Source organism: Acanthaster planci, linkage group LG18 (genome assembly GCF_054643075.1).
Source record: "Acanthaster planci isolate LZ-2023a linkage group LG18, COTS_SCS, whole genome shotgun sequence".
NCBI classification, from domain to species: Eukaryota; Metazoa; Echinodermata; class Asteroidea; order Valvatida; family Acanthasteridae; genus Acanthaster; species Acanthaster planci.
Genome location: NC_141794.1, coordinates 13,389,200 through 13,524,310, shown reverse-complemented (window position 1 = coordinate 13,524,310; position 135,111 = coordinate 13,389,200). Strand labels below are relative to the sequence as shown.

The window sequence follows — 135,111 nt, the reverse complement described above, 5'->3', positions numbered from 1 at the left end:
GCAGTCAGACAAGAACTTGAACTTCCTTTTGCTGTTATTTCCCTACCAACTGCAAAAATAAATATGAAACTTATATGGACGGATAGTGGAACATGTGTCCTTTCAGATGACACCAAGATGGACAAATTTGGATAATTTTGAGACCTTTTATGATCGAATAAGCACTCTCTGTGCAAGTATCCGACAGGGTATACCGCTAAGTCAGAATTACGCAAACATAAGCAGACAGACAAACCTTTCACTTCCTTTTCCTGATATTTTCCTAAGTACAGCAAATATGGATATCAAACATATATCAATAGATAGAGGAACAGGTGCCCTTTCAGATGACACCAAGACTGCAAAATTTGGATAATTTTGAGACCTTTTATGCTCGAATAAGCACTCTCTGTGCGAGTACAGGACAGGGTATACCGCTAAGTCACAATTTTGCAAAAATGTTAAGCAGACAGACAAACCTTTCACTTCCTTTTCCTGATATTTTCCTAAGTACAGCAAATATGGATATCAAACATATATGAATAGACAGAGGAACATGTGCCCTTTCAGATGACACCAAGACTGCAAAATTTGGATAATTTTGAGACCTTTTATGCTCGAATAAGCACTCTCTGTGCGAGTACAGGACAGGTTATACCGCTAAGTCAGAATTACGCATAAATGTAAAGCAGTCAGACAAGAACTTGAACTTCCTTTTGCTGTTATTTCCCTACCAACTGCAAAAATAAATATGAAACTTATATGGACGGATAGTGGAACATGTGTCCTTTCAGATGACACCAAGATGGACAAATTTGGATACTTTTGAGACCTTTTATGATCGAATAAGCACTCTCTGTGCAAGTATCCGACAGGGTATACCGCTAAGTCAGAATTACGCAAACATAAGCAGACAGACAAACCTTTCACTTCCTTTTCCTGATATTTTCCTAAGTACAGCAAATATGGATATCAAACATATATGAATAGATAGAGGAACATGTGCCCTTTAAGCTGACACCAAGACTGCAACATTTTAATAATTTTGAGATCTTTTATGCTCAAATAAGCACTCTCTGTGCGAGTACAGGACAGGTTATACCGCTGAGTCAGAATTAAGCAAAAATGTAAAGCAGTCAGACAAGAACTTGCACTTCCTTTTCCTGTTATTTCCCTAACAACTGCAAATATGGATATGAAACTTATATTACTAGATAAAAGAACAGGTGCCCTTTCAGATGACACCAAGACTGCAAAATTTGGATAATTTTGAGACCTTTTATGCTCGAATAAGCACTCTCTGTGCGAGTACAGGACAGGGTATACCGCTAAGTCAGAATTATGCAAGAAAACGAAGCAGACAGACAAACCTTTCACGTCCTTTTCCTGATATTTTCCTAACAACTGCAAAAATGGATATGAAACTTATATGGACGGATAGAGGAACATGTGTCCTTTCAGATGACACCAAGATGGACAAATTTGGATAATTTTGAGACCTTTTATGCTCGAATAAGCACTCTCTGTGCGAGTACAGGACAGGGTATACCGCTAAGTCAGAATTACGCAAACATAAGCAGACAGACAAACCTTTCACTTCCTTTTCCTGATATTTTCCTAAGTACAGCAAATATGGATATCAAACATATATCAATAGATAGAGGAACATGTGCCCTTTAAGCTGACACCAAGACTGCAACATTTTAATAATTTTGAGATCTTTTATGCTCGAATAAGCACTCTCTGTGCGAGTACAGGACAGGTTATACCGCTGAGTCAGAATTACGCAAAAATGTAAAGCAGTCAGACAAGAACTTGAACTTCCTTTTGCTGTTATTTCCCTAACGACGGCAAAAATGGATATGAAACTTACATAGACGGATACAGGAACATATGGACTTTCAGATGACACCAAGATGGACAAATTTGGATAATTTTGAGACCTTTTATGCTCGAATAAGCACTCTCTGTGCGAGTACAGGACAGGGTATACCGCTAAGTCAGAATTATGCAAGAAAACGAAGCAGACAGACAAACCTTTCACGTCCTTTTCCTGATATTTTCCTAACAACTGCAAGAATGGATATGAAACTTACATGGACGGATAGAGGAACATGTGATCTTTCAGATGACACCACAATGGACAAATTTGGATATTTGTTAGACCTCTTATCCTCGAATAAGCACTTTCTGTGCGAGTACAGGACGGCTTATACTGCTACGTCAGAATAACGCAAAAGTATAAAGCAGTCAGACAAGAACTTGCACTTCCTTTTCCTGATATTTTCATAAATACTGCAAATATAGACATGAAACTTATATCAATTAATGGAGGAACACGTGCCATTTCAGAGGACGCCAAGACTGCAAAATTTGGATAATTTTGAGACCTTTTATGCTCGAATAAGTATTCTATGTGCGAGTACAGGACAGCTTATACCGCTAAGTCAGAATTACGCAAAAATGTAAAGCAGTCAGACAGGAACTTGAACTTCCTTTTGCTGTTATTTCCCTAACGACTGCAAAAATGGATATGAAACTTACATAGACGGATGGAAGAACAGGTGGACTTTCAGATGACACCAAGATGGACAAATTTGGATAATTTTGAGACCTTTTATGCTCGAATAAGCACTCTCTGTGCGAGTACAGGACAGGGTATACCGCTAAGTCAGAATTATGCAAGAAAACGAAGCAGACAGACAAACCTTTCACGTCCTTTTCCTGATATTTTCCTAACAACTGCAAGAATGGATATGAAACTTACATGGACGGATAGAGGAACATGTGTCCTTTCAGATGACACCAAGATGGACAAATTTGGATAATTTTGAGACCTTTTATGCTCGAATAAGCACTCTCTGTGCAAGTATACGACGGGGTATACCGCTAAGTCAGAATTACGCAAACAAAAGCAGACAGACAAACCTTTAACGTCCTTTTCCTGATATTTTCCTAAGTACTTCAAATATGGATATGAAACATATATGAATAGATAGAGGAACATGTGCCCTTTCAGATGACACCAAGACTGCAAAATTTGGATAATTTTGAGACCTTTTATGCTCGAATAAGTATTCTATGTGCGAGTACAGGACAGCTTATACCGCTAAGTCAGAATTACGCAAAAATGTAAAGCAGTCAGACAGGAACTTGAACTTCCTTTTGCTGTTATTTCCCTAACAATTGCAAAAATAAATATATAACTTACATGGACGGATAGAAGAACATGTGTCCTTTCAGATGACACCAAGACTGCAAAATTTGGATAATTTTGAGACCTTTTATGCTCGAATAAGTATTCTATGTGCGAGTACAGGACAGGTTATGCGCTAAGTCAGAATTACGCAAACATAAGCAGACAGACAAACCTTTCACTTCCTTTTCCTGATATTTTCCTAAGTACAGCAAATATGGATATCAAACATATATCAATAGATAGAGGAACAGGTGCCCTTTCAGATGACACCAAGACTGCAAAATTTGGATAATTTTGAGACCTTTTATGCTCGAATAAGCACTCTCTGTGCGAGTACAGGACAGGGTATACCGCTAAGTCACAATTTTGCAAAAATGTTAAGCAGACAGACAAACCTTTAACGTCCTTTTCCTGATATTTTCCTAAGTACAGCAAATATGGATATCAAACATATATGAATAGACAGAGGAACATGTGCCCTTTCAGATGACACCAAGACTGCAAAATTTGGATAATTTTGAGACCTTTTATGCTCGAATAAGCACTCTCTGTGCGAGTACAGGACAGGTTATACCGCTAAGTCAGAATTACGCAAAAATGTAAAGCAGTCAGACAGGAACTTGAACTTCCTTTTGCTGTTATTTCCCTACCAACTGCAAAAATAAATATGAAACTTATATGGACGGATAGTGGAACATGTGTCCTTTCAGATGACACCAAGATGGACAAATTTGGATACTTTTGAGACCTTTTATGATCGAATAAGCACTCTCTGTGCAAGTATCCGACAGGGTATACCGCTAAGTCAGAATTACGCAAACATAAGCAGACAGACAAACCTTTCACTTCCTTTTCCTGATATTTTCCTAAGTACAGCAAATATGGATATCAAACATATATCAATAGATAGAGGAACAGGTGCCCTTTCAGATGACACCAAGACTGCAAAATTTGGATAATTTTGAGACCTTTTATGCTCGAATAAGCACTCTCTGTGCGAGTACAGGACAGGGTATACCGCTAAGTCACAATTTTGCAAAAATGTTAAGCAGACAGACAAACCTTTCACTTCCTTTTCCTGATATTTTCCTAAGTACAGCAAATATGGATATCAAACATATATGAATAGACAGAGGAACATGTGCCCTTTCAGATGACACCAAGACTGCAAAATTTGGATAATTTTGAGACCTTTTATGCTCGAATAAGCACTCTCTGTGCGAGTACAGGACAGCTTATACCGCTAAGTCAGAATTACGCAAAAATGTAAAGCAGTCAGACAGGAACTTGAACTTCCTTTTGCTGTTATTTCCCTACCAACTGCAAAAATAAATATGAAACTTATATGGACGGATAGTGGAACATGTGTCCTTTCAGATGACACCAAGATGGACAAATTTGGATACTTTTGAGACCTTTTATGATCGAATAAGCACTCTCTGTGCAAGTATCCGACAGGGTATACCGCTAAGTCAGAATTACGCAAACATAAGCAGACAGACAAACCTTTCACTTCCTTTTCCTGATATTTTCCTATTACAGCAAATATGGATATCAAACATATATCAATAGATAGAGGAACATGTGCCCTTTAACCTGACACCAAGACTGCAACATTTTAATAATTTTGAGATCTTTTATAAGCAGACAGACAAACCTTTCACTTCCTTTTCCTGATATTTTCCTAAGTACAGCAAATATGGATATCAAACATATATGAATAGATAGAGGAACATGTGCCCTTTCAGATGACACCAAGACTGCAAAATTTGGATAATTTTGAGACCTTTTATGCTCGAATAAGCACTCTCTGTGCGAGTACAGGACAGGTTATACCGCTGAGTCAGAATTACGCAAAAATGTAAAGCAGTCAGACAAGAACTTGCACTTCCTTTTCCTGTTATTTCCCTAACAACTGCAAATATGGATATGAAACTTATATTACTAGATAAAAGAACAGGTGCCCTTTCAGATGACACCAAGACTGCAAAATTTGGATACTTTTGAGACCTTTTATGATCGAATAAGCACTCTCTGTGCGAGTACAGGACAGGGTATACCGCTAAGTCAGAATTATGCAAGAAAACGAAGCAGACAGACAAACCTTTCACTTCCTTTTCCTGATATTTTCCTAACAAATGCAAAAATGGATGAAAATTATATGGACGGATGGAGGAACATGTGTCCTTTCAGATGACACCAAGATGGACAAATTTGGATACTTTTGAGACCTTTTATGCTCGAATAAGCACTCTCTGTGCGAGTACAGGACAGGGTATACCGCTAAGTCAGAATTACGCAAACATAAGCAGACAGACAAACCTTTCACTTCCTTTTCCTGATATTTTCCTAAGTACAGCAAATATGGATATCAAACATATATCAATAGATAGAGGAACAGGTGCCCTTTCAGATGACACCAAGACTGCAACATTTTAAAAATTTTGAGATCTTTTATGCTCGAATAAGCATTCTATGTGCGAGTACAGGACAGGTTATACCGCTGAGTCAGAATTACGCAAAAATGTAAAGCAGTCAGACAAGAACTTGAACTTCCTTTTGCTGTTATTTCCCTGACGACGGCAAAAATGGATATGAAACTTACATAGACGGATACAGGAACATATGGATTTTCAGATGACACCAAGATGGACAAATTTGGATAATTTTGAGACCTTTTATGCTCGAATAAGCACTCTCTGTGCGAGTACAGGACAGGGTATACCGCTAAGTCAGAATTATGCAAGAAAACGAAGCAGACAGACAAACCTTTCACGTCCTTTTCCTGATATTTTCCTAACAACTGCAAGAATGGATATGAAACTTACATGGACGGATAGAGGAACATGTGTCCTTTCAGATGACACCACAATGGACAAATTTGGATATTTGTTAGACCTCTTATCCTCGAATAAGCACTTTCTGTGCGAGTACAGGACGGCTTATACTGCTACGTCAGAATAACGCAAAAGTATAAAGCAGTCAGACAAGAACTTGCACTTCCTTTTCCTGATATTTTCATAACTACTGCAAATATGGATATGAAACTTATATCAATTAATAGAGGAACACGTGCCATTTCAGAGGACGCCAAGACTGCAGAATTTGGATAATTTTGAGAACTTTTATGCTCGAATAAGTATTCTATGTGCGAGTACAGGACAGGTTATACCGCTAAGTCAGAATTACGCAAAAATGTAAAGCAGTCAGACAAGAACTTGATCATCCTTTTTCTGTTATTTCCCTAACGACTGCAAAAATGGATATGAAACTTACATGGACGGGTAGAAGAACATGTGTCCTTTCAGATGACAACAAGATGGACATATTTGGATACTTTTGAGATCTTCTATGCTCGAATAAGCACTCTCTGTGCGAGTACAGGCCAGCTTATACCGCTAAGTCAGAATTACGCAAAAATGTAAAGCAGTTAGACAAGAACTTTCACTTCCTTTTCCAGATATTTTCCTAACTTCTGCAAATATGGATATGAAACTTATATCAATAGATAGAGGAACATGTGCCATTTCAGAGGACACCAAGACTGCAAGATTAAGATAATTCTGGGACCTTTTATGCTCGAATAAGCACGCTCTGTGCGAGTACAGGACGGCTCATACCGCTAAGTCAGAATAACGCAAAAATGTTAAGCAGTCAGACAAGAATTTGAACTTTTGCTGATATTTTCCTAACCACTGCAAATATGGACATGAAACACATTTTTAGATAGATAGAACATCTGTCATTTCCGATCACACCAAGATTAAAAATATGGAAATAATTTTAAACATTGTATGCTCGATTAAGCACTCTCTGTGCAAGTACAGGACGGCTGATACCGCTAAGTCAGAATTACGCAAAAATGTAAAGCACTCAGACAAGAACTTGCACGTCCGTTTGCTGATATTTCCCTAACGACTGCAAAAATTGATATGAAACTTATATGAACGGATAGAGGAACATGTGCCCTTTCAGATGACACCAGGATGGGCAAATTTGGATAATTTTTAGACCTTGTATGCTCGAAGAAGCACTCTCTGTGCGAGTACAGGACAGGTTATACCGCTAAGTCAGAATTACGCCAAACAATGAGCAGACAGACAAACCTTTCACTTTCTTTTCCTAATATTTCCCTAACTAGTGCAAAAATTGATATAAAACTTATACGAATAAATGGAGGAATATGTGGCATTTCCAATGACACCAAGATTGACAAATTTAGATAATTTTTAGACATTTTATGCTCAAAAAAGCACTCTCTGTGCGAGTACAGGACAGCTTATACCGCTAAGGCAGAATTACGCCAAACAATAAGCAATCAGACAAGAACTTGAACTACCTTTTGCTAATATTTCCCTAACGACTGCAAAAATGGATATGAAACTTGTATGGACGAATAGAGGAACATGTGCCCTTTCAGATGACACCATGACTGACAAATTTGGATAATTTTTAGATCATTTATGCTCGAGTAAGCACTCTCTGTGCAAGTACAGGACAGCTTATACCGGTAAGTCAGAATTACGCAAAAATGTAAAGCAGTCAGACAAGAACTTGAACTTCCTTTTCCTGATATTTTCCTAACTACTGCAAATATGGATATGAAACTTATATCAATTAATGGAGGAACACGTGCCATTTCAGAGGACGTCAAGACTGCAAAATTTGGATAATTTTGAGACCTTGTATGCTCAAAGAAGCACTCTCTGTGCGAGTACAGGACAGGTTATACCGCTAAGTCAGAATTACGCCAAACAATAAGCAGACAGACAAAAACTTGCACTTCCTTTTCCTGATGTTTTCCTAACTACTGCAAATATGGATATGAAACTTATATGGACGGATAGTGGAACATGTTTCCTTTCAGATGACACCAAGATGGATAAATTTGGATACTTTTGAGACCTTTAATGCTCGAATAATCACGCTCTGTGCAAGTATCCGACAGGGTATACCGCTAAGTCAGAATTACGCAAACATAAGAAGACAGACAAACCTTTCACGTCCTTTTCCTGATATTTTCCTAACGACTGCAAAAATGGATATGAAACTTACATGGACGGGTAGAAGAACATGTGTCCTTTCAGATGACAACAAGATGGACATATTTGGATACTTTTGAGACCTTTTATGCTCTAATAAGCACTCTCTGTGCTAGTATACGACAGGGTATACCGCCAAGTCAGAATTACGCAAAAATGTAAAGCAGTCATACACGAACTTGAACTTCCGTTTCCTGATATTTCCCTAACTACTGCAAATATGGATATGAAACATATGTGAATAGATAGAAGACCAAGTGCACTTTCAGTTGACACCAAGATGGACAACTTTGGATAATTTTGAGACCTTTTATGCTCGAATAAGCACCTTCTGTGCGAGTACAGGACAGGTTATACCGGTAAGTCAGAATTATGCAAGAAAAAGGAGCAGACAGACAAACCTTTCACGTCCTTTTCCTGATATTTTCCTACCTATAACAAATATGGATATGAAACTTATATCAAAAGATAAAGGAACATATGCCCTTTCTCATGACACCAAGACTAAAAGAGTTAGATAATATTGGGACCTTTTATGCTCGAATAAGCACTCTCTGTGCGAGTACAGGACGGCTTATACCGCTAAGTCAGAATAATGCAAAGATGTAAAGCAGTCAGACAAGAACTTGAACTTCCGTTTGCTGATATTTCCCTAAAGGATGCAAATAAGGATATGAAACTTATATGGTTAGATAGAGGAACATGTGTCATTTCCGATGACACCAAGATTTAAAAAATGGGATAATTTTCAGACCTTGTATGCTCCAATAAGCAGTCTCTGTGCGAGTACCGGACAGCTTATACCACTAAGTCAGATTTACGCAAAAATGTAAAGCACTCAGACAAGAACTTGAACTTCCGTTTGCTGATATTTCAATAACGACTGCAAAAATGGATATGAAATTGATATGGACGGATAGAGGAACATGTGCCCTTTCAGATGACACCATGACTGACAAATTTGGATAATTTTTAGATCATTTATGCTCGAGTAAGCACTCTCTGTGCAAGTACAGGACAGCTTATACCGGTAAGTCAGAATTACGCAAAAATGTAAAGCAGTCAGACAAGAACTTGAACTTCCTTTTCCTGATATTTTCCTAACTACTGCAAATATGGATATGAAACTTATATCAATTAATGGAGGAACACGTGCCATTTCAGAGGACGTCAAGACTGCAAAATTTGGATAATTTTGAGACCTTTAATGCTCGAATAAGCACGCTCTGTGCAAGTATACGACATTGTATGCCACTAAGTCAGAATTACGCAAACAAAAGCAGACAGACAAACCTTTCACATCCTTTTCCTGATATTTTCCTAACTACTGCAAATATGGATATGAAACTTATATCAATAGATAGAGGAATAGAGGAACATCTGCCCTTTTAGATGACACCAAGACTGCAAGATTTAGATAATTTTGAGACCTTTTATGCTGGAATAAGCAATCTCTTTGCGAGTAGAGGAACCGGTATACCGCTAAGTCAGAATTATGCAAGAAAATAAGCAGACAGACAAACCTTTCACTTTCTTTTCCTAATATTTTCCTAACTATTACAAATATGGATATGAAACTTATATCAAAAGATAGAGGAACATGTGCCCTTTCACATGACACCAAGACTAAAAGAGTTAGATAATTTTGTGATTTTTATGCTCGAATAAGCACTCTCTGTGCGAGTACAGGACGGCTTATACCGCTAAGTCAGAATAATGCAAAGATGTAAAGCAGTCAGACAAGAACTTGCATTTCTTTTTCCTGATATTTCCCTAACGACTGCAAATAAGGATATGAAACTTATATTACTAGATAAAGGAACAGGTGCCCTTTCAGATGACACCAAGACTGCAAAATTTGGATACTTTTGAGACCTTTTATGCTCGAATAAGCACTCTCCGTGCGAGTACAGGACAGGTTATACCGCCAAGTCAGAATTACGCCAAACAATTTGCAGACAGACAAACCTTTCACTTCCTTTTCCTGATATTTTCCTACCTATAACAAATATGGATATGAAACTTATATCAAAAGATACAGGAACATGTGCCCTTTCACATGACACCAAGACTAAAAGAGGTAGATAATTTTGGCACCTTTTATGCTCGAATAAGCACTCTCTGTACAAGTATAGAGAAAGGATACCGCTAAGTCAGAATTATGCTTAAAAAAGCATACAGACAAACCTTTCACTTCCTTTTCCTGATATTTTCCTTACTACTGCAAATATGGATATGAAACTTATATCAATAGACGGAGAAATATATGGCCTTTCAGATGACACCAAGACGGCAAGATTTAGATAGTTTTGAGACCTTTTATGCTCGAATAAACATTCTCTGTGCGAGACAGGACAGGTTATACCTTTAAATCAGAATTATGCAAGACAAATAAGCAGACAGACAAATCTTTCACTTCCTTTTCCTGATATTTTCCTAACTACTGCAAATATGGATATGAAACTTTTATCAATAGATAGAGGTACATGTGCCCTCTCAGATGACACCAAGACTAGTAATAATAATTTTGAGATCTTTTATGCTCGAATATGCATTCTCGTTGCGAGTACAGGACCCGGTATACCGCTCAGTCAGGATTACGGAGAAATACACAGCAGTCAGACAAGAAATCATACTTCCTTTTGCTGATAACTTCCCAACTACTGCAAACATGATTATGAAACATACATGAATAAATAGAGAAACATGTGCCCTTTCAGATGACACCTACATTGCGAGATTTAGATAATTTGGAGACCTTATAATCTAGAACATGCATTCTCTGTGCGAGTACAGAATCTGGCGTACTGCTATGAAGTCACAATTACGCAGATGTATAAAGCAGACAGACATGAACCCGCACTTTCTTTTGCAAATATTTCCCTAGCTAGAGCAAATATGGATATGGAACTTACATGAATGAAAAGTGAAATTTGTGCCCTTTCTGATGACACCTACATTGCAAGATTGAGATAATTCTTAGACCTTTTATGCTGGAATATATGAAGCATTCTCTGTGCGGGACCGGTATAACGCAGACTAAGCCAGAATTCCACAAACATAGGAGGCAGTTGGAAAAGAACTCGCACTTCCTTTTGCTGATATTTCCCTAACTACTGCAAATATGGATAAGAAACTTATATGAATGGATTAAGAAACCTGTGACCTTTCATATGACACCTAGACGGCAAGATTTAGATAACATTGAGACCTTACAATCTACAACATGCATTCTCTCGCGAGTACAGAACCCGGCGTACCGCTAAGTAACAATTACCCAAATGTATAAAGCAGACAGACAAGAACCTGCACTTCCTGTTGCAGATATTTCCCTAGCTACAGCAAATATGGATATGGGACTTACATGAATGAAAAGGGAAATGTGTGCCCTTTCTGATGACACCTACATTGCAAGATTGGGATAATTGTTAGACCTTTTATGCTGGAATATATGAAGCATTCTCTGTACGGGACCGGTATAACGCAGACTAAGCCAGAATTCCGCAAACATAGGAGGCAGTCAGACAAGAACCCGCACTTCCTTTTCCTGATATTTCGATAACTACTGCAGATATGCATATCAAACTTATATGAATAGATAGCAGAACATGTGCCCTTTCAGATGACACCAAGACTGCACCAAATTTTTTAGATTTCGACAATTTAGAAGCCATTTATGCTCGAATATATGTAGTCTCCTTGCGCGGGAACGGGACCGATATTGCGCAGGGGCAGTCAAAATCACGCAAAAAAGAAGCAATTTGACAAGAACTCGCACTTCCTTTTGAAAATATTTCCCCAACTACTGCAAATGTGGATATGAAACTGATATTAATGGATAGAGGAGCATGTGCCCTTTCAGGTGACACAACGTTTGGCAGATTTTGACAATTTGGAGACCATTTATGCTCTATATATGGAGCCCTCTTTCCGCGGGAACTGGACCCTATAGGGAAGACGGATTCACAATTAAGCAAAAGGTACGAGGCAATTCGACAAGAACTTACTTTTGAAAATATTTCCCTAACTACTGTAAATATGGATATAAAACCTACATGGATGGCTGGAGGAACACCACGAATATATGAAGCCTTCTATGTGCGGAAAAAGGACCGATATAGCGCAGGGGAAGTCGGAATTACGCAAAAATAGGAAGCAGTTGGACAAGATCTTGCACTTTCTTTTGTAGATATTTCCCCAAGTACTGCAAATATGGATATGAAATTCATATGAATGAATACAGAAACATTGGCCCTTTCAGATTACACTTAGACAAGTTTTACAGATTTTACGCTCGAATATATGGAGCCTTCTCTGTGGAGGAGGGGAGAGGGAGTCCGAATTACGCAAAAATAAGAGGCGGTTGGACCAGACGTCGCACTTTCTTTTGAAGATATTTCCTGCAAATATGAATAGAAGAACATGTGCCCTATCAGATCACACTCAGAATTAAGCATAAATAAGAGGCAATTGGACCAGAACTCGCACCTTTTTTAAGATATTTCCCTAACTAGAGCAAACATGGATACGAAACGTAAATGAATGGATACACGTCCTTTTAGATGACACCACAATTGGAAGAATTAGAAAATTTTTAGTCCTTTTATGCTCGAATATGTGGAGGCTTCTTTTCGTGGGAACAGGTCCGGTATAGCGCAGACAAAAATAAGAGGCAGTTCGACGAGAACTCGCATTTTCTGTTGAAGACATTTCCCTAACTACACCAAATAAAGATATGAAACTTACATGACATGATAGAGTACCATATGCCCTTTGACATGACACCACGATTACCAGATTCAGACAAATTTTCGACCTTTTATGCTCGAATATATGGAGCACCCGCTATGCTGCAACACGACCATATAGCGCAGGCAGAGTCAGAGTTAAGCAAAAGAAGTTGGACAAAAAATCGCACTTTCTTTTGAAGATATTTCCCTAACAACAGCAAATATGAACATGTGCCCTTTGAGATTATACCATGATTGCCAGATTTTGACAATATTTAGACATTCTATGCTCGAATGTATAGAGCATTCCCTGTGCGGGAACAGGACCAGTATAGCGCAGACAAAATCAGAATTAGCAGACAACGAGGCGATTGGACAAGACCTCGCACTTCCTTTGAAATATATTTCCCTAACTCCAGCAAATAAGGATATGAAGGTTCAATGAAAGAATAGGGGAACATAGTCCCTTTCAGATGACACCACGTTTGCCAGATTTTGACAATTTTTAGACCTTTTATGCTCGAATATATCCAACCTTCTTTCCACGGGAACAGGACCGGTAGAACGCAGACTGAATCAGAATTATGCAAAAATAGGAAGAAGTTGGACAAGAACTCACACTTTCTTTCGAAGATATTTCCCTAACTATAGCAAATATGGATATGAAACTTGCATGAATGGATAAAGGAACATGTGCCCTTTTAGACGACACCACGGTTGCCAGATTTAAAAGTTTTTTAGACCTTTGATGCTCGAATATATGGAGAATGGTCTAGGCGGGAGAGGACCGGTGTACTTCAAAGTCAGAATTACTTCAAGAAGCAGTTGGACAAAATCTCTCGAATTCTTTTGCAGATATTTCCCTAACTACAACAAATTTGGCTATGAAACTCACATTAATGGATAGAGGGACATTTTCGCTTTCAGATGAAACCAGGGTTGCCAGATTTGGACAATTTTCAGGTCTTTTATGATGCAATATATGGAACCATTATTAGCGCGGGAACGGGAAAAACAATGTGAAAATGAAGAGGGAATTCCTGAAAAATAGCCGCTCAGTAAGATCAGAACTTTTGCCTTCTTTCGCGGATATTTTTCTAGCTAAAACAAATTGGATATACAAGTTACATCAACGGATAGAAAGACGTTTTCCCTTTCAGATGAAAGCAGGATTTCCAGATTTTGATGTTTTTCAGGTTTTTTATGATGCAATATGTGGAACCATCATTGCGCTGGAACAAGACCTGTAATGTGCAGACAAATGGAGAATTGCAGAAAAATAGAAAGCAGAAGTACAAGGAATCCTGCCTTGTTTCGCACATATTTTCCTTAGTAAACAAATATGGATGTAAAACTTACACCAATAGACAGAATGACACTTTTCCATTTAGATGCCTTCAGGATTGCCAGATTTGGACAATTTTCAGGTCTTTTATGATGCGATATATGGAACCATCTTTGCAGGGGACCAAAAATAATAATGTGCAGATGAAGTGGGAACTCCACAAAAATAGCGAGCAGTAAAAGCAAAACCTCTACCTTCTTTCGAGGATATTCTCCTAACTTAGACAATTATGGATATGAAACTTACATCAATGGATAGAGGGATATTTTCCCTTTCAGATGAAATCAAGATTGCCAGATTTGGACAATGTCGGGTCTTTTATGATGCAATATATGGAACCATCTTTGCTCAGGAACGGGGAAAATGTACAGATAAAGAGGGAATTCCAGAAAAATAGCGGCCAGTAAGATCAGAACCACTAATCAAATATGGATATACATCTTACATCAATGGATAGAAAGACATTTGCCCTTTCAGCTGATACCAGGATTGCCTGATTTCGTTGTTGTTCAGGTATTTTATGATGCGATATGTGGAGCCACATTTGGGCGGGAACAGGACCTGTAATGTGCAGACAATGGGAAAATTGCAAGCAATAGCACATGAACTCCGGCCTTCTTTCGTGTGTATGTTTTTGCTAAATAAAAAAATAGCAAGAAGTAGGACAAGAACTCAAATATACGTTGACATCTCTGCGCAGGAATACGAACTGTAACGTGTGGGCAAATATTTTCCCTTTCAGATGCCACCATGATTGCCAGATTTGGACAATTTTCAGGTTTTTTATAATCCAATATATGGACCCATCTTTGCGGGGGAACAGGACCTTCAACATGCAAACAAATGGATAATTGCACAAAAATAGCAAGAAGTAGGACAAGAACTCAAATATACGTTGACATCTCTGCGCAGGAATACGAACTGTAACGTGTGAGCAAATGTTCAATTCCAAAGAATGAGCTAGCAGGTCATGAACTTTTGCCTTCTTTTGCGGATATATCCCTAATTACATGAAATATGGATATCACACTTACATCATTGGATACAGGAACATGTACTCTTTCTGATGCCAGCAAGTTTGCTACATGTGGACAATGCTCAGGTAATTTCTGCTCCAATGTATGGAGACATCTTTAAGCAGGAACAGGACGGGGAAAATGTGGAAGTACTCAAAATAACTAAGAGTAGCACAAGAAAGCCTGCCTTCTTTTGGGTATATTTCATTAACTACATAAAATATGGATATGAAACTTACAACATTGGACAGAGGAACATGTGCCCTTCCAGATGCCACCACGATTGGCAGATGTGGACAGTTTTTGAGGTTTTTTACGAATATATGCAGACATCTTTGCACGGGAACAGGACCACTGAAGTACGAAGAAATGCGGAATAGCACAAAAACAGGAAGAAATAGGACAAGAACTCTCGACTTCTTTCGCGGATATTTCCCTTACTACATAGAGTATGAATATGACACACCATTGGATAAAGGAGTAAGTTCCCGTTCAGATGCCACAACGGTTTGCAGATTTGGATAATCTTCTAGTCATCTATGCTCCAATATATGCAGATATCTTTGCGGTACGCGACCCGACAAAATTTTTATGTAGAATTGCACAAAACTAGACAGTCGTAGCACAAGAACTTCCGAATCTTTTCAGGGATATTTCCCTAACTACATTAACAATGGATATGAAACCTACGTCTTTGGATAGACTAACATTGTCCTTTAATTAAAGACGCTCTACTGCAATGCATGAATGTCTCAGTCCACGAATGAAATACGATACCGCATTGGCAGTTTATTTCGGTTCCCTCCAGCCCGGGTTTCTGGAAAAGGAGATCCGGCAGACAGAGAGACGATGTGTGGGCAGGCTGCACCTGCAGTGTTAACAAATGGTGAAATCAATAGCGTAGGTAAGGAAACCTTCCCTGGGGTGTAGATAACCAAAGAAATCCTGGTTACAGAGGAGGCAAGATTTTTAAAAGAGAAATTCTCTGAGGAATACAAGTGCCAGTTTGACAAGCATACAAAGGGGCAAGTATGCACAACTACGAAACAGCAACAAAACATCACTGCTCAATCGACGTTTTCTTAACAACCAGACAGATTGGAGACTTTTTGATAATTTCATGTCGTAGCCCAACTAATCAGCTTTCGAATAATATACAAAAATATGTCGTGTACGTGTGAATGTACACAGTCAAGCTGAATGTTATTTAGGCCTTTTAGGGGTTGATTGAATCTGCGGTACACAGTACACAGAAAACTCGATTATCCTGCAGACCTCAGACTTGGCTGAGGAAGCAATTTATTTTTGTCTCGTGAATATTCTGGTTGGCTTCAACTTTGTGCAAATTTCTTGTTTTTCCTTAATCAGGGTCCCAGTGTGGGCTTAACATTGATGCACTGATAAGTTGTCATCCTGTCTCTGTCAAATTGAAATCAAGGTTGGACCTACAAGTACATATTTGTCATACCCAGTGTGACAGAATCAGAGCATACACCAAAACGATGAGAAAGATTTCTCTGAAGTGAGTAATTAAAAGAATGCGTTTCACATACAAAGTGTAATTTTACAATTCCTAGTTTTTAACAGAACTACGAAACACAAATACAACATCACTGCACAACTCAACTTTTCTCAAAAAAACACAGAAAATTCGAGATTTTTTTATCAAACAGCTAACCAAGGAATCCAAGTGCCTGTATGACAAGCATACAAATGGTAATTGGCACACACCTACGAAACAACAACGAAATGTTTCTCCAAAACCAGGAAAGTTGGGGACTTAAAATTGCTGCCAGGGAGGGCAGAATTTGTACCCTTCCCGATGACACCATGTTTTTGAGATTTGGACAATTTCAGGCATTTTGAGTTCAAATATACCTGACTTTTCGCGGGAACAGGAACAGTAACGTGAGGACAAAAATAAAATCAAAAAAATGAAACTTAATTGTACCAACTACTGCCTTCTTTTCAGATATTTCATGACAAAATGAAGAAAGGAGCATGTAGCGTTTCCGATGACACCACAATTGCCACATTTGGGCAATTTTCAGACATTTTATGCTAGGCATCTACATCCACGCAGGAAGAGACCCTGAAAATAGGAAACAGTACGATAATTGCCTTCTTTTTCGGATAAATCCATGGACATACTTGCTGCAATGGAGCGAGGAACATGTGCCATTCCTGGTGACACCACGATTTCCAACTTCGGAGGATTACCAGAGTTTTGATATTCACACCTAGGGACCCAACATTTCGCGGGATTTGGCCCATAAAGTGTGGACTTAGGGAAATTTGAAAACAGGAGGCAGTATGACAATATCCTTCTTTGCGGATACTTCCGTAATGACAACAAATATGGACATGACATTTAACGTAATGGAGAGAGGAACCTGGGGCGTGTTTTGGCGACCTCTAAACAAAAAAAATGTTTTTGACGGAAACACAATGACCAGGAATATGTCGAGAGTGGTCCACAAAAACGAAGAACGAGAAACGGTTACTTCATCTGACCTAGGCAAGCGAAAGGAAGCAGACGACAATATTGATGAAGACATTATTTTTACTCAATATTCGGTATGTTTCTCACCAGCGCTGCTCCCTCGTTTCAAGTTCATTCAAGAAGAAAACATCTCTTTGATTCGTTGCATGTAACAACAAATTTTGCAATTAATAATTCACATAGGGACCAAACTTTGCGTAGAAAGAAACAAAGTAACGATGTGTCAAATCAGATTTTAATCTCTTGAGAGGCACGAAGACGCAGTTTGTAAGATCATGTGACCAAAATACAGGACGCCTATTTTTCACCAATTGACGGGGTTTGTCCCCTTTCGGCAACAACGTAAGGACATCGCATTTCTGAGTGACTGATAACTGGCCCTAAAAGTAAAATCAAATTATTGCAACGGAAACATGATGAAACGACGTACAAAAATTTGTAAAAGTTCAAAACCGGAACGCGAAACCATTACAAATTGCCGATTTGCAATTCTTATACTGTTGTTTAGTATATTATACGACAAAGGACCTTTCTTGCTTTTCCGCATTAAGTCAGACAAAACAGGCCTACCTGCTCTTTCACAGTTGGAACATAGACTGTTACCATTCCAAGAAGAACAGGGTTTTATAGAAATTCCCAAGTCTGGAATTTGCATTGTCAACGACTCAGTGTGACTCAATTTATACGAACTTACGTTTTTCCCCATCCAAGAAATACGTAGCTTTCCAACATTACATTTAGCGTATTCAAGTCCTTGTAAACACACACTCCATATTGATTTTACGGATATCGACGATGTCACCCTGTTTAGGATTAAGATATCGACCAACTTTTAGTCTCCTTCGGCAACTTTTTTGGATGAAATGTCGAGCTCCTTCTCCAAAATTTTAATTTCTCGAGCTCTCTTTTTCCCAAACAGACTAAGATATTGTTACTGAAATAATCTCGAATATTCATTATCACCATTATGGTAAAATGAACGTCAAAGGACAGATGTTCTTAAGCTTAATGCAATAGTTACGAGAAGTAACATATTTTAACTAACTTTTTAATAACTAATCTCACTTAAATTGGGTGTTTATATTATCAGCCAACAAAGCAGTGGCTTAACCGAGTGGAAAGGGGGCAGCTCAGTCCCCAAAAGGCCTACTACACTACTACTACTACTACTACCACTACTACTACTACTACTACTACTACTACACTTGCAGTAACCACTTTGATGTTCCAATTCACTCAAGTTAAAATTAATATCATTTAAGGAATTATCTGTTTTGTAGCCAGGTTTATTATCACAACTACCGATGTGAAAAAAGCATTTGAGGATGTATTTGCTGAGACGTTTGCTCTGAACTGCACCGTGACGTTAGTGTATGATCTATTCTGTAGCCCAGTTATTATAACAGCTTACTCCCACAGTACGACGTTCCAAAGAAATGTTTTAACACATCCATCCTTGATTGTTTGTTTGAAAATGTATCTCCAGGAATTACTTTGACGTTCTCGGTTCTAAAAACACCACACATTAACGTTACCCTACTAGTCCCAAATCCTCCAATTTCAATACGAGTTTACATAGGCCTACCTTGGGGGTTAGGGTTAACTGAATCTAATCCTCTTTCAGGTGGTGGGTCATTTAGTCAAGTTTCATTCACAATTTAAGTGGAAAATGTTTAAAATCTTTTTATCAAGTCATATGCAGTATTGCAACCGCTTCTGAAAACCTCGGCAGAAACGTTTCCATCGAAAACATTTGAATTCACAGCTACACGTTCACAATCTAAGCTTTGCCATGATTGCACCAAATGTGATACAGGACTCACAAATGCAAAACACTGTAGCCTAAGTTTGAAATGATTCCTGCATTTTGTGGTTGTGACAGAGATCATTTTGGTAATTGTAGTCATCACCTACAAACGACCCCTTGACAAAAAATTAATTTGATTAATAAACATTTATGTACTTAAATTTACATTAATAAATTCAACAAAATACTTTCCGTACGGTAATTATGCAACATGCTTGAGCTCTACACGTCACCAATTCCACTGATAATGCGCATTCTAGGCCGCCACACATGTAAAGTTATAACTGCTCGTTAGTACAACACAGATTTGCAAATTTATGTACAACACCCTACAAATTACGGGCAAACTCACCCGTCAATGCAGCAAAATAGAGCCTTGCCTTGGACTTTCCTCCCTCCGTATGTAAATTTGAATTACAGGGCGATACCGCTCACAGAGTTCAAACCAGATGTGCACATAGGAATCTCCAAACTGTTAAGCAAAAAGAAAAACAAGTCAAAACATATTGCACGTAAAGCCACTTTACATATAAATCCGTGGGCGCAGAGAACCGAGCTATAGCGTTTTATAGAGATTCCAAGCCTGGAATTTGCATTGTCAACGACACAATTATGGACTGAACTTTTACGAACTCATACACTTAGAGGGATTTTACATTCCACCCAGCGTGCTGTATCCTTTGTTGACACACTCTCCCGTTTGAATCAACGGAGATAAATGTAGTGAGCCTGTTGGCACTTATAGGCTGACTCCGGCAACCTTTTTAGATGAAATTCCAATCTCCTCTAAAAAAAACTCATTTCTTGAACATTTGTACACAGAGTGAGATATAGTTTAAGATCTAATTCTCAAGCAATCTTCATTATTAATTATAAAATGAACATTTTTAAAATGGTTGGAAGAAATCTATTTTACAAAGCTTCTTGAAAGGGCCGCCGTTAGACAAGAGCGGAGGGCAAGGGTGTGCCCAACAACGGCCTGTGGAACCTCGCCTATCCCCAGCGAAGAGCCTGGATACACCACTGCAACAGAGAATGACTGAACTTCCAGTAACCACTACCATGTTCCATTTCACTAAAGTCAAACTAAATATCAGAAATGATCTGGCTTGTAGCCAGTATAATATCGCAATTTACAAACTTATGTAAGAACAGATTTTAACAAATCGAACCAAGTACTATGCTATTTCTAGGAGTATCTGTGACATTATGGGTTCTGAATACGCCAAACCTTAACTAAACCTGTTTGCAAATTTGCAAATGTAATACACTATTGCAACCTCCAGAATAACTCTTTAAAATGACCCCTGAGATAATTTTAAACTCACCAGTCAATGCAGCAAAACAGACCCTCGCCTTGGGTTTTTCATCACCCCCTTCTGTATAAATTATAGGTCAAGCCCCTCTGAGAGTTCCAACCAGATGTGCTCAAGTGCATCTCCAAACCATTAACGCAAGAAAGCCAAACTTCTGGCATGTAAAGCCGCTTTACATACAAATACATGGACACAAAAACCCAGCTATACGGCTTTTATAGAAATTCCAAACCTTTTGCATTGTCAACCACAGAGTAAGACAACATACGAACCGTGTACGAACTAACGTTTCCCCATATTCAAGAAATAGTTGAAGGGTTTTCCAACATTCCACACGCGTGCTTCAGGCAAATATCTTGCCATCACTATTTCAAATGACCTCACCTGGACCAAACATGTAGACACCATTCGCAGAAAGTGTTCCAGACTTGCTGGTATCTTAAGATGTATTGTAAAATCCAGAAATGCCGGTGTCTTACTCAAATTATACTGTTCTCTCTGTAGATCAATCTTGGAATACGGCTCAGCAGTGTGGCTACCCCACCAGAAAAACTACATTCAATGTCTTGAAACCGAATCCAACGCCGCTTCACTAAATCTTGCCTTCCTTACAATGTTCCTATTTCTCTTACCTATCAACAATGTCTTGCCAAGCTTCAATTGCCTCCTTTGTACAATCACCTACCCTACCTCAGTATCTCATTTGTTGTCAAATGCCTCTACAAACAGGTTTCTCTTTCTTCCGAATTTCTCCTGTAGATCAACACCAGGAAAACCAAGCACTTTGTTACTCAAGCACCAATACAGTTGTACTAACTGTTCCAAATTTTCTCTGTTTATCTTCTTTCCCATGTACTTTAACTTACTCTCTGCTGACATTCGGGACCTTTGTCTCGAACCTTCTTTGAAACCTTTCATCAATTCTTTACGAGATTATCTCTTCAGCCTAGACCCCATTTCACTTGTCCCCAGAACACTCTTAATGCAATTATCTAATTACATTTCAGTAAATCAACCCAAACACTCCTCACACCTTGGACAGGTGCAGAACTGAGGAGTATTAGATTTAAGCTGAATTTTCTCGGTATTAGATGTAATTAGAATTTTATGCATGAGCAATGCTTTGTAAACTGGATTTCGATTAATATTGATACCCGTATGTACTGTTCATATTTATTTTGCTATCTAAATTGGTCACTTTAATTTTATTTACTTCAATTATTTATTCTCCTTTTAATTGCAAACATTATGTTCAGTTTAATATTTACATGTCATGTCAAGAACTTGTATATTTTATTTCACTGAAAATTGTGTCCCTGTTAAGATGGTACATCAATATTTACACAAAGAATTCTACATGTATAATCCAATTAGTTTGGAGAGCCTCTCGACAAAAACTTGTTTCTTTTAGGCAACCCATCGGGAGCTAAGTGGATATTGTGTATTTTTTATTGATTTTGTCCCTTTGTAATGTTTGTATTTGTATATGCATGTATATGTAACTTTCTTGGCTGTAATTTGTATGCATCCCGAAAAATGAAAAAACGTAAATGTTAAATTTGGGAATGGTAGCCCAAAACAGTACCCCCAAAGCCCCACATTGCGGTCCAAGTTCTTCGGATAGAGACGGGCGGCTACATTCAGAGCTGAGCACATAGTTTTGAATAAGAAAAATTCGTGGCTAGACCCATAAATTTTAAACGAAAAGTGATCTCGTGGCCATAATCTTGAATTTCCAGTGGAAAAACGGAAACCAACCTTTTCTCAAGAATCAACAGGCGGCGCTATTTCAGTCAGATTTTGCACTGTTTTCTATGATCGCGTATTTGGTGTAGTGCAACTATATGTACAGTACATGTACATGTACATGTACTGTACGTAATGCAACCTCAGGCCTCGCGCGCGTATGTACATACTGGTATCCTTCAATGTGTAATAATACAATATGATATGCACTCTTGTGGTGGTCACCAGTGATAAGGCATAGTCCAAGATACGTATGCGTGCTCTCTACTGATTTGTGCAACGCTAGCTGTGGAAGAAAACCACGAAAAAACTTTACCTACGTCAACCTTCGAAATCGTTTCAGAATGGAAACGCCACAGGACAGATCTGTTCGTCTGAAACAACTAAGAGCAGACAAGGAAGTGTTGGACAGCGACTCGTTAGAGTGTCCTTATGCTGCAAAACTCGTAAATGATGGTGAGAATAAATAACTCAAATGTCAATGCCCACTTTTCGGACAAAACGATACCCTTTAGGTTTCATTACGCGGTCTACTTCGAGAACTCGAAGTCACTAACTCCGTGATACTCCGTGTGCCTTCGAGGCAAGAAGGTTTACATGGCGTCGTAACGCTGTGGGTTTTGGAATCGAACGTTTGTGGTGAAATAGTTTGCAGCCCTAGGCCTTAACCAAATTTTCCCCTGTCACGTCAGCAAATCTGCTTGATCTAGACTCAGGAAAGATTGCATAGGCTAATCCAAACCTCTGACATATGTCTGACCATGCTGACTGGCTGGTGCTCATGTACAGTTTACGTCGCCATGGTTGCTGTTTTCATCTGTTACTAGTCATTGTGCAAGAGTCCTGGATGTCCGCGCTGCCTCATTCATAGCAGTATGAGGCATAGGCCGTATCAGTCAGTCATTGCTCACTTCCAGCACTTTTTTCATGTTTTTTGCACCTGTCAATTGTAATCCCGGCCCCGGGGGACCTGGGACTTTAAAAAATGTAGCGGGGACATACTCAGGGATGTCCGGAAAAAAGGTGCCCCGCCGGCCGGGATGATAGCAGGGACTTGGCCGGGGTTGTACAATTGCTACCCCGCTGATCCAGGACGATAGCAGGGACTTGGCTGGGGTTGTAAAATGTTAAATGATTCTCATTTAATCCTTAGCCAGGCATATGAGACAGTTTAAGGATCATTTTGGAGGTGAATTCAGAGGATTTTGGTTAGGGGTGTGAGCTATTAAGAGGGAAATTAAATAATGGAAGCAAAAGTATGCAGAAGGTACATGTACTTGGACTTTACTATCGCCCAACCATGTCCAACTGTTAAAAAAGGCAATTTGTAGAGTCACAGTTACTCAGACTAGCCGTAGCATATGTTTTGCATAGACACTAATTCTCAAAACAGAAAGAGTTATACATGTACAGTATAAGGACAACACTTGATGCCCTTGTTCACAAACCTATATTGTGTGAAACTTGTCTTGAAAAAATTAACTGTTTTCTGAGTACATGTACGCCTAGGTCAAAATGTTTGGAATTTTCTCAGCTACATGTAAATTTCACTTTTAAGGACATTCTATCACAGTCTGGCAAATGTTATAAGATTTTAGGGGAAACTTAGTACTTAAACTACATGTACATGTACATGTACTTTTTGGTACATTTGTCGTGTACATCTGTACGGTGAGAGTTCCATATGCGAACAACACTCATTTTCCCTTAAAATGTTATAACAGCCATCAGAAAGTGATAAGATGTCCCAAAAAATAAAATTTACAAATATACATACATACATGAAGCTGAGAAAATTCTGAAGCATTTCTTTAGAAAACAGTTTTTCAAAGAAATCTGATATGTTTATGCAAAGTGGCATCAAGTATTGTCTGTATGTGGAACTCTTTCTATGTGTACTAAATAGTCTGTACATTGATGGACAGCCACTTGTCTATGTACTCATGCATCTTGCAATTGTAGTCTTGGCCCTGTGTGACCCAGGACTTTCGAAAAAGTAGCTGAGACATACCCGGCAGTATAGAGACGAACATGGCAACTCAGGGACTGTCCTAGTTTTGCCCCAAGACTGGTTTTACCATGTTTACTGTTTGGCTAGTGCCTCTCGCAGGCGAAATGCACTGGTGAGTACAGCCAAATCACACTACCAGTAGAGGGCTTTTTTTAGACAAACTGCCAGAAAACCAGTCTTGTAGAACCTGGCAGGCTTACCCGAACAATTCTGAGCATATCTCACACACTCAAGTTCATGGATAATTATGTGCACTGCCAAAGACTGCCCATCATGTTGACTGGTTTTCAGCAGTGTGCTGGTGCAATTATTCAGTGATAATTTTAGCGCTTGAGATATACTCAGAATTTTACGGTTAGGCCTGCCAGATTCTACAAGACTAGTTTTCTGGCAGTTCATCTCTTGTTAATATGTACATGTAGCACCCTCTACTCGAAGTGCATTTTGGCTGTACTCCTCAGCGCATTTCGCCTGCACAATGTACTGGCCAGTAATGCCCCACATGGCAGGGTTGTAAGAAAAAAAATGCCTGCCCAGTGGGGAAGATGATGGGGACATGGCCATTTGGCCCAGGCTACCACTCTGGGTCAATTTATACTCCCCAGCTAAATCCCAGGTAGTCCCGGGTCTCCTGGGGCCGTGACTACAGTTAATAGGTGCATTACAGAACTGCAAGTCACTGCTAGTAATCTTTCCCAAAAAGCAATCCAAACTGATGCATTTCACTTTGGGGGGGTTTTAAACCGTGTGACTATTTCTTGAAAAATGCAGACCTTTTACTCACCACCTTCTCATTCTCCTGACAATAATCAACAAAACACTCCAAGCACTTCATATGCAAATGTGCAATGTGTCTGGATCATCAACATCAGGAGAGTGAGATGGTAGGTCACAGCTTTTTTTTATTTCCAAAAAAACATGAGAAATAGACAGTTGTTTCGTCTTAAAACCTTGTCATAAGATTTAAAGAGATGTGCATCAGTTTGGACGGCTTTTCGGGGGAAGATTTAATTGAGGAAGTGGAACTCTTGAGTGAAGTACCTGTAAATGTACCCCAATCAGCATTGATTTAATCTTTTAGTTTAGGTTATTGGCAACCCACGTCTTCCAATAGTTTCACTACTGCAGCTGTTAGCTTTTATCCCACAAGTACTTGTATATACACATAAGTATCAGCCTACAGATGTGCAAGAGGACAAAAGTAGGGCATGACAGCAGGAGAGCGTTCCCAACGTTTCTTATCTTGGATGGAACAAGCCAAACCTTTCACATTTTCAGAAGATTTGCAGATTCACAAAATCAGAGAATTCTGTAGTTGATCTCATAATCTTTGCGATATATCACTTCCGATTTGAAATCCAAATATCACAGAATGGTGATATTCATGCATGAGTGATTTTTCCTGGCTGAAAAAAAATCCTGTCCTCCCACAATGAAAACAATAAAGACTAGACCGTCTTACTGTATTTAAGAACATACATGCAGTAATGAGAATTCTGTAGATGTAGTATTTGATTTAAATTTCTTGTGAGACATTTTCAGAAATCATTTTTCACTAATCAAAAAGTAAAAGTAAGAAAATGATTTTTATTTGCTAATGCATATAAATGTGACCACTGTTTGAATAGCTGAAACATATGTTAACGTAGTCACATATTTATCATTTTACCAAACCTTTTGCACAACTCTTGCAGAAATAAAGAACCTGGAGTTGGGAGTTGTAAAGCCACCCAAATTTATAGACATTATGACAGATAAGCCAGTCAAGTTAGAAGTAAGAGTACGAATCCCAGCTGAAGAACACCCAACGGTTGGTGCATACATCCTGATTTTATTTTTAACTTTGTTATCCCAAGTGATCATTGATTATTAGAATGTACAAGTTCTTTTACTGGTACATGTCCATGTAACTTGGTTATAGCAATCAGGGGTCAAAATTAACTTTTTCTTCTTGGTAGCCAGCAGGATCAGTACTTCAAAATTTCCACTGGTCCTGCTGAGAGTTTGGTGGTCCTACTAGAATGGCACACACAGGGCATGAAGCAATCCTTGTCAGGGGGCCTACATGTTAATATTCCGGATAACTTCTTGCAGTGTACAGTGTAGGGGCATTTACAACACAAGTGGATATCAGGCTTAGACTTCTGTTTCACTGGTTCCAGTCACGTGTAGGTCTGAAGTATGTGGCTTTACAAGCTGCTTTTTAAATGGCTGGGACCAGACTTTTCTACTGACCTGGGGCAAGCGGACCACCGTTAATTTCGACCCCTGAGAAATATCCAAGAGAGGAATGATTAAAGCTGCAAATTTCTCATGACAAATTACTGATTGTGAACTGGAATCATTCAGAAGTCCATTTTAAGTGACGCTAACCTAATAAAAGTTTGATACCCACTTTATTTTCTTAAATAATTTGACATCTCACTGGAAAGCGCATGGGCGCCATAAAATACCGACTGTTCCCTGATATAACTCTGTTGCAAGTGTAACACTTTTATTTACAGCAAATGGCAAAAGCACCAGAGAAAAGAATTCAAGTATGCAATTTCATTATTTCCTTCACATTAGTTCAACTTTGTTGGCAAACTTTTGGGACCCAAAGGCCACACACTGAAACGTCTGCAAGACACAACACGAACACGGATGTCGATCCTGGGAAAAGGGTCACAGAGAGATAAGAAGAAGGTAAGATGCTATGATAAGGGTCATATAGAGATAAGAAGCCGAGTTAGTTGATATACCTGCCAATGATTGAATTGGGACTGTTCCCAGTTTCCAAGTGTTCAAAGGTCTAAAAGTCATAATGGTTTCCATAAAAAAGCAAAAAATATACTTTCATAAAGAGGTGTTTGCAAAAGAGGACACTATTTCCCCCCAAAAAAGAGGGCACTCTTTGCAAAAGAGGGCACTATTTCCCCAAAGAGAGGGTACTTTGTGCAAAAGAAGAGGGCTCCATTTTCCTTTGTCAAGAGAGCAGTTGTATTATGTGCATTTAAATACACATAGCTTCTGTAGCACAGGTGCTTGTTTAGCAGTAGGCTTCTACAGTGGATATTCTGATTCCTGACTTCATTGTTGGCAGGTATGATTCAGAAAAGGGTCTCATAGAGATGAGCTTGTCAGATACTTCAGGATTGTTGGAAGTTATTTCTTTTTTGTTTAATATTATTTCTGTACAAATACATTGTGAACTGCAAGTTATATGTGTCTGTATTTGTGTCCAAGTGCCATCTCATGGCCGTAGCAGCTTAATGCAAATTGAATTGAGCAATTCTGGTTTTGAAATTTTATGGAATAATAAAGACGGTAAACAGGCTAGATATTTTCCATACATTACAGTGTAGCTACCCATGGTATACATGTACTCATAAGCAACTAGTTTCAAACTTTTTATCAAGTATGTGTCAGACACATATGTTGGTCCTTCATCCTTTCTGTCTGGCAGGCCACTGAATAACACGCAAATGTTGCTACCAGCAGAGCAAAGATTTAAACTAAACTGGGGTTTAGACAGACACCTATCTGTAATTTGAACTTGTCTTTGAACGTGTATTTTTCCCAGGAAGAAGATCTTCGTGTAGAAGGAGCTGAGAAGAATGCTCATTTGAATGAAGAGCTGCATGTCTTAGTGGAAGTCTTTGCTACTGCTTCCGAGGCATACAACAGGCTGGCACATAGTTTGTGTGAACTCAGAAAGTATCTTATCCCTGTAAGTGTCCAAACATTCTACACATTAACCCTAACTGCCTAGGCCCTTTTGGCTAGGATACACCCTCAATCGTTTAAAATCGTCCAACCGCCCCAATTGAAAAATTGAATACAGCCTCAATCCTCCAAATCCTCTGATATTTCTTGAATATGTTCTGTGGAGGGGTGCCCACTGCCTCAATCCTTCAAATTCCTCCTGCAATTCCTGTCATTGTGTTGAGGCAGTGTGATGATATTTAGCTGGAGCAGTATGGAGGATTTCACATATAATGTGGGTATTAATTTACACATGGTTGAACATAAACAACACAAGGTCTAACCCACAACCTTGACACAATGCATCTTCTCAATCAGCAATGCAAGTTTGCCATGCAGCCTCAATCCTCCAAAATCCAAAGGATTTTGAAGGATTGATGATGTTAAGGGTTAAACAAACTGAATTGGATGCACCCCAAAAGGCACTACATGACAGAAGCAGAAATATTAAGCCAACTGAAAGAACCATGAGCAATCAGTGTTACGTCTTATTATGAGGAAAATCACTCTAAGTGATTTTCTAAGTCTTTGCTTATTTATGACAAATAAACATTTAATTTACTCTGAAACAAGTTCATGTTCTTCAACAGGATCCAAATGATGAAATTAGACAAAGTCAGCTTCAGGAGTTGGCAATCCTCAATGGTTCCTACACTGAGGTACCTCCAGGTCTTGGACGTGGGGTTGTGAGTAGAGGATATGGTGGTCCTAGAGGGGGCATGTCACCTCCTGGCTACATGGGACGAAGTGGTAGTGGTAGTGGGCCATCAGCTGGTGTGCAGGGGAGATTCCAATCACCACCTCAAGCCCCACAAGAATCTAGTAGGTCCTACTCTGGACCTGGAAACACACAGAATTCAACCATGAGGGGTGGACCTGGTGCAGCAAGAAGTGGCTACCAAGGAGGATTTGGCAGGTCACAACAGCAACAACCCTCACAGTTCAGTTCCAGTAGAATGCCTCAACTACCAGGCACACAGCCGGAGGTGAGAGCATTGCTGTTTATAGATTGATAATTGACACCAAAGCATAGCCATTCCGTGTAATCATATTTGTCCTTGTTATTAGTTTTCAGGACTTCCTTTTCCCAGTAGTTCTTGAGTGACTACTCTAAGATGCATGCACAGTATTAAAGCAACATGGCAACTTATTTAGATGTGTATGAGATTCAGTTATCAAAATATTATCACATGTAATTGGATAAGACGGGAAGTCTGCATATTTGTACTTTAAACATTCTAGAAACCTTTGAGTTTATCGCAGTAGGCCAAGCACAAGTATCGTCAGCATGACTCACTTCTTTGCTTCCATGGTTTTAAATCCAGTGTATACACAGGGAGGGCAGCCAAATGTACTCATAACTACAAGATTTCATTTGAAATTAATATCAGGTACCGGTACAAGCAGTGCCAGAAAGTCACTTCTGAAAAAGTAAGAAGTTAAATCAGGGTTCCTATGGTCAAAGAATATCCTGGAAAAAAGTTGCCCTGCTAAGTCGCAAAAGTCATGAAAAATTGGGAAAATGTAGGGTGTCCTGGTATCCTGTTGTTGTAGGGAAAGAAATCATGGAAAGGTCAAATCAGGATCATGCAAGGGTTTATATTTGACAGGTTGCATTCATGTAAAATTTGGAGCCTGTAGTAGTGGCCATGGCAGTCTTCCAGTTCAATTGCCACATAACATTTCTCTGGAAAATGGTTACATGTCAAATGACATGTACATGTAAATTCTAGTCCTATGGAGTCCTGGAAAAGTCCCAGAAATCATCAGATATTGTTACATTCAGGAATTATGCAGCTGACTAATGTAGATCGAAGGCAACAATGACCTACGTGTAGCTACATGGTGCCTTGTCTATGCTGGCCCATAAAAGCAGTTACAAAATTAGCTTGGAGTAAAGATTACTGTACTAGGAATGATGGCAATGATACATATAATCTGGTAGGACAAGGTGGGGGCAGAACACATGGACATGTGTCACAGAAACACTAAATAAACATACATGTGTCCATTTCACATTTGTCACAGTATGAGAGTTACAGCCCGAGAGGTGGTGAAGGATATTGCAGCTCAGGAAGGTGAGCACAACTTTTATCTTTGAATCATATTTTTTGCTTTTGATTAGAGTAATGTTATTAACTATCGAGCATATTTAAAATATGAATCTGCACAGGTTCAAAATTTGGCAGCGTCCAAACCTCTTGGCTGTGATTTGAAATTGCACAAAACTTGATGGGAACAGGCTTTAGCCACAACCACAGACTTGTGTGTAATTCCAAGGTACATGTACAGTCAAGTGATTTGGATGTGGCCATGTTAATATTCTATTATCTGCATCACTATCATCCGATAAAGTTCCCTCTTGGGTACAATAAAGTCCAGAGGTTTTCCGCTTTGTGGAGGTAGGAGGCGGAAAATGCAATTCTCGGTAAAAGAAAATAAAGCAAATAAATATTTTTGTTCGTTTCTGCTCAATTAATCAAATAAATATGAACCCAAATAAGGAATGACAACTCATTTTCACTGTTTAACTCACTGTGAAAGTAACATTTGGTAGCGTTTCCCATCCTGTTTATCCTTTGCGATATTGCAGAATTCGGTATTGATTTCCTCCGGCTCCGCACAGCGGAGATCACACAGGTCCCCATTCCCTACATAGTGCCCAGATGTCTCACAGCTTATGAATAAATCAATCAGAACAGGGACCAGTCTAAGATCACAGTGGCATGGTGCATGTAGGCCCTACATGTATCATTATGCCAAAGATACCTGTAGGTGTACGGTAAATGTACATGTAGGCCTACAGTACAATCACATACAGTTTTTGTACACAAAATTTAGAAAGCAGAGGAAAGCAGTATTTGACTCTCAGAAAGCAGAAAATTCTTGGCTTAAGAGTACAGTTAGATTCCTCAGAGATTGCTTGCCATTTTATACTGAAACTATGGATGAGAATTGTTGAAAAGGCCTGTGTGTTCAGCTTGTTACAGTACACCTGTTAAAACTTGCAATAGTGATACACTGCTCAACTCTGTTGTGGTTTCTGCCCAAGATTTTAATAAGATTTGTGTCTGAAAGTCATGTTCTGTCCATATAATTAATCAACATCTTTGATAAAGAAAGAGGTGATTAAGAAATGTACACTTCTAAATTACCTTGCAAAGTGTTTTTATATTGTTAAGATGGGTTGTATAGGTAATCTTGGTTCAGTACTTGGATATCCAAGTCCAATTGTGAGATGTTATTTGTATGTGTTTTCCCCTTAGTTCTGCAGGATTCCAAGGTGTGGAATCTGAAGAGAACTTCGGGCCATCAGGATTTGGTGAGGTCAATCTTTCCACCATTAGAAAAAAGTATAGTTCAGAGTAGAATACAGTCCACTCTCCTTATTACGAAATCGTCCTTAACGAAATTCCGGTTATAACAAACACAAGTCTGTGGTCCCGGCGAAAACATGTACATTTCTATGGGGAAAAAATCTGCTACAGCAAAATCGCATTGTACAAAATTCCTGTTGCAAGGAATGGTTTTCATGACTCCGTTGCCTGAAAAACCATTGTTGAATCATAGTGGTGAAAACATTTGCGCAATGCATCACACTGGTTCCTGCTGGGCCGAACCGTTGCCAAAGAAGGCGTGATGGAAATGCGGCAACTAGTCAAGGTACAGTTCCTGCCAAAAAAGGGTCGTGAATGTTCCACTGCATGTACATGTAAATCGTGTGCAAATGGAGCTCTACAGTTGCAAGTCAAAAAACACGTACTGCCGTCACAAATTTTTCCGCAGGTTCATTCTCAAAAATTGATCTCATTGTTTGTGTTTTCTTTGTTCATGCATTTAATTTAAAGATGTACTGCGTGTACTCAAAATGAGCATGTTTCCACAAAATTAGCATGAGGCTAAATCCCCCCCTTCAGATGTGTCACGCACGCTTACAACGCGATACACACAGACGTCGTTTGCCAGTTTTCTGTTGTCATGACAAGCGTAAACCACGATTCAAAAATCATTGATTACACAAACATCAAAACAAAAATTCCCTTCCTAATTCTGATAAAAATACGGCCAAATAAGTTCGCTTGACTACTCTCACATCTCAAGCGCCCAACTAATCGCCCAACACTGAATTATTCATATTGCTGCAAAAAGATCTAGCATACCCGCCAATGAGACTGTGTGTTTTCATTATGTTCATTTTGCAAGACACAGCTATCCAATCGCAATATCCTTCTTCAGTGACCATCTCGCGTGCGGGCGGCTACAGTGGGCGAGTGAACTCAGATTATCGATCAATCGTATCATGCAGCTAGTGTCGAAAATTATAAGACAGATGGAAAATTTGATGGAAAAAACACAATTTGTGTTGGAAAGACTACTTACATGGATGGGGGCTCCAGTTGATGAGTATTCACATTCTTGCAAGTACACACAGGCAGACATGTGCATGCTGTTTAGCTTCGCCGTCATCCATGGTGATCAAAAGCCTTTTAAAAATCCCTTGATCGATGCTTTCACCATGTTCACATGTATTTGCTTTTTTTAATCTCACATGCACATTAGACATGTTTTCATATGCCAGTGAATTTTATTATTCTAATCACATCACAATATATTTGAAAATTATAACCAAGAGATCGTTTTTGATATAAATGTAACATCAACCACGCGTTTACGTGTATGCACATACACGCATACACGTGCATATGCATGTACATGGTATTGTACAATAATGAACCGAAGCCATTGCACTGCGTTTTGCCTACAACGAACGTTTCTACGTGGTCCCACAGATTTCGTAATAACGAAACTGTACCATTTTCATGATGGTGTTTGTGTTTGAATGAAACGAAAAACTTGGAATAAATGTAACAAGCACATGTGATGGATTTATGCTTGAAAGTGATAATAGAATCATTAACATTGACATATTTATTATGCCTAACACATTCTTCAAAACTTTGCAAAATTAGTAAATGATTGGAAAATCGTCCATTTTTTCTATTTTTACTATTATTTGAACTACATGTATATGTTCATGGAATCACGACCTGAGTTGATGCATCATACAGCTTCGGCTATAGATTTGGCTACCTTACATACATGTACATGTACATACTGTTGCAAAATGATGTCAGTTTTGTTCAGTTGATGGAAATAAGTGAAGTTTTCAGGGAAACTAAAACAAAATGTATGGTCAGTTGTTTCCCAGAAAACTCGGATTGAGGGGGAAAAGCTGATGTAAAGAAGGATATCAGCAAGATTTCTGAAGTGTCAATTTCATTTTTTTTCCCAAATTTTTGAATATCGTACAGTCACAATTTTATCATGTAGACCAGCGCTATTTGTGACTCATAAACTTGATGACACCATAAGAGAGTGATTTTCACCACCTTCAAAATAAATTACAAAACTAAAGACACCATTGAAGACCTGTAAACAATGATTACAGGGAAAGGATAAAGCTAAAAATGTGTCAAGTTACCATTGAGTTTCATCAGTTGGGATTTCTTGTTCGATTGTCTTTACTCACTGATACATGTTTCTGTTCCAACAGGTGGTCATACTTACAATGGACAGAACTGGGCTGAGTCTGAAACACGCATGAAAGCACCTTCCTTCATGGCTCCACAGAAAGGCATGCAGCGCAATCATCCCTATCGTTAATGAAATCTTATCACTACTCACTCACTTTAATTGGAGACTGTGGATGTATTTCCTCCAAAAAAAGTTCTTTAGGCCTCTGAAACTTGGGCAGTTTTAAACATTTGATCCAGGAATGTCTTCCACACTGAGTGCTTATACTTACATCCATGTCTCCAGACTGCACCCACTTTGTTTTGTTACTGTAATTTCTGCAATTGTAGTTGAACCTCGTTAAGAGGTCCTTTGGACTTGGCAATTACCTTGTTATAACAGGAAACTTAATGAAAAACAAAGGATCTGGACCCTAAAAATTTCCTTGTTATAGGCAGAATCTTGTATTAACTGTTCTCTTATGAACAAGGTAGGACTTTAGTTAAAGAAAGAGTTGTTTCTCATGGCACTGAACAAAAATGAGGGACGGAAAGCTAAATTTAACCCAAAATAAAAGTGGATGATTGTCATGCTTTCAATAACAGCATGAAGTGGGTAGACATTTATACTGCAATAAGCATTGCTTTCCCTCATGAGTTGGAACAGTTACATTTCTTTTTTATAACTAAACTGAAATTCTGTGAGGATTACCCAGTCAGCTAAAAATACAAATTGTACTGGTGGGCTTCATTTCCTTTTGCATTTTAATATTTAAACTTTGGTTCTAAAAACATGCAGCAAACATGATTTTTATTGATACCTGTTCTAAAAATCTAAAGCATTAATGTAGTCTTAGGAATGTACAGCGCTGTTGCAATGTACTTAATACATTTGTACAGTTTAAGCTCTTGAAAATTAATGCTGTATATTGTAATGACAGCGACAAACATAAAGGACTACTGTTTGGTATGATAGTTGGCCTGACTAATGGGGTGGAGTCTGGTCAGGGTCAGACTGAATAGTTGGCAGTGGGTAATAATCAACAGGTCAAGAAGCTGGATTGGAGAATATTGCTTGCTTGGAGAAATTTTAGTTAAAAGGATCTGTGTTGGGCATTTTTGAGATTTTCCGGAGAACAAAGGGAAAATGTTTGTAGCTAGAAGACAATTTATATTGGCAACGCGGTAGTTTTAAAATCTTTGCATGTCAGTTTGGTTTAGTGTATGCTGTAAAAAGATCTTAGTGTTATAAACTTAACGTAAATGTAACTGAATGTTTTTATTACAAGTAATGCTTCATTTAATCTGTTATTCAACCCCTTGATACTTAATCGAGTGTTCTTGAAATACTGAAAATGTGAGATTAAGTGTAAAGGATGGACTCTTGTAATCTGCATCTCAAACAATGCACAGCATACTGCATGTACATGCAACATTCAAGCAAGTCTACAGTCAAACTATTTAACGAACAAGATAACTATTAAAGACTTGGCTTTGGCTTATTTGTTAGCTTCAACTCAAAATACCATCTAGATTTTGATCTCAAAATACAATGCTTGTTACATGTATATTAAGCTGGAAATGTAACCATATTTTTATTCAATTAACAAAAGCTACTCGAAAGAAAAATAATTTTGATAAGGTAAAATACTATGTTTGGTTAAAGCAGCCTTTAATCACCGATACTCTCTAAGCTTTGTTTTAGCAGTTTGTAACAATAATGCTTGAGTGCTAAAAATGTAACCTTGTATTTAATAGCCATGGGTTATGCTAAACCTTTGACCAGACATAAAACGTAGAAAAGTTAAGTTTGATTTAAAATATTTGAGTTTCTTTCGAACTAAAACCTAAAATACATTTTGCATTTTGTATTAATACACGTAGTTTGGCTAAGCAAATCTTGTAATATTAAGCTAAAAATTTGCTGTTTTACACACTGTGGCCAGGCTAAATGTTGAACAGTGGAAAAAGCTTCAAACAAATTGTAAATTGTGTTCAGTTAAAAATACTCGTGTGAGCATAACAAAACTAAACTGCCTTCTAATTTTTGTGTGAATATTTCAGCAACAATGCCAAGCTGAAAATGTTACTATGTGTCTTTAACTTCATTAGTTAAACAATAAAGCACTAAAATGTAAAAAAATTAGCTTTGACTATCTGAATTGATTTAATTGCCTTAAGAATTTGCTTTAAAGTAAGTCTTAAAGTAAGTCCATTAAGGATTGCTACTGCTAAAACGCCCTAGTAATCTGATGTGTTCTTTATAAAAAATCACCTAAAAGTAGATTTTAAAGGAAACGTTTGACACATTTCCATTGTTACACCATCCACATGAAATGTTGACAGCCGTTCTTTTCACAGCATACATGACACTACTTAACTATGAAGCAAAATACGAGACGGAGAGAACTCCCCCCTTTTGTGTTAGTCATTGTGTTATTGGGATCTAGGGGATGTGTTAGGTAACAATAGTCTTTTGAGTATGTTTAGGGATTGGACACGGGGGGGTACCCCTCTGTGTCATTTCCTGAATACTTGAAGGGTAATGTTAGATTACATGTATGTAACGAGAGGCATGAATGCCCCACACAAAAGTATGTGTGTACCTTCTTGTAGTAAAGTCTTGATGATGAAGACTGAAGAAAGGAATGCATGTACAAGCTATTTTGAAGAAGAATCCTAATCAGAATTTCAGTAATTCCATAAAGAATCAGTGAAAACTAACATTTGTTTTTCTTTTTATCCTAACTCCAGATATACATGTGAAAAGTGGACAGGACTTGAGGAGTGACACGCTCCATGAAACACAATGGATTTTACTCTATGCATCCTCCAAGCAAGGTGTTGTGGCCTTCATCACACCAAGAGGCCTCCCAGCAAAAGAGAGAGATATTTGGGAGTCATTCTTCAGAAGTAGACTTTCTTAAAGCAGCTGAAAAAGGCAGAGGGTGCTGGTGAAATGTTAACAGTCCCTAATATCCATGAAGTTTTGTATTTAAATTGTCTTTATGTTAAAACCATGTAATGGTGCCTATATTTTTTATAGATACATGTATAGAGTCCAGACTCTATCACTTTTTGTTAGGTAAGTGACAAATGTTGAGCAGTGTAGTACATGTACATGGCTGGCGTCCAGCCTCCACTGCATCTGCCCTTAAAAGTAACCAACCAGATACCGGTACACCCGTTTTATAGTTGTATGGGCGACACACAGCAATAGTAAAGGGGACAACATCCTTGTTAGGACACACAAAAGTCCCATAATCCGGTCTTAAATTTCCCAGTATCAGAAATCGTCCAGTATGTTTGTGTCAACCAGGGCATACACACTCAAAAATGAAGTGGTTACGGTTTGTCTAGAATGGGAAAGAGTAATAGGGCTGAGTTAGTGTTTATTTTGTGTAAATTAAACATTCAAAAGTCTTTAAAATGGGTTCGACATGAACTCCCTCCAAGGAACACGGTATGCCATTGTTGGCTGATACTTTCTTATAACAAAAAATGCACCTTGCCCTGTTAAACATCTTACATATGTTCAAATACTGTACTCAAATTTCTTGTTGTAATTAATTTGAATGTTTTAAAGTGTCAGACAACTATAAAGTGTCAAATTGACTCCAAGTGTATGCCAGAGAAAAACTAAAATTGAATAATGTTTCAAACAAAACAACTGAGCCTAACCTGATTGTGATGAAGGGTATGGATTTTGTTAAGAGTTTGACAAAATTAAGACCATCGAATCTCAAAGCTTTAGAGGAGTCTGGATGTTTTACAAAGAGGAGGATCTTATTTATTACAGTGCTAGTATTGCTTGTTCATACTTTCAAAACGTATCTTTTCCGTTTGACACTTGTAATTGGATTTTAGGGTAAAATGTACTTTGTCATCTGTAAGTTGGCAACCAGAAGTAGAAGCTAAATTTACTACAGTGGCACAATGCTCATGGACAGATGGTATGTGCACCTTATGCAACTTCAACCAACAGCATATTGTGATTTGCCAAATACATGGCCCATCAAGTCCAAAAATCTGTGAGTTGGTGCAGTGCAACTGTTTCATTTTGTCTTTCATCACTCTTTCCTTTTTTACAAAAATTGAGGGGGGTGCAAGGGTATGATTCTAATTAAACACCAGGGAACACCTCTCTGTAAATGTTTCCAAGAATTAACATATCTGTTAATCAAGTTAACTTACACATTACTCAGAATATCTTAATCGGTATAAGTACCTATTTTATACAAGCAGTAATATTTTACAGCATCCTGAAGAATGAGTCAAGGAGGCATGTTTGGGTTGACTTAACTTTTTTGTAATTTCTATTAACAAAGGAACACACCTTTTCTGGCTGTTCAGCTAAGTTAGGTGACTTGAATTGATTCCTGTGGTGAGGTTGTTTAAGATACTACCAAGCTAGGATTGTTGTTGCTCCGGCTCATATCCTTTTTTAAGCTGATGATCATCATTATTCTGGGCTATGAAATCAAACTACAGTTTTTATTTCTTTAAAAAGGGTTTTTAGCATGAGAAATTCCATGTGGGCTTAAGAATAACCTGAAATGCGAGTCATGCTCATGCTTGAGAGCTGGCAGCCTTACATTTACAAATGCTGACTAGAGTTATCAGAAGTTTGCCGATTGCCTGAAACTGAGTAAAATGAGATCAGAGTATACATGTACTACATGTAGCACAAATTACGTTAAAGTAGTGGATCTGAAGTTATTCATTATTGACAGGTGGGTACATAGACGGAGAGAAGAATGTTATACTTCATCAAAAATGAGCTGCTTTCTATGAAACTTACTTGGAGTTAGTCCTATCAAACCCTCATTCAAACAACTGTTTATCATTTACCATGCAATGTTATCCTTGTTACATTAGTATGCATACTATGTTTATCTCTACACAAAGGAATGGCTATCACTAATGATGTAATAAATGTTCTTTCTGTTAACAATTCGTTCACATGTTTATATGAAGATTATCTTAAGCATATTTATTGGCATTTCATTCTCAGGGCCAACAGCCTGTACACATTTACACTTAATTCAGTAACTTAATTTCACAACAAACCAGCCAATGGTAAGTCAACTTTTCCCAATTTTTATGAACACAACATATGAATTGACTACTATTGTACTTTCTTAATTTATATCCATGTAATATATCAGTCTTGAAATTAAATATATTTTGTACTCTTATAAGAACTTGATACATTTGTGCACAGTGACACTTTTATATAAAATTGTGCACATACATGCATGTGTAATTGCAGAGACAACAGCAACCAATTCTTAATTTACCCCACGTTTGCTGAAGAAAGCTCCATGTACATGTATTGTTCCCATGTTTTGACACGGCTGGGTGGTGTCATAAGGGCGTCAAAACAATTTCAACTTCCAGTTGGTTGAAATCTGACTACGTGACAAGTACATGTACTGCATGTACACTGAGCCATCATATTAGAGTAGAATTCCTGAAATGAAAGCTTATGGTACCCCGGTACATATGCTTGCAATGTGTCTGCCCTAGCCAAACTGTATGATGACATGGTGATAGGCAAACTGTAATTATGTGCTGTGCCAAACTGCCAGGTGAGATGGTCAGGACAAATGTACATGTTGGGTGTCTATCTGCCTCAAGAGATGGTCAGGACAGATGTACGTGCTGGTGTCTATTTCAAGAGATGGTCAGGACATATGTGTAGGGGATAATCTGCTTCACTGGTCAGGACATATGTACGCGTTAGTGTCTGCTCCAAGAGATGGTCAGGATCAGATGTCCAAGTTGGCGATAATCTGCTTTGAGAGACGGTCAGGACAGATGAACGTGCTGGTGTCTATTTCAAGAGATGGTCAGGACATATGTGTTGGTGATAATCTCCTTCGAGATATGATCAGGACAGATGTACGTGTTGGTGTCTGCTCCAAGAGATGGTCAGGATCAGATGTACATGCTGGTGATAATCTGCTTCAAGAGATGGCCAGGACAGATGTACATGTTGGTGTCTGCTCCAAGAGACGGTCAGGAGAGATGTACGTGCTGGTGTCTATTTCAAGAGATGGTCACAACATATGTGTCGGTGATAATCTGCTTCGAGAGGTGGTCAGGAGAGATGTACGGGTTGGTGTCTGCTCCAAGAGATGGTCAGGACAGATGTACATGCTGGTGTCTATTTCAAGAGATGGTCAGGACATGTGTCGGTGATAATCTGCTTCGAGAGATGGTCAGGACAGATGTACGTGTTGGTGTCTGCTCCAAGAGATGGTCAGGGCAGATGTATGTGCTGGTGTCTATATCAAGAGACGGTCAGGACATGTGTCGGTGATAATGTGCTTCGAGGCATGGTCAGGACAGATGTACATGTTGGTGTCTGCTCCAAGAGATAGTCAGGACAGATGTACATGCTGTTGACTGCTCCAACAGATGGTCAGGACAGATGAACGTGCTGGTGCCTGCTCCAAGAGATGGTCAGGACAGATGAACGTGCTGGTGTTTATTTCAAGAGATAGTCAGGATTAATGTTTGTGTTGGTGATAATCTGCTTTAAGAGATGGTCAGGACAGATGTACATGTTGTCTGCTCCAAGAGATGGTCAGGACAGACGTATGTGCTTGTGTGCATTTCAAGAGATTTTCAGGACAGATGTACGTGTTGGTGTCTGCTCCAAGAGATGATCGGGATAGATGCACACGTTAACCACCCAAGCCAAACTGGCTGTTGAGCAGACGTCTGTGTCTTTCCTAATCAATCTGTATGAGATGGTAAGGGCAGATATTGGTTCAATGCTGTCTCCTCTGCAACTTTTGCTTTTGTCCCAACCCTTCTGCACATTTTGATGCTCTGAGTTGGCCAACCTTTTCTGGCTTCTGCAGACTGTCCATCTTTATCCATACATAGGAGACACCTCCCCATATCGATGATTTGTGTTTGCCGTCCAGTTGTGTGACAATTCAGTTCTTTCATGTTCAGATGTTTACCCTGAATTTCAGCTTTTTTGTACACCTGGTCTGTACAAAAGTAATGTACTGTATATTGGAACTTTTAACATTTCAGCTTTTTCTAGTTGTTTTCAGCTTAGATTTTAATTGGCCCACTCATCACACCCCTGCCAATCATCCATACCTAGGAGACATCACAGATGGTGTACCGGTACTGATACGCCTTCACATATTGATACAATGAACTTAGTGCAACTCTTTAGTTGACTGGTATTGTATGTCATCAACACCATACTCAGGAGCCCCTTAACTGTTTCTTACCCTCTTGCACAGTGAGCACAAAATGAAAAAATTATGAAACTTTTGAAATGTCAGATTGACTTTAATGTATTCCAATAATAATTCAAATTAAGTAAATACAAAAGTTCAGTACAAAGATAGAAAAACAAATTACAAACGCTGTTTACACCAGGGTGAAAACATTTCATTAACAAGCATTCTAAAGCAGTGATGCATTTGAGTCCATTACAAGTCCTTTTACAAGTCACTTCATTCACAAGTTTCTCGTAACTGGGTGAACAATGACAAACAAATGCTTTTGTTACAGTTCATTTGAATAGCTTGTTAATTGGTTAAAGACTGAGTGACTCGCGATGGACTCAATACAACACTGGAGTCATTACGTATAACACATCTAATTCACAAATGGTGAAAAGACAACTTACACACCTTTATGTACATAAAACATTCACAGAGAAAAGTTTTTGATGTACATATGATGTACAAAGGTTCTGTAATTCACTATTTGAAAGCCATTTATTGAAGCAATGGATACACTTCTATGAATGCGATGTTGCATAGACATTCACGAAGAGTTTTTGAAATACATGTACATGTTGGCCTAAAACATACCTGAACTTTCTGAACTCGGAAACCTACCCATGTTTTCATTGCAACTTACACTGTAATCCATCTTCAGATTTCAAGACACATGTTCGGTGTAGATGTAGCTGCATCATACAAGGTACAGTGACCAATGCACACTGAAAAGGTCACATTTATGACCTTCAAGATGTGACGCAAATTTCCCTTAATAACTTAAATATAACTTTACCTAGCGAGTTTCATTATCAATATTAACTCACAACATAGTTTCTCCTACAAGTCAAACGTCGTTACAGAAAAATACAAAATTTAATGATTAATCCTGGCCTCTCCAACACACAATAATAAAATTCAAATTGTGGAAATGACCTTCCATGAGATCATTACCATATTGCAGTCATGTGATGGATAACATGTTTCTACAGGCATCTGTAAAATACCAAATGACCTACATATATATGCAGCCTGTCTGCAGAACAAAAACGCACAAATTTTACATCAAATGGACAACATAACCTTGCACTGACAGCGCACATGTACTGCAAATTACAAGTTATATCAAAACACAAAATCACTGCCCTACAAAATTTACAAGTTAGAAACATTGCAAAAATGAAAATTTATCTTACAAGCACCTCATGTTATTTGTAATCCACTGAATTCTTGACATTATAATTACCAAGTTTTTATCTGCATCATGCTCATACAGCAAGGTATGTGGCAGGATACTTAGCGTCTTCTTTCAATGAATTACTTCTTATGGCTTATCTTTTTGTGTCCCATTTCCTAAGAGTGTTTTCCGTGACAAATTTTCACCCACATACTCAAATGTATTTCTGTTGTACAATGAATTGGCAGTTCTTCAATTTCTGGACGTCAACAATTTAAGATGAAAATCTGGGTACAACAAGTGTGTGTACATTTATCGGCTTCCTAAGTGTATGTCTTCTTGTAAATTACAGAATAAGATCATTCACTGCAGGAAATTTGTAAAACGTTGAACCTGGAGGCTTTCTCACTACAACTGCTTTCTGGAATCAGTTTTGTTCATGGAAAAGAGCAAATCTCAGGTAACTAAAGATTACTTCAAATCTTTCATTTTCAGATTAAGAGATCCAACTCAGAAGCACCAAAGTATTAACATCTTTTGTATTAGTCTTACAAGATAGAATCTAATTCATTCTCATAAATTACCAATATATTAACTCATAATATCTCATCAAGTAGAATGTTTCTGAAAAATGAATTCCGTAAGGGCCATATTCCAAACAGTTTCATCCTTACTTTTTTGAAAATTAAACCTTGGAGTTTAAATAGGAAGTACTCACTTCAAACAACTTCTCGTCTGATGCAATTCATATTTACAAATATGAAAACAAATTAACATGACAAGATTTCAAGGTCATGACATGTAAAGCACAACAATCAATGCTGACTTCAAAATAACAGAAAGTGACCCATCATCTTCCAGCAATTATTTGATTTTGTAAGTCTTTGATCTTCATAAAAGTCACTTCGGCTTCAAGTATTAATACCAACAAAGAATAAATGATTAATATTTCCAATTTGACATTACCCTGTTAAATCTCCAACGAAATTACATTTACAATGTTGCTGTCACTTTAAAGATTTTTATTTCATGCAAATCCCCTACCGCCCCCCCCCAAATATATATATATATTAGGATCTTGGGCTGCCCTGGTTGATGTCACAAGAACAGCAAGATCAACAGGACTAGTAATCAGTAGGATCAGTAGGAACAGTTAGATTATCAGTTAGATTATCGGATTATCAGATTATCTAACTAATTAGATTACCGGTTACACCAAACACATGTACTGCTACAGAATTTATCCTGTATGCCCTTTTCAGTAGCTTAGAGATATTTGCAGCACGACAAAACTTATGTTCAACATACTGCAAACTAAAGCAAATAATTCAAGCCTTTGCATATTTTAAACGTAACAAGGAACCCACATGTAAGAATGTGGACACTAAAGAGTTTAGTTTCAAAGCGGTCACAAGTCATCAACGGTTAATGCATTTCTAGTAATACTTAAGATTCCTGCCTAAGCTAGCTGATGCATTTGTACCATAGATACTGCATACTGAAAAACTAATAGAAGTTTAAAACTGAACTTTTGAAACCGGTGTGATTTTCTGCTTCAGTATACATTTCAAGGAAGGGGGAATATGGTAAATTTGTAAATTGTTTTCAAAATCTGGTTTTATGGAATGAACACTCAAAAATTTGGAAGTGTTTCAGAGAAAGTTACTTATCCATGAGCTTGGTGATCCCGACAGTAAAGGGTTTACTCTTCTCACTTCTGCAAGGTAATACTCAATGTTTACTGTTTCATCCAGTTAATCCCATCCCATGACTCTCAAATGTCAAATGAGGATCCATTAAACATATTCCATTACTATCACACACTATCAACACAATCATCTGCAGCATGTACACATTGCAAAGACTTTACAAAGGTAATTCACTCTACCTCATTGTAAGGCAGCATTCAAGCCCAACATTAACTCTCCTTTGAGGTACTGTCAATTTAACTTACTCAGTTTATCTCTGGAATGTAAATGCATATTAACCATACATGCTCTAAACGATTTCCCAAATATTCTGTGGTTCTTCTTGCCTAAGATAACCTCACTTCATGCCACATCCAACTCCTCTGTAACACTGATGTTAATCTCACAGATCAGATTCCATTCTCTCATTTCCCACCTACATGTACAGTGTACTTGAACTTCTGAAGGACTTGAAAAGCAGCAACTCACATATTTAATATCAAGCTAGAAAAAAATCATTCAATGGCAAAATATGAAATTCAGTTGCTATCACAGGTTTTGTTGCATCTGGCAAGTCCCCCTCTAAACAAAGTGACTGATAACTGGGAAGGGCCACCAACACAGGGCTGGACGGCTCAGTTGGTTGACCACTGGTAAGGTATTCTGAAGGTTGCAAGTTCAAATCCACATTCAGACAATTCCTTCAATAATCACTTAGCGCTTAGTTTCCCAACATGGTTTAATAGAAATCTTTTTTTTTTCTACACAAAACACTGAGAAAATGTCAAGTCAAACAGCAGGTCTCTGGAAAAAAAGCATTATTCAAGAATTGAAAACTGATCTAACTACACTAAGCAAAGCCTGAGAGTGAAATTTGTCAACCAAATGACATGTATGCCTAATGCAGTACTGTAATCGAGTCAAGTTGCAGGCTGTTCAAATGAACAAAAGACAACAATTCACACTCTTACTTCTGACGTGTCTTGTGAACATATATACATGTAGACTCACCTATAAGTAAAAACTGTACCCATTGTTTGACATTAACACTATTATGAGGTCCAATTCAGATTATGGACAGTTTACTGTGTCTATGATGCTCAATATGCTCCCAACATTTTTTCTCTAAACTGTTTCATCTAGTCAGCGTTAACAAATTGGTGTAATCTATTCCAAAAACACACCAACTCAAAAGTAGTTTGGGAAAATGTAACATTGACAGATCTCCTACAAACTCTGTTGAATAAAAATCTAGCAGAGAATGTAAGATGTTTCCCTGAGATGTACCGTTTTGCCAGCAAGTTTGTTGATGTAATGAGGTAGGGTCACGTCAACTGTATAGCTCCAAATCATCCCAAGTATTTCAATACTCATTTTTAGGGATACTTTAAGAACACTCCAAATACGATGATAATTTCTATACGTTCCAAGTCAAATGTGACTATCCACAGAATTCAAAGTCTTCCACTGTCCTTCCCTATTTTGTATTTTACATCCTCACAAAGCACAGCACTTCACTTTCCATATCCTGCAAAGAATGGTACAGATATAAATAAAAGTAGCAGAACCTTCATATAAATACAGCTTGTCCAACGTTATGCCCCAGAATAAATATAAAGACTGTGATTTCAACAATTTATGTGTTCAGAATTAATGCACATTTTTCTTTTCCACAAACTCAAATCATAACATGGGGAATACTCACCGTAATCAACTGAGTTTTGTCATACTCCATACGATGTGTGTAGATGAACTGACTCAGACTGCAGTAGAGTCTCTCCAAAGTTTCAACATTACTACCACTAGTTCTTTGTACCACAGTGGATAGAAGGGCCTAGTAAAGACAACATTACACAGAGGTACATGTACATGTATATAAAGAATCAATGTTAGTTTTCCAGGGCAACCTTTAAACAACAGAAAAAGGAAACTTCAAGAACTGCGCTTTCGGCGTGGGGAAAAAAAGCTGTTCTTACTGGAATGATGAATACTGAAACAGTTGCTTATTTGCACGACTGCACCAAAACTTCAGAAAACATTTTGCTTTCTCATTTAAAATGAGCCTTGTCCCTCCCCCACCAAAAGGTTGAAGGGCATCTCTCAGCTAAGCACTCAAGTTCACCTCAGAACTTTCTGCTGAGTCATATTAATTTAAGCATGTACAGGAAAGTCAGAAGAATGCCAGCATTGTGTCACCTGATCTTTTCTGAATCCAGTGCTTTCCTTGAGTGAGAGTCTGTTTACAGTAGCATCATCTACTACATAATACTTGTTAATTAACCTACCTTTAACCTTTTGTGATCTGCCACCAGTACTGGTGTGGTTTCCTCAGGTTTTCCTACAATCTTTGGTGCGGTCATATCTGCCCACATCCTACGAGTCATTCTTCTTGGACTTGGTGAGCCTCCTACAAGTAAATTCAACGTAACGGGTTCAAAACAATGCAGGGAACCATCTTCACTTCTGCTTTATCCAATCATCTGCAGACACCTAACGTTTTATCCTTGAAATTTGGTGTCACTGTGAAACCCACTTTAACCTGTTCTTTCAAATAATAAGTCAAATTTACTCCTCTTGTCACTCTTACCCGCTTCAACTGCTACCGTTTCCTCTCTGTCAAAAGACCCCATCCTTGTATCATCAGGATGAGATCTTGTTACATTTTTACCTTCCATCTCTGCAGATGGTGGGTGATTTCTTGTCTGTCTCTGGATAGCTCCTGAGGTATTTTGGTCTACACTTGCCATTTCTGATCTTGAAGTCCCTCTGCTTTGTTCAAATTGATCTGTTCCATTACTAACATCAGGTGCCTTAGATGCAGCATGAGTAGAGTGTTCAGTTCCATTCGTTGAATGTATTAAGGAGGTAGACTTGGGTGAAGTAGGATTGTTATCAGAATGAGAACTAGCACTTGAGCGCAGTCTAGAGCGGATTGGTCTGGCATCTCGGTGCACCTCACCACTCTTTATGCTATCATTTTCACTGCAGGGTCTATCATTAGTCATTTGGGAATGCCGACTAGCTTCAAGCTCATCAGGTATACCGTTCGATTCAATCCCATTCTCAACTGGTCCATTTTCTTGTAAACATGAAGGTGGGGCATCTGTTTGATGAAAGTTACTTCTGTCATCCCTTTCATCATGGCTTGGACTAACTGGTTCAAGATTACTATCAGCTTCAACTTCTATGCTAGACGCATTTTCAGTTACACTGTCCTCTTCCTTATTTTCTACTTCTTCTGTCCCATCTGGATCTAATTTAGTTGAGCCCTCTGTTGTGCTTGTCACCTTCTTCTTTTTTCTTGCTGACGTTATGAATCCTCTGTTCCATCTTGATCTTAAACGTGTCTGCTTTTTCCTCTTTACAGACTTGGACTGGGAGAACGGATCAGTCAAACCACTGACAGGATTAATCTTTGGAGGTGTGTCATTCTTCCTCTTAAGATTGGCAGGCTGCTCTCGGACTGGCTTGAGTTTAGGAGGCTCTTGACTGGCTGGCAGCATGCTTGGAGGAAGAACTCGGTAATAAAGAGGTGCTGTTTTGGCAGGGCTTTGACCTGAAAGATGCCAATAAAGCTACCTTAATTAGGAAGACAATTCTATGAAGGAAAGTACTCTGAATGATAACCCTGTTACCAAAAAGACAAAGTGATCAAGTTGCTTCATAAATTAAATAATGACAGCTTATACATATTTGCCTCTTGAAAGGTAATCTTCAAATAAACACACACGATGTCAAATAAGGACCTGATTGAGTATGAAAGGTTTTTAATCTACATGTAACACTCGAGTACTACTCTGACAAAGGCCTGTAAATGGTGCATAAGGCTTAACATAGCATGGAACATGTTCTTTTCTAAAATCTCACTATTACAACTTACATCATCAATTTTATTATCACTGCTACAGAAATAAACGTTCACCGATAAATTCCATTGTAACTGCACCCAAATTATTTCAAATCATGACAAATGCCATTTGCCCTCTACTGACACATATTATCAGCAAGGACAACATTTTTCTGACAATGCAGGGCAAAAACGTGTAGGGAGCGAACATATTGTAATGAACTGAGGCAATAGACACATGGAATGCAGTGTCCAAAATATTTCACTACTGGATCATTCCAATGAAACAGCATGTTCCTAACCGAATGCTCAGCATCTCACTGTGGGAACACACTGACTGTGCAAAAACGTTCCAAACATTCTGACTTTTCAGACGCTCCCTTATTGATCAAGGAATATTACTCAAAGGGGTGATTTCTTCTGGTCTTGCATACATTCATCCATGAAGCACATAAATATCACCCCAAACCTGTCTTATACTGATCCCAGCAAGACTCTTGAGACATGATTAATGCCAAATTTTCCACGACAGAAATATTCATTTTTTTCCTTTTTGAATCACATAGCACACGCATGATGATGCAAACTGCTACCTCAGCTCTAATTTCCAGCTCATACCTCGATTCATCCTCGATTCCTTGATATCAAGACACTCCTTCTCAAAATCCTTGTCCATCTCTGCTTCAATAATGGCATATGCTGTATCCTTCAACTCACAGGCATAATTACGGATGGCACGATCTGTCACAAAGCAAGAAATGAGTAGAAAAACAATTGACAAAGAGGTCATAAAACAAATTCTATAGCAGATCTTGGGTTCACGGCTGACACAAAGATCAGAACTTTACTTCAAATTTTCAACGAAGCAATGAGAAATGCAAGAGGTATACAAGGCACTACTGACCACCAACAAAACAACAAAATGAGAGTGATGCAAAGATCCATGTAAGATATGTCAGTGTTATACTCCAAAGCAATACACCTGCTCAGATTAAGTGACATACCACCAGGATCTCTGTCAGGATTATACTCCAATGCATTCTGGCAAATCAGATCAATGTCATCCATCATGTCCCGTCCGCTGTTGTAGTGATGCATGTTAATCTTATTCATCATGGTTGACAGGTCCATCGGATTCTTAATTACAGTTAAGTAGTCTGGTACCTGTAAAATATACACAATTTATTCCATATTGTCAATATTGTGGATGCGTAAGCAAGTCATATGAGTACTACAAAAGTTTACTACCCAAAAAGAAGTACTACTGTAAGTTAAAATTTCACCTCTTCAAGATCAACTGGTCTCAAGAAATGTCGAAACTTCTTCTCATTTGCAAGGCGTGTCAGCACATCTCGGAGGAATAACCTCAGTTCTCTTAGTGTTGACTCTTCACGCTCTTCAAGTTTCTTCAGCTCTTCTTCTTGAAGTCTGCGTGGCTCTGGGGGTGCCACAACAGGTAGTACTTCCAAGCTACCAGCTACTAGATGGAAGGAAATAGTTTGTGAATTAATGGAAATATATATGATGCTTGATCTTGTGAGGGAGGTGAATACAGATCTCACACACAAGGGTGAACCGTAACAAAAAAGTCACCTCTTTCTTTCCTCAATATATTTGATTACAACAAACATACAAAATTACATACAAAAATATGAGTTTGGGCAAAATCTAAATTCTCCCATAAATATCACGTGTATGAAACAATGAAGTTCAAAGATGGAAACTTAATCCTGCAAACTTTCTGGATGGTATCTGTTATGACTTAAAGGAGAACTGAACACATTACAATCACTGCATGAATATACCTATATGTACCTGCTCTTCTCTTCCTGGGTGGTGGCTTACAAGTTTGATGAAGGATGAGATCCTCAAAGAAGGCATGTCTTTCCTCAGGAGATGGGAGTCTCACTCGGTAGACTTCCCCTCTATAATCACTAAATAGTTCTCGTACCTGCGTGCCAATTAATTAGAAGCTGACCACAAAAAAATACAGTGGGGAAATCTGTGTGTCATATTTCAAGCGAGTGAAGTCAATTCTGAGATCCTACAAAAGAACTGTTTCTGTAAGTCAACATTTCTTGCTCGCAATTATCTATTCAAACCATTCCATACCTCTAGTGGTACTTCATGCAAGGCCTTCTCACTTGTAGCTAAAATCAATACCGGTGCATTAGGTGGAAGATCCAGTAGAAGACTTAGAAATGTTGCCCTTGTTGTGTCTGTAATTGTTTCCCACCAACGACTGATATTAGGCATGTAGATAACACTGGGACTACTACGTCCAGCTTCACGGAAAATCTAAAGCAAAAAGATCAGTCAATAAATCTGGAATCATATCATGCTTAGATTCCAATATAAATTACTTTAAAACTTTCATCATCAATGACACTGAAGGAATAACATCCCCAAATTCACATATCTATTGCTCAAGGTTACATTTGCATTTCTTCAAGCAAGGACAGACTTAAGTTAAAATAACTCTTTGTTGAAAGAGGTCAGAAATGCATCTTTATCACTAATGTGTATGTCACTTTGGTTAATATCCGACTTCCAACCCAACTTCCCAACCTGACTACTCAGCATGATTCACCTGAGCACAGCACTCCTCTGGTGTGTTCACACTGACTGAATACAAAGCAGGAAGATCTAATCGGTAAACAGGCATCTTCTCCAGATGATGTAGAACAGCTGGTCCAAGATACGAACTTTGACCTTGACCTTCGGCACCACTTAGAAGAAGACGAGGTCTGTGGGTTGAAGGCCTCTCATACGCAGCACTGTGCATGATGACAATTGTGGAGGTAATTCATGTAAGACTGTTTCAACAGGCAATTGGTCTAATTTAAAAACACAATCAGTTTTAAAAAACAATATGTTGACTGCAGTGAATCTCAAAACGTGACAAATGTCCAACTTGCCTTGAGAAGTCCATGAATGAATAACTTGACTGTTCTCTGTCACAAACACTTTTCTTTCTCTTTCCATCGCTCTGTGTTGAAGACTTGTCAAAGATGCAAGGACCCTCCTCCTCACTGTAGTCATCATATTCATCAGTCACGTCCAGCACCATCTTTGATGCAGCTGAGGAGGAGCCTATAGAGGTATATATTTGCAACAATAACTCGTTATAATTTCTAATTGAATTACAGTAGCCTTGGTTTGACATCTGCTAAAGCCATCAATCAACTATGACTTCCGCAAAGAGTATTAGGTCACAAATGCAATGAAAACAGAAAGTTTTTCAAGGTGATTGAGTCACATACCAAAGACACATGCACTGCAAATGCAACCCCACTGCGTAGACTTATTTCACTAATCCAAAAGATCTTGACATGACCTATCAGACCATAATCTCCATCAGTATTCCTACTCACTTATGTCACCAGATGTAGTAGCCTTGTCACTTGAGGTGACTGCAGCAGGCATGACACGGTGTAATTGCTCCAACACAGCATTTAACTGATTCTGCAACAATGGCTGGATGATGACAGACAATGCCCTGCCTGGTGACACCACTGAACGTTGAGCAGCTGGTACAACTTTCTTCATAGCTTTATGGAAGTCTTTGGCACTCATTTGAATCTGAGTTACATCCAACTGAAGTTTCTCTTTGGAAGCATAGATTTGTGGATATTGACGTCGGAGTGCAAACAGAGCAGCTTCAGTGCACAGAGCTTTCAAATCTGCACCACAGTAGCCTGACAGAGTTGGAAAGAGAACAGACAAATAACAGCTACAAAATTAGCTATTTGCTTGTGTTCTAATAAGGATGCATCTAAAAACGCAGTGAATGCCACGTTCTCAATGGAACAGCCGCCCATTCTGCATTGGGAACTAAGTGTTCCGAATGGTTCCGAATTACGAGATGCTGGCAGTATGTTTTCAACAATGTTGTCAAAGAATATAAAGCCAACGGCACCCATATTCCATGTGTTCAAAAACACAGTTAGCTTGTAAGTGATGTCAATAAGGCAGCAAAAACATACAAACTACTTGACTCAGAATGAAAAAAATAACCTGTGCATCCAACGATAGCATCTAGCAGGATTAAACTGATGAACTCACCAACACACTTTTCAGCGACCTCAGAGATGAATGCATCAGACAACTTTGGACTCCAGTTTGTAGTATGAATGGACAAAATGCTACGTCGAGCCTGCAGTCACATTAAAAACAAGAATTTGCAGAAACTGTTCCTCAAAACAGTTAATAAATAAAGAATGCCTTCAAAGCCTCCTTGTGCTGGAAAGTTACATTTAATCAATGCTGCTGAGGGATTCGGGATGGCAATAAGCAGTTGCTATGCCTCCAATGAGCTAATATACTCACCTCTTGCGAAGGTAATGGGAATGAGAACTCTCGATCAAACCGTCCAGGACGACGAAGTGCTGGATCAATAGCATCAATTCGATTGGTTGCTCCTATGACAACGATCTCACCACGGCTGTCAAGGCCATCCATAAGGGCAAGCAGTGTTGAGACAATAGAAGAATGGATCTGATCTTGACGACTTGATCGCACAGGTGCCAAGCCATCAATTTCATCAAAGAAGATGATGGAAGGACGCATAATATATGCCTGTTGAAACAAAATATCGGATTTACATGTACGTTTGAGATGTATTCAATACTGAAATAAGTCTTATTCAAAAGCAGAGGTCCAAAACTGAAGGGTCTTCATTTCAGGACAGAATATTCAGCTATTTACTAACCCATAAGTAAGCAAACGCCATTTTTCAAAACTTATTAAGTCATCCATACCTGATCAAAGAGGAGTCTGAGTTGTCTCTCAGACTCTCCTACCCACTTGCTCAAGCAGTCTGCTCCCTTCCTCATGAAGAAAGAAACTCTCTTATCTTCTTGACGACACTCATTGGCAAGTGCTCTTGCTACTAACGTCTTGCCAGTCCCTGGTGGTCCATGGAAAAGAACGCCTCTTGGTGGTGACATCTTAAAATGATCAAAAACTTCTGGATACAAAAGCGGGAAGACAACCATTTCTTTTAGGTTCCGGATGTGTTGGTTGAGACCACCGACACAGTCAAAAGTCACCTAGTGAAGTGAAAATATTGAATAGTAAATTATTCACAGACATAGACATGTCATTTAAGCGTTTTGATAAAAAGCTATTGTTACACACAAAACAAGTTTAAAGTTCTGTTTTCAAGAATTCCGGACTTGGATTTTGAAATTGGGACTTGTAGTTGCATCCCTCTTGGTTCACTATTACATGTATAATGCTTACTGTTGTATCAATGTTCATGGGATCTACATCAGCAAGACTGCTCCCAATTTTCTGACGATCCTTCATGATTCCAGTCACATCTTCTGGAACCATGTTCATTGGAAGACATCTGTAAGAGACAAAAAAGCCATTAACTGGGATGTAAGGACATGTCACTTCGTGTATTATATTGATTACATTGTCTATCTCATCTTTCACACAATGTTGACTGGATTGTTAGTTCTAGCTTGCTGCAACAAATTATATGCACTGTAATGCCTCACTTTGTAATGCCTCAGTTTGTAAAATGATTATTTGTGCTTATAAAACACACCATGAGAATGAAGAGAGAGCGAGAATATAATCACCAAAATGTTGTCACTGCAGAGCAACTAAGTTTATTGTGATTACGTACATATGTGTGGGTGACGCAATGACTCAGGCATATTCGTTAACTCGAAATCCAGACAACTTGAATTTTATCTATTCCCTGAGGTTCGAGTTATCAGAAGTCAACGGTAACCAACGAAAATATAACTGCTCTACCAGCACATGGTATGGTAGTTTTTTTAGCGCTATTCAAATGGAAAAAAATGGCCTTGGTGCCCTACATCCAAATTAGTGTTTGGTCTTGCTGCCCTACTTGTTTGCCTTGGTGCCCTTCCAAATGAATAGATCATGGCAGCCAAATGGCCTTGACCTCATCAATTCTTATTTCCAGCCCTGTAAGGTGTACGTAAAATAATATTGAAATCGCAGAATGTGGTACTGCTAGGAAAGTTTTTCTTTGACATCCAATTATATTTTCAAGCATCTTTTTCAGTCCTTTTTTCTTCAGTGCAACATACCTCATTCTACTCCGAGCCATACTCTTTTTCTTACGCCTCTCAAAATGCATTTCATCATCAGAAGAATCTGTACTAGTAGATGACCTGTTGTGGGCAGCATGGTGCTTCCTACATCAGGCAAAAACATAGACTTGATAACTTTAGATTAAAATGGAATTTCAAACCCTTCCATCGTGTACAACAGATAAATTATTTCTAATAAAAATATAACAGAATGATTAAAAATGTCAAAGTTTTTGATAACATTGAAATCTGAGAACATTTTACCAAAACATTTCAATTTCACAGCGAGTTGCACCCTTATTCTTACCTCTTAAAATGCTGGCCTCTGATTGGAGTAAGTGGTTTGGAATGACTGCGATAATGCCGCCGTAGTGGTGAACGTGATTTATCAAATAGACGAATAGGCCGTTTTCTAGGAATAGTCTCTAAAGGGAAAACACAAAAATATCAGTGAGCTATGAGAACATGCCATCAATATGCCCATGCATTAACACTAAATTATTTGTTACAAATACAATATTAATCTATCTTGAGTATTGAACATAAATGTCACTTCACCTTGTAATGGAGCCTCATATCTCTGTACAATTCGTCGATGTTGTCTCAAGCCATAGTTCCTTGTAGGTGGGTCCTCTTCCTCTTCTTCTTCAGAACTTTCTTCTACGTTGAATTAGAGAAGTTGCAAGACCTTTTCAAGTCTCCAAATATCTTTTTAAAGATTATGACATAATCTTGTGTACATTGAAAAATAAATTTAAATATTCTGTTCCAAAAGCAGAGGAAAAAATCAGGACTGTTCGGCATCTCACCATATTCAAATATCTTTCCACCTAAGGTTTCCTTCCCGTATCATCAGGCCATTTTCATACATCTTGACACAAACCCCTTGGTTCAACTATCATCAAGTCAATTTTATACATCCTTTTACTAAGTCTTTACCATCACTGTCTTGATCAGATCCTTCATCTTCTGTATCTTCTTCCTCCTCTTCAGCAAGAGATCGTCTCTTGATGTGACGCCTTTTAATGCGAGAGTACATGTCCAAGCTTGTACTATCAACCTCCTGAATAAATAAAAACAATTACAGGTACAAAGCTTGTGTTAGATTATGTACATGTATGTGATTCTTTGTGTGAACGCTCAAGTGAACATTTATTTCCTCACCTCATCATCTGATCCTTGATGTTCATCCTCTTCTTCTTCCTCTTCATCAATGTTATTTCTTTTCTTCTGGATGGATTTGGCAGCTTTATCCTCTTGTAGTGCAGATAACACATGGTTGACTGTAAAAGCAAAATACATATACTTCAATTTATAAGCTGCACATTATGATCTTAATGAAAAGCTTAAAATCATGTTCAACAACGATGACAAATGTTCTCCAACTACTAAGTACAGGCTGAAGGTCTTCCTTACCAATCATATTGGTGTTCATGGTTGTATATAACGGCTTTCTGGCTCGCATACTCCGCCGTGGTATGAACTCATGATCTTCTTCCTCAAATTCTGCTAAGTGGATATTATCAATAGTGACTGGTTCAGTCAATGGCTCTTGCTCTGTTTCCATCTTAGCAGACCTTCTGGTTCGTACTGGACTGTAAGAGGTAATTTTTGTATCATCCATCCGAAGAGATCTAAAGAAAAGCACAAAACAAAATATGTTTAGAGTGTGAAATATAGCTTAACACTGTACAATAACTGGCCTTAAGTTTCACCGCGGCCATGGCGGTCGGTGCCCTTTCACTTGGCTGCGGTGCTTTGAAAATGGCACTCTGTCCGCGGCCAAAAATGGCCATATGCTCCTTTCATCTCGGCTGTGGTGCCCCCTGAAACTATACCTTTTATTTCCCGTACGTTTCCGATCTTAAATCCATGCAAAAAATTACTTTTGTGGTGTGGCCGAACAACTTCCGGCAAAGTCAGGTCCATTCCATATGGTCATGCTGTACAGGGCTACGTCTGTATATTGCAACGTACATAATCCAGCCATAGTAGATAAATTCCCAGAAATCGAAACACAAAGGGGCACTATGTCATGCAGAGCCGGAGGTGTGCGCACGACTCATAAGTAAAGCATGTGAGACAGGTGGATTTCTCCAAAGAGGAGGCGATTTTATTTCTTTTGCATTTTAAAACTTGCTTACAGCTTTGCTTTTTTATTCTTCGGTCAGAGGAGATGAGGTGATTCCCCCTCTCCAGATCTGCTCTTGTCACTTCACAGGAGTTTTAAGGCGGCCTTGGTGCCTTTCCTTTATAAAAAAAAATGGCCTCGTTGCCCATGCTTTTGGCCCCAGTGCCCCTTAAAATGTCCACTTACCTGAGACCAAAATGGCAGTGCCCTAAAATCATTGAAATTTGAGGCCTGCAATAAGAAGACAGTGATTTGTATATCAAATGCTTATATTTTCGATGATAACAAACATTTTCTTCTCACTGTAAGCCAAGTTCGTGGTACCAAACTCATTCTTTTCTCCGCTAGAATTTATTACCGATATCCTTCCATTCTGCTTAATCCCTGATTCAAGAAGCAATTACAAAGTTACAACCTTCCCCCTCAATGTGGTCAATTAATATCACTTTGTCACTGCAGTTGTTAATGAAAATCAAACGTTTTTCCAATTTTTACCTATTTCTCCGCATTCTTGACTGAGCAATACTGTTGTTTGAATTCACAGAGCGAGCCCGCAAATTAGTGCCATCCTGTTTGCATTTTTGAGTTACATCACTACTGGAGCTTACATCAACCTACAATAGAAAAGTCCACATCATTTAAAAGTTAAGCAAGGATAAAAACATGTGTAATTTGTACCCAACAGTTTTCAATAATGCAAGCATTAAAGGGACCATGTACATGTAATATCAATTGTACAACATTGAAATTGAATCTCTATGTTTCAATTAACTTTATTTTAAACTTTTGTTCTCTATTTTAATCTAAACATGGAGGCATTTGGTTCTAATGCTTACATGTATGTGAATTTTCATACCGTGATGACATCTCAGGCACTGAACTTCAATGTTACAATGTTTTGTGCAATTTTTTTATTTTGCTGTCGTATGTCTATTTCCTTGCAAATCGTGTATGTCTATGGCAATACGCCAGTGAAAGGTTTTCAGCAAAAATATTTTCACAGAGCAACTTTAAGGTTTAGTATTTGAACATAAAAAAGGTAAACAGAACAGTGTCTTCCCTCATTTACACCACAGCAACAGCACCCTCACTTGTCCAAAAACATTGGAAAAGCCACGAACGTTTTTTTTATTTGCCTTTCTCTGAAAATACCCCCAAATAGTAGTGAAACTATGCGCTCAGCTCTGAATGAAGTCGCCTACTTCTATCCAAAATAGGCCCACAATTTGGGGCTTTATGTGAAAGAAATATCCCAAACTGGAAACTGCCAGTCCCAAATTCGGGATTTATAGAAATACTTCTATGATCCCTCCTGATTATGGCATAGGCCTATATTATTTGTAAAAAAAACCCTGGGATCACAAAATATTAATGAGCTCGTGCACAGAAATCCAACCATTTGGTGGAATGCACCCTGTCAGTCAAGACTCAAGTGTGTAAAAAAGAAGCAACTCAGTCTATGAAATTCATTAGGCTAACCCAGGCCAGGGTTGGTAAATTTTTGTTTTTAATTTAATTCCAACATGGCCAAAAATAATGTGAATAACTCTTTGATATCTTACTGCTATTGGAAAGAATTATTGAATTATTTCTTACGCATGATGAACAAGTCCTTGTATACATCATCAATTAAGGTCAAAGGTCACTTTCCCTACTGCAAACACAAACAACCTTTTTCTTTACTCAGCATGCTATTAACTTTAAGTATTATTGCGACAAGTTGGCTAATATTCCTGCATTTTTGGCGTCTTCTGTCGGGGTTTTCTCTTACATAAGTTAGGAAGGATTTCAAACAGAGCAAAATTTATTTCGGATATCGATTTATCACAATGAAAATCGGCTTCATTTCGGTAACGCACTGCCAATTGTGCACAGCCTGACGTACCGATCGCCTCGCCTGTAGGACTGATGGTGAGAACAAAAAGTCACGAGAACTACAAAGAATTGGTGGTGAAATACCTCCTCATTTGCCCTGGGTTGTCGCCTACTCCTTCGGCTACTCAAAGACAGGAACTCCTCCCCATAGTCGTGATCCTCTAACGGTGAAGAACGCCTAGTTTTAACCATCTCTCTGACAAAATCTCCGTTTAATTTGGTCCAGCAAAATCCGTCAGAGACGGCATTATCTTGTTTTGTATGTGGAGACTACATACTACCATAGACCGCACAACCGCTTTAAGCGAGGACATGTGCCGTCGCCTATTTGACAAAAGTAATTCTCCGTAGCAAAATGTAACCCAAATTTACCGCAACAAATTAAACTTTTTATTTCATAATTTTATTTCATATTTTTCGTACTTTTTTTTGCGGAGGAAAAATCATTCATATTCAATTTACGGGGGGCTACTGAATTGCGTAATAATTGTAGTGTGATGAAGCTGTGAAGGGTCGTTTGGCGCGAAAGAAGAACGTTTGAAGCAGTAAAATCTTGTAAATGAACTGCAAAAAAAAAGGGATAGAAACCGAATGCCGTCTGTATATATAAAACTGCATTTAAATAATTCAACATAAAGAACGGAACAACTAGAAATTCTAAGTTTACCCGACGTGAAAATAATGGTTCCGTCTTGAGAAATATGCGACGAAATACAGTTCTCTATGATTCGTCCCATGAAACGGGGCGCCCTCATAAAAGCGAGATCAGCACAGACAATGTTCAGAGCCCACGTTCCCACCTTTTTCTTTAAATTTAGGGAATGTACATAACTCATAGTACAAACCATATTTACACTTCTGTGCAGTTTATTTAAAGTACCGCAAGTTGCATTTGAATGACCTTGACGCCTGCGTAATTTGGTGAAGGAGAATCGCCGTGAGCGTGCGTGTTACCTTTCGGTAAGTTTAAAGAGGGCGCCCTTCATACGGTTTGTCATTTCAGTGTGTATATGCACATATGTACTGTACGTGTACATATGTACGTACATGTGCGTCTATGGCACAGCTTACTTATCCCGTACGTGACTGTGGCGCGCGTGCCTATTTATTTTATTTATGGTCTGAGTTTATCATCACTGGCCCTCAAAAATGACGTTGGATAAACAGCAGCATACAAACCGACTGTTTCCAGGAGCAGAGTATTCTTCTTCTCTGGTTGTACAATTTGTATGGATTTTGTAAAGGAATGGTCTTGAAAAATAACACCCAAGTCGCACAGACGCAGGCTTAATAATGGGGGCCTAACGGGCTAACGTTCCAGTGCTGCACTTTGACTGTAGTCTCTATCCGTGGAGGAAGGACACATGCTCTATCTATGCATCTAGCTAGTGCAGAGTGGGCCATGGGGGTGCTTCCTAGTCGGCCTTAAAAGTATCTGAAGATTGATCTTGCCTGCATAACTTGTTCAGTTGCTGATATTGTGTAGGCCTAGTATTATTAAACCATGTATACTAGATGGCAAGAGTTCCTTGTACATGATGTATGGACATAATTATTATGACAGCCATCAGAAAGTGATAACATGTCCTTAAAAATAAAAAGGAAATTCAGCAAAACAAATTCCAAAGCATTTATTTACTCAGAAAATAATTAGCTTTTTTATTTTTAGATAAGTCTCGTAGGTTTGCGCACAGGGGCATCGAGTATTTTCCATTAATATAAATCTTTCCCTTGGGTACTACAAAATGCCTCTTACTTAGTTTTAACATTCTGACATAGGTGGGCCTAGCCGGACCATGTCAAAATGGTTTTAAAAGTCGAGTCACAGAGTCCAAGTTACTGGGACTAACTTTCATCTCACTTCAATTTTTGTGATAATATATTTATACAATGATTCCTTTTTTCAGGCTGTGGTTTTCTGGTTGTTCTTGAGTTTGCTGTCGTTTTATACTGTTTTCTACATAACAGCCAGCCTAGTACATGGGATATTTCAGTAAGTTCTTGCAACTGTTTTAATTACGGCATCACTATAGCACATATAATTATTTCTGGGTAGTTCGTCTGTCAGTGATCATTTGTTTGATTATCTAATTCGTTTATGTAATCTAATGTTATTCGTGTAGATTGAGCAACTTCGATGGTACAATCCCTTTTCATTACAAGAGCTTTGAAAACATTTTTACAAATTCTACAGTATGGAGTACACAGCCCTTTCTTGGTAAGCTTTTTTCATACTTGTTCTTTAAATCATTTCATAGCGTCATTAAAAATTATGTCAGACATACCCGTATTTAAGCTCAGCATGTTTTAGAAGTAAGTAAAGCTATATGTTCATCCAAAATCTTTTTGTTTTCATTTCTCAGGTGATTTCATAGCTTTGGAGTGTACCTACTTCTTCTCAGCATTTGTGTTCTTGACATTTTTGCGTCAGCGTTTGTGGGACTTTTCTATCACAGTTACTGTGGTTCACTCAGCAATAACTTGTGCAGGTAAAACAGAAGAACAAGACGGAAAGTTTAGGAGCAGGACTGGTATGATTTGTCACTATCAAATCTCACATATCAGTTCTTGGAAGGTCGCTCATAACTTGTAATACATTCTTTTCTATGCTACAGTTAACATCAGTTTTCCTCTTGTATGGGAATGGTGGATCTGTATCCTTGTGGGTCTCTTTATCAACATCAGCTTTGGACAACTCATCAATCAGATCATTAATATGAAGAAGAAAGGCTCCATGGATCTCAACAAGACATGAACATTACAGGAGTAGTTTCATAAGACCAGAGAAGGGGAAGAGTAAAACCTGTTTAAACATGACATTGTTATACATATATGTAACAACTTTTTTATACATTTCAATAAGGTTTGAATTTTATCATGTTTTATTTACTTTCTGAGTATTAAAAAAAGAACAGACCCCAGCATCTGTCCGCCAAACTGTATTATGCTGTTGGGGGAAAACAACTTGAAGCAGAAAGATTATGCGGTCACTTCATCTGAAATAGTACAATGTATATGCAAAGTATGAGCAAGATAATTATTTCTTAAGGAAAGATTCACTCTCACTTTGTTCCATTTGATTATACAGTTTTTAAGAACTTATTTTGTTAAAGATAAAACAACCACTCATCTATTGGAAATGTATAGTGGGATTTGTACTTTTATCCAGTAACGTTTCATGAGCATTTTTGCTGCTTGAATTTGCCCTCTTCTGCTCTGATAAAGAGAATCCCCCTTTTGATAAAAAACTGAAAATGGCTATGAAACACTTGCTGCAACACTAAACTTTTAACATGAAAATCAACTCTATTTTATAAGCTCGGTGTAAATAAATTTCTGTGAAAATATTCTGAAAGTATTACTTAAGAATTCGTTTGAATGCACATCTTTGAGTGCAATTTTTTTCTGTAAGTCACTAGCCTATATAGCCTTACATATATGCTTGTACAACATTACAGCCAAAGAAGTACATTCTGGTAAAGTAATGAATAAACTCAAATGTAAACCTTTGTATTTTTAATGTAATATTCAACATGCCTGTTATTTATGTCACATAATTAAGGGACTAGTCACTATATGTGCCCTGTAATTTCATCTCGCCCCGCCAAAATGGTCCTCATGCTGTAGGGCCAAGTCCATTTGACTAATTCACTATTCGAATGGTCGATCTTCAATTTGATCAACTATCCAAATATTCTGCCGTACCCGACCGGCAGATTGTTGATGAACAAATCATATACAAAATCAGTTGCAATAATGCGCACATTTGTACGTTGTGATCAATGTAATAGCTTCTCGCATCTAGGAGTATCTCCAGCCACGATTTAGCAAGATTTAAGAAATGGACAAGACTTACAGCCCTGTCGCCGAAAATTTCTATTCCTTTTAAATTAATGAATAATCTTTTTTAACCATTGTAAGATTTCTGAAGCTTTTCTTTGAATCTGCTTGAAACAAGCCTTCATAGTGTAATGTTTTTCATTTAAAACAAAGGAGAATTTTCCCTTTTTGCATTCGAATGTTCAAATTTGAAAAACAATATTCGAATATTGGACAATAGGTGGAATATTCGGCACAGCCCTCCCTATCATGCTGTCTTCAATACGTCAACAGACACTCGGCGCAGTTAATTCTTATAAAAAAAACCATACATTTTATGTACATATGTGCGTTCAAATAGTCTCAAATTTAAGCGCATGTATGGTAAATTTTGAATGCGTCTAGGCCCCACTAGCGCAATTTGTGGACTCCTCCCCTAATTTAAATTACACTTTATCATAACAAAAGAAACCAGTAAAATAATTGAAAACTGTTTGTTGTCGCGGTGACTTACAAGTGTCCCCAGGCAACCCTGAATGAAAGCTTGGCAAACAGAATGTGACTTGTACTAATTAGTTTAGAGTCACTTAGTCCTTGACTTTTTACCTCCAAAAGAGATAAACGGTTTATGAAAAATCGTCGAATTAGATAGGGAGAAATCGAAAGAATGGCAAGTCGCCCGTGAGGATTTCAGCATTTGGGAACGAGGATGATAACTGAATTTCTCATCAGCACATGATTTGGTCCGATCTCCAGACTGCATTCACGCAGTTATAACTAGTCAACTCATTAGGATCCATATTATTGTGGGTGTCTAGAATTTTTTCCAAGGAGGTACTTTCTGAAATGCCGGTAAACTTTCAATAGTAAAGTTATCAACTGGGTAAGTTCCTACATCAAATTAACATGCATTGATTACAGATGAATTTGGGAATAACTTGCGCCATTAGATCTGCGTATTGAAGTATTAGACGTAGGCGCAGGCCCCATCCCATGACATAGCCATGCCATGATGCCACGATTGAGACCATGTACATGTACGTGCATGACATGGACTCACCATTCATTGGCCTTTGAATTGCATTGCATTGCCAAAACGCTTACTCGGTCATGTGGGTTGCCTTTCGCCTGTTTCTGCATATTGAAAACCGGAAGAACGACTTTTTACCTTGTGAGAGTTTGTAAGTTGTCAATGCCTTTCTGATTTGTGTGTGTGACATGGTGCTTTTTCTTTTTGCTGGCACTGCAAGCTGTGCAACTGAAAAATTTTCAGCATGATGCATTGTGGCCCAGCCATGCCAAGCAGGATTTTATCCTACCTTTGGTTGGATCATGGAGGAAGGAGGGGATGCATCCAAGATGAAACTTAATAAGCACTCGGCCATGCGGTGGGAATAGCATGAATAGAGCAGTTATATTGGATTGTTTTAGTGCTAGCTATTTAACAGTAAGTGACCAGATATACAGATGCAGGCAAACTCCATGTACATTTTGTATAAATTTTCTTTTCTCAACTTCTAAGTATTGTAATAATCCTAACTCATTCTTACTCTTTGTAGGAGGTCTTCCAATGAATCAACATGGCTGATTTTCTGGCAGACAACAACCTTTGTGGACAAACTCTACTCAAGTTGGTCTCTCGTGGCAATGCTATCATTGCTGAGCTACTTCGTTTGGCTGACTTTATCCCTCCTGTCTTCAAGCTTGATAATAAGTTTGATCAGATGAAGTATGGGGACATTCTCTTTGATTTCAATTACTTCAAGGGATCAGAATACTACGATAACAAGATTGATTCCAGGCCTGTAAGTAATTCTGATCGATGGCAGAGTAGATAGATGATAGATATTTTCTTGTGTGAAAGAGAGATGACTTGCATTAAAAAGAAATACAGGAAATTTGTCTTCTTTACGTACAGTGGAATACTGCTATAATGAACACAATGGGGTCCACGCTAAATGTTTGGCACAGCAGTTGTTTGGTATAGCGAAATTAACTGCCAAATGTTTCGTTGCCATGTTGAATAGCGCCCTCTCTTGTCTAACTGAAGCACACCCTCTTGTGATACTATGATTCACTGTCTTTGTGATGTTTTGCCATTTTTCATGTTTGAGGTTTCTACAAATGTATCTGTTTATTACTTTTGTTTTTCATTAAGTTTTGAGTTACAGATTTGATATTTAGTTTAACCTATAAGTTATGAAGCTGCTGCTCAGGAACTATCTCTGATGCATGCTGTGGCAAATCTTGGTTGATTTACAACTGCATAATGTTTGGTAGGTTTTGTGCACAAAATATTGGGAGCCAAGGACGATGTTCAGTACAGCCGACTGCTCAGTATAGCAGTGTTCGGTATGGCAACGTTCTACCTTACAAGTTAAAGATATGAAAAAAAATTTTAAAACAAGAATGACCATTATGTCCAGTATTCGTAACATGTAGGACATCACCTAATCGTGCATTTTAAAATTTTTTGTTACAGGAGCTGCAAGACCTTGATGAAATCTTCCGGGAAAATCATATTGACATTTTACGGCGCTTCTATCTTGCCTTTGAGAGTATCCATAAATATGTGACTGATCTCAATCGGTAAGGGAGAGGTATTATCAGTCAGTTCCTTCGTGGGTGAATGTATGTTGAAGGAGGACACAATTCATGCTTTCAATATGCCTTACATTTTGTACCAAATGGTCTGTATTGTCAAGTTTACACATCTGACGCATTGGTTCTAGGACTATAAAAAGCACTTTTACAGTAATTAATTTCTTTCTTTTACTTGCTAGATTTCTTGAAGATTTGGAGGAAGGGGTTTACATTCAGCAAACACTAGAGACTGTGCTACTCAATGAAGACGGCAAGCAACTTCTGGTAATTAACAAAGTTAAAAAATAGCCCAGTGTTAGAAATCAGAGGAGCTTTATTCAAGTGAAAATAATGATTACAGATCAACCTGAAGAGGTACAGATCCTGCTTCCCCCTTACTATAGACCTTTTTCACCCATGTGACTGGACAGTGATCACATATATTCCTACGGGTAGCTTCAACCACGTGCAAGCACACGTGCGAAGAGTGCATGCTTGACTAGTTTATCTTGAATAGGTAGATTACCATGACAACACTGTGCACTTATTACCATGACAATACTGTGCCCTTATTACCATTACAACACGTCATACGTCCAGCACGATAGTGACATCACTGGAAAAAGGTCTATACAGTTTGTAGTGGATTCTATACTTGACCACTGCATCATAATGGATATATGGTAATAATGAGCTTGCTCATAATGATGGAAAAAATAGTTCAACCTGTTTTTGCAGCAGGGTCAAAAATCAAATTTAAATCTTTGAGAATTTTTTCTTTATATTTTTCAGTGTGAATCCTTGTATCTATACGGTGTGATGCTGCTTGTGGTTGATATGAGAATTGATGGCCCAGTCAGAGAACGAATGTTGGTATCTTATCACAGATACAGGTAGGCCCTTCCAAAAATACTGAGCGAGGCCAATGTTGCCAAGCCTTTAGATTACAGCGACATCTTGCCACAGACATTTTCCACTTGTCATGATCCTTGGATTTTGGCCACACAGTTCATGTTTTATGTATAAAATCTGTTACTGTAGGCGTGTAAATACTTCAGAATTACATTTTTTCCTTTTGAGTTTCAAAGTTCGGAAGACATTGACAGTGGTATGAGTTTGATGTGTATATTCTTCTGTCCTTTGTTTTTGGAGTCAACTCAACCATTTGGATTCCTTAATTTCAGTGCTGCCAAGGCTGCTGTTGATTCCAACATGGACGATGTCTGCAAACTATTGCGATCAACTGGATTCTATTCAGCTCCAGGAGCAAAAAGACCTCTAAACTACCCAGAGAACTACTTCAAGTAACACAGCCTTACAGTCTTTTCATTACCCAAATTATCCACATGTTGAAGTGTTGTCTGTGAAATTATAGTTGAAACATCATATTACTTTGTGGAATCATTAATGTAAGGGATGACGATCATGTTTGGAGATCAGTGCCAAGCATTAATATTATTACTTGACAAATCGGGAAACAGGGTTTCAATATTGCCGGGTGTTCTGTAACAAATCTAAAAGAGATATTGATGCATGTTTATTTTGCTTTCTAAATGTCATTTCTAAACAGGCGCATTCCGATACCCCCTCATTTCATTGAGATGGTCATTGCCAGGCTACGTTCAGATGACATATACAACCAGGTAAAATCTGAATGGTTAGGTCACAACTTGTCATTCAATGAGAAGATGAAGTACAGTCTAGTGTTAATGAATTGTTTGCTTTGAGTAAGTTACACTTCATGGCATAAACAGTCACTTGTGTTACACTGCAACAGATCTCAGCCTATCCCTTACCAGAGCACCGAAGCACAGCGTTAGCCACACAAGCAGCCATGTTATACATCAGTCTCTACTTCTCTCCAGACACACTGCACGGTCAACAGGCTAAGATGAGGGAAATTGTTGACAAACATTTTCCAGATAATTGGGTAAGTCATGCTACAAAAATCCTGTCTAGAGGATCTGCGTATTTAATAAGGATCAGTAAGATGACGGAAGCTATTGATGAACATGGCACAGTAGTCAGACATGTCAAAATGCTGTGAAATAACATTACAACTGGTACAAGTTAAAGCTGCTAACATAACCTGAGCAACATGCAAAGGTTATGCAATTTCTTTGTGTAATTTAAATCTTTGTGTACTGTTGCCATTTAGCTTTTTACGCCTCAACTTAAATTTTAATATTCAATAATGAACTATATTTAAGTCTTGCAACTCATAAATTTGAAATTAATATTTTTCACATGTACTGCACTTCTTGTTATTAGCATTTTTTTCCTATCATTTTCCCCTCAGATGATCAGCATTTACATGGGAATTGTGATCAATCTGGCAGACATGTGGGAACCATACAAAGCAGCACGAACAGCTCTTAATAACACCCTGGACTTGACCAATGTCAAGACCTTGGTAAGTTGTTCAGATAAATGAATATAGCTGGTTCATTGTTGTGTGTCTTAGATATAAATTAAATTTACTCTATCTTATGTTCTACAATTTAATTTATAAGTTGCTCAGAATTGGACTTTTTAAACCCTCTTGCTTGAGCATGATAATGTGGGTGACCACGTCCTTTGACTTGGAAGTTGATGTTAATTATATTTTTATGTGAATTGTAAAACGATTTTGAATTGAAAACCCTAGACCCACAAGATAAAGGATTTGAATATCTTTGAAGTTCTTTTATTGTACAAAACAGAAACAGAGTGCAGTTTGGAAAATGTTTTCAGGTGTAGTTATGCATTCCAAATCCATTGGCAAATATTATTCAGAATTCAATGTTATCTTCTCTGACAGACCGTGAAGCATAACCAGAAAGTTGACCAGTTGATCAAGCTGTTACGTCAGTATTTGACAGAAGGAACACTTACAGAGGAATATGTCCTGGACAACATTCCTAAGCTGATGAACTGTCTAAGAGAATGTAACGTCAATCTGCGCTGGCTTATGCTACACACTGCAGATGGGCGTAAGGAGGAACATTTGTATTTCACTTTTTCAGTTCCTCGTTCTTCACTTCCTCTGTATTTAAACAATACTTATGTACAACTCTGTATGTATAAAATACATGATCCTACAGCATGTAACACAAAGTGCTTTTTACAATCTTGTCATTTTGATGATCATATTTCAGCCTGGGATGGTAACAAGAAGATAAGACAGATGAAGGAAGCCATGATTTTGGAATCCAAGTTTAGTCCTCGGACTTTATTTGAGCTTCTGTTGGATTCAGCACAATTTGAGTTCAAACTCAAGGAGGTTAGACTCTTGCCCTATTTTGAGATAACATCTAATCCAGTGTCCTCATTCAACTTCATTCATGCTAAATCCAACAATATTAGACATTAAGTAATTGTAGACTACCTTTATGCCCATTAACCACTTCACGCTGGAGGCATTTATGAATGTTGATGATGCTGGGATGGGATGGGATAAGTTTCTTTTTTTTATGTTTTTAAAATTCTTTAAAATTCATGTCTTCACTCATTGGACACTTACACCCACACAAAGGACTGTTTGGTTTCTACTCTAATCTGACAGACAACATCTATTGACGCCGGAGTATTTCAGCCAGGCCACCTTGTAAAAATAGCCCAGATTGAGCAGTGTTACGTAATTTTCTTTTTTTCACGAAAATGGCACAGTGCACTGCTGACCTCTTTTGGGGGCCAGATTAGCATGCAGCGGTGCTGTGTGGCTCATCGCTGCAGTGGTGGAGCGCTTTTGTCCCCGGTGGTAATCCGCTCGTGCTGAATGCCCCAAACTGCTGTACACTGTTTCAAAACAAGGCTGGATTATCTTTACTATTGAGAGTGAAAACATTGGTAATTCCCAGCAGCCTGGTCTTTTGTTACGAGTGCAGTCTTTTGTTAGAAGGCCCAGTTCCTTTTGTCCAATTTCGGAGACCCGGCCACGCATATAAAGAATATGTTTCCTAAACCGGAATCCCCAGCTGCAAGTGGTTAAAGAAACTTTTTCAATATTGTTGTCAATTTAATCTTTTGATCTCCATTGAATTTTTATATCGGGTTAAGGTCAATATGATAACTCTCTACATCTGTGGCAAATTTCTTTTGTACAAGAACAACTGCCTACATGTAATTAAACCACGACAAATGCAAAAGAAAATCTGTTTCCTTTACAGATGTTCAAGAAGATGTTGTCAGAAAAGCAAAAGAAGTGGGAACTGTACAAACAAGAGAGTGTAGATCGAATGACTGAGCTTGGTGAGGTCTTCTCAGGAACCAAACCATTGACTCGCGTTGCCAAGAATGGTGAGACAACAGAGACAAAAGTACTTTCAGTGAAGTGGATCTTGAAACATGTCATTAAGTGCACTCTAAGTAAAAAAATAAAATAACTTTCCAGTAAATCAAGTTTATTCCTTTTTTTCTCATTCCCTGTATTGTTTATCATGACATGACACGTTGTAGACTTCTAGGTTCTCAAGCATTTCTTGTATCTTTCGGGCAAAGTTTGTCCAGATCATCACCAGACTTGGTTTGCTAGGAATTCACACATATCTCTTACGTTTTGCTGTGGCTTGTTCACAGAACTTCAGGCTTGGTTTGCTTTGTTCAGATAACCTGCAGGCTTGGTCTGGTTTGTTCAGATAACCTGCAGGCTTGGTCTGGTTTGTTCAGATAACCTGCAGGCTTGGTCTGGTTTGTTCAGATAACCTTCAGGCTGGGTCTGGTTTGTCCGGATAGCCTGCAGGCTTGGTCTGGTTTGTTCAGATAGCCTTCAGGCTTGGTCTGGTTTGTTCAGATAACCTGCAGGCTTGGTCTGGTTTGTTCAGATAACCTGCATGCTTGGTCTGGTTTGTTCAGATAACCTTCAGGCTTGGTCTGGTTTGTCCGGATAACCTGCAGGCTTGGTCTGGTTTGTTCAGATAGCCTTCAGGCTTGGTCTGGTTTGTTCAGATAACCTTCAGGCTTGGTCTGGTTTGTTCAGATAACCTGCAGGCTTGGTCTGGTTTGTTCAGATAGCCTTCAGGCTTGGTCTGGTTTGTTCAGATAACCTTTAGGCTTGCTCTGGTTTGTTCAAATAGCCTTCATGTTTTGTTTGATTTGTTTAGAGAACCTTCACGCTTGGTCTGGTTTGTTCACATAACCTTCAGACTTGGTCTGGTTTGATCAGATAACCTTCAGGCTTGGTCTGGTTTGTTCAGATAACCTTCAGGCTTGGTCTGGTTTGTTCAGATAACTGTCAGGCTTGGTCGAGTTTGTCTAGATAACCGTCAGGCTTGGGTTGCTGAGAATTCTTACATTTCCTTTTACACAGGCCTTAGTTTGGTCTATTCTGATAACCGTTAGGCTTCATTTGCTAGGAATTCACACATTTCTCAAACATTTTGCATTGGTTTATTCAGAGAACCTTCAGGCTTGGTTTGCTGAGATGGCTAAACAGATAAACTCACTCAACTACGATGACTCTACTGCTGCAGGTCGCAAGATTGTCCAACTCATACAGGCCCTGGAAGAGGTAAATCAAGTCACTGGAAGGTTGTAAAACTAAAATAAATGGGGGATCAAAGCTAGCCAGTCCTTCCATTTTTTTAATCCAGGTTCACATTCTTGCATTTTTGTGGTCATTGTAGGTGCAAGAGTTTCATCAGTTGGAGAGCAACTTGCAAGTTCGTCAGTTTCTGCTGGACACTCGCCAGTTCCTTCATCAAATGATTCGAACCATTAACATCAAGGAAGAGGTGCTCATCACAATGCAGATTGTAGCTGATCTGTCTTATGCCTGGGAACTCATTGATACGTAAGTATCTGTGATTGTGGTAAATCTGTCTTATTTGAATTTTAGGTTACATTTGAATTGTCGATGTAAGACTTGGCTATGCACTTGTGTTTGATTCAGTTATTTTTTTTTCTAGGTACACACCTTACATGCAGCAGGGCATCAAAAGCAACCCAGGTCTGGTTACCAAACTGAGAGCAACATTCCTGAAGGTAAATGTGGAAAGAATGCAGGGAATAACGTGTAGAGATAATGATACCCTTCTGTTTATACTTTTATTTAAAGTTGACATTTCATATTCTTCTTTAATTGTTACAGCTGGCATCAGCTCTTGATCTGCCTCTGATACGAATCAATCAAGCCAACAGTCCTGACCTGATAAGTGTCTCTCAATACTACTCCAGTGAGCTTGTGGCCTATGTCCGTAAAGTGCTGCAGATTATACCTCAGACTATGTTTAGTCTCCTGTCTCAGATCATTCAATTGCAAACACATCACATCAAGGAAGTACCCACCAGACTAGAGAAGGAGAAATTGCGTGACTTTGCCCAGCTTGATATGAGATATGATGTAAGTACATGTGATTTGAATTGCTTGTGATGATTCGTGTTTGTGCATCACCATTTTTCAAGAATAGCAGACTACTTACTAATTGTACAGGTTATTCAAAGTTTTGAAGGAATTGATATGGCTTGTAGCCATTGGCACTAATAATGTGACAATTATAAACAGGTGTACAAGCACTTGAAACTTCTTTGATTTAGTTTTAAGGTCAAATAACTTCTTCTCGCGTGTAATGCCAAAAAGAATCTGTCCTACTCCAAATCACTTGAAGATATTTAATTAAGACTTCACTGATTCCCAGCTAATGTCTTCTCTTGATTACAGGTGGCCAGACTTACTCACTCTATCTCTGTCTTCACTGAGGGCATCTTAATGATGAAGACAACATTGGTTGGGATTATTAAGGTCGATCCAAAACAACTCTTGGAAGATGGAATCAGGAAGGAGTTGGTACAGCAAGTGGCTAGTGCTTTACATCATGGCATTATGTTCAACCCAAAAGCCAAGGTAATGAGCTTTAACTTAGAGATGTTCTTCATGGTGGCATAATGCTCAGTTGTAAGGTCATATATTTAGTTTGACAAAAATCAACCCTGATGGTTGACACCTTTTTTAATGTCATTTTTATCAACCGTGATATTGAATGACATTTTTTTGTGTATAACTGTCACGTGTAGACAAGTGAGTTGATGCAACGACTTGATGCTCTAGGAGCTAAGATGGATGGATTTGTTCGCTCTTTTGAGTACATCCAAGACTATGTCAACATCCATGGTTTGAAGATTTGGCAAGAAGAAGTGTCTCGCATCATCAATTACAACATGGAACAAGAATGCAACAGCTTCCTGAGGACTAAGGTTAAATTTCTGGAAACCTTCTTGAAGCTCTCTTCTTCATTTCTTACCCCAACACTCGGAGATAAAGACAGTATCTCCTTGCTTTTAAATCTATTGTTGAAAAGAATTGAAGTCTTCTTTTGTTGTTTGTAAAATAAGATTTCAAATTTTTTTGTAGATATGATAACTTTTTCGTCGTCAGATTTTTGTAATAAGTGTGACATTGAATGTGTTTGACCTCTTTAGGTCCATGATTGGCAAAGCATATACCAGTCACCAACCATCCCAATTCCAAAGTTCCAACCAGTGGACGGTTCCATTAACTTCATGGGGAGGTTGGTCAGGGAAATTCTCAGAATTACTGATCCCAGGTGAGATTGAACTTATTCTTGATTTCATAGTATTGTTTTGTTTGATATCAGCATTCCGGTCCAAGGACTTCATAGATTAAGTAGAGTCTAATCTTTCTTGGGTGTTGATCAACCGAGGCATTTTCTGTTTGAGTTGTCATACCTAGCTCTAGAATCATGTATTCAGTTCTCAAGTACTGGAGTTTTATATTTTACTTGCCACTTTAAGTGTTTGTGCACAGGTTTGCATTTCAGACGGAGGTAAAAGATTTTCCAATCATTTTTATACCTTTTTGATAATACATCAGTTTCCAATCTGTTATCTTCAAATGTGAAGAGTCATTCATCACTCATGTCTATTGTGTTTTTGTCCTCTCCGTTTCATAAATTAAGATCCACTTCCTACATTGACCAGATGAAAACCTGGTACGATGTCAAGACTAAACAAGAAGTGCTGGACATAAAAGTCTTCTCCAAAGTCAGAGTAAGTTAGCAATGCAGTTCAAGGAATACATTTAAGTCAGGGTTTGTGTATATGTTACTTATCTTGTGATCATGTATATGGGGATGCTATGCTCAGTAAACCTTACAAAGAGAAGATCAAAAGGGTCACGCTGCTTTTATTGTGGCCTGCTGCAAGCTCCTGGGGCTGAACTGAAAGCTCCTCTGATGGCAATGCTTTCATTTCCCTTTTCTAGCAAAGCATCGGTACCTGTGGTCTGACTGGTTTAGATCGACTGATGTGCTTCATGATGGTCAGGGAACTTCAACAATTCCTAGGATACATCGAGCATGGTGTCCTTCGTGAGAAAGCTTGGCTAGAAATGTTTGGTTCACTCATGAAGACTCTCAACCCAGTCAGAGGACTCATCAGTGAGTTACCAATTCTTTCAAGCTACTTCCCATGTGCTCTAACCATTTTACAACCCCACAGTCAGTTTGATAGAGATGTTTGACTTTGATACCAAGCAGTGCTTTTGGGAATCTTAACCTCCAGCAAATTATCACTGAACTTACCTTATCCCTTGTGTTTTCCCTTTGGTACAAGATTTATGTCATAGTTGTTAAGTCTGATATATTACCGTGTGAATGTCCACTAATTGTGGTCTTTTACGTCACGATGTAGCTAATTCTCCTATTATGATATGACTTTTCCATTTTCCTTGTTCCCATATATTTTCATAGGTAACCCTAACAAGGTGTACAGCCACTATATCACCAGAGCAAACAAGATGTGGTCACCATTCGTCAACCTTGTTCTCAAGGCAAGCTAAATGTATTACATCTTTAGTTTACTAGATTGTTAAAACATGTACCAAATTTGGGGGAAATTGAAATGTCGTTGTGTTGAAAGTGAATCAGGTGAATAAAGTGGTCTAGTTCTTCAACTTCAGCCCATGGTAATCACTCTTATTTTTCAAAATGGTTTGGGTTTTCAGTCCAAGCCTGTTTGTGTGGGTTTTACCGAGACTGATTCAGAGAATAATTGCATGTATTAGACAAGACTGTAGGTTACTACAGGTAGGTAATTGCTTAATTATTTTAAAAAATTTTTTGTCACAGCTTGGCCAGATGCAGTTGCTTCGCAGGCAGATTGCAAATGAACTCAATTTTGCCTGCAAGTTTGAGTCAAAGTTCCTTGCCGGTGCATTGGAAACCATGAACTCGTAAGTTCCTCAGCTTATCAGGTCTAATGTCAAATATCTTGGAATATATATCCAAACAAGTGATGATTAGTACTTTAAGTTTATGGACAGAGGGAGTAAAAATGGTTGTGGTTAGAATTGCCAACCTCCCCCCCCCAAAAAAACAGACTTAGTAATATCCCTTCAGTTTTCCCACACAAGAAGTCAGTACCAACTTTTGCTGCAAAAACGTATTGTGATTAGCTTAACTCTTCTGTGACATGAAGATCATGAATAAATTATTTTCCAGTTGATGAGTAAAATTGCTTCTGAAATAATATATAAACATGTTGATTTTTATTTTACTTGCAGCGGTTTGCTAGCTGATGTTGAGGCCCACTATCAAGATCCCTCTAGACCCTACCCAAAGGATGACAATCCTCTCATGTTTGAGTTAGCATCATATCTTGAATCAGCTGGAATCAACAACCCACTTTCCAAGGTACAGCTACAAACATGATATTGTGTCATGAAATTCTGGAACTTAACAACCCAGCCAGTTCTTTACCTTCTGTGTATCCATACTTCGATTTGCTATTGCAATAGTACCACAAAACACCTTGCAAAAAGAATTCTGCTAATCTCATTTGTTTATTTTTAATTCTTGTTTATTCAGATCTATGTAACTACCAAGAGACTTCCATATTTCTCTCTCTTCACATTCCTGTTTGTTGTCTCCCAGCTTCCAAAGTTTCAGTACCTCAAGAGTGTTGGTAAGGAAGCCATCTTATTTGGGTTTCAAGATCTCTTGACAGTAATAATTGCGCTTTAAAGTCTGAATTATTTTACCGACCCCTTTAACCCTTCAGTCACTGTAGTGTACAAAAATGTCCAAGCACTTCATGGTTTCTGGATTCACCAGGGCATAAATGCAATAAAATCTAATGTAGTAAAACCACTTTTTAGGTGAAAAACCGTGAGAAAAAACTGGAAGATTGGAGCAAGGCAATCTGGCTTTCAATAAGTATGCTTTGATCATTTGCTAGGACCCTGTTTTGTTTTTTTTTTATTCAGGAAGTATGGTGGGTAAGCTTCCCAAAGATCCTCTGGATGGTCCCCCACTTGTTGTTGGTACCCTGACTCTTCTGAGACAGTTCCATTCAGAGACCACAGACCAGTTCCTGGCATTGCTTGGACAGTATGTCAGATCATCTGTTGAGAGCACTGCTGCAGGGTAATTCTTTTACTGTTCATGAAAAAGATGGTTACTGTCATTACTGTGAAGGAGTGAAGATACTTTAAACTTTTTTAATAGAATTAATAACAGTGTCGAGTCTACTCTTCTATATGTCTTAAATTGATTCAACTGTGTTCACCTAAAACAAATATTTGTTTCAGAATACTTCTTGTATCCTCACTGTGGTCTCATTTTTCATTCTACCCTCGCAGAATCTCACTGGACAAAACATTTCATCGTAGTTTTTATCCCTATTTGTTTAATTTTCAGGGGCAAAGCATCTGAGTTAACACCTGAGGTTGTTAATGTCCTGTCTTTCCTTGACGACTTCACATACTTTGCTGGATTGTCTAGGCAGGTGCGTGACAACAATAATCTTGTCAAGGTCTAATTATTAAATCTGTGTTAACTATTTGAAGTCAGATCTGAAGCATTACAGAACATGGACATTGTGACAGGATTATGCAGATAATGGTTTAAATCCAGATAGGGGATAATAGTGTCTTTGTCCTTGGGAATGATATTTTTAAACATGAACAAAGGGCTAACTGTACACATGAGGGCAGGAAATGGTAGTTAACGAGATCAGTAACCCTGAAAAATTGTTGCCAGTGGATCATGTATGTGTCTCTGAGAATCCAAACCATTGAAGGCCTGCTTTACTGTGAATTGAGGTGACTGCACATTGACTTGTTTCGTGATTCACAATGTTCTTTTGCAGAGTGTAGAGTCACATATTCCAGCTTACATCTTTGATGAGTTCAAGAGCACTTGCCAGTAGATGACATCAAATTTTGAGCAACATTGGACATGAGAATATTTCTCATGTGTGAACATGAACGATTTGGTACATGTACATGTATATTGCAGCAGACCAGGTCAGGATGATAGTTTCCAGTTTGTTGCTAAACTTAACTGATTCTAGATATGGTCATTAGAAAATGATTTAAGTGTTGTTTGGAGAAGTCAAAGGGATAAATTTTAATAATCAATGTAAGATTAAAGATTGAATTACTTCATGAAAAGTATTTTACAACATGCTTGAAAATAATTTTTATAATGCTGTTTAAGAGCTGCATTAAAGCCAGTTACTGACTCATTTACTTGACTGTTTCTCCTTCATTTTTATCAACATTCATCATAGATTTCTTGAAGTAATTTTTAAACCATTTACCAATTAGTTACACATATCGGTGATGTTGTTTCCATTCGATTTTTTGGTTGCACATTCATTATCAATGGCCATATTTGTACCGTACATTATGTGTAAATAAGGGCTCAAAGAGAAAACACAATGTCACACACCAGCCACAGTTTATGTAATAGTAGGTCCAGACATGTTGTGGTAGAGCTGCATTGTGGCATCCTTTTTTTGTGAAATTTATTTGGTTTTATAATAAGCTGGAGATGTAAACTACTTATAAATGGTCATATTTCAAAAACGGGAAATGCTGACGAGCATAACAAATAACCCCAGTGGCTGATCAGTGAATGTTACAATTGAGTACGGACCAAGGATTAAGGCCAGCAACTTAATCAGGAAGACTTTCTCTTCAAATATGAAGCCATCACACTATACTCTATTGAACACGTTGGAAATTTGCTTTAAATGAACAGAGTATGCTGTGAAATATGTATCGCCTGTCAGTGGACTGTTGTTAGCTTGATATATCCTAATTATGTTCATAAGCCAATTGAACATCACATTCTAATTAATTGGAAGGACCTGTGATACTTGAGTCTTATCAACAAGGGGATACAAGTCTAACCAATCAGAACACCTGTGTCAGTGTTACATCCAATCATAAAGTTTGTTCTAAAATACTCAACCAATCAGACCCTCCATCAGGGTGAACAATCATGAACATGTTTGACTTAAATGATTTTGTGAATTTTGTATTTGTAATATGGACTGCATGTGATGAAGACTGCATCTTCACGAATGAAACCAGCATAAGGACAGTGCATATTTACCATATACATGTATATGTATATGGAAATGCTTGAATTTATTTCAAATGAAGAAAGGAGCCCATAGGGGCTTGTACTCGATAAACAAACAGGGACCTACATCCTATCCTCCTTCTGATGGTCAGTAAATGACTGTCTAAGCATTATTGATAGAGACCAGACTTTCATGGGACTTTGTGGTCATACATAATCTGGATTTGTTTTCTTGATTCATCTCCCTGGACCACCTAAGCGGATTAAAAGTAATTATGTAATACATGTAATTGCTATTTTATTTGGCATCACTAAATCCATAATGATAATCTTAATTATGACTGATAACTGGGGTAAAGAAATTGTTTATCTACAGTGAGAATACTAACGATAGATTTGTATGATTTTTGTACAAAGACAGAGCATTTTAAACCAAGAGACTGAGTTCATGTACTTGTGACTTTAGCATTCTATGCTGCTTTCCTAATTGGTATCTAACGTCAAAGCTCATGATGTTAATCATCGAATTAGAGATATCAGGTGTGTTCCTCAACTCATTCTGTATTTGCCACAATAATGCAAAAGAGTGTTTTGGGGGAATATCAGAGAATCAAGCTGTGATTAAAATTTGATGCTCCAGTTAGATGTAGGTGATTGTGTAGCTCCAAACGGGTATTCAGTTTACAAACCAGGTACCTGTAACGAAAACTTATGGTTTGATGTCCACTTCCAATTAATACAGTTAGCTGGGTCGAAATGTATACACTAAAGATTATTCTCGATTTGGTGGATGTGATGTCTAAGCGATAAGTTAGATTTTCTCAAGTGATCGTGGAGATTTCGAGTACAACTGTCGCAAACTTTGTCGTGGCTGTTAGCCTTTACACCGAGATTACATTAATAGGGTGGGTAGCCTTGACCAAGGCTCTGGGCGAATCTGGCCTGTCCCCTGCGTACGTGCGGTGCTTCCCTATCTCCGAAGTTCTAGCCCGTGCGCTGTGTTTACGTGCATGCTGTTCACGTGTTGTATGCAAGTACATGTATTCATTACGCGCATTCAGGTGTGCAGGTGTACATGCGCTGAGACCAATCCGTCTACTCGACAGACCACGCATGACACGCACACGTGTGTGCATGCATTGCTCTACATAATTATACGCACACAGTGCTGTTTCTGCGTGTGGTTTGCCGTAGTGTACGGGGGTTAGTGCGCCACACGGTGGCTGGTTTGCTGTGGGCCCCATGCGTGAGGCAAAAGAGAGAAAAAGTGCTGAGACCGCCAATGGAAAGGCTTTAGGACGAGTTGACAAACGGCTTGCACTGCCATTTGGACGTGAGACCAAAATACTCCTTGTAATATCACAACCTTCCTGACCTTTTTACTTCATGAATTATGTGAACCTCCGCGTGCATGAGTCTATAGTGCCATCTCCGTTATTTTTGGATTTCAGCGAGCAGTCGTGTTAAATATACAGCGCAGAAAGTTTTTTTTTAAAAGCGAAACAGATGTACCACAACCCAACGGAGAGTAAAAACGAGTTGAAGTCAAACAATATCAAAACTGCAATCAAATTTTTCGTTTACCCTATGCATTAAAAACTTTTTGTGTGTGCATCCTTAAGCTTGAAATGGTTCCATTATGCGGTTATATATCGCGTGTTAAAGAAATAAGAACCACACGCAAAAGCACGGACATCGCCATTTTTTCCCAAGGCGGAAGTGGGAACACCGACAGTGGGGAATATTTCCAGGGAGGGAGGGGCAAGCACACATCAGCAATTCAAACTGATAAAGTAAACGACGAAATGCCATAAACGCCCATGCGCAAAATTTACATATTGCTGTCTTATATCGTTTACTCCCCGGTACTTTTAGCAATTACATCTCTCGTACGTGGATGATACACGGGTCATCAAATGAGTGTAGCCTTCATGCGTAATGTATCGAGGTGGAGTTGTTAATTTTAAACCATCGTATACTTAAAGAGAGGATCATTCAACCTGTCAGTCACAATTGCGGAGCTATATCTACACGCATTACGAACTTAAAATCTATTATCGGCAGTACTATTCTGTGGTGTCATTTGCAAAAGTTGCAGTGTCCTACATGACTCTGGCAGAACGCACTGATCCACCGGTTACTTTGCCAGTAAGTCTGTCTCTGGAGTGGGACCTATAACAAAAGCTAAACGTACATCACAACTTGTGCAGCAGAGACACCAAGAACTGGAATTGTGAGCCAAAATTACTACTGGAGCAGAGGGGAAAACAGACATTATGCCGGTAAGTTGAATAGTGTTCTCCACCTGGAAAGTTATGTTTGTTTTTCTGCAGGCACACAAGTGCAATATGATATGAAATAAAATGCTCCAGTTTTGTTCAGGGCAAGTTCATTTCTTGTCAGGAGATTGATTCGATAGGTTCGTTCACATCAAAGTCCTTTTTCCCTCTTCGAGTCTTATAAATGAAAGCAGGCGCCTCAAGACCGAAACACGTTCCTACATGCAGCACCCCTTTTAAACTTTACGCTATCACTCTGGGTATGATCAAAAACCCCTCTAAAATCTCAAATATTATTACCCTGGTCCTCCTGGCAATATTTTATTCAACACGTCTCAGTCAACACCAGAACTTGCCCTTCTCTATTCAAAATATTTTACAGAAGAAAACATTTTGTTTCAAGATGAGAAATTTCCCATTTTTGCCCACACCTGACCTGAACCCTGAGCTATTGCTGCATAAATATACCAGGCCCACTTCACGTGATAAACTGTGTTTGATCACGGACCGAATTGTGACACACCAAACGGTTCACTCCGTGTTTGTCTTGGTACTGACGGGCATGGCTTTCGCAGTCATAAAGTTGACTTATCTATATAGAAAAGGGAAAAAATGCCCCTTCAATCCAGCACCCCTGGTAAATAGACAAAGATAATAGTTGAACACGCCTTCCGTAAACGTCTTATCGGTTTATTTCAAGCTGTTAAGGGTTGTATATATCATAATTAAACTTGTTAACCCTGATATTTGCCACGAAAATTAATATTTGGGCACTGTTCTGGCCTTCACGTTCAATGATGGAAAAATAATTTGATTAGTCTATTGTTTTCTTTCTTTTTCTCACTTCGCTAACCAATAATCGAATGCCATTCTGCTCCTTTAATCACCAGCCAGCAATAACAGTCAGAGCCTAAGAATAGTACCAAGCATCTGGAGTTGCAGATCTGATCCCTGTAACCGTATGACTCCATCCAATGGTTTATGGGCCATGTTGTAAATGGGCCTTATTTTGTTCTGCACTTTTTTTGGCTTGTCCCTCCTGATTCGCTGCCGTTCTGACTTCAGAGGAACATAAACAGTCTAAAGGTCCATGATACACGATTCATGGAGAGACAAGGTTGCAAGATTCGAGGTCATTGGCTTTATGCCTTCTTTTCGATGGGAACTAACATTATGTCTCACTATTCCATTGTGTGAAATTCAACAGTTGTCATTCGTACATGCTGATGGAGTAATTGAAAATATGTGGTATTTTTAAAATATCAATTTTCTTGAGCTAGGCATGACTTCCAAGTATTCTACCACACACCATTAGAAAATATCCGCAGTGCGACCCGAAAAGGGGAAAGGAGTTTTGAACAAATGACCAGAAAAAGTGCCCGCACACCGGTACTCTCAGCATTAATCGGCCTTCTCAGCCACAACCTGAACGTCTGAGACGGTACAGAGATTGCGGTATGGCGCTGGATATAGGGCCGCAGGATCTCTATGGTTAACTGAAATTTCATTGGCCAAATCTTACGTGAAACGTAATGCGCAAGGTGGACGAAAACATTCATTTGTGGGCATCCTGAAAACCTCTAGTCTGGTGCATTGCTTTGACTCAAGTATGCTACTAATTTGAGTAAAGCATTCAAGGAATACGTCTAAGTAGAAGTTCATCTTTCATGTCTTTCATGTTGAAGTTACATGCGTCCTTTTCTTACTCATGATTTTAATGAAAGGCCAATCTCTTTTTGTTTATATTTCAATCAGTCGAAAGTGGATATGAATAATGAGGAAGTGATTCTTACTTTTGAGGATGTTGGAAAGGTAAGAGTAAGGAGGACTGTGCATGTGGCAGGCTATGAACCTGTTTGCTTTTTAACCGGCATCTTTAGGCTAAGTTTCATGTCTTCAGACCCTGCCTTCAGCCTTGAGGCCTGTGTTTTTTTTTTAGGGGGGGATGAGGGGCTGAAGATTGGACCTCTTGTCCTTGGTTCGTTGCTCCTATAGTGCAACAGGGTTCATGTAATAGGCCTTGTCATGCTTGTGGAAAGAGTTCCAAACACGCCGGACTTGACACAGCTCAATTGCATAGGCCTATCAGGCCACTTATCAACTGTACTGCAGCACTATAGTTGGAACCATCCCAAGCATATGGTTTTGATAGATGCCGTAGTTGGAGTGCAACATAGTTAGAAATGTTAAGACTTATTATATTACCAATATGTAACTGCAGGAAGTTTGGATATTATTTGATTTGTTTCCAACTTGTCCCCACAGAAAAATAGACACACCCCATTGTGCACCTTTTTAGTGGTGAGTGGATTTTCAGTTTGTCAGTGACACAGTATGCATTGTGTTTTATGCACACGATGACAGAAAGACATGAGTCCCTGCAGCATATGTTATGATCTTGCGACACGATTGTGGGCATTGTCAGGAAAGCAAGAAATAGGAGAGAACAAAAAACAAATGAAAAAATGCAGAAAAAGATGAGAAAACAGGAGAATGAATGGGAAATGGCTAATTTCCTTTAAAATACATCAGAATTGACCCCAACACCACTGTTTTTGTATTGGTCAGTCTGCAGCTGACAAGTGCACACCCCTCCCTGCAGGAAGGGATGACATGGTAATCAGTCATGATCAGTGACATGCAGACAGACCAACAAACTAGAACCAAACTTTAAATTTGCTATTCAAATAACAAGCGACGGTACATAGCTAAAATGTACCCCGTCCTCATAATGAGATAGCAATTCCTATACATGTATGTACATTAAAGTAAACAAGAATACGTCTTATGAATTTGACTGGACACACTGGTTAAACTGTTGAACTCTTCAGTTTAAGTATACAAGAGAGTTATTATCGACAAGGGGATCTCACAGCTGTCTATGACAATCACTCCATGCTTACATGTTACAAAATGTATAATTGTATTTTATAATGAAGCTGGTGTCAGCCCTGTGTGGCATCGGTGTCGGCATAGGCATTGGTTATGGCATCTGGTATGACAGTGGACCAATAAAAGCAACAGCAGACCCACAGAAGCCTGGAGATAAGACTACAACTGGCCCAAAGGTCACAAGTATCAAACCTGAAGTAACTGGAAGTGTGACTGACAATCCCACTACACAATCCACCCCAGGTACTTTGTTGTAGAGCAATCAGTACTGTTACTTTCGATCTAAAAGCTTTATGAAACCAACCCTTATTTAGCATAATGGAATTGAACGCAGGGCTCTTTCGTGCATAATCATTTCCCATTGTTTAATCCAAACTGAAACTTATTATACAATAATTCACTTGTCAGGAAAACCTTGGTTGGATACACCTTGTTTTACTGAACGACCTCCTCAGTGTCCCGATGGGTAAATATATTTTACGAAATTTGTGCACCTATGGAATATGAACCTTGATATTTATACTGCTTTATCTTTTGATTATATTTAATTCATCGATCTGTACAGGCCAAGAGGTCCCTTCTCATTGTTGTGTGAATTGTGAAAAATGTTCAAGTATTTTCTTGCATGTAATATTGCAGGGTTTTGTTTTGATCATGGGAATTTATGTCTAGAAAACCTTCCACCCAATTATTTCAAAATGTCATCATTTTTATAAACGTGTTTCTCTTTGTGGAATCTTAGTGTTGACAGGCCACCACTGATCTTGGTGTCTCTAGATGGATTTCGTTATGACTTTCTCCAACGAGGAATTACACCTAATATCAAGAGACTTAGTAAGTCCTCTCTTTTGTCATTTTCTTGATGTGAGAATCAATCACAAAGTTTATACCACCTGGAATTTTTGTATTTGTGAATGGCTCCCGTGTCTTCCCACACTGTCAGTTCTGATACCAGCATACAGTTTACTTTTGGTTTCAAGTAGTCATACAACCTTCAATCATGTGTGTGTCTGACACACAAAACGCTCTAGATTTAATTGACTGTATTATTGGCTAACTGCAAAAGGACAGAAAAATGAATGGATCAATTCTTGAAGTTATGATGACACAGTTTTTAGTGTACCGGTGCTTGTTATTTTTATCCTTTCTTATTAGGTGAATGTGGAACCCATGCACCCCACATGTATCCTGCCTTTCCAACTTTGACATTTCCAAATCATTACAGCATTGTCACGGTAATGTAATTTTTCAATTTCATAATTCTTCTTGATATAAACTAATAGTGCCAGTGTATATTCTTGATTATGCTTCCACTTTTACTCATTCAAGTTTGAGTTTGTGAACTTTATGTATTTTGCAGCCTACTTCATAATTTTCACATGCAAATCTTCTATAAGATTTTAATTGTATTAAGAAAATAGACGTTTCCTCATTGAAAGAAATTTCCCTTAACCCACCATTTTTTGTGCTTTTTATGTGGTAGGGCCTTCTACCTGAGCATCATGGGCTCATTGGAAACAGTATGTATGACCCAGTTCTCAAGAAATCCTTCTCTATTTCTGGAAATGAGAAGTTTAATAGCTACTGGTATGGTGGTGAACCGGTAAAGTACAGATTATTTGTTATTTGTATATATATTTATATTACGTTCTGTATGAGTAATGAGGGGAAACTAAGAGAAACTCAAGTGAAATTCCAATTTCACTTGAATTACATCTTGGCCCTAGCTAGTTTCCTTTGAATCTATGGAAAAGCCATGCACTTATTGAATTTTCTCCCAGCCCTCCCCAAGTTATTCTGAAATTTAATGCTTATCTTATTTTATTGTCTGACATTTCTGTAGGTCTGGAATACAGCTATGAAGCAAGGGCTAACTACAGGTTGTTATTTCTGGGTTGGCTCCGATGTTGAGATTCAAGGTGAATTTCTATCCAAAATTGTAGAGAAATTTGGACACTTTTCAATTACCCTTATCTAGAATAGAGCAAATCATTCACACTTCAAAAGAGTTTCTAAGTTTTGCTGTGAAACTGAGATCTAAAACCTGCTACTGGAAAGCTGGAACCAGCTTAGCCGCTTTTGGGGGGGAAAGACAAGAGCGCTATATTTGGTCGCCATAATGTGACAATAATCACAAGGAAACAGTTTCTTTTTGTTTAATCAGGGATGCGACCTGATTACTACTTTGTATATGATGGGTAAGTTTACATTTTGTTTTGGGATATTGATGCTCTAATTATTTTGAAACAGAGATGGGATGTAAGGTAATATGATACTGAACATTTCAAATTGTTTTCATTGCATGTGTGAGTTAATGCCATCAATAAAACCTTTCATCATGTAGGAGCACAAAACCTGAAACGAAGATTAATCAGATCAAAGAATGGCTGAAACTTCCTAACGACAGGCGGTAAGTACCTTGAAATAAAATCTTTAAGAAATATTTCTTGTGAACAAAATTTTTCATATATTGATATTTTCAAGTTTTGTTTTCTTTCTTCGTTTTAGTCCTGACTTCATCACTTTATATTTTGACGAACCTGATCACACCGGCCATGACTATGGACCAGATTCAAATGAGGTCTGTCAGCTGATACATTTGTTCCTTCTTTTATGATCAAGACACAAAAGGGACGTATCATTGATTCCAAATCATTGATCATTCAGCTTGTCCCTTGGCTTGGAAGAAAAGACAGGTTATTCAAAATTATATGCAGCATGCATCAAGATTTGGTACAAAGTTTGATGTTGTGTGTAATTTCATATTTTTCACAGCAAAATGAAGCTGTCGCAATGGTTGATTCTTACATTGGTGATCTGATGGATGCTATCACAGAGGTACACATGGAGAATTGTACTAATATCATTGTTCTTGCTGATCATGGAATGGCCAACCGATCTTGTGAACTCAACATTAAACTACAAGATGTAAGTACACATGTTGGTTGGTTTACCTTTTATTGGTTGGTTTCCATAGTACTCCAATATTAGCAATAGCAATCTGTACAGAAAGGTGTAGTGATTATGGGGAAGTTTGGAGAAATAAATTGTCAGACGTTTTTCCAAAAATATGGCTGTTTTTGGATCTGTTTGTAGTCACATGTTAAATAGAAGTCCTTACACTTAACTGTATATCATTGTTTGATGTGTTTGTTTCAAGTATATTACAACTGGTGACTACTACTCAAGGAGCAGTGGAGGAACCATGATGAGATATGACCCCAAATCTTATGGTGAGTAGGAAGTATTCCAATCTGTACTCTATAAGAAGTAGGGAAGACTGCAAATATTTGGTAAATTTAAAAGATTTCGACTCACAGACCATAACAAACTAGTTAGATACATGTCCTTGAAATGACATTTAAGATTACTAGACCCCCTTTGTTGTTTCTTTCAAAAACACTTGTTAGAACTAACAAGTGAATGATTTTCCCGTGAAGTGATTCCTGAATCCTTTCAATGTTTTCATTGTCTTCTCTTGTAGCTGCTATCAGTGAACCTGAAGATATTGTACAGCACCTAAAGGTCAGTCATCGCACAAAAATACAAATTACTCAAAGGAATAGATAGAAAATAGCTAATGATTTCCTAGGTTTCCTTTCATTTAAGTGCACTTTCTGTTTGATTTGCATATGAATTCATTTTGTTTATAGTGCATCAGCCCGGGTTCTGTTGCCTATATCAAGACAGATACACCCAAGCGATGGCATTACATGAACAATGTACGCATTGAAGATACACTAATTGCTGTGAAGCAAGGCTATACTATATCAAAGTAAGAATGACATTGTCTTTTGTTGTCAGAGTTATTTATCTATATTTGTTAAAAAATTATGTCTCCAGTCATCCTCTTCTCAATATTGTATAAGAGATCGAATGTGGTTGATGTAAAGCATACAGCATGATGCAATTAGTTTCTTTCCTAAGTAAGAAAAATAAAATGATTAGTGTTTCATTGTCCAAATATTAATTCATGCCTAGCACATGAATATGATTTGTTTTAACAGTGGTCCGTCAGGTGGTTGTGATGGCGGTGGTCATGGGTATGATAACCTTAAAGCGGACCAGATGAGGGTAAGTCTGGATTCTGTTTTGTTGGTTATCTTTATTGTGATTGTGGGAGAACTTTGGTCCTGAAGAATTATGTTGACTTTGTCATAAGGTCACCTGCTATTTCAAAATGGAACGTTCCTGTCATGCATTCGTTAGTAGGATTTCATTTCTTTGTGATAGGTCACTCTGCCTGTTTTATTTAAGAGTGTTAAACAAATGGTCCTTATTGCTTGTTATTCACTTTTCTACTTCTGGATTACTTTTCTCACCAACAGGCTCTGTTTGTTGCTTATGGCCCAGTGTTTAAAGCCAACTATGAGACTGAACCTTTCCATAATGTTGAATTAATGAATCTTATGTGTGGTGAGTTATATCCCTTTTGCATCTGTCAGCAGTGCTTGGATTCATTTATACCTCCTCTAGTGATGAGCACATATATTTTTTTAATTGATGATCCAACCTGTCCATGCAATGATTCTTAGTGTCCTGTCTTTCAAGATTTCTGAATGTTTGTTTTAAATTCTCAGATTTTTTTTCCAATCTGATTGATTAGATGTCTTGAGCATCACCCCTCCACCTAATGATGGTGAGGTGGGTAGTCTCCATCATTTACTCTTTGAACCACCAAATCTACCTCCAAAGAATGATTCAAGTCTGTCATCTCCACTGGTGTGCCCCTTCCCTACCTCTGATCAAGATTATGCAGACAGGATCAATGAAGATACATCAATGTGCATGTGTGAAACTCTACCTGTAAGTTGAATGTATCTCTAAGTAGATATTTCATAGTGGAAGATGAAATCTTTCTGAAGAAATTTTGACTAAAGTGTCTATTTATTTTATACTCTTTATACTTTCAGGATGGAACAACGAAAACTATTGAAGATTTTGATAAGCACCTGAATTTAACTGAGAGTCAGCGTAAGTAATTAATGAGTTGCTTTAACCTTCCCAAATTAAATAAACTTGTGAGGAATCAATGGGGGTGTATTATCATTAATTTGTATATTTGTGGTTTATTATAGTTATGGAAACTTTTTCTTGTAATTTTATTCAATTTTTTTTCTTTGACAACAATACATGTCCATTCATCAAGTTTATTTTTTTATGCAAAGCTTGTAGTTTACTTCAATCAAATTTTCTCCTGGCATCATGGAATTCCTTATTACAGCACTGATTATTAGAGTTCATACTTACCAATTCCTTCACTCCAAGGTCATCTTGGATATTTACTTCTCTTACTTATATTAGAATCTGCTGCCAGAGCAAAGCATGTACCTTTTGGAATGCCTGAAGTGAATTTCTTGACTGATTTCTGTGAGTTAGTGCAAACTGAATATGTCACAGCATATAGTCATGAGATGAAGATGTCACTGTATGCAACATTTACAATGGACAAAAAGACGGTGAGTTTTTTGCCATTGTATGTGTAATTTTTTTTAAATGCTGTTGCATGATTCTGTCATCAGCCATACTGATTTCTTTTGCACAGTATCCGAATCTAAGGGAAGATCGGGGGGCTGACAGGAGCCATAGCCCCCCAACAAGAAATTGGTGCCAAAATGTTTTGCACTGAAAAATAATTAGAAAAGACATTATTTTCCAAAAGTGTGTTAAAAAAACACAAAATTGTACCCTTCAGAAATGTCATAAAGGCTACAAGCAAAAATTTCCAATTTTGGTCCCCCCCTCCCCAAACAGTTCAACCCCCCCCTAAAAAAAAGTGGTTCTGGATAAGCCCCTTGAATTTTATCTGGATCGATTTTTAGCCAGACTCGGGAATTAAACTTTGAGGGTTAATACCGCTTTATAGTTCGGGTTTGTTTGTTCTATACCCACCTAACTTCATAAAATATCGTCTAGTTTACTACTGGGTTAGTATTGTCATTGACTCATCTTAACAAGAATGATGTGAAGACTTTCTTCTCTCAGTCCAGGGACACGGCACCAGTGTTTTCTAACTGTACTCGACCTGATGTCCGTATTCCTAATGCAAAGTCTCCTGACTGCTCAGACCTTGACAATGCAACAGGAGACTGGGCCAATATTACCAAAGGTTTCCTCTACTCACCTGGTAAGCATAGCGTTGTTGATAGTTATTTGAGTCTGGTTTACAAACTAAAATCTCAGCCCAGCTTATAAATTGGTAATGGTTAGCACTATTTTCAAATTACTCTGAACATTTTTGAAGTGGAAAATACCAAACAATATACATGTACACCTAAAAGCAGCAAATTTCTTGTCACCACCTTCCAGCATTAAATTTGTTTCCAATCTAGGTCTGACAGAGACACTGACTGCCAAAATGGATGCACTAATCAGTTCCAACATGGTCCCACAGTTCAGAGGTTTCATTAAAGGTAATTTGTATTTATCCTCTCCTGATTAGTTTACATATTCCTCGGTGGCCAATGTGCTATTATATGTTGCTAATAAGCAGTCTTTTCGATTACACTTAAAATACCGGTCTGAACATCTGACATGTCCTAGTCTCTTTAAATTTGTTGCAGGTTTTTTTAGTCAGTGGAATTCTAACCACATCTAGTGTTAAGCTTCTTGTGTACCATCTTGATTCAACTGTTATAGTTAATTTATTCAACCGATTGTAATGGATTTTTCTTCGTAGATCTGTGGAGTGGTTTTTTTGATGTTCATTTTCCCATCTGGGCTGATGAGTACAATGGTATCAACGTCATCACTGGTCCTATCTTTGATCATAACTATGATGGTCTTAGAGATTCTCTGGAGTTGTTGTCGCAAACACCAAGGTAAGTTCATGAAAGCCTACTGTAAAAATATTAAGAGAATTAAATGCACTGTGTAAATGGTACATTCAAAGTCAGATTCGGCTACATATTGGGCTTGGAGATTTTCTTCCATTTCAAAAATACAGCAGAAGTTGAGTATGTACACAGCAAGTAACTGGCTCCAATAGAATCACCACATCAGAACTTATTGCTTACTTATTGCTCATTGCTTAATGTTATTTGTTATTACAGTGCCCAACTCAATGACACATTTGTCCCAACCCACTTCTTTATTGTGATCAACCGTTGTGTGGATGATGGCAAAGCTGTTGATGATGCTGATTGTGACAAACTGGAACCTTTATCATTCATTCTTCGGAACAAAGATGGCATTCAGACTTGTCAGGTGAGAGATATGTTAGGGTAAAAGAAGGTTTCTACGTTGAAGGACACTAAGTATTCAGAATAAAGAAATTATATAAGACTTAAAGGTTTTCATGGTAAAAAAAACTAGATTTATAGCAGTTTCTTGAAGACGGACAGAGTACACTGTTCGAAACATCGAGTTATTCCCCGGTTCTTCTCAGAACCACACATACTCAAGGAAGAGATAAATACATGGTGTTACCGCAGTCTGTACTATAAGGAAATTATATTTGTTCACAAATTCAAGGGAATGAAGAAAGAGGAGAACACTTCTGAAAATACAGATCAACAATTTGCTATCCAACAAGATCTGGTCCTAAAAATGTGTAATGAGTTGTTTCTTCTTTGAGTTACATTCCCTTGCCTTTGACAATCAAATTTATTTTTGACATATTTATAGATGACCCCCGACTTCCTGGAGACTCACGTTGCTTCAGTTAAGGATATTGAACTCTTGACTGGTTTACGTTTTTACCCTGACCTGGAACGTTATGAATCCATACGTCTTAGAACATTCAGTGTTGCAGCAAATCAGGTCTTCTCTGATTGGAGACTTCAAAGCAGTATGTAATGTTAATAATGCATGATGGGCATATGGTCTGTTTGTGAACCTTGGAAGATAGCACTGTGGTGGGATAATTCATATTCTTTGTTTAATGGCGCTGATGCTGATTGAAAAAGAACAATTTGTCGTGTCTTGCATTTGACACACACAAATAATCTTGTGCAAAGAGTTTTATTCACTACAGTTATGTAAATAGCAACCTTCAATGTACAAGTTAAACTGATAATTCGTCAATTCTAGTAATTTCCTCATCTTATTTTTCTTAATTTTTAATTTTCATAATTTTATTTTGAATAGACTTAATTTTAAGGGGAGCGCACTTTTTTCGTAGGCAAGGAAGGGGGTTTACATCCTGTATATGCTTTCAGCAACTTGGCAAAATACATGGCCATCAGCGTTTCCTTTCACTTTTTGGGGGAGGACTCAGAGGAATCAGAGGATAGAGTGTGTTTTGTATGCTTTTGGAAAGGATGATGAAGATGAGCACTGAACTCTGTGCCATGATTTTGAATTCAGATCTTTTTGAAAGGAAATTGAGATACTCACAGTTATAGGTCTACTCACAGACTCAAAGTGAAGCAGCCAGACAACAAATTATTGAGTTTCATGCCACAGCCTGAAGTTTTATTCATCCGGGTACCAGATTATATACCAGTTATCAGAAATATTAGTAAATAAATGGTCACACTATTACCACTGGCTGCACTTTAAATCATCCTGACGTACACCCAAGAGAACCCGTTTTGGTTCAAAGTTCTCTCGCATAGAACTTGCATGCCTGTGACCTTCGCACTTTGAATTATTATTCCTTATTATAACCGGCCGGGCCTAAATAATGCACACAAATATGACAAAGATTGATGACTGAGATGTATTCACCTGTTGACCAGTTGCACACAAGACTGTAAACCGGCTGTGCATTTGGATGAAGAGAGTTTGCTGAATATAATTCCTTTTACCCTGTAGGGGTAAAAGGAATTATTGAACAGTCCGTGATCATTTATGCTTGACCGATTGTGTGTGAATTGTTACTTTTAATGACTAGTTTTATGTTCTGACTTTTTTTTATCAAAATAAAATTTATTTTTTGATGGATGCAGTCAAATCACCTGTTTGGTTGTCATTAGTGATGTTCAGTTTTACTATTAATTATCACTGCACACATGGGAATTAATAAAGGAAACTCACATTATACTAAGTGTAATGCTTGATTTATTGCTTTTTGAAGTGGTGTGGGAAAACTAACATGCATGAATGTTTGTGTTGAAAAGACCTTTCCTGGTTACTTGTCTTTGCATTCTTGAAAACCTCTCCGTTGAAAAATTTTACAATGAGATTTTCACTTTTATCCTACATCTTTTCTCCGGCCCCTATTCCCTTGTGCATAATTTGTTTATGTATTGTGGGCCTCTGCTTTCATGACCACATGCATATAGCTCCCAGTGATGTTGTTTGTATTTAATTTAGGATCTGTCCTGCAAGTAGTTCTTTTAACAGTGTCCTGATTTCCAAATATTTCTGGTAGATCTAGCTACAGGTGGTTTAGGGGATTTAATGTCTTCTGGGCTGGTAGATATGGGGGGAAAAGAAAAAAAAGCATATGCCATAAAGTTAACCTCCTATTTTACTTGACATCTGAACTCGCCCATACCTTCTGAACCGGATCTACTAAAAGTACATTGTATTTGACTGTATTATGACATACAAACTCCCATAGGTTTATTGACATGAGTTTTGCCCATTCCTTCAAGCTCATAATTTAATTATAGAATTGAGAATAAAGCACTCTGTATGCTGTAGAAGTAGATGTGATCACAGTTTTATCCATTTCTGACTTATTTTCAATGTGTTGACTTTCTAAGTCTTTTGAAATAATCTCAGTTGGCCCCTAACTACATGTAGTCACTCAATCCAGAGGGGTGTGAACAGAGAGAGGACGTGCTGAGTGTGAGGTAGGTGAGCTAGCAAAGATGTAATGATTTCAATGATTTGTGATACTGGGCAGAGTGCAGCCTGTAGCTCTGAATTGGCTTCCAAGCCTAACAAATGTCTATTTTTAGTACAATAAATGTGTTATTTAACGTTGCACTTGGCAAAACCACAGGCAAAGTTCCTAGCCCTTCTTGACATTTCATGCATTTAAGTGTTCACAACTTCATCAGAAAGCTACAGATTGCACTAGGCATTGCACTTGGGTTTAATTTGAAAGTCCACACAAGCAGACAGATATATATTGACTTACAAGATGATTAAATGCTTGTAATCCAAACAGTTCATCATGACTCAGGTGTAGGCCTTATTGATTCAGAACCCTAAACTTTGACCATGGAGTTATCTCTTCATCTTTTCCTTCTCTCTATTTCCATACATTAGAATATAAATTTCATTGCATCTTCAACCAGAATAGCGGAAGTGGTTATTGGTTGGGTGACTGTTATTGCTCATGAGTACGAATGAGAACTGTTAGCAGAATCAGGTAGGTTTATAACTTGCTAGAACTCACACACAAATGCTACAACTAAGCCATAGCAGGATTCAAAAACAAATGGGCTAGAATTCCTTGAATTTGACTTAGGAGCAATTATGAGTGCTGTTTTCTCTTTCAATTGGTAATTTTGCAGCTTTTCCCATTACTGCAGCCAGCCATTCATCAAAGTACTTTGCAAGAAGTTTTTTTTGATGCTGCCATTTTATCCTACTAAATGATGTTTTGGAAATAAATAGTGTTTGTGTTAGTGGTATGTTTTGCATAGCTAATTGCCATGTTTGTTTTTATCTTCAGTGCAAACAACAAGCATAGCATTTTGTCATCAGATTTTGTAATATAAAAAACTTCAGTATCACAGATATTGGCCTTTATTTGTTCTCAGGTTCATACATTGATTTATTTGTACCACCTTGTACCAACTGCCACATTGATAAATGAAGCTAATTCTTATTGGTTTTTGACCTCCAAGTATATGTGTTCATGAAGGTTGCATTTACATTTATGATAGGCCCTTACATCCTGGTTCGAAAAGATAGTCATGTGCTCGCCTGTGTCATCCAAAGTGTGACTTTGTCTGTTTACCAAACTTGAACGTTAGGCCTATGCTTTTTTGGTAAATAATTGGCAGAGTGAACTTTGTAATATTGGTAAGAAATGCTCTTGGCACTTTGAAAACTTGTAATTAGATATATTCGGACTCAAACATTGTTCTTTTTGCTCATGGAAAGGAATAAAATAATGCAATTATGCCCATTAAAACTAAGTGACATTGAGTAAGGCTCTAGCAAAGGTGTCTCTGGTACCATGGGCAAAATCATTAAAGGATGTCCAAATACTGAAGATTTTTTTCATGACTTGAAACAAAGTGATACATAAACCAAAATAAACATACCCAAATAAATTCTGGCAAACTCTTGAATATTGCTCACACAACTATTACTAGTGTGTAGCATAGTCTGCTGTTTTGATCTGCTTGTTATAATTTGTAATTTGAATTTGCTTTTTCCAATTTTCATTTTCCAAGTGTTTCACCATGACAACTGAAATGCAGCTTCAGTATGATCTGGAGGAAGATCAGAAGAAGCATATGTTTAAGGTACAACTAAAGTATAATAAGTGCATTTAGACTACACAAAGTTTACTTGGCACCACTGTTTAGTACTATAATTTCCCATTTTGATGTGTGTTGTCAATTTTGTTGATATTGAGCTAGAAAACCTCTTCTCGAAAGCTGATTTTTTTTGTTATGCACAAGCATGTCATGCCCTTTTCCTGAAGTGAATGATGATTTTTCATTTCATTTTAGAGAGATGCAACCAGGATGTTCATCTACATAGGAGTGGCAGTGAGTAACTTAATTGTTTCCACAGTTTTTTTTAATTTATAAGTGAACTAAAAGTTTGGTTTTCTTTTTGGTGGTTTGTTTGGATACTTTATGAAGGAGATTATAAATATTTTCATGACAATGTTGAAACATCCAGTTCATAACCCCCTTCTTTCAAGCACTAGCCCTTCTTTCCCTATTCATCTTTTATTGTCACCAATCTTTTGTTTATTCCCTACCTAGGTGTCACTGATTATACTGTGTGGTTTAGGGATAGGATTAGGTGTTGGATATGCCATATGGAATGGAAGTGGTGTCCCCGGGCCTCCCTCTCCAACTCACTCATCACCGATGCTTCCTACAGGAAAGCCAGTACCGGAAACAACTGCAAAACCAGGTATTTGTAGTATTTCATTTGATGTCTAAATGATGTGCCTAATTACCAATGGAATAAAATTTCTTCCCTCTGTCGATCATCTAAGCTAGATTCTTTTCATCGTGTCTCAACCTGTCTCTATGACATGTATTCCATCGTTCTCTACTGCTACTCTAAAAATGACAGCTGACGATTCTTTCAAGATTGATTGATATGTTTGACAGCTTTATATTGTAGTGATGAAGGATGTGAGACCAAAGTACTTCTGAATTGATAATGAAATATTATATTATGTGTTTGAAAACATTGATCTCATCATTTTGATAATTTTGATTCAACTCTTGAAGTGTTTGTTTGTACTTTTGTACTTAGCTGACCACTGGATTGACACACCTTGTGTAACTGGATCTGATCCAATTTGCCCCCCTGGGTAAGTCCAATTCTCGTTATGATCAAGAATTGTCCTCTGTAAATAAAATGCTTACAATTTTCTATTGTGTTCGCCACTGTAATTTGTATTTTGTAAACAACATGTCAGTTTGTTGATGAATGTATTTAATAAACAGACCCACCCAAAATTATATTTCATGTAGTTTCCCCAAGTGATGTAAGGCCTTGCCACCTTTCCCTAACACCTCAACCTGCTGATCTGTACTGGTTTAAATGACTGTTTCAGATTATGACTTCTCAGAAATGAGGGGACAAAAAAAAAGAAAGAATACAGAAAGAAAACCAAACAACAAAACTGAAAAATTCTCCTTAAAAAGATCACTAATGGTGACTTCCTTTTCTTATACAGTGTTGATAGACCTCCACTACTCTTAGTTTCCTTAGATGGCTTCAGAGCAGACTACCTTAGAAGAAAACTCACTAAACATATCAAGAGACTCAGTAAGTCTACTCCAGTCTAAGCCTTCTGCCCAGATGGCCAAACTTAGAGATAAACATTAAAAAAACAAAAGAAGGTATTATCAAATAAAAATTCAAAACCTACATGCAGCTTACCATCAAGTTTACTTGGTCCATAGACATCTAGTTTTAAAAATTACATTTTCACATATTTGTTCAGACCTGTGATGATGGTTTGAATGTGAGCTACCATGAATCATCTTGAGACACCATCCATCTTCCAATCTTTTACAGATAGCATTGGGGATCATGCCAACATTCCATCCACAGATAAAAAGGAGAAACTTTTGTGGTTTTTTTTAGCAAGATACTTCTTAGTTTGATTTCTGTGTATTTTCTTCCATTGTAGGTGACTGTGGAACACATGCACCTTACATGCTTCCATCTTTTCCTTCAGTGACTTTTCCTAATCACTACACCATTGCCACCGTAAGTGGTATAGATTTCACAGTGAAAGGTTGAAAATGAAAAAATGTCATGGGATAGGTGAGGGAAACTGTAATGGTACCGCAAATTAGTGGTTAGAGGTTCAAATCCATCCTGTAACAATTCATCAATGTCTATTGATTTATTGCAGGGACTGTATCCTGAACACAATGGTCTAATTGGCAACTCAATGTATGATCCTGATACAAAAAAATCTTATTACATTGGTAGTGCTGAGGCAGGAAAAAAGGAATGGTACTATGGAGAACCAGTAAGTGCTTGGCTTATAATAACCCATAGAGAGGGTAAAAATTATAGTAACAGCAAATAAATAACTATCATAAATGGTTTAGCTTGTAGTTGAAGGGATAAACTACATTCATGTTTGAAGTGAGGGAGTTAACAACTTAAATGCCTCATATTGATGCCCGTTTGATCTTTATTGTGGTATATTAATTTTGTTAGATATGGAACACAGCCAAGAAGAATGGTTTACGAACAGGTTGTTATTTCTGGGTAGGATCTGATGTTGATATCCAAGGTAACGTCATGTTATATGAACACTTTTTTTATAAAAGTATAAAAGGTTTCACCAATTTTATGGCATAATCACCTACAAAGACAACTTATTACAGTCAAACTCAAACTTTTGTTTTAATCTGATTTTTAAAATAACCTCTCAATTTGCAGATATGAGACCAGACTATTTCTTCGTGTACACTAAGTAAGTTGAGTTTATAAACTTTTTTCCCTGAATTCAAGTTTGTTTTGCAGCCTTCGACAAGAACAAATGACATAAAATTATTTTTGTCATAGCAGTCAAAAAAGCAAGAAATGAAGGAAGAAATTACTGAAGGAATGAACAGGACACAATTAGAAATGTTTGATGCTTATCACTGTTTGATTTTCTTCCCCAGCAACATCACACCTGAGCAAAAAATTGACACTATTCGGGGATGGCTGCAACTTCCAACTGGAAAGAGGTGGGTGCAACTAAAGAACATTGCAGGATCCTGACTTAAGCTTTGAGACCAGAAGAGTTTGAAGTTCATTTAAGTAGTTCTGTGTCACTTTACATTTATTAAAAACATGGTCAGGTTGCAGCAATTGTAATAAAACTGTGAAGGATAACATTAGTGAGAGCTGTAATCTGGCCCAACTGTGATGACCACTGGCTGAAACCACACCCTCAAAACCAAGTACGCTGATAAAAATTAAGAGCCATCATTTGATCTAGATCTGCATTTGTTAATCTGGTTCTTTAATTGATGAATTTCTAATTGGTTGTACTAATTCTCTTATCACTGTCTGAATAATGTTATCCAGCCATCTTACAATGTTTTAGTAAAAGCCTTTATATTCATATATTTTTAGGCCTGATTTCATCACTTTGTACTTCAATGAACCAGATCATGAAGCTCATATCTTTGGACCAAATTCTCAACAGGTATAGTAATGCTATTTAAGGAATTATGACCATAAAATGATTACCGTGCCTTCAGTGACTGGCGTTATTTTGACCAAACACCCAACGGTTTGTCCACAAATTTTGTGTATGTGTGGTAATAATACCTGTTGAGAGATTTGATGACTTTTTACAAGTTTGTATCAATATCACAGCAGAAACACAAAACTGAAGATAATACAAGGCAAAAAATCACAAATACATGACTAAAATCTACCAAAAATGCATGTAGAGCAAAAATATCTTTGTAGCTTGCTTATTTGGCAGGCAAATGGTCATCCTCTGATACTTTTAAATGACATTCTTACAGGTTAACGACAAACTTGAAGAAGTTGATAAGTACATTGCTGATTTAATGGATGCAATACTTGCTACCAAGATGCATCAGTGTATTAATATTATCATTCTTGCTGATCATGGAATGGCTGACAGAAATTGTAGCCATTACATCAAGTTGGCTGATGTGAGTATATTGTTGGTTTTCTCTAAAATTTTCTTGCCTGTTCTTATTTATTTTGTTTTCAGTTTATATGACCTGGGATAGCTGTTATGAAAGGAAATTTATTTGGGAGCGTTCTCCTCCATTCATTTGTGGATGATCATGTGTGGGCTTTATATTACAAGGTTGTCTTTCACTACGCCTCAAAACTGTTGTGTTGAGGTTTTCTGAAATATTTTCTGAATATTACAATCAAAGAGTTTTAAGAAAAAACATTCAGATAAACTGTCCTGAATCTGTGTTTGCAATTTGTACATGGGAAATTTGTGTTATTCCAAGAAACTTGAACAAGTTAGTTTGGAATCCAAAAGCTGAGAATTATGATTATTGCAATTTATTTCAAGTCCGCAGTCTTATTTCACAAAATAATCCTTGAAATTTCAGGAGAATGGCATCAATTTTCCAACCAGTGAATATTACGGTAGATCAACTGCAGGTTGCATGATGAGATACACTCCACGTACCAATGGTGAGTTGTCAATAAAGTTTCCTTAAACTTGGTATTTTAATGATGAAAGTTTGTAGCAGATTTTTGAAAAATTTTCAAAAGGATTTTGGTCCTCAAAGTTTGATACTGAAGAAAATGGAGGTCAAAAAGTGTACATTTCTCTTTGTTGAAAAGCAATGTTGGAAATGTTATTTATGGTTTATTGATTTGTTTTTAGCTGCACTGAAAGAACCAAGGGATATTGTTAACAGGTTGATGGTAAGAAGTATTTTCCTTCGTTTTAACATTTGAACTTAACTAATCGATTGTATTTACAGTTATTTGTTCTTGATTTTTATTTTCATCAACTTTTTGCACACAATGTTATATAGTATTGTTATTGTAATATTAATTTCAGATTCGGCATTGACAAAAGATGATGAACCTGTGTAATCATGATTTTGTCTGTGTTGTACTGTGTTTTTGCTCTAACTCAAATGTCACACTGATTATCCTGTTTGTATTGGATAGTGTCGAGATCCTAAAGTTATCCCATACGTTAAGACAGACATGCCAAAGAGATGGCATTACATGAACAGTCGTCGTATTGAAGATGTATTGATTCCAGTCAAAGAGGAGTACGCAATAACCAAGTAAGTGAATTCATTGAGGACTCACTAGAAAATGGTTGTACCTCTGGAATATATTGTCATTATAAATGCTTCAAAACTACGATCTTGATTTATTTAATTAACTGCAATATATCATAGAAAAAAGAGAATATACATGTAAATATGAAATTTAAGTATGCTTTTATTCTAGAACGTGTGTTTGGTCCCTGTGACACTTGGTATATGTTGATCAATTATGAAATTTAAAAAAATACATACAAAGGAAACATTAACACGGTGTCTTCATGTGTGATAATTTCATATTCCAGAAATTTATACTTGGAACAGCAGCAGTTTGGCAGTTTCAAATAGATTTAATTAATATAATTTGAACGATTTAATTCACAGTGTGAATCTTCCTAGTAATTGTGATGGTGGTGGTCATGGATATGATAACTTGGCCAGACAGATGCAGGTATGTAGTCTTAGCACTAATTAAATACGGTGCCTTTCAAGGCAAATGTGATAGACATTATTGTCTTTCGTTGTGTGCATTTAACAACTTTTGCTGTAATTTTCTCCTGCTAACAGGCCCTTTTTCTTGCATATGGTCCAGCATTTAAGAAGAACTTAAAGATAGAACCTTTCCAGAATATCGAACTATTCAACGTAATGTGTGGTAAGTTGAAACATTTCTCATTTTTCATCAAGGGCAGATCCAGAGTCACCTGGGCCATGCCCCCGCAAGAAAAAAGACAAACAGACAAAAAGTTTTTTTGAATAATGAGAGAAAGGAGAGTTTTTAGAGCTTGTTCATGACTCTTCTGAAATAGTTTAAACAGCACTAAATGTACTCTCATCCATTAGAAGGGCCGTAAAAGATTAACCTGAAAATATTTGACACCCCAAAAGTTTGGCTTATCTGCCTTGGATTCTTACACCGGCATGTCTGTCATCAACTTAGATAAATCTTCTTCGTGTCTAATTTGTTTGAAGTTTGATCCATCAATTGACAAGTTATGTCTGTCCTTTCTTGAACAGATGTACTGGATATACCAGCACCAGTTAATGATGGTGAGAATGGTCGTCTTCATAAAATCCTGGAGAATCCACCACCTCTTCCTCCTATTGATGAATCATCTTATTCATCATCTCTGACATGTCCTTACCCTGCAACTGATCATGATTATACAGACAGACTGAATATGGATCAGTCCATGTGTACATGCACAGACAAAGTAGCTGTGAGTAAATCTCAGTGTATCACGAACTAGTGATTTTCATGATAATGACGAGGTTATCCATTGCACAATAAGCTAAGTTACAACAGAGATGGAAATTTATCATCTTACATGTAGTTTGAAGATGTGGAAAAGCCCCACTTTACCGAAACAGCTTGATGAGCTGTCAATAACAACACTGTCTATTAAGTCAAGTTTCTCAGACTCTGCTCTTTATAAAAACCTGACCTAATATTTCCTTATCCTGCAGAATATCACCAGTAAAACAATCAAAGAATTTGATGAGCAGCTGCATTTATCCGAAAGTGAAGGTGAGACATTTTTAGAGTCTCTTTTGAAATCTTTCTGCCATGCTGTGACTGCCAAACAATTCCAATTGAAGTCTTCATTTGTAATATCATTTATTTCAGTTTCTTTGTCTTCTTCTTGTCACAGTAACAACAGCAAAGACTAAACACGCTTTGTTTGGAGTTCCAAAGGTGACATTTAAGACTGATTTCTGTGAGTTAGTTCAGACTGACTACATTACAGCTTACAGCCATGAACTCAAAATGCCTCTCTACACTTCTTTCACAATTGAGAAGAAAGTGGTATGTGATATCCATAACAATATTTGCCATTAGATAAATTACTTTATTATGAACCCATATGATAGTACTGGTTTAGTCTTGTCCAGCATTACGTTTGTGCATTCCTTCCACATATTTCAGTCTGAAAATATAAAACAAATCACAAATCAGTAATTATTCTTTTTCTTTCTCAGTCACGAGATACTGCTCCAGATCTGAAGTGTGTCAGAACTGATGTCCGTGTTCGAGCAAATGTTACCCCCAACTGTACCAACTACGACAACATTCAAGCACCCGATACTGTTGTAGACGTTGATCCAAGAAATATAACCATGGGTTTTTCCTACTCCCCAGGTAACTAAAAAAAGGTGAATCGGGTGAAACTTACAATAAACAGAACAAAACAAGTCAAAGATACAAAAATATGTAACAATAGCAAAAGAAAGCAAAAAGACAACATAAACTTCTTTGCATGTCCAATAAAGTAATATTCATTTCCTGTTCCCTCACTGTTTTTGATACAGCAAATGTGTATGCCCTAGTTTTGCAAATATACTGGAACTATCCACAGTACATTATTGCTTCAGCACAATGTAGATACATTGATCAGAAAATAGTTTTCCAAGACTTTCATTGTTACTGGTTTTTTTGGTCATACATAAAGTGGCTTTCATGATGCCTTTTGTCCAGGATTGACAGAAACACTAGATGCCAAGATGGACGCACTGATCACATCCAACTTGGTCCCACAATTCAGTGGATTTATAAGAGGTAAAAGTAAGCAACTCAACTTACTCAATTTGTTATAAATTTGTGAGGTTGTTTTGAGGTTAGTAAACCAGTTGTAAATTGGTGGCCTGTGAGTGGTAAACTTTGTAAGACACAGGGCCTTCTTAGACAGTTTTTTCTGAAAAAAAATTCCTAACATGTTGCAGATGTTTGGAGCGGTTACTTGGATGACTATCTCCCTAAATGGGCTGATCAGTACAATGGTGTCAACATTGTGACTGGTCCCATCTTCGACTATGACTTGGATGGTCTCAGGGATTCTATGGAAGTTTTGAATCGGACGGGGTCAGTGATCTGTTCTTGTAACAGTATTTATGCTTATATGTTCCAACTTCAACCCAACTAAACCAAATGTGTTGGTTAGGATGCTAAGTCATCCAAAAGCTAGTTTAACTTGCTAATCCATCAAAATTCAATCAAGAGTGATATATAACTTATGTTGTACATTTGATCTCAAACCAATTAAATTTAGAGCAGCTGAGCACCAAGAGACAACTTTTTCCAAGTTCTCCACATCACACAGCTCAGAGAAACACAGAGAAAAGACTTGAGGGCCAGAGGTTGTAGTACAACATGAAAGACAAGTCATTTTCATCTTCAATACATTTTTTTAATTTCTTTTTTCCCCAAGGGAAAAGCTGGGAGACACTATGATACCAACTCACTACTTTGCTATAATCACTCGGTGTTCGTCAACAGACAATCAACCAATCAACAAAGACTGTTCCTCCCTTATCCCTCTCGCCTTTATCCTGCATAACAAAGATGGCATACAGGCATGTCAGGTACAAGAAATAACCTTGCCGTTAACAAACTGACTAACGTTGGCTGTGATACAATTTCAGAACACATACTCCTATGCAAAGCCTCAAATTACATCTTTCAATTATGTAAAGGAACAATTGAAAAAAAAATCAACTAATAACCAAACATTATTTGTTCATAGGGCCAGAGTGATTACATGGAGACTAACACAGCTACGATCAAGGATGTTGAGTTGTTGACTGGTCTCAGGTTTTACCCTGCTTTGGAACGCTACAAGGCAATTCATCTGAGAACCTACAATGTACTGAGAGAAGAATTCTTTGAGTATTGGGATGGCAATTGAATCATTCAACAATATGATGGGGGTTGAATTCTGTGCGTACTTGGCAGAATCAGTGGAAGAAAGAAGGGCGGTAAACCAAGAGTGGTTTTATTGAAGGAAGAATTCATAAAAAATTAAAATAAAAGACTTAGTAAAAGCCAGGAGTCCATGTGGGAAGGTGTGTTTCAGATGAATCAAAGTTTGTCAACAAATTTTTCATACAGTTCAGCCTCTGACACTTTTATCTATAAACTAAGTGCCTGAACTTTTTTTTAATTCTACATTTTAAAGAATTTACAGATTAGCTGTTTAGATTTCAAGCTTAACATTTGTAGTTAGCATGTACTCGTGTTGTGCATAACTCAGATGAACTGCAGTGTCAAGTACCATGCAGAAATCACAATGTAATCAAAGATCTACATGCTGTTTGATTTCAATACAAAGAGCTTGTAGGGTTTCTACAGGTATGCAATTCTACAGTTGGGTAGCGTGCCATTATTGGTTATTGATTTCATATTTGATATGGAAAATGGCACTTCAAATGGACCTTAGCAGCATGGATAGTCAGACTATTTCTCTTCCTTTCAGCTGGTTGATGGTGGCATCATAAGACTTATACAGGATGTTGTCATTTTGATCGGGCCAAATTCCGTGAGAATTCACAAAAAATGCATGCTAAATGAGTATAGTGTCAATCAGCTCTAGGCTCACAAAAAAAGGAAATCCGCTGACTCTTTGCCGTAGTTTTTGACTTGCTTTCAGTATGAAATTTTGATAAAACAACTGAAATGTAATAGGAGTTACCTGTATAGTATTTGACAATAAATTTGACATGATTGGTAGAATACTTGAGATTTGTTTTCATCAAAGCCACATAGTAAACACCATAGTGGAAGGCTTATAAGATGTTTGGACAGAAAGTCTTCAGGGATCCTTATTCTCCCAACTCTTACAGTGCAGACAAACAATGTGCCTGATCAGAAGACAATTTCTTCCCCACCTGATGGATGATGTGGGTTCCCTTATGATTTCATGGTTGCTATCCAACCAAGTTCTTTAAATAAATCTCAACATTTACATTGCACTCCAAAGGGGACAATTGATTTCAGAACTCAACTTCAAAATGCGTCAAAATGTTTTCCTGCATGAAAAGTTAACATACCCAATGACTAATCGTTGCTGGCATTTCATGTGCCATGGATTTCATCCATGTTTAAAATGTCATATCAAAGTTTTATCAAAGGATATGTCAAGCCTTTGTATAACTGACATTTCTCTCAGAGTAGAGAGATTTCAACAGACTTGCAACGACAGCTGTGGAGGATGACTAGTTCAGCCATGAGACTAATAGACGAGTTTTCACGTCATTTACATTTTCTTTATTACAAATTACATGTACATGTATTGATGAATGCTTCAATTGCGCTACTTTTCAATATACACCGTAATGCTCTATTGACAAAGGTTACAAATGTTTTCAATGAAGCAGATCTGATTTGGTTATGTAGTGACAAAATATAACCAACCACACACATTACCTCCTGAAAACATTTTGTTTCTCAGTTGCACTGATAAATATTGTGCAGTGTCGGTTATATTTCGCACTACACATACAAATTACTCAGTAAATCTGCCTATAATGTTATGTATTGATTTATTTCACACATCTTCACTTATTATCCATTATGACTTCTGAAATGTGGCTAGTATTTAAACCAAATTTTAAAAACCCAATTTTTCATGACCTGTCTTTAAAAAGGTAACCCAAGAATGTACAAGCACCAAACATGAACGCCTTGTTGAAGAGTAATTACACATCCAATTTGAGTAGGATCTAAGTGACCATTGCCACATGCTTGGAAATCAGTAAGTATAGTAGGATTAGAATTAGATTTGGTCGAAACTCGAGCATTGTGAATTACAACATGGAATACAAGTACCGGTAGCTAACATTTTTGATGATCCTTGATTTATGGCTGACTAAAGTGATACTTAGTATTTCCCACCAGCAAACAGCACTGCTAATTAGACTTAATTGATATAGCTCAACATACCTTGCTGATTTGCATATCTAATGTGACAATCTTCAAGAAATGAGTACAACACACTGTGTAAGCCTAAAATGTCTTTTGTCTGGCAGTTAGTAATGACAGGAATGCATGCAAGAAACATGCAAATTCAATATGTACCAGACTTACATGTACATGGGTAATTCCAGCAAACAGGGGTCCAAAAGTATGACATTGTCATGTCCCTGTTACATCTGACCTTTGTTATTTGACATGGAAATATCACTGGACTTGATTTCTTGAAATTAGAAAATGTGTTCTGAACTTACAACATCATATGTCGGATGTGACAGGGACACACACACAAAAATGAAACCCTAATTTCTGGAATTATCCACATACAAATGTATGCAATGTTCTTAAATATTTGGCATTTTGGGTTAGCAGGTATGAGGAATGAAAATAAAATTACTCTAGAATCAGATTTTTTCAATCAAGAAAACCCCCGTCAAGAAAATCTGACTGAGATGCAGAGCAAAGCTGCATGTAGCCCTATACACTACAAGTATACAAAGTAAGCCATGCAAAGCAAAACTGATGCTTAAATAGAATTCCACGTTTGTCATGAATAAATAAAACAATGAAGACAAATTAAATATACCCATTACAGATGATAAGAAACAAAATACATTTGCAACAAAATCAAACATACGTATGGCATGATGTCCCAAAGAGTTAAATCCTATTTGACTACTTTCCATAACTCTCCAATCTACATTACCGTACATCATTGTTCAGAGCAAAAAAAAAATGAAAGATGCAGAAATGCAAGTTGTATCCTACATCTGTTCCACCCACTGGAAAGCAACATTTTTTTCAAATCAAAAATACATTCAGGATAAGATTGTTTCAGAAACCTTTGCCCTGTTTGTTTTTTCCATAATAGCACGTTACAGGTACTAGTACATTACTGGTATTTTATTGCTTGTAATGGCTATCTTTGTGTATTCATATAAAATCAATAAATGACATTACTATCAAGTCGCATCCTCTGCCAGTCAATGTACAACTTTGATACAATTGATATTTACATGATAATTGATACCCATGCATACAGGGGCAAAAGAACCTTCGCTGCTACACTTCTTCATTACTTTGATAAGCTTTTCTTTTCAGATAAATCTTGGCTCATTTGATGAATTAGCAGTGATAGGCACCTAGGAATGGAGACTATATGTATGTGTGAACTGAACAACAAAAAATAATTTTGAACACAATACTTAAAATTCCACTATAAAAATTTTTGTCCTTACAGCTCTTTAGCTCTATCTTCGGTTGTAAAAATGTGTGTAGTTATGCAAGAAGGTTTGATGACGGTTTAAGTATTCAGCTCATGCTGTTCTTGGTTCCATCACATATCCTTTCACAAGTGATAGGATGAACAATGGCAAAGGAATGCTACGTGTATGTGACACCTTGTTTGTAGAGCTTGTAATGAATGGACAACCAAAAAGGCTTTTACTTCACTAAACACAACATTTTGGTTATGAATATGTAACTGTTGTACCCCTTGAAGGATAACTTAAATCTGAAGACTTTATTCCAATCTGAATTAATGCTGAGAAATTAAACATCCCTCCTCATGCACAAAGAGCTGTGTTGGTTATTCCATGTTTTGTACAAAAACATGTAGCCACAACATTGGATAAAAATACATACACAATGCAATCAGCCAAAGATGAGAGATTTTTAACAGTGCTTTATAAACTTTTTGTACTTACAAAAACTGTCTTACACAGAACCTTCTAGTTCTACAAACACACTCAATTTGGTCAGAAGATGGCTTAAAGTTATCTCACTACACAAGCCATACACAGACTTGTTGGACTAATACAGTCATCATGGCAGAAAGCGCCACAACCTTTACATACAACCATTGCCCCCAAGCGACATGAACATTTACCGGAAGCATCTAAACTATTAGCACTCTCCCTTCCGTTAGCTGCCATGTCAACTGGCTGAAGCACAACACTTGCTGTTGATCGATTTGAAAACGGATCCACCTGTGCATTACTGTTTGCTACAATCTTGAATGAATCTGAGACTACAGCAGGTGTTCCAGTAGTACTAGCTGATGCAATCTGCTGCTGTGCAAAGGTAGTTTCGTTTTCCAAGACAACGACCTCACTTGTGCTCACAACTCGAGGTTCAGAGGATGGTGTTTCAGGCTTATTCGTACTTTGGTTGGCTGGTGTTTCCAGACTAATCCCATTAGAAAGACCTTCACTCTTCTCTTCCTGTGGTGAGGCACTGGTTGAAGATTCTCCTGATACATTTTGCAAGTTCAGAAGAGTTTTGATTGAGTTTGGTCTCTGAGATACACTAGCTGAAGTTGTTATCTGTGGGACAGACTCAACCACTACCTTAGAACTTGATGTGCTTTGAACCACGGACACTGATTTTGCAAGACTTGGACCTTTGCTATTCATATGCTGAATGGCAGCAGCTGACGCTGGCATTAGGGTTACCACATTTGGCTGGGTTACGTAGACGACACTAACATTACTTCCTGGTTGAGTTTTAATGATGAATGGTTGAATGGTTTGAACAACTTGCTGAGTGGATGTATTTACTTGTAGCACATGATTGGGTACCTTAGGTTTGGATCCTTGATTAGATGATGATTGTGTGATGTTTCCTGCAGCATTGCTTGATGACAGAGCAACAGGAATCACTGTTTTGACAGTATTCCATTGTGGAGATCGTGATCGACTTAAAATTGTTGGCATATGACTAGCTGTCTTAGCTTGTGCCTCTGCTTGAGCTGCCGACCGTGCCAACAACTTGGCTGTTGTCTGAGCTTTAATCTGTGCCAAAGTACGTGTTGAGCCATGAGCCTGTGCCCGGGCTTGAGTCTGAGCCTTGATCTGAGCGAGCGTTTTTGTCCCTTGCTTTCCGACATTAACCGATGATTTGATGTTGGATTGAACCTTGGGTTTATTGTCAGAATTCACTACTGCAGAGGTTGAAGTTTGTTGCCGTGAAGCATTAGCATACGAGACAGCAGTGATAATTGTTGTGGAAGACTGAGTAGACACAGACTGACTTCTGGACACTTGACGTGTACCTAGCACCACCACGTTACCATCATCTAAACATAGACGCTTGTCTGTACCTTCATCTGTACTTTCTAAGTGTCTCTTCATTGAACCAACATTTTTTCCATCAGATGATTTCGGTAGCAACTGCGAGGCTGAAGAAGAAGCCACTAAATTTGCTGCAGCTTGATTTCGTTGGCTTTCCATTGCCATACTGGACAGAAGAGAACTACAAGAGAAATTGGACTGTGATGAAGCTAAACTGCTATTAGTTGACTGCTTGATATTGATATCCGCAATGACTGATCTAAGATCTGGTTGTTTAGGTACAGGGTCTGGTTTGGGAGTGCTTTTGACTTCCATTGAAGCTCGATATTTGAGCTCCTTCTGGGCCATACGATGCATCCGTCGACTCTCTCTGGCTGACATACTCCGATGATGTCTTGGAGAGTCATAACCCAACTTGTGGTAATGATGGTGACCACCAGAAGTCGCTGACCTGGTGTTACGATACACTGTACTGACGGAGTTCACTGCGGCTACTTTCCTCTGGGAAGAGCTTCTAGTATGCATGGCTGGCGCTCTCCTCTCTTCAGGTGGGATGACGCCCATACTTGCAAAGGATTCTGGGATATCAGGGGCAGTGGCGAGAAGAGACTGACCCCAGGATGGTTCAAAATGTTTGGCCTAAAACCATGGAGAGAATGGGAAGTTGACAATGAAAGGAAATGTCTTTTAAATTGGGAAGAAACATCAAAGGTTCTCGGCAGGAACAAGCAGACAGAGCATATTAAGAAAATCATCTGTTTCAATGGGATGCGTTGTGTTGAATAATTTGGTTAGGTTAAACAGCTGTCAGAAATTTAATTCCTTTTCAGGATGTAGATGGGTACCACATCCCGAGTGAGCATACAGTAAGAACAGTCAAGTGTTAACATGCAAGCAGCCAGGTAGAGAATGAGACATTTCAAAGTCAGCTGATTAAAAATGCCTCTAAATTTTTCATTGAAAAAAAGGCCAGATTTCAAGATCTAACCCGGCAACATTCATGATGCTATGGTTAAACAATAATGCTTGAAATTGTACGGGCTGGAATGAATGCTGAAGAATACAAAGCTCAGAAGTTCAAGAGCCTGGTATGTTGATGCAAGCCTTATATCTCTGTATTTGAAGAGACATACCTTCCATGGGTCCAGCTTGATCATATCTTTCTCAATTTCCTGTCTGAGTCTTAGCTGAGATTCTGGTGTAAACTCTCCTGCTGACAAGCGTTCCCTCCATTTACTGCATGCTCTAGCAAAGAACTCGTTATCCAATGCTGAAGTATTCATTCTGAAAACAAACAGCATTAACAATATGAACATATTACACTATTCAACTTGTTCTCAGAGGAAGGAATGTTTTCCTCAGTCTGGATCTAACATAAAAAATTACATCAATTTAATTTGCCATGGAATTCTCATTGGTTCAAAGTCCTAGTTCTTAAGAATTCCTGACTTCAAACTGACTACTATTTACAATGCTTTGTGGAAATGTCCACCTTTAAAATACACACTAGTATAGTAAGAGACAATGATCCTGGGTTAAAACAATTTAAATGAGTACTTACTTAATGAAGTTATCATTGGTGTGTATTCTGTCAACTTTTGGCAGAAGAGTAAGTAGTTTGTATTGGTAGTGAGCAGGTAGACTGTTGAAGGTATGCTTGTTGATCAATGCCTAGAAAACAAACCAGACAGTTCTCTTTATGAATGACATGTATTGTGCCTGCATTCTGCAGAAAAGGTGCGATGCAACTTTCTCTTTTTGTTTGCTGACATTTTGTAGACTCTTCTCTAACAAATTCCATATAGGGTCACTGATGTTCCATAAAAGAAAAGCATCCCACACAGTTCTACATTACCAGTCTTAAAATTTACTGACAGCAAATCTAAGTTTCTGCACACATCAAGTTATGTTTGTCCAAGTCACAGTTAACCCTTCATGGTCAACTCATAACCAAAGATCGTATAGCACCGAAGGTACAAGATGGATAACTCTGCCCACAAGGTGTAATTACCATGGGTGCCATTTGAGCAAGTGATATGCCTGCGCAGTTTACGGTAATGCTTAGGCACAGGCTCACTAGGTGCGGGGCGCCTATGCAGTAAAGTGCATTGTGCAGGCGCATTTCTTGCTCAAATGGTGCCTATGCGATTACAACATTTTACGTGTATTCACAGTGAAGTTCTGCATCTTGCGCCGCTACGCGGTGCTATACGATCTTTGCTCACGACTTGTACAATTTGACTCAATAGGTAAATGGGTAATAGGTAATCAGTAAAAATGTTTGATTTTCTACCTTCAGGTTGACGTTAGCCAAGATGGAATCTGGTGTTTCAAGATCCACATGAAGACTCATCTTCTTAGGAGGATGTAGCTTGGATAAAACTAGGAAAAAATGAGGACAGTATACTACAGGTGTTTGACTAACCAAAGCAATATCCCTAATATTCTTGTGAATTATTTCTTTAATTTGGGGAGACAGGTTGGCATAGTGCTTCTTTCCTTGGCTTCCACTTCTGGGGTTCAAATCCGGCTCAGTCTGCATGCGGACTGGGTTTTCAGTCCCTACCTCAGTCCTAGGGTTTGCCTGAAAAATTTATCCGGAATTTTCCTCCCACCTCTAAACTGAACATTTTTGCATTGTCTTCTTCACTCATTATCATCCTGTAATTGGTGCTAAATGCACTTTTGGATGATTACATATAAATAAATAATATCACATCTCACCTGAAAACTTTTTATCTCTGTTTCTTGGCTGTAAGAGAAGGACAGAATGTTACTAATTATTCCACTTGAATTTTCTTTGGCAGCATCGGAATGTACCTTCAGCTAAGCAACAACTTGCAATGGTTCTTCATTCAACCAGCAATCAAACCTTGACTGAGTTTGGGGAATTATATGTACATCTTATTTGAATTAAGCAAATTTCAAATAATCTGTATATCACGTTATAATGCTATTTTTTCAGTGTTTATGAAACACTTTTTCTTGTGTGTGATACTGAAAACCAACATTCACCTTGCCACTGAATCCTGGTACATTGGCCATTAATTTGCTCATAGTCTGGGACCTTGTCTGTGTCTGTAGTGGTAATGTCTGTCTCATGCTGATTCGTAGTGACACCCGGCTGGCAGCAGGTGGTTCGGGTTTCGTAACAGGTGCAGCAGGAACATCACTCCTATCATCTTTGCCTCCTTGACAACTCCTGATAGCGGTAAGCATGGAATTGGACTGATTGTCAACCACATTCCCAGAATTATCAGATGTACTTGATGGATTACAAGTTGCTGCTTGTTGGTCTGAGGATGAGGGTGGCTGATGATCTATCTGGGAGTGTTCAACAGTGTAGGCATTACTGACGTGATTTTTTGTAATTCCAAGACTACTACTTTCTGAGGTGTCATCTTTGCTGGTGTCAGTGTCAATATCATCATCTTGCATGGCTTGAGAATCACGTTCGTTGTCACTGGGAGATGGTGTTAGATCTATCACCTCCGCTGCAATGTAAAGGAATATAAAGTTAGCATTGAATCACAATCTAGAATTATGACGCTATTCACTGGTGACTCCATGGTGTTCACCATTATATCTTGCATACAAAAATTCCAACCATAAAGAATTTTATGCCCTCGCACATTTGCCAACATAAAAGCCAGATTTAGAACTGTGTGAAAAACATACATGTATATACGGAAATAGATATGAAACTTCGGGACAAATACCAATGTCATATAGACATACTGCACCTGTTACTTTTTATTATTATCCACCTGATATAAAAGAGTATACCTTTTGAAGTGACAGTCCAAACGTGATACTGCATTGTACAGAACTTGTCAGATGTTTACCTGCATAATTGGGCTCTTTTCCTGGAGGAGATTTTAGCGGCTTCAGGATAATCCTAGGTACAATCTGCTGCTTCCGTCTTTGGTGCTTGGGATGTACATGTAGAGTGAATTTTAACTTTGTTGGGCTGTGCATCTGTGATGTAGCTTTCAAGCCCTTACTGTGATAATGGTGATGATGGACACGATTCTCCGACTCTGTCATCCTTGGTGGTGACTGATGAGATGAGACACTACTTGAAGATGCTGCTGATGTTGTTGGGACTTGGTGGAGTGTAAAGCGTCTGAGGGCTGGAATGAGATGGTGTGCTTTCTCGGGTAGATAGCACACAGCTAGAGAAATGAAAGTAAGGTTCAAAAGAGATAATTAGAAATAAATTAAGTAACCTTTAGGGTATCTCAATCTCAACTAAACAGAAAAAATTCTGTAAAAGAAAGACAATAGACAGATTGCACGCCCTAAGTCGCGTGACCTATAGTGGGTATTAAATATATGTGTAAACAAACACGGTGTCCACTAAAAGCAAAGTGTTTCATAAGTATCTTTTACCAAAACTAAAGTTGATGATAGGTACCATACTCGAACTACTGATAGCCTGGGTGCTATACCAAACATTGGCTTTCTTGTTTGTAAATAAGACTCCAAAGACATGATGATGTCCACTGTATATCACATGATTCACAGGAGCAATCAGTCTATTAATAGTACTTGTCATTCAGGTAATTCTCTTATACATGTGAATTGAAGCAGGTTGCATATCATTAAGTACAAGTATTTCACTCACGCATTTTCTTGGTACCTGACTGCATTTTGCTGACACTTATTTCAGCATCAGGTTCATCTAAACTATCCAGGGTACTGGACACATCTATTGAGTCATCCAGTTTGTATTCTAGCATACTCCGAGCTTCATCAGATAAATGACTCTGAGAAAACAAGGAATGGAAAACATTCCACAGAAAATTCAAGTGTAAAATGTACATGTACATGTAGGTCACTCAAATTAAAATCTATTATGTGAAACAAATGGTGGAGGAATAAACCCTGTTCTTTTCACATTCAACTTCCACGTATCAGTTAAGATCTGGGGCCAATTTCATTGCGCTGCTTAAGCGAAAAATTTATTTGTTTAAGCCTGAAAAAACCTTGCTTGACAAATCAGGTTACCGGACAAAACTTCTGGTGATGTACAGTATATTGTTTTGGAATGGTATTCAGCAGTCTTTTGGCTAGCATGGAAATCATGAGTTTGAGCTGGTCTTTGTTTATTTAGTAAAGTTTTTTTGTGCTTAGACAAATTTTGTGCTTAAGCAGCTTTATGAAATTGGCCCCAGCTGGCGAACTTGCCATATTCAACAAGTAAATGTGTATGCATGCACCAAGATAATGTGGGAAACCATGACCTATGAGAGATGGTTATACACTTAAATATCTATCAGTTATTACTGGATGCGCGCCAGAAACTTTCAAGTATTGTAAAATGCTTACTTGAAGTTTCACCGTATTTAGATACGTTATGTCAAAAATGCAAAATTCTAAAACCAATTTCAATTTGGGTGAAATTTAACAAGGCAAAGTAACGTTTTAAATAGGAACTCACTCTTAGACCATAAACTCCCATCATATCAGCCACTTTGAAGAAGGTTCCATCTGGTCCACGACAACCACCATGTAGAACAGCATTTAAGCAAGCAGAGGGCACGGTACCACTGAAAAAAACAAACAAAGAAGTCCAGTAATTCATTCAATACAACATGTCAAGCATGAGCAATGGTAGCTGAATTCCCTCAGATAAGATAATTCAGTCCCTCCTATCAATACCATTAACTACATCAATGAATTTAACAATTTGTCAACATCCCATGCCCATGTGGCAAGCAATGTATGTGTAGCATGGTATTCTGATTGAGAGTGTTCAAACAAACATTCATATTTTGACCAAATGTTAGTGGAACAACTGAAATGAGGTGCAAGGTTCATAGAGCAAAGTATTTCATTAAAACTGACAAGTCTACTTCAGGAATTAATTTAACAAAAACCAACCATGTGATCCCTTAGAACATGGATGCATGAAGTGATATACAGGATTTCTTGTTTGGTATTTACTACAAACGAAGACAATGTCACAGCTAAGTCGCTGAATATTGAATCAAACCATGCCAAGTATAACGTTCAACTTCAAAGCAACAGACACATGCAAATCAAACCTAGCTCTTACCTTCTGCATGAAAGTAGTTCCATTAGGTAGTGACCAAACGTTAAAGTTAAACATTAAAAAGGTGAAACAATTATTTGAGAATTAAATACATAAAAAGTAAAATACTCCCCACAATACCAGTATTTCAAGAAAATAAAACAGATTCCAGAAAACAGGTCAATTACTAGAATTTTATTGCATTAATGTGTTTCTCTTGATAAATATTTGTTTAGAGCAAAGAATTATAGTACATTTTTGTAAAAATGCTGGTTCATATTTGATTAACTCGCCTGGTGTTACAAGAATCTTGACATGACTATTTCACTATTATATTAATTTTGTTGCTTACTGATTTAAGGCACATAAAAATACAACTAATCACAAAAAATGATTCAGATAAAGTTGAGGATCAATATTGTCTAAAAAGGAAATCATTTACTAATATTGAGAAACATGTGTAGATTTAAACTTGTGTGGAATGTGTGTATTGTGGAACCTGTTCTTAGCAAGAATCTTCCCCAGTTGGCATACAACAGGGGACAAATACAAACATGGTTTCCTACCTTATGTCCTTAAGATTAGCCTCTTTTATATTTCTTAATATCTCTTTACAGCTCATGGGCGTATTAGGCTGTTTCTCTAAAACCTGCAAGTCAGAAACATAGGTGAAAGAAAAGCTATCAGTTTCAACTGTCGGTGTTGCTTTAAATATTAATTGATAATAAAATAAACAAACTATGTAGGGAAGCTGACGAGGTGCTAATAAATTCAAAAGAGTAAGTTTTCATTTGACAGCTGTACGGAAGAGCTCATACTACTAAACTGCTTCAAGTCCTGCCACCTATAAATACAATGAAATTTCAAATAATTCATGGGTTTTTTTGGAGAATCTTTTTCCAAACGAGGTGTTCCCAAAACTGCTGCATAAACCAGTCTCAGTCCTCATTAGGGCTCTATTCTCACAAACACAAAATGGTGAGACCCCTCTGCAATCATATAATCAAAACACATGGCATGGCCTGATCGGAGAAAACTGCTATCTTGTAGTAGGCCTATGGGCTCATGTTTTGTGTTTTAGTCACCTTTTAAATATAAACATGATCCATCGATCATGTCCATGACCATGATCATGATGGCCGGCCATGACTGATTGGGCCATGTTCAGACTCAGAGTAGGCCTACCGTACATGACCTAGCCTACATGTAGGTCTTCCAGCCAGGTCCACGGTTGCATTAGTAAGACAGTTACCATGATCATGTACTTTTGGGCATGGCCACCGAATAAAGTTCCAAGCTGCACTGTGTAAAATAGTATAACTTCATCCATGGTCAGATGGTTCATTGCCATCGGCCGGTCATGCTATTTAGAATCAACAAGCGTCAACACATGCAATAAGAGTCAGCGAAGTGTCAACAACTTGAAAATACCCTCTAAAGATTTAAAACTAAGTGGTTTTATCATATTTTAGAGACTCTAAGACCTGCCACTGTGTAAGAGAAACATCAAATTTGCTTCCAGATTCTTGCAGGAAAAAGAAAATTTTTCGCGATGTATGGGGGCCGCCCTTTTTCTTTTCTCTGCCATCCATGCGAAAACAACATGTCGACCGGTTGGACTGCACAAACAGGCCCGACTTTGTCACTCAAATTTCAACACTCAAAATCAAATATCATTTCAGATTGATCATGTTGATCATGTTGATAGGCCTAGGCCTACATAGAATTTGATATTTAGGATCCTAATCAACATTTTGGATAAAGGTCTTTGCATAAATATGCTTGAATAACTTGTTGACGCTTTGTTGAAGCTTGTTAGCACTCGTTGACGCTTAAAATAGCATGACCCTTACCCCATCGGCTGCCCCCTGTATTGGCAATTGCCATTGCACTGTGTAGTGTAGCCTAGTAGTAGTACATGTACATGTAAGGTACATCATGACATATAATAATATTGCATGCCGAAATGAAAATTTCAGTCACGTTCGAATGAACTATTAAATACAAACCGTTTTAGCAGCCTCAGCCCATGTCCGACCCTTTCTACGTCTGTGTTTATCCTTCATGCTTCTTTCGTTGATAGATCGGGCACAAAATCAGTTTCCAGGAGGGTAAAAAGTCAAATTGCCTAACACCATTCCTTCAACAGCCAGTTCCTATCCTCACTTTGCCTTCCGCCATTTTGAGGAGAATCTACCTTTTTTCTAAAGGGGTGTGCACGGAGATGTTACGATAACAATGTCCTGCAGACACATCAAGCATCGCTATTCTTGAACTTTTGTACGTCAAACAATAAATTCTTAAAGGTTCCTATAAAGAAAAAAATAACTGATATTTTATAATTTTGATGAACGAAACTGATATCATAAAAGAGAGCCCTTGAAATAATGGATAAATCCAAGAGGTCAACGACATTTCAGTTTATGGGCCGTATTTTTCGTTTCCGATGTACGTTCGGCATTTGTCGGGATTTTTCGTCACTAGGAAACAACAAGCGAAATGGCTGCCTGACGAGCTGGAGCACAGTGGCAATTTTAATTTCAGTTACTGGACCTTGAAAGTTGAGGTAGGCCTAGGCCCAGTGTTTGTTCAGGTTCCTATTTCATTTTTGTTGATTTCATGGAGTTAAACATGTCAAAGGTTGTAATTAAGATACATTAAAACGGAGGAAAAACGAGCAAGTTTTGAAGTAACAAAGTTGAATGAGGGCCTAAACTAAAACTCGTTCTAACAAAAAATTCTCCTGTTCTCATTCATTCATTCACCTGATAATGCCTGACCATGCTAACCACGGCTATTCTGTACATTTTGGGAAATGTTTTTAACTGTCCATAGATTTGCACAGAATTAAGATGTGGTGTCAAGATAAACGTTCTTCCAGATAATTTATGTCATCCCACAAAAGTGATTGTGACCCTTGCCAAAAAATTCAAATAGGGAATCACCATGGAATCATGGAGGTAGGCCTAGGCCTAACGTTACTTGTTAGGCAATGAGAATGGATATTCTTCCATCTACTGACTGAAACAGCCACCCTAAAATTTCATTATTTTCCAAAACTTATTATTTCAGAAAAATTGTTGTTAAAAAATGGCTCCAAAGTAATCAGGAGTTTGTAGTGCACCCACCTACAAATGGCGTGATGCAAAACAGACTGAGAGCTAGTCTACTTTTAAGGTTGGTTCCCTTTACATGGACGCGTACTGGCTATTGATGTGCGGTATGTACCTACACCAACTAATGAATAATGAAAAAAAGCCTCATGGGTTTTCAAAATTGTCCAGAAGGAATTCCCACGGATATGTTCCATCTCATGGCCTTAGGAAAAGATGGAATTACCACTTGACACCAGATGACGGGTAAACACATAATTTTCCTTATGTGCTCCATGGAGGACGTGTAAGCTCGTTTAAGCGTCGTGCTTAATTGGGTCAAGCATGTCAAGCGCAATTGGAAGGTTGAAGACTTTGCAGGTAAAAACCCGTCCCAAGCAGCGTTTTCTGGTAAAAAATATTAACTGGTTAACAAGCCCAGATTGCTAGACACTCTCCAGGCGTTTTCATGTAATTTCATCCCACTTATTTCATTACAGATGATGTAAAAGTTTACAGAGTTACAGCAGATGGTTTAAAACCAAAGATGGCATCATCGCCAGGTGCGTTTAGTGAAGTTTCTGATACGGCACAAATCCGGATTCGTGTAGAAGTAGGCTCTCAACCACAAAAGAAGAAAAACAAAGCATTCCTGACACAACCGAGGACTGGTTCCAAGTTGAGTGCAACAACTGAAGTGACTGGCACTACATTCTCACCAGTCCCCAGTGAAAAACAGACATATGAGACCTTGTCTTCACAGAAAGGTATATGAATAAATTGACAACTTGATATTGGTAGACATTGCTGAAATAAAAAAACTTCAGTTGAATCAAGGAACCAGCGTAAATGGAACAAGTTATACAACGTAGGCCCTATGTGTCTTTGGCCATTCTTATAATGGATCACTAGTTTCTTATTTGCACAAGTGGTAAAGCGAAAATGTTGAGCAGGCAACATCACATGTCTACGACATAGAAGTACATTGTAGTCTACCGTGTACATTTCAAACAATGTAGAGATGACAATTGTTTATTTGTAATCTACAAATAGGGTGTCGGCTTCAAATTTTTACGTCTGTAATTCTACATGTACTTTGATACTTTATGGGCTGTCGATGTTTATTTTATTTCAGTGCTTTCAGTTTGGATAGTTTGTTTTTAAGCTGCATCATACATGTACATGTATGATGCCTAGATGCTGACATACATGCGATTCAGAAATATATCTAGACATGGTTTGTTTGTTTTTTTGTTGAATTGAAAGACTTTTGTTGTCAAGAACATAGTCTCAGAATATCTTTTATTTTTTGGTTGGATTGGTAGAAAAGAAGCAATTCCAGAGTAGGCGACAAAGATCAGTACCTAAGGATGAAGTTACTAATGACTCTGGTATTGATGAAGAGAAGACATCACCAGATACTGAGCAGAGAGAAGAGAAAAACTTGAGAGAACTTGGTAAACAGAGAGAAATTTGAATTATAGTGTAAAGTCATACATTTACATGTTTCATAAACCCATTTCTTCATCACATGTGGTTTACAAAGGTATCGGTTGAATTGGTTTGAAGGAGGCTTGAGCTGTAGGTCTATTTCCATCATATGAACAAGCTCAAATACATATCTGCTTGAAAGAAGCTGTAGAATATTCAGATGAATATTGGCTGTGAGTAGTGTCTGCCATGAACACGCCGACCAATATGCACACAAACCATTACATGTACTTGTCCTTCATACTCTGACTCTGTTGGGTAGATTACACAGCAATGTCTTGTCTTCAATACATGGTCCATGCAACAGAAAGCATATCCTAGGCAAAGAGATTGTGTACTTGGGCAGAAAAAAAGCTATATATGTAGCATGGTTCTTTGTTCTACACCTGGGAATACTTAAGATGTTCAGCGCCTTCTGATTTTCTTGAAGAATATCTCTCATGAAAATACATGGCCAAGGACAGCAGTTAATCCAACTCCAGCTTATCTTCAAGCAAGTTGTCAACATACATCTTACCCACCGTTTAATATTGCAGTAAGTAGGTTTAGTGTTCTAACTTTTGGATTGTTCAGTACCTTTTACCTACGTGTACATACTAACTCATCCCTTCCACAGACAAGCTCTATCCTATCCCAGATGGATGGCCACGTCTACATGACAAGATCTTTAAGCGTCGTGCTCTCTTCTTCCGCAAACCTGCCTCCACAAATGTTGACTTGGCTTTGGAGCATCTTCAGAAGCTTCAAGATCGCTTTGAGATATGGAGCAGAGAGGTGGAGCTAGAGATATTAAGTAGGCGGTCGTCTACTGTAGTTGGTAGTGTGATGAATTCATCAAGATCTTCTAGTGTGATTGAAGATGCCCAAAGTAGACTAACAGCTGATACTGGTCAGTATGAAACATGAATACATTTGTTGATTTTGTATATTACTCATGTTTTTGGATGGGAAAAAAATGGCTTTTATGTGCCTAAAATCCTTAATATTGATTTGAACCATGCATACATTGAATATGACATTTCCAAAAAGGGTATTTTAATTGTAACAGATTTAAAGATCAGATACAGATATTCTGAGGCATGTAGTTTGTTACCATGTAGATGGATGATACGAATATAACATGGTTTGAGGTTGGAAAGTCAGTGTTAGTTCCCTGAGGTATTGGGAGTTGACAAAAGAAGGAACAAGTTTGTCAACTCCCATTACCGAGGGGAGCTAACATTGATTGTCCAACCGAAATAAACTATTTTATATTTGTTTTTACTTTACCTCATACATAGTTTATTTGATAGCCTCTGAAACTAAAAACATCATCATGAAAGAAAAGATAAGTCCAATCCTTTTGCAACACAGTATTTTTTTAGCGTTTCCGCCACGTTTTGGACAACCTTAGTGGAGGAAGCATCCTAATTGTCCACAATATTATCCAGTCTGGCATCGCTCAGCTGAGCTGCCCCGTTGCTAGTCTGGCACCACAAGTGCACAGTACGCCCGGGCGACATTTCCTGGATTTTGTGCTACTGCGTATGCATATTTACTCCGTGCGTGAACAATCACATGTGCGCTTGGCAAACAACAAATATAGCAGCCGGCACGTGACCATGAATAGACTAATGAGAGTTTGGCAATCTGTCATGAATATGTATGAGGTTAAGTAATAAATAATATTACGTCTCTGATGTTACCGTCATACTTTTATTTTCCTTGAGAATAGGTACGAAAGAGTTGAGTAGACAAAGGATTTAGAGAGTTGAGTAGACAAAGGATTTAGAGAGTTGAGTAGACAAAGGATTTAGAGAGTTGAGGAGACAAAGGATTGAGAGAGTTGAGTAGACAAAGGATATAGAGAGTTGAGGAGACAAAGGATTTAGAGAGTTCAGGAGACAAAGGATTTAGAGAGTTGAGTTGACAAAGGATTTAGAGAGTTGAGTAGACAAAGGATTTAGAGAGTTGAGTTGACAAAGGATTTAGAGAGTTCAGGAGACAAAGGATTTAGAGAGTTGAGTAGACAAAGGATTTAGAGAGTTGAGTTGACAAAGGATTTAGAGAGTTGAGTAGACAAAGGATTTAGAGAGTTGAGTTGACAAAGGATTTAGAGAGTTGAGTAGACAAAGGATTTAGAGAGTTGAGTAGACAAAGGATTTAGAGAGTTGAGTTGACAAAGGATTTAGAGAGTTGAGTTGACAAAGGATTCAGAGAGTTGAGGAGACAAAGGATTTAGAGAGTTGAGTAGACAAAGGATTTAGAGAGTTGAGTTGACAAAGGATTTAGAGAGTTGAGTGGACAAAGGATTTAGACAGTTGAGTAGACAAAGGATTTAGAGAGTTGAGGAGACGAAGGATTTAGAGAGTTGAGTTGACAAAGGATTTAGAGAGTTGAGTTGACAAAGGATCTAGAGAGTTGAGGAGACAAAGGATTTAGAGAGTTGAGGAGACAAAGGATTTAGACAAACAATTCTTGAAAAGCAATCAGGATTTATAAACCAAAAATTAATGTATTTGTTACATATTACGTGTACACAAAACAAAACATAAGACAAGTACATGTAATTGAATAACTATTTCAGAATGTGCAGTATCAACAGATTTTCATCCACCAGTGGTTTTCTTGATATTTTCTGAAAGGCCGTAAACAACTAAGGTTTCTTTCTGACTCGGCTGTACCTGGAGCAATGGATTATCTTACCAGTACCTCTACTGGATGCTCATCAACAGTGCGTTCAACCCATAGTTCATTACCATCAACACACACTGCAGGAACACCAAGAACATGTGAGCTGTCGGTGCAAGGAGTAGGTGCCATTACACCAAAAGGTGAAGTGTTATCTTAGTAGGATTCTTGGTATTTAACCATCACTGTCTGACCTTGCATCTCATACTTTCTGGGCTTTATCAGATGCCTCTTTTAACACTGACTGAAATTTACACAACAACAGTCTCATGTTTCCCTTTGTACTGTGATGATGGGGCTACGAGTATATGGAACAGTGTTTCTATACATGTACTTTCTTAAGATAAATTAAACTAACAAGTAAATTTATGACAATTCATATGCCAGGTTTGGTTCATTTTCTGAACACTTAACAGTTATAACTTCAAAATGCTGTTGTGTTTTTACACTTGTAGCTATTTTCTCTTATTCATCATCAGCCTTAAGTTTGTCTTTTTATAAGTGAGGTTTTATGTATCCTGCTCATCTTTTTTGTGATTTTTGTAAATTGTAGCTGAGATGGTAGTGACAGATATTGAAGATGAAATTCCTCATCTTGGAGCTGAAGAAGTGATAGATGAAGTTGTTGTACTTCTTGGACGTCTTGAAACTGACCGAAGAGATACACAAGAACTGTATGACAAGGAATGCAGGAGGGTACAGTGGTTACAGTCTAAGATTGATAGACTAGCTGCAAGAAGATTGTTTGAACTACCAAGAGCTGTTCAGAAAGGTAGGATAAAAACCTGAAATGGTCAAAGTAACCATGTGTATTGAGCAATCATGAAACTCAGAGCATGTGGAACTTTCAACAGAGGCATGACCAGTTTATGGTTGAAATGCATAATATGCCTACAAGTTGAAATAAGCCCATTGTGTCCTAGATTATCGCCATTAAATATTCATGCTATTTAACTGGCTGATGCATAAGTAGAAACAGTCAGTTTAAAGTGATTGATCAGTTTGAATGTCTGCGAAAGCAAATTGGGGTTGCCAATGTAAATAATGCACGTACACTTTGTCTTGTACATGTAGAAGCACACAGTCACTTTAATCATTTTTGTCATTCCTTTGATGTACTTACTTTTTTCCAACAGAACATGAAGCATGTGCAACTGACATCGCCGAGTTGAAATGGCATTGTTCGTACCGTGCCAGACAAAAAAGCCGTGTTCAAGGCCAAGTTGAGACTGCTGAACTTATGAATGCCAGACTGATGGAAGATATTGCATTTGTTCAGAAACACTGGCAAGTTATTCGGAGCATTTTCTGAGGTTGTGTATCTGTATGTATAAATTAAGGGGTCTTCTCATCAACGCGCTGTAAGCATCATCATTTTGTTGATAGTAACCTGTGTAAGAGCTCTCAGCACAAGGACCTCCTCATTGGTTATGGGGCTGGAACCAACCACTGAACACCATAATCACCCACACAAAATCCTATGGACTTATTCACATTTAAAAGTTGGTATACCTATACCAATATGTAAAATATGTTCATGAGTCAGTGTACAGATTTGTGTTATCATGTCGTGACTAGGTAGCAAAGCGCCCTCTCTTGATCATTTGTGAAGTCATACCTGATCTTTCAAGGGCCAAGCAGTGTTTTAATAATTCAGTTTTTATATATGTATATATAATTTAGCCCACTGGTGGAAGAGAAGTTAGAGCTGGAGAGGGATGCCATGAAGAGAATAGATGAGGCTCAAGTTCAGGTACATTGAGTCACATGTAGGTAATTCCAGAAAGTAGGGGATCCATTTTCTTCTGTTTTCCTGTCACATCTGACATATGATTTTGTAAGTTCAGAACACATTTTCTAATTTCCAAGAGTGATGAATTAATGCAAATTACCTGCCAAACAAATAGTAATAGTTTGAAATCAATTCTGGTGATATTTCCATGGCAAATGACAAAGGTCAGATGTAATGGGGAAACGAAAATGTCATACTTTTGGACCCCTAATTTCTGGAATTACCCATTAAGGTTATTGCTAAGACAGTGTACATTTATACTTTCCTTTGAAAGTAACCAGTCTGCTTGAATCATGACATTCCCTTTTGTTCCACTGTGACGTATATTATCAAAAAAAAAATAAAAACAGCAAACAGTGCTATCCCCTCTATTTACATGTAAATATTTTGGATCGAATTTCCAGTTCAAACTCCCAAGTATGCTGTTTCCTATTAGCTTGATCTGACTTGAAAATTATTAGAACCCAACACATGTAACCAGTTTCAAATTTCATATTCCGGCATAAAGTGTTTCAAATTTTTGCTTCATAATTATTTTCAAATCAAATGTTTATATTGCAACACAAATTAACAGACGACAGACATGTTAAACCAAACCTACGAGAAACTGAAAAGAACAGAAGACAAGTCAGCAGAGGCTCATGGGAAAGCTGACATGGAGCGTGCTCACATTAAGCGAGAGCTGGAAGCAGTCCGTGATGCTCTCAGGGAGATCAGGTACGTTTACGAGGGCATTACTATGGCATTGCAATGACTCTTGATCACTCCCCAATTAGGTTCTTTTATCCACATACTAAAGATGTGATTTAACCAAAGTGGCTGTTTGAAATCACTGCCATTCATTGTAGCTGTATGTATAGTAAGTATTCTAATATTTATTTTGAATATTTTCACAGCACGGAACTTGATGAAGCTAAGGCTCTTCATACTTCCTACTCTCATCAGTGCAACGACCTTAGACAGAAGCTCCGGGAGAATGTGGAAGAGAGGCTTGTGCTCCGTGAGTATTCAAGTGTGAATTCAAGTGTTCAAGTGTGTCATTTGAACCAGGAACTAGAGTATAAACAGATGGAGTACGCACGTTTTGCTTCACACACTGGTTATTGTGCATGTGACGCATTTACTCTGGAATTTTATGTCCAACTGATCAATCAGTGAATACTTAATGAATATTTGACGCCCTTTGATGACTATTTATTAATGAGATGCAAGAAGCTATTGCAGCAAGGTTTGTTTCTTAAGGACACGAGGACTGTTATCCTGTTTTGCCAAAAATAGAATTGTATTTAATATTTGCTGCAGTTTATATGCACACTGTTGCCACAGATCTCATGTCTGCAAGATTCCACATGGCTGTGCTTATGAACTTGAAGAACTAAATTCGAAGATGACTTGAAGAATCATTTCGTGATGTGTTAACTACATTCATGTCTAAATTTCAGTCTCAAAGTGTGAAAGTGCCAAATCAGCAGAGAAAATTCAGGCTTCAAAGGTCAAGGACATCCAAGAGAAGATCATAGAAGCAGAGTTTGAGCATCGCAAGAAGGCGGATCATAACTTCCAATTGACCAGCCAAATAGAAAGAACGGTATGTTCTAAGAGTGAATCGTACCAGTAGTTACCTCTCATTAAAAGCTGTACCTTCAGAATGAGAATGAGGGATATAAAACTATGTGACTTGGAAAGCATGCTATTTAAATGTATATTTGCAGAAATTTCACTGGTGAGTTTACTTGATTGGTAGGCCTATCTTTGTAACAAGATATTCTGAGCTAGTTTTTATGTCGGAGTTCCTGTGGGAATACTTCCTATGGGAATACTTCCACTGAGTGGGCTCCAGCTCTATATACTGAACAAATTCTGGAAAGTAAGGAATTCAGTGGGTATTGAAATTGTCCAGAAAAACCATTTTAAATGCAACATTTGTTGTTCTAACCCATGTTCTGTTAAACCATTCAAAGCATTTCAATATTTGAGTGTCACTCAGTAGCTTTTCAGAGAGCAAAGGGTTATTACATTTCATATATCGTCTGTTCATTTATAACTTCTTTGCCCTTCAATTTAAACCCCAAATGACTTTGAAATTATATTTTCTATTGTCGCATTTTCACATGCCTCAAATCCTGCATCAAGCTTAAACACCTTGTTTTCCTCCCTGAAACTATCCACAGAAAAATAATCAAACCAAAGAAACAGATGATCTGGAGGGAGAATCCAAGCGGAAATTGGCAGAATTGAGAGAGCAACAATCACTATGCAGACAAATGTCAATGGAGATTGAAGATACTGAACAGAAACTGAAGAACTGGTTAGTTAACATGCAGTCTAATATATGTCCAAACTGTCATACCTCTGTCTTGAATACTAATTCTTCATTGGCCCAGAATGATCATGTGACAGGGCAACATAAATGCATGTCACACTCATTGTTGGACATCACATCAGCTGTCATCATATGTTGTCATGGGTACACATGCACGCACGCACACATGTTCCCCTGCGGTGTATAATGTAATGCAGGGACCACTAATTCCTAAAAGTGATTCAAGGATTACTTTGTTACCCGTAATTTTCCCCAGAAAAACAAGTGATAGACGTCATCAAGACAGAGATATGAGAGACAGAGATATATAGAACAATTGTTGACTTTACCGAGGATGCCATGTCTACTCGAGGGTGTTCAAAACAGCATATCCACATCCCAGCAATCAATAATTGTTAATTGTCAGTTGCTGCTTTTGCACTGCAGTTCGGACATCAGGGTTCCTCACAGGTTTAAGTTGCTGCAATTCAGACATATTTTCCACATTATTTATATCCTTTTGTTTTACCTTCATAAACCCCGAGTATTTTGAACAGTGAGTGTCACTAAGTACAAAAGTTTCTAAGAGAAATCATGCTGCAGGTTTGATTTAGTCAAGGCTTTAAATGTGGCAAATGTTAAAGACAAATGGGTGAACAGAGATATATAAGAAGCTGTTTTTTTCACCAATTTCAACCGTGGTTATTTTTCCCTGTAGTGCCAAGCAGCAGGTGGCAGATGCCAAGAATGTGGAACGGATCAAGAGAGAAATGACTAAGGTGGAGACACAGCTAGCTGTAGTTGACGAAGAGTATGATAAGATCAAAGTTATCAATACAGCAATACGCAACAAACTAATAGGTGAAGAGGATAAAGCCCAAATGATGGAAGACACTCTACAGGTAAGACATCTCTTCAGTCGTGACTTTTCATTTGAAACATGTCATAAAATTGAATTTGTATCTGTTTTCCCCTCATGCATTGCGCTCCATGAATTAATGTTACTTTTCTGTATAACCCAGTATGCCAGTTTGCCTCATTTGTCTGTCAGCAGTGTTTCCAAGCGAACCAATTCTGGTACATACAGTTCATTTGTTTTACTGTTCAGCATTTCCTCGTAGACGGCAATGGTAAACAGTGCATCAACTGCTTTACCCTTTTACCATTTTTGCAATGGTCAAACAGTATGGGATAAATACAGTTTTATCATTTTCTTGTTTTGATAAAATTAAGCACAGTAAAACAGTCAATGACTTTGCCCTACAGCTTTACACAAACACCTTAGCAAAATCGAAAAACAGTCTCGATTTTGGTGTCAGTTAGACGGTGAGCATGTGGCGCATTTGTCACGGTGGGCTAGGGGTAAACAGTAAAACAAATGTACAGTATGTGCTGGGATTCAAACCCTCTTCAATATTTCATTCATCAAACGGAGGACCTACTCATCTAATAATTGAGCTCCCACTGTGTACTGTGGTTAATTGCATAGTGTTGTTACTCAGTATGTAAACTATTGCAGGCCCTTTGTTTAACTTGTGAACATGGAATGGATGTGCATGTAAATGTTTATACTCGCACACTTACATGTACATACAGATGGATGTTGTAATTGGCAATTCAAGTCCTAAAAATGCTTTGGTTGTAATGTTTTCCATGACTGCGAAATATTGTTCTGAAATTGTTGCAGTTAATTCTTCAGGTAAAGAGCACTTTCGTAACAATACAGTGTATTACGTACCAGTACGTTAAGAGCCTGTTCTGGGTTCCCTAGTCTTACAAGTTTTTCCAGACCTTTTTGTAAAATAAGTCCTGGCTATTCACGAGCAATTTTGCTTGTCCCTGCAACCCAGTCATAACAAGAGTTGACTGTAATTTGCTTTTAAAGAAGATACGAAGTTTTCAAGGGCTAAGGACTGTGACTCTCTGGTTTCCTATCAGAAATTGTAAGTACATGTAGCTGTGGTTGAAATCTGCCCTCAGCAGGAGCACCCCCTCATTGGTTGAAAAAAAAACTCCCATGTTGGTCTGTTAATTTTGTTGGTAGCAATGCGACTGCAACGCTTGCTTTTCATAATTGTTCATGAACCAGCGATGTGTAGTTACTACCAAAGGGGCCTCCATTGCCAGGAAAATTGCACCCTCTCTTGGTCCAGCTCTAGCCCATAATTAAATATTCACATACCCGACGTCATCAATATTTACCTAGCAATAAGTACAAGTACACAAGGACACCAACTGCAAACAAATGACTGTTGGTTAAGTCCTTCAACAGACATGTTTCATTGATTTCCCCTTCCAGACATGTAACTGTAGTTATCATACCTCAGAGTACACCTGTCACTAAAATACCTTGAAATCAGTGAAAGGGAAGAGATTAGCCCAGAGAAGGACATTGCATAAATCATAAGTTTAACATTTCCTAATAGGATTAGATCTTATTAGGTTAAAACTTACACCAAACCCGTGAAGGTTTGCCCCAACATCAATCAGCATTCTTTGATCTCTAAGTAAAGTCTTAAAGTGGAAACCTATGTCAGGGGTGGCTTCAACATGGGAGAAGGGATACAGATCCTACTCCTAAAATTGCTTGAAAATAAAAGAAAACTGACCATCACAATAGTCCTTCTGAGATTTCCAGCCCCATCCCTAAGGAGTGATAGGAACTCAGCATTTCTCTATTCGAAAAGGATGGTCCCTTCTAAACTTACAACTGGAATATGTATTATTGAGAACAGCATTAAGAATACAGTTCATTTTGTTCCTTAGGTACACATGTAGTTTCTTCAAGTAATTGTTTGAATTTTCCCTCAAGCAAGATAAAATACTTAGTAACCCTTTAAGCCATGGAATCCCCTAAATTACCCCAGCCACTATTCATCAAGAGCTGTTTGACCCTCCTATGCCCCTTTATTCACCCTTTGATGCTTGTCACCATTTCACCATTGTCCTTAAATGATTTCTTGACAGACTGTCTCCTTGGAGAACTGGCCCAGCCATGAATGGACCTTACATTCCCAAGTGGACTCCCTAAGCTAGTGAAAATTGAACTTCACTCCAATACCTTTCTTTGTTAAGACATTAGCCTTGAAGTACAATGGAGGGGTCTTATGCCATCCCTCTTGCATTGTATTGGCTAAGGGATTATCAGGGTTTCTTTAATCACTAGTCAGAAGGAGAGGATATTATTCTCTTACAGTAAACCTTCACTGAGGATTACTAGTAAAACCGGTGCAACGTCACATACATGTACCTTTATGTCTGCCGTGTGCCAACCTTGATTTCTTCTGGCTTCAAGTTCATCATTGTAATGTCAGATCAGTAGTTGACCCTGGCTGACACTGGAACATGGTCAACAAAAGACTATCCAGTGACTATAATTCTTAGGTTTGTTGGTTGCTAAGAAGTACCGGTACCAGTAGGTACTGGTAGGTAACAGTTGGCATTGAGAGTGACTTTAATCAGCAAGCATTGTCATGATGTCATCCCACATACTGCCACCAGATGTTATTATTTTTTGCAGGAGATGTTTATCTTGAATCTTTCCCAATATGAGAGTCTAGGTGAACTTCATTTTGCCCTGTCTATGTGATCGACCTCTTGAGTTTTGAAGAGTGTACATGTACGTCTTTCAAAGAATTCAACATAATGTTTATAGTCAGAATGTATGTTGAGCTTATGTCTATTTAGTGGGACTGTTTGCCATATGGAAGGGGCTGCACAAGGTTTAATGGAAGCTCAAACTCAAAAGGGTTGAATTTTTTTGACAGCTTGGAAGCAAAGTTGACACCACATGAAAACGTGACAGGTGAAACCATTGGTAAATTGCAAAAATAGGACTGCCAAATAATTCTTGAGTGTCTTACTTAAAAAAAGCAAACATACAGCTTGTGCCAATCTGAGAAATATTTTTGCCCAGAATGCTGTTGTTTTGGAATGCACTCAGAATGTCCTGTTGTCTATGAACTCTGCGCGACCAAATTAAAAGATCTTCAATTTGACCAAATTGGTAAATTGTAAATTTCAAAACCCCAAATCAGCCAATCCTGTAAATTACAGCAAAAAACAATGGTGCTACCTACGTGTACCTTTAATGTGAGACATTAGTAGTCTTTATTAAAAAAAAGTGATATTAAAAAAAAAAAATTTGAAATACATAACTTTTCAGAAACAAAGGTGATCTCCTCAAATGACTGCATTTGCTCAGATTAATTTTTTTCTGTAAATATTCAATATACTGTGCTGCAAATTTGTGCATGGGTCCAGCATTTTTAGTTAGCAAGTGAAGACAGGTGTAAGTTCTCCATTCAGTCTTTCTGTCATCAATTGCTACTTTCATTGCATCATTTATGACCATTTTATCAGAACTGGCATCAAAATGGAAGGGCAGCGGGGAATAAAAACGTCTGAGACCTGTCAAAATGATTTCAAGGATAATGTTATTGTTGTTAATAGAAAATAGTGAATGCTAATGGAAATGGCTGCATTATTGTACATGTATAGAATAATGATAACCCAAGGTCAATGTAGTCTGTCACAGCTTTTGCCCATTTGAAGAAGAATGGATTATTGAAGAATTCCAAGAGTGTTAATAGTGATCAAACATTCAGTATTATTCAAAAAGATGCCTGAACATTATGCATAATACACTGCACTACGTGTAAACAGGTCATTCTCTACAATTCCCATAATGCTGGTTGTTTACATATTTTCACTTTAAGCTTTGTCTCAACCATAAAACTCAATAATTCACCCAAGGTGAAACAGGTGTGGAAATTCCACAGTATTATTAGCATAGAAATATACCAATTGACTCGGAAATGTGAATGCAGTCTTAAGTGTGTTCTTGAAACATGGGCCTGATCATTAACCCCAATACCCCAACCAGTTGGAAGGTAGAAAGTATTTCAGTGCTTTAATGACAGGTTTCCTGTCAAATGAATGTTGAGTGGGAGGTTTTACAAGTGCAGTAAACTGAGTTGACATTGACATGTTGCTGGTCATATACAAGTGACAGCAGCTGTTACCAACTCAATCATAGCAATGCATTGAATACAATGCCAGCTCTAGGTAAAAAAATAGTACACAGCACCTGATCAGAAATGTAACTTTTTTCTGTGCACAGTCTGGTGGGATTTAATTGCTGGAGGTGTTGATGAGTCCATTGTCCGATTTGGTCTCAAGTCTTATTGGAGTAAAATGCCTATTCAAAGCATTGAAAGGGTCTTGCTTCTGGTATACATTGTGCAGTTGAGCCTATAGCAAATGCGTCATCAAATAAATGTAGCTGTGTTTTGGTTACGTATCTCAAGTGGTTTTTAAAAACTTCTCTCTCAAAACAACAATTGACAAACACGAGAGTGGTACAGTTTCAAGTTGATCAAATCATACATTGTGCAAACTCTTGCCTTTTTTACGTTGTTCTTGTAAAACCTTTTTTGTCAGCATAGGCCATTTACAAACACTGAGAATGTTAATAATAGTCATACCCTGAGTATTCACTTGTGTCTTGTGACCCGACTGTGAGACAGCTTACAGCTTTGAATATATTCTGTGTCTGTGCACCACTCTCGCTCATTGTGAACAGTAGATGTGTGTTACATTGTAGGTGCCTCTTAGGTAGCTTTGCAAGAGCTTGCCTCAATTGTGTTTTCAATATGGAAAATTGAACAAATCAGCGCGTCAGATGCTGTTTTCCTGGAACCTACGAATGTTAGGTGTCAGTGTCATGTGCAGTTAACTTAATGAACCGCTTGTCTTGTTTGTCTGACAGGGTACGGCAGAGAGTCTGAAGAAACAAGTCAAAGAGGAAACCCATGCACGGACAGTCCTTCAAGCTCGCATCTCTTCTGACACCACAGACTTGGCTAAACAACAGACAGAAGCCAAGAAGAAAAAAGCTAAGGTCTCTAAGAAGGCATTTGAATTGGAGCAGATTGTCAGCAATATCTTAGCTGATGTCAAAGTACTGAGGAAGGAACACGCTCAACGTCAAAGGGTGAATAAAGACATCATTAATCATTTTCCTGATTTCCTTTTGTTCAAGTCTGTTAGTTGTAAAAATAAGAGGGGGGCCAGTGCTTCTATTTAGCAGAATTTTGTGGAACAATTTGTAGATTCTGCTGACAAAATCTAATCCTCCTTACTTACTCTTTTGATACATTCAGGTTGTACAGTTGGTAAGCATTCATACCCTGTACCGCATATTTCAGTAGATTATATTCAGAACTACATTTTGGTTTTCTGGATATGACTTATGTTATTTTAAATGTTTTGAAATAACCTCTGTCTTTACATGTATTTGATGACTTAACCAGCTCATGTTTATGAATTATCACTGAAACGTGAAGTAAAAATATTTCAAGCTGACACAAATGATGAATCGATTTGCATCATATTTGAAAAATTTTATGACATATTCACCAGACTATTGCAGAGCTTCGAGGGTCCATAGCAGAGTTGAAAGAACGTCACAAAGAAGTGAAGGCATCACAGACTACAACAATCCAAGAACTGGAACCACAGTGTGAGAATCTTGAGGTAGGAAACTTGACAAAATAAACTGAAATAATGCTTGATCCTAAATTTTGGGGAGCTCACTGTTTCATCCAAGGCAGATCAGATTTGTGCTGTCCATAGAGGTGCCAATGGGTTTTTGACATTTGCATCGATGACCCAGAATAAATGATGGCTCCCAAAATGTAAAGTGTATGTAGCAGCTGTGCAATGTCATTGTCAACGTTTTACATCTCATAAATCTGTCTTTTGGCTTAGCCTTTAAGAAATGGCAACGGACATTTACAAAGTCAGGGTCTAACCATAATGCTAAATTGTTTTGCAGAAAGAGATCCTGAATGCTACGAAGCGCCTTGACTACATGGCTTACCGTACTGACTTGATTAACAAGAAACTTGCCGATATGGCCAAATCACAGAGTGTTATGCATAAAGTCATTACCACTACAGAGGAAAGTATTGCTGAATTAACGTAAGTACACCAGATAAATGCAGTATGTCACACTAACAAGTTGATATAGTGTGTAAACTGTTTCCGTTAAGTTCATTCTTCAGAATCTGTGATTCTTATTGATTTTTTTTTGCCTCTAGTATCTTCTTCATTAGCCTTTCATTTTGATTGGTTTTCGGTTTATAATGAGCACTGTTGGTATAAACAAGACAGAAAAGCTTTGTTCCGTTCTATGTGTGCAAGAAACTGGTGTATTAAAGTGCATTCAACTGTCCCAGAGCCCCAGGGCTTCTTTAGCCCTAACAGTCCCAGATCTTCAGATTTTCAATGTGAATTTACAAACACTCTAGGGGGTTGGGGTTAAGAATTTGTATAAATAAATGTCATGTGATTTCATCATAGAGAGAATAGCTTTGTGGTTAGGGTTTGTAATTTATGAGGAGACGGTCAGGGTTCAAATCCAATTGCTGGTCACAGGTTGTGTCCTTTGAGTAAACCACATTACCCCTAATTGCCTCTGTCTGTCCAGGAGTATAAATGGATATGTACAGGAAAGAAACTGATGATAACCAACCTGATAAACCTTATTGGCTTAGTACAAACTTCAAACTTCACTTTTTCATGTCAAAGTTTGGTACATTTGAGTAGGAATGAAAAATTACCCCCCCCCCAAAAAAGACCATGCGTTGATACTGAGTTTGATTGCTTTACACATCCAAAATTTACATTGACCTTATCTTCACTGAAATTTCTCTACAGGTGCCTTTGAATCTGAAATCAAGTTTCATTCTGAATTTTTGGTTGAATGCAGTGTAAACCTTTTTATCTTGCTTAAATTGTGTTCACATGTGGATACTTTTCTATTTTGAAGTTCATATGAGACAAAGATGATCCCCAAAAAATTTGATATCTGACAGAGAGTTTATTTGTTCTCTTATCACTAATCAGTGAAGATCTTGAAGAGATAACAATTCAGTTGACATCAGGTCAGAAGCAGCAAGATGAACTGAAGGATTCCTTGACTCAGGTTACTCAGCGAATGGAAGAAGGGAGTAGTAAGCATCTGGAGAACATGAAGGCACGTAGAGAGGTGCTAGAACAACTAGAGGTAAGAACCAAAATACCTCTTTAATCTTTCTCAAAGGTTCTACAGAAAGATTCTGCTAAAACTGAATTGGTAGGCTTTCTATTTTTTTTTTCTATTTCAGGTACTGCAAGTAAGCAAGCAGTCTGTAGTAGTTTTTGCATTTTACATCTCATTTTGCCAGTGTAGTGCAATTAAAAGTTCCAGATTGAGTCATAGGAATAGTGTATTTCCTTCTCTAGAGTGATTTAAAGGAAAATCTGCGCGAGAACAAGGAGTTGGCTCATCAGTACAGGCTGAAACAGCAGGAGCATCTTAAGCTGAAAGAGGAACTTTTGGATGGCCTAGAGGGTCGTCTTAGCCTGGAAGCCAGCATTAAAGACCACAAGCAGGTAATGAATACCGGCCTCCAGGCCTATTGCCAAAAGACTGAATTTAGTCATTGAGAAATCAGCTGTAGGCTGATGACCTTGCACAGATTTTAGTGTAGGAAATACATCACGTGTGGTCACAGCTAACATTGCGCAGAGCATTTTGGGTAATTTTTGCTAGGAACGCAAGCTCACTCAATGTGGCTGTTAATTCATTATTTTTTCTTTTTTTCCTCAGTGCTGAAAATATTCTCACTACACATATTAGTTCATCCAAAATTGATCAAGATAACCAGTGATTTGAAATATATTGCCAAAAGACACATGATCATTGATACTTAAAAGATAAATTATTGTGATTGTACCAAGGCCATGTTTTTGTGATGTAAGCCGTCGTTTTTGCCTGTGCCAAAACATTGCCATGGATTAACCAAAACTTCAAATAACACTTTGCTAACAGGAAGTGATAACCTCGTGGTTGGAGGTTGTGCGTATGGTAACCAATCACAATGCAAAGCCATCAGCCCTTCCCAGACCTCAAACAGGGTTAGGAGAACCCAAAGTAAATCTAAAAGTGAGATTTATATGAATTATTCATGGTGTATCGTATAGAATTCAATTTTTTTTTTCTTCAGTTGGGTGGTCTTCAGCTTCGCCTCCACCATGCCTTAGTGCAGTACTACCACATCAGAGGACTCTTTAACCAGAATGAATTAATGCGTTTTGAGGAGATGTCAGCTGAGAACTGCCAGCGTATCCAGTCATTACAGAGAGAGATGGATCAAGCCATCGATACCATCAGTTCCTTCTTGACAGATCAGTTAGATGGGACAGCAGCTAACATAGTGCATGCTGCTGCAACAGCTGCTTTGCTTAAAGACGACACTGCATTAGGAATATCAGTATAGACAGATGTCATCATACTGATAGCTGCAGTGTTTCTAAGCCAAGGACCGTCATCCATTTGGGGGGGATCTTTCGTGCTCATAGATAATCTATGTACACATTTTGACATTGGTTCTTGGAATGAGAGTTTCTCCCGTATAATCAGCAGTGATCCAGTGAGAGAGGTCAGTCTGGCATGAAACAACACCATATTGTATCTGGCATGCAGGTGGGTTAACCTGTATCTGAAGACTTGTCCACCTGACAGGACATTGTTGCTAGGCCAATTAATTTGTTTCCATTTCAACAATCTGCTACCAGATAGGTAAAGTGAAAAAGGCCATTCTTTCTCACTTTTAACCCGATGATCCATTTCTGCCCTGAAATTGTCAAAGTTTGGCTTGGATGCAAACTCTCTCGTTCTCGCATCCTTCAATCTTCACTGTTTTTACCTAAAACTCTAACGGGATGTTATTGCTGATTTGTAAGTTTGTTACTTGTTTTATTTTTGTAGATAATTTGCAGCTAATCATTTTGCCCACATTGTGAACTCCATAAACCATTCAGGGTTCCATAAAAACTTATCTTAATGTAAATACATGTACTGGTTTTATTTTATGTCTTTTCAAAGGGAAAATTCGAACAGCTAGCAGCGCTAGCTGAACTGAATCTGGGTAGAATTTTCAAGATAGAAAGGGCTAGTTATGCCCAGCAGTGACAGTGTTCAACAAAATCAATTTATCACTAAATTATAAAACCCAGCTTTGCTGTACATGTAAATGTGATCATTGTATCCCCCTCGAAAAAATCATTCATCAAAAATCTCTCTGTGGAACTAGTGTAACACATAATTTTTCACACTCGCAAACTGAAAAGAATGTGGAGATGCAACACACATGCCATTTCGAAGTTGTTTATAGTTGTATACAATAAATGTTTTCTGATTGATGAGTTAACGACTATCAACACAGTCTCTGTGGGTGTTGGTGATTGCACAAAGAAACATTTGTGTGCCAGTACATTTTTAAGATTCGGTAATTTTATATTCTACAAAAATTTCTTGTAAATTTAATAAAATGTTGACTTAACATTGCAAGGACATAGCTTCAGCAAAACCTAAAGATGTTTATCCTTAAAATTTGCATTAAAAACAGCAGCAACAACTGCTTTGGAAGTTAATGTTGCATTTTTAAATAAAACTGATGCAAGGATTTTACCGTGTTATTTTAATTAAAAACTATTGTTTGGGAAAATAATTATTTGTAAAGGGTAAGCCTTGCATTTCTTTTCATTTTCAGAAAAATTTCATTTTGTGAACAATTAAAAACATGAAGGGGATAGCCTTGCATTCGTTATTTATTAATTTTCAGAAAATTTTCATTTTTGTGAA

The 135,111-nt window shown here is 37.9% G+C and overlaps 8 protein-coding genes and 1 long non-coding RNA gene across 20 annotated transcripts; 6 read left to right on the top strand and 3 right to left on the bottom strand.

Moving 5' to 3' along the window:
• Positions 1-16,080: 16,080 nt before the first annotated feature.
• Positions 16,081-21,135, bottom strand: LOC110985705 (uncharacterized). The gene is made up of 3 exons (XR_002599031.2): positions 20,950-21,135; positions 19,974-20,093; positions 16,081-16,179 (listed from the first exon to the last, which is right to left on the bottom strand). It is a non-coding gene; the product is annotated as an uncharacterized LOC110985705 (long non-coding RNA).
• Positions 21,136-22,903: 1,768 nt separating this feature from the next.
• LOC110985723 (uncharacterized) lies at positions 22,904-39,160 on the top strand. The gene is made up of 9 exons (XM_022246950.2): positions 22,904-23,139; positions 26,389-26,504; positions 27,263-27,379; positions 28,257-28,403; positions 29,029-29,424; positions 30,467-30,516; positions 31,705-31,760; positions 33,993-34,073; positions 36,706-39,160. Exons 1-9 carry the CDS (start codon positions 23,028-23,030, stop codon positions 36,876-36,878), a joined length of 1,248 nt encoding a protein of 415 aa, XP_022102642.2. The 5' UTR covers positions 22,904-23,027; the 3' UTR covers positions 36,879-39,160.
• A 2,090-nt stretch (positions 39,161-41,250) lies between these two features.
• LOC110985722 (ATPase family AAA domain-containing protein 2-like) lies at positions 41,251-58,285 on the bottom strand. 4 transcript variants are annotated; one of them, XM_087149028.1, is made up of 25 exons: positions 58,084-58,285; positions 56,620-56,738; positions 56,311-56,355; positions 55,410-55,627; positions 55,158-55,276; positions 54,933-55,056; positions 54,552-54,653; positions 54,301-54,418; positions 53,991-54,098; positions 53,164-53,272; positions 52,680-52,970; positions 52,249-52,497; positions 51,985-52,075; positions 51,294-51,617; positions 50,838-51,012; positions 50,510-50,696; positions 50,032-50,217; positions 49,735-49,870; positions 49,203-49,399; positions 48,924-49,083; positions 48,538-48,660; positions 46,660-47,628; positions 46,358-46,479; positions 45,778-45,906; positions 41,251-45,600 (listed from the first exon to the last, which is right to left on the bottom strand). In XM_087149028.1, the coding sequence occupies exons 1-25, from the start codon at positions 58,189-58,191 to the stop codon at positions 45,562-45,564; spliced, it is 4,548 nt and encodes a 1,515-aa protein (XP_087005154.1). In that variant the 5' UTR covers positions 58,192-58,285; the 3' UTR covers positions 41,251-45,561. The 4 variants fall into 4 exon arrangements, with proteins under 4 accessions (XP_087005154.1, XP_087005156.1, XP_087005155.1 ...); XM_087149030.1 differs by having other exon boundaries at positions 46,741-47,628; XM_087149029.1 differs by having other exon boundaries at positions 49,203-49,396.
• Positions 58,286-59,047: 762 nt separating this feature from the next.
• Positions 59,048-61,519, top strand: tmem244 (transmembrane protein 244). Its single transcript, XM_022246904.2, has 5 exons — positions 59,048-59,214; positions 59,907-59,992; positions 60,123-60,217; positions 60,363-60,488; positions 60,615-61,519. The coding sequence occupies exons 1-5, from the start codon at positions 59,149-59,151 to the stop codon at positions 60,752-60,754; spliced, it is 513 nt and encodes a 170-aa protein (XP_022102596.1). The 5' UTR covers positions 59,048-59,148; the 3' UTR covers positions 60,755-61,519.
• Positions 61,520-62,359: 840 nt separating this feature from the next.
• washc5 (WASH complex subunit 5) lies at positions 62,360-77,355 on the top strand. Of its 2 annotated transcripts, none has more exons than XM_022246916.2 (28): positions 62,360-62,701; positions 63,378-63,623; positions 64,301-64,407; positions 64,602-64,686; positions 65,194-65,294; positions 65,586-65,705; positions 65,972-66,044; positions 66,179-66,331; positions 66,701-66,814; positions 67,202-67,373; positions 67,539-67,663; positions 68,550-68,679; positions 69,777-69,889; positions 70,005-70,171; positions 70,287-70,362; positions 70,469-70,720; positions 71,039-71,221; positions 71,392-71,571; positions 71,797-71,921; positions 72,294-72,384; positions 72,599-72,773; positions 73,086-73,165; positions 73,464-73,567; positions 73,898-74,027; positions 74,202-74,298; positions 74,600-74,759; positions 75,033-75,120; positions 75,484-77,355. In XM_022246916.2, the coding sequence occupies exons 2-28, from the start codon at positions 63,399-63,401 to the stop codon at positions 75,541-75,543; spliced, it is 3,486 nt and encodes a 1,161-aa protein (XP_022102608.1). In that variant the 5' UTR covers positions 62,360-62,701; positions 63,378-63,398; the 3' UTR covers positions 75,544-77,355. The 2 variants fall into 2 exon arrangements, with proteins under 2 accessions (XP_022102608.1, XP_022102609.1); XM_022246917.2 differs by lacking the exon at positions 62,360-62,701 and adding an exon at positions 62,865-62,999.
• Positions 77,356-78,616: 1,261 nt separating this feature from the next.
• Positions 78,617-90,860, top strand: LOC110985706 (venom phosphodiesterase 2-like). 3 transcript variants are annotated; one of them, XM_022246922.2, is made up of 26 exons: positions 78,617-78,988; positions 80,741-80,797; positions 81,251-81,286; positions 81,925-82,120; positions 82,286-82,343; positions 82,620-82,711; positions 83,033-83,112; positions 83,361-83,480; positions 83,721-83,796; positions 84,042-84,075; positions 84,222-84,287; positions 84,386-84,458; positions 84,653-84,805; positions 85,038-85,110; positions 85,362-85,402; positions 85,531-85,652; positions 85,885-85,951; positions 86,206-86,293; positions 86,484-86,683; positions 86,791-86,851; positions 87,182-87,336; positions 87,863-88,004; positions 88,210-88,290; positions 88,557-88,698; positions 88,930-89,083; positions 89,504-90,860. In XM_022246922.2, exons 1-26 carry the CDS (start codon positions 78,983-78,985, stop codon positions 89,672-89,674), a joined length of 2,544 nt encoding a protein of 847 aa, XP_022102614.2. In that variant the 5' UTR covers positions 78,617-78,982; the 3' UTR covers positions 89,675-90,860. The 3 variants fall into 3 exon arrangements, with proteins under 3 accessions (XP_022102614.2, XP_087005159.1, XP_022102612.2); XM_087149033.1 differs by lacking the exon at positions 80,741-80,797; XM_022246920.2 differs by lacking the exon at positions 78,617-78,988 and having other exon boundaries at positions 79,019-80,797.
• A 145-nt stretch (positions 90,861-91,005) lies between these two features.
• Positions 91,006-102,726, top strand: LOC110985707 (venom phosphodiesterase 2-like). Of its 3 annotated transcripts, XM_022246924.2 has the most exons (27): positions 91,006-91,620; positions 92,042-92,144; positions 93,181-93,252; positions 93,463-93,501; positions 93,724-93,877; positions 94,229-94,286; positions 94,656-94,747; positions 95,115-95,194; positions 95,343-95,462; positions 95,657-95,732; positions 95,882-95,915; positions 96,109-96,174; positions 96,566-96,638; positions 96,967-97,119; positions 97,540-97,624; positions 97,821-97,861; positions 98,114-98,235; positions 98,602-98,668; positions 98,785-98,872; positions 99,235-99,437; positions 99,685-99,745; positions 99,870-100,024; positions 100,198-100,357; positions 100,694-100,774; positions 100,939-101,077; positions 101,424-101,577; positions 101,739-102,726. In XM_022246924.2, the coding sequence occupies exons 3-27, from the start codon at positions 93,190-93,192 to the stop codon at positions 101,898-101,900; spliced, it is 2,526 nt and encodes an 841-aa protein (XP_022102616.2). In that variant the 5' UTR covers positions 91,006-91,620; positions 92,042-92,144; positions 93,181-93,189; the 3' UTR covers positions 101,901-102,726. The 3 variants fall into 3 exon arrangements, with proteins under 3 accessions (XP_022102616.2, XP_087005162.1, XP_087005161.1); XM_087149036.1 differs by lacking the exon at positions 101,424-101,577; XM_087149035.1 differs by lacking the exon at positions 91,006-91,620 and having other exon boundaries at positions 92,026-92,144.
• A 509-nt stretch (positions 102,727-103,235) lies between these two features.
• LOC110985689 (uncharacterized) lies at positions 103,236-115,280 on the bottom strand. 2 transcript variants are annotated; one of them, XM_022246897.2, is made up of 11 exons: positions 115,081-115,280; positions 113,638-113,720; positions 112,478-112,586; positions 111,662-111,803; positions 110,880-111,209; positions 110,050-110,528; positions 109,759-109,786; positions 109,328-109,416; positions 108,596-108,705; positions 108,168-108,318; positions 103,236-107,673 (listed from the first exon to the last, which is right to left on the bottom strand). In XM_022246897.2, the coding sequence occupies exons 1-11, from the start codon at positions 115,135-115,137 to the stop codon at positions 105,739-105,741; spliced, it is 3,513 nt and encodes a 1,170-aa protein (XP_022102589.2). In that variant the 5' UTR covers positions 115,138-115,280; the 3' UTR covers positions 103,236-105,738. The 2 variants fall into 2 exon arrangements, with proteins under 2 accessions (XP_022102589.2, XP_087005157.1); XM_087149031.1 differs by having other exon boundaries at positions 111,677-111,803.
• A 201-nt stretch (positions 115,281-115,481) lies between these two features.
• LOC110985690 (coiled-coil domain-containing protein 178-like) lies at positions 115,482-134,687 on the top strand. Of its 3 annotated transcripts, none has more exons than XM_022246902.2 (20): positions 115,517-115,637; positions 116,144-116,248; positions 116,664-116,930; positions 117,489-117,620; positions 118,271-118,543; positions 120,279-120,467; positions 120,878-121,096; positions 121,461-121,611; positions 122,008-122,077; positions 122,691-122,833; positions 123,013-123,116; positions 123,559-123,704; positions 124,288-124,424; positions 125,137-125,320; positions 130,189-130,413; positions 130,842-130,955; positions 131,257-131,402; positions 132,330-132,489; positions 132,708-132,857; positions 133,472-134,687. In XM_022246902.2, the coding sequence occupies exons 3-20, from the start codon at positions 116,711-116,713 to the stop codon at positions 133,742-133,744; spliced, it is 3,036 nt and encodes a 1,011-aa protein (XP_022102594.2). In that variant the 5' UTR covers positions 115,517-115,637; positions 116,144-116,248; positions 116,664-116,710; the 3' UTR covers positions 133,745-134,687. The 3 variants fall into 3 exon arrangements, with proteins under 3 accessions (XP_022102593.2, XP_022102594.2, XP_087005158.1); XM_087149032.1 differs by having other exon boundaries at positions 116,144-116,291; XM_022246901.2 differs by lacking the exon at positions 116,144-116,248 and having other exon boundaries at positions 115,482-115,637.
• Positions 134,688-135,111: the final 424 nt, after the last annotated feature.

Excerpts from the sequence above, each read along its gene's own strand:
- washc5 (XM_022246916.2), top strand. The coding sequence starts at position 63,399 with ATGGCTGATTTTCTGGCAGACAACAACCTTTGTGGACAAACTCTACTC. Across the intron at positions 67,374-67,538 it reads GCTACACACTGCAGATGGGC|CCTGGGATGGTAACAAGAAG; the intron begins GTAAGGAGGAAC and ends ATCATATTTCAG. Across the intron at positions 70,172-70,286 it reads GCCTGGGAACTCATTGATAC|GTACACACCTTACATGCAGC; the intron begins GTAAGTATCTGT and ends TTTTTTTTCTAG.
- LOC110985722 (XM_087149028.1), bottom strand. The coding sequence starts at position 58,191 with ATGGTTAAAACTAGGCGTTCTTCACCGTTAGAGGATCACGACTATGGG. Across the intron at positions 52,971-53,163 it reads CCATGAACATTGATACAACA|GTGACTTTTGACTGTGTCGG; the intron begins GTAAGCATTATA and ends TCACTTCACTAG. Across the intron at positions 52,498-52,679 it reads TCAGACTCCTCTTTGATCAG|GCATATATTATGCGTCCTTC; the intron begins GTATGGATGACT and ends TTGTTTCAACAG.
- LOC110985723 (XM_022246950.2), top strand. The coding sequence starts at position 23,028 with ATGGAAACGCCACAGGACAGATCTGTTCGTCTGAAACAACTAAGAGCA. Across the intron at positions 27,380-28,256 it reads CACAGAGAGATAAGAAGAAG|GAAGAAGATCTTCGTGTAGA; the intron begins GTAAGATGCTAT and ends TATTTTTCCCAG. Across the intron at positions 29,425-30,466 it reads TACCAGGCACACAGCCGGAG|TATGAGAGTTACAGCCCGAG; the intron begins GTGAGAGCATTG and ends CATTTGTCACAG.
- LOC110985690 (XM_087149032.1), top strand. The coding sequence starts at position 116,264 with ATGGACGCGTACTGGCTATTGATGTGCG. Across the intron at positions 121,097-121,460 it reads ACCAAGAGCTGTTCAGAAAG|AACATGAAGCATGTGCAACT; the intron begins GTAGGATAAAAA and ends TTTTTCCAACAG. Across the intron at positions 122,834-123,012 it reads GATGCTCTCAGGGAGATCAG|CACGGAACTTGATGAAGCTA; the intron begins GTACGTTTACGA and ends ATATTTTCACAG.
- LOC110985706 (XM_022246920.2), top strand. The coding sequence starts at position 80,675 with ATGCGTCCTTTTCTTACTCATGATTTTAATGAAAGGCCAATCTCTTTT. Across the intron at positions 83,113-83,360 it reads ATCATTACAGCATTGTCACG|GGCCTTCTACCTGAGCATCA; the intron begins GTAATGTAATTT and ends TTTATGTGGTAG. Across the intron at positions 84,288-84,385 it reads AAACTTCCTAACGACAGGCG|TCCTGACTTCATCACTTTAT; the intron begins GTAAGTACCTTG and ends TCTTCGTTTTAG.
- LOC110985707 (XM_022246924.2), top strand. The coding sequence starts at position 93,190 with ATGACAACTGAAATGCAGCTTCAGTATGATCTGGAGGAAGATCAGAAG. Across the intron at positions 95,195-95,342 it reads ATCACTACACCATTGCCACC|GGACTGTATCCTGAACACAA; the intron begins GTAAGTGGTATA and ends GATTTATTGCAG. Across the intron at positions 100,025-100,197 it reads TCACAATTGAGAAGAAAGTG|TCACGAGATACTGCTCCAGA; the intron begins GTATGTGATATC and ends TTTCTTTCTCAG.
- tmem244 (XM_022246904.2), top strand. The coding sequence starts at position 59,149 with ATGACGTTGGATAAACAGCAGCATACAAACCGACTGTTTCCAGGAGCA. Across the intron at positions 59,993-60,122 it reads CTAGTACATGGGATATTTCA|ATTGAGCAACTTCGATGGTA; the intron begins GTAAGTTCTTGC and ends TTATTCGTGTAG. Across the intron at positions 60,218-60,362 it reads GAGTACACAGCCCTTTCTTG|GTGATTTCATAGCTTTGGAG; the intron begins GTAAGCTTTTTT and ends TTCATTTCTCAG.
- LOC110985689 (XM_022246897.2), bottom strand. The coding sequence starts at position 115,137 with ATGAAGGATAAACACAGACGTAGAAAGGGTCGGACATGGGCTGAGGCT. Across the intron at positions 110,529-110,879 it reads AAAAGAGCCCAATTATGCAG|CGGAGGTGATAGATCTAACA; the intron begins GTAAACATCTGA and ends TTTACATTGCAG. Across the intron at positions 107,674-108,167 it reads TCAAGCTGGACCCATGGAAG|GCCAAACATTTTGAACCATC; the intron begins GTATGTCTCTTC and ends CCATGGTTTTAG.